At 42.6% G+C, this 129,245-nt stretch overlaps 4 protein-coding genes across 6 annotated transcripts in view; 2 read left to right on the top strand and 2 right to left on the bottom strand.

Moving 5' to 3' along the window:
• The first annotated feature begins 8,008 nt into the window (after positions 1–8,008).
• Positions 8,009–32,758, top strand: n4bp1 (nedd4 binding protein 1). Its single transcript, XM_071905800.2, has 12 exons — positions 8,009–8,448; positions 12,989–13,216; positions 14,591–14,764; positions 16,302–16,831; positions 17,099–17,468; positions 18,626–18,961; positions 19,644–19,879; positions 25,493–25,623; positions 25,780–25,876; positions 26,754–26,861; positions 28,206–28,307; positions 28,459–32,758. The coding sequence occupies exons 1-12, from the start codon at positions 8,137–8,139 to the stop codon at positions 28,838–28,840; spliced, it is 3,006 nt and encodes a 1,001-aa protein (XP_071761901.1). The 5' UTR covers positions 8,009–8,136; the 3' UTR covers positions 28,841–32,758.
• Positions 32,759–43,133: 10,375 nt separating this feature from the next.
• On the top strand, positions 43,134–70,744 carry siah1 (siah E3 ubiquitin protein ligase 1). 3 transcript variants are annotated; one of them, XM_078283099.1, is made up of 6 exons: positions 43,134–43,250; positions 58,243–58,299; positions 66,093–66,274; positions 66,448–66,744; positions 67,706–68,777; positions 70,586–70,744. In XM_078283099.1, exons 2-5 carry the CDS (start codon positions 58,290–58,292, stop codon positions 68,075–68,077), a joined length of 861 nt encoding a protein of 286 aa, XP_078139225.1. In that variant the 5' UTR covers positions 43,134–43,250; positions 58,243–58,289; the 3' UTR covers positions 68,078–68,777; positions 70,586–70,744. The 3 variants fall into 3 exon arrangements, with proteins under 3 accessions (XP_078139225.1, XP_078139224.1, XP_071761906.1); XM_078283098.1 differs by lacking the exon at positions 70,586–70,744 and adding an exon at positions 70,070–70,552; XM_071905805.2 differs by lacking the exons at positions 43,134–43,250; positions 70,586–70,744 and adding exons at positions 54,407–54,441; positions 70,070–70,552.
• Positions 70,745–76,370: 5,626 nt separating this feature from the next.
• lonp2 (lon peptidase 2, peroxisomal) lies at positions 76,371–97,368 on the bottom strand. The gene is made up of 17 exons (XM_078283084.1): positions 97,078–97,368; positions 95,690–95,825; positions 94,830–94,943; positions 93,396–93,527; positions 92,715–92,837; positions 92,463–92,626; positions 91,854–91,948; positions 90,006–90,124; positions 89,570–89,709; positions 87,565–87,706; positions 86,902–87,052; positions 85,995–86,121; positions 82,221–82,363; positions 79,026–79,111; positions 77,819–78,026; positions 77,167–77,357; positions 76,371–76,912 (listed from the first exon to the last, which is right to left on the bottom strand). Exons 1-17 carry the CDS (start codon positions 97,308–97,310, stop codon positions 76,682–76,684), a joined length of 2,535 nt encoding a protein of 844 aa, XP_078139210.1. The 5' UTR covers positions 97,311–97,368; the 3' UTR covers positions 76,371–76,681.
• A 14,476-nt stretch (positions 97,369–111,844) lies between these two features.
• Positions 111,845–129,245, bottom strand: part of il34 (interleukin 34) — a 36,126-nt gene continuing 18,725 nt past the window's right edge. Inside the window, exons 3-8 of the mRNA XM_071905801.2 lie at positions 128,138–128,241; positions 127,806–127,883; positions 127,586–127,663; positions 126,078–126,185; positions 121,598–121,781; positions 111,845–114,523 (exon numbers count right to left, since the gene is read on the bottom strand). Coding sequence (XP_071761902.1) covers positions 114,465–114,523; positions 121,598–121,781; positions 126,078–126,185; positions 127,586–127,663; positions 127,806–127,883; positions 128,138–128,241 — 611 coding nt within the window. The 3' untranslated portion in view covers positions 111,845–114,464. The remainder of the gene's footprint in view (positions 114,524–121,597; positions 121,782–126,077; positions 126,186–127,585; positions 127,664–127,805; positions 127,884–128,137; positions 128,242–129,245) is intronic.

Raw genomic sequence — 129,245 nt, 5'->3', positions numbered from 1 at the left:
GGAGCCCCCTGGTGAAGCACTGATGCCCCACTACTGGCCCAGTTTACACTGTCATTTAATGAAGATTTTTTTTTTTTTTTTTTTTTTTCAGTTTGAATTAAGGGTTTTTGATACAAGGACTGAAAGTGTGTGACAGCCAAACCTGAATTTGACATGTATTTTGAAGCTGAGAAAGCTTTTCTGTATTTACCTAATATTTTGAATTAGGATGGGTTAAGAACAAATCTTTTTTTTTGCCATTTTTGTATATATGTCATGAGAAAAAGGTGGGTATGGGATGAATAAACTTGTCACCACCATACATATGGCAAATAGACTGATAGACTGCTGTATTGTGCCCAGACATCACCTGAGACAGTACAATGCAACGCATCACGGCGCGAGACAACACTGACGAAATTACAATAAAACTAAGCAATACAGTACAGTACAGCAGTGGATATTGCTGTCACCTCTCCCTCTTCCCTTCTCCCCCTCTCTCTCTCTCTCTCTCTCTCCGCACAATACAACACAATGAACTTTAATAAAGACAATATTCCTTCGCTCTGTGCGTCTGGACTTCAAATAATGAAAAATATTGATTTGAAACATCTTTTAGTCGATATTACTCTCTGTCATCAGGGAGCATGGAGAGAAAAGGGCTCATTGTTGGTTTGCCATTCTGAGGCTTAGAGCGCCATCCAGTGGCTGTAGAGTAAACTAGACAGTACCAACAATGGGTCATTGGCCTGTGTGTTGTGGGTCAGCACATGACTAGAATGATATATCTATAATAAATAATATATTTGAATCCGTCAGATGAAAGAGCAGAAAATTCTGTTTTGATTTTTTTGTTTTGATCAGCCAATCTGCTTGCAGTTGTGTAGTAACTCCAAATCATCTGCAGCGAGGCTGCTGTGCATCACCTGACACGCCGTCGGCTGTGAAGTCACACACACATTCCCACTGACAGTCTTCAGATGAGGAGATCTAAAGGCATCACTCATCTGAAAACCTAAAAATTTAGATGGTGCTTCATCTAAATCCATCTTTTATTTATCGATAAATATATTATTTATTAGCCTGGGTCCCAGGGAGAGGAACCAAATTTTTCCTTTGGGTAATGAAGTGGAAAAGTCTAAGAAACCCTTTTTTTTAAACCTTTTTTTTATGCATGGAGCGCTGACTTGAGCACAGTTCATTCTTCACACTCATGGAGTCACCCACCTTCTCACCCAGTGCAGCCACAGTCTCCTGCTGGCTCCGCTGGACCTGCTGGGGCTGCAGTGCCTTGCTCATGGGCAGCTCAGCAGTGGAGGTTTAGGAAGGGGATTCATTCACCTCCTCCACCCAGACTGATAGCAGCTGGCTCCTTCCATCCTTTGGGTTCATTGGCTGGACTGAAGAATTGATAGTCACCCACATACTTGCACTCACCCTTTCTTGTAACATCTTAACCAGGTTTCTTCAGTATAGGCGGTCACCAGTCACTATGGTTTAATCACAAAGGGATAATAAAGGCAAAAATTATATCAAGTCATTTTATCATGAAACAACTGACTTTTTTGCAACAGTAAAAGCATTTGCCAGTATGGTGAGACAATTTTGACTTAAAATATGTTGAAATATGCTTGATAAGTGCCATATAATAACCCTTGCTATGCTTGTTATGCATTTTTTCAGTGTGGTTGCTCGGCTACACCATCTGCTGGCTAAACATTTAAAACTGAAGAACTGCCTGTGGCATGAAAGTGGCATGAAATTTATATTTATGTGTTGTGTCATTACCACATTCATTTTGAGACATTAGAATAATTACTATAATCAAACAAGACCATCGTGAGACAATGGACAGCCTCTGTGGCCTCTACACTGCATTTTACATTGTGTGCCACCGGGCTGGATTGCTTTACTGCACAACAGGGCATTGCTTTATGGAACAAAACTGTTTTTACTTTGCACGTAATATACAGCTTTATTCCAGTTTCACTATTCAAACTGCGTAGTTCAACTTCACATTAGCATACTTTCTCAGAATGGATACTGCCTGTTATCAAAGACTGTTATCAGCTCTTTTCCTTCTTCTATCTCTCTATCTCAAAATGCTACGGTAGCACCTTTAAATGAGGGTAGATTGCATGATGTTAACTATTTCTGTCAGCAATACAGTTCTACAGTAAATCCATATAAAACACTATCAAGTCTTTACAGTTTGTGTGTGTTATAATCACATCAAGGCTAAATATTAGTTTGCTACTTGCTTTGTCAGATGGCATTTGTTTACAAAGATGTGGAGTTACAGTTGGTGCAGACTTGGGATTGGCTTTTAATTGCATACATAGCATAGGTGTAAATAGTTAAGATGGCCTCATATCAGCATTTTTGGTCTCTGAATTTTGTCACAATTTTAAACAGATGAGAATGTATGCCTTTTAATATTTGTAATGATCTTTTGCAGTTTGGAAGCACATGACAGCCTAGTCATGTCTGTGATATATAACCTCCTGAATAAATATTTAAGATTTCACCATTCCCCTGATTCATATTTATGATCATCGTGTTCTCATCTGAAATTTGACTTGACAGAGGACATAAGCACAGCCCACATTGACGTATAGGCCGCTCATGAATATTTATGAGAATACCAGCAGGCCAAGGAGACTCCCTATGATATACTGTAGACTGAGCAAATCTAGATTGCATAGCCACCTAGCACCCCAGGTAAGAGATCCATGTCAGAAGCCAGAAATGAAAATAACCACTTCTTCATACTTTTAAGTAATTTATCACTAGAGAATGTTCATATTGTCCAACGGCAAAATGTAAATAGTTGATGGATTGTAAATCAGCCTGAAATATATAATTTTTAACAACAACAAGTTATATAGTAACGTATAACTTATATAGCACTGTTCTCCTGATCTGGAATCATTTTTCATAAACTGTAAACCCTTCTACTCCCCTCGTGAGTTCATTTCATTCATTTTGGTCGGTGTTTACATTCCACCGCAGGCCAACGTGCAGGAGGCACAGCGCACGCTCGCCGACCAGATACTGTGTGTGGAGCGGACAAACCCAGATTCCTTAGTCATTGTCATCGGTGACTTTAACAAAGGAAATCTCACCCGTGAACTCCCCAAATACAGACAGTTTATTAAATGCCCGACCAGAGAGGAGAGCATTCTGGATCACTGTTACACCACAGTAAGCAGTGCCTATCACGGCGTCCCCCGCGCTGCACTGGGACACTCTGACCACGTCATGATCCACCTGATTCCTGCATACAGGCAGAAATGAAAGCTCTGCAAACCTGTGGTGAGGACATCAACAAAGTGGACCAGTGAAGCTGTGGAGGATCTTCAGGCCTGCTTGGACTGCACTGACTGGGAGGTTTGGCCAACAACTTGAATGAGTTTTACTGCCGCTTTGAAAGACAATGGGACAGTCCTGACACCTCTCCACAGCTGCCCACCCCAGAACCCCCGCAAAGCAGCCGGGCCAGACTCTGTCTCTCCATCCACCCTGAAGCACTGTGCTGATCAGCTGTCTCCGGTGTTCACAGACATCTTCAACACCTCACTGGAGACATGCCGCGTACCAGCCTGCTTCAAGACCTCCACCATCATCCCCGTCCCCAAAAAGCCAAGGACCACAGGACTTAATGACTACAGACCCGTCGCCCCGACATCTGTGGTGATGAAGTCATTTGAGCGCCTTGTGCTGTCACACCTCAAAAACATCACTGACCCACTCCTGGACCCCCTGCAGTTCGCCTACAGAGCCAACAGGTCTGTAGACGATGCAGTAAACATGGCCCTCCACTTCATCCTCCAGCACCTGGACTCCTCAGGAACCTACGCCAGGATCCTGTTTGTGGACTTCAGCTCTGCCTTTAACACGATCATCCCGGCTCTGCTACAGGACAAGCTCTCCCAGCTGAGTGTGCCTGACTCCACCTGCAGGTGGATCACAGACTTCCTGTCGGACAGGAAGCAGCACGTGAAGCTGGGAAAACACATCTCTGACTCCCGGACCATCAGCACCGGTTCCCCTCAAGGCTGCGTTCTTTCCCCTCTACTCTTCTCCCTGTACACCAACAGCTGCACCTCCAGTCACCAGTCTGTCAAGCTCTTGAAGTTCGCGGACGACACCACCCTCATTGGGCTCATCTCTGGTGGGGATGAGTCAGCCTACAGGCGGGAGATCGACCGCCAGGCGTCCTGGTGCAGACTGAACAACTTAGAGCTCAACGCTGTAAAGACAGTGGAGATGGTTGTGGACTTCTGGAAGAACCCAGCCCCACTCACCCCCATCACCCTGAGAGACTCCCCAGTCGACACTGTGGAGTCCTTCCGCTTCCTGGGCACCATCATCAACCAGGACCTCAAGTGGGAGCTCAACATCAGCTCCTTCACCGAAATAGCACAACAGAGGATGTACTTCCTGCGGCAGCTGAGGAAGTTCAACCTGCCAAAGACGATGATGGTGCACTTCTACACCTCCATCGTTGAGTCCATCCTCACCTCCTCCATCACCATCTGGTACGCTGCTGCTACTGCCAAGGACAAGGGCAGACTGCAGCGTATCATTCGCTCCGCCGAGAAGGTGATTGGCTGCAATCTGCCATCTCTCCAGGACCTGTACACCTCCAGGACCCTGAGGCGAGCAGGAAAGATTGTGGCTGACCCCTCCCACCCTGGACACAAACTTTTTGAAACACTCCCCTCTGGCAGGAGGCTGCAGTCCATCAGGACCAAAACCTCACGCCACAAGAACAGTTTCTTCCCGTCTGCAGCTGGCCTCATCAACAAGGCCCGGGACCCCCCGCTGTCACGGCCCCTTATCCCCTCCCCCCATAGTCACTACACGCTACATTAACGTACAGTCTCCACATCTGACTCAATGCATTACAATTAACGCACATCTTTTTGGACATCTTTTGATCTCTGCAATATGAAGGAAAACAAAGGGGAAGGAAAAAAGCAGGAGTGAAAGGCCCAGGTCAGGGATTTCCTCCTACTCCTCCTCCCCCATACTCACCCACAGAATAGCCAACCCAAACAACATTGCACACATACACAAACACTCACACACACTCACACTCACTCACTCACACATATACACACACAAATGCACTGTTGTTCCTGCAACACTAACATCTCCTACCTCACCATACAATTTACAATTAACATGTGCAATACAACATATATATATATTTTGTTAATATTTTGCTATTTTTTGTATTTTGCTATATTTTGTTAATATATTGCTTATATTGTAAACTTCTTTGCTTATCATGTCGCCTTATGTGCCTTATGCACCAAACACACCAAGTCACTTTCCTTGTATGTGCAAACATACTTGGCATAATAAAGAATTCTGATTTTGATTCTGATTCTGATAAATTAAGCATAAATTGGCCCTTGCTGCACTTCACCTCACCCACCACAAATGCACCCATTTTCTGGGGCTTTTCTTTCAAAGTGAGGGGGACATGACGTGTCTTAACTACTAGGATAAGTAAGGACACGTCTCCTTTCATGATGTAGAAGCTTGATCCAGCATCTATACTTTTATTAATAGCACATTTCCTGGGAAAATCCTCCCATTATCCCTCAGTCAAGTTGGAAACTCACTAATCCTCTGTAGTTTCCGCAAGACAAACTGAGAACTCAGCTGAGTCAAAACGATCAAATGATTGTGTGCGTGTTTAAACATTTTCAATCACATATTGCCCTTGCTCTGATTAGGTGAATCATTTGATTAAACAGTTTATACACTGCAAAAAATAATGTTCCATTATTATTACTATTTTCATTCAGTCTTTCTGGGGTTTTTACTGTAACTGAATTGCGTCTCCCACTACAGGCTACAAGTGATACCATATGGAATCTATCATAAATGTCAGTCATATCCCTTCTTCAAGCAGCCCCAGTAAAGCAAATTTACCACCAGTCAGGTGTACCAGTACAGTCAGTACTATACAGACCCTTTTGTTTTTAGATTATACAGATCAGTTATATTATACAGTTTAGATTATACAAGCCACTCTAACGTCTTGTGTGCTGTCTGTATTTGTGTTTTTTAGGTTTGATGATTCCTGGATAATTCATATAAAAACATATGTTGCTATAGACTGACAATAAATAATGATCTCATTATCTCATCATCAATACATGGAGTTTACATTGCATGTTGCATATTTGGAAATAGTTTTAAATTCAGTCAATGTGAATTTCAATCAGAATCTCAAATGAAGATGTTTCCTCTTCAGTGGATCACATGACCCTTTCTCTATATACACATAATAAAATTTGACCCGTGTGTCTACGCTTCACCACTGTGTCCACATGTGCACGCTAATGGTTGCTACTAACTTCCATGTACATGAGAGGTGTGTGTGTGTGTGTCTGTGTGTGTGTGTGTGTGTCTGTGTGTGTGTGTGTATCTGTGTGCATCTGCTTTGTCTTACTCTCCATCTCAAGGACTCGCTGGTTGACAGCAGATGTCTCTTTGTGCTCTCCTTTTCACTTTGCGCTTCCTCTCTCTCTCTCTCTCTGCCTTACAGTTTTGGTTACTATCTAGCTTTCTGTCTAGCTCTCCTCTTCTCTCTTTCACTTTGTTGCTTATATGTATATCTTTTCATCTCTCATGGTTTCTCTGTGTATTTTTCCATTACCCCCCATTCTTCTGCCTCCCACCTTTCCTTTTTATGATTTTTTGTTCTCTTCCTCACTCGGTTTGTGTTATTAGTGTGCATCGCTCTTTTGTCCGTATGTGCTCATTTCTCAATATGCATGTTTGCTTGCCTCTGTATATCTGTCCCTTCTTCCTCCTCTCTCTCTCTCTCTCTCTCTCTCTCTCTCTCTCTCTCTCTCTCTCTCTCTCTCTCTCTCTCTCTCTCCCCCCCCCCCAGCCTAATGACTGCTAACAATTCTTGCATAATAGCAGTGGCACAGGGTTGAGGCAGTAGTCTGAAGGTTAGAGAAGCACATTTGTTACCAGAAGGCTGCTGGTTCAAGCCCCCTGACAGGCTGGAGGGGGCTGGGTGGTGAAAGTGAACATGATGCATTGTCTCTCCTCTCCCTTAACAACAACTGCCCAAATTCCCCTTGAGCAAAGTATTAAAATTCTAACTACTAACTACAAGATGATTGTGGTTGCACTGTGCAGCTTTTAAGTGTGCTTGTGTGGGTAATATGTGCTTTCCTCTGTCCTAGTGAAACTACTCCCCTCATACCAGTTCACAACACATCACAAAGCCTAATATTCAGATATGGGGTCAGAGCTTGTGTGTGTGTGTGTGTGTGTGTGTGTGTGTGTGTGTGTGTGTGTGTGTGTGTGTGTGTGTGTGTGTGATATTGAAGATATTCCCACAATGAAGAGGTGCTGATTTGGATATTGCTTTGCTGTTTGTCAAAGAAGAGGTCTGGAACAAAGATAAAAAATATTTTAGAAGTTGTCCTAAATATATTCATTCTATCATGTCTGTGGTCTATGAACAATATTTACTATAGGCTACTCTAGGAAATAAATATTGAGTTTGGTTATGAAATAACATCACTGCAACGAGCCGGCAATGACTGTGCATAACCACAAGAGGGCAAAACTGCACACCTTTTCAGCTATCAAATAATTTTTATTTATTGTTTTCTAGGCCTGTCACCACTTCTATTACTCCAACCAAGTAGCCCTGCGCGTTTAACAGACCTATACTTATATATGCGTTGTCACAAGTTTGTTTTTGGTGCGACTTAATTGTCAGTGTAATCTTATGGGAAGTACATCACAGGAGTGTACATTTTTGATGTCGTAGGGATATAGGTCATTCGACGACGGAGATATTTTGTTTTTCACAACGTGATCATAACAGATAAGCATCGCAGACACGCTGTGATGAAAAAACTATATTGTCGTGTTTTGATGACGCAATCACTGGGACTTTCCGGGTACGTCGCTCGGGGCTTCTTATCCACAACCCGAGCTAGCTTGGTGTACATGTCATTAAACACAAATACTGCGGCTTCATAACACGACGCAGGACAGTGGAGTAAAGACCGACAGAGGCGATGAAGAAGGGAAAAGGTCCTAACGACGCCGAGAGGTTAAAGTATTAGTACGCCGTTGTCAACAGCGACGGTTAGATTCAGAACCGGAATGTCAACAACGCGGCCCCTCCTCGGAATGAGACGAGTCACCGAGCTAGCCTGCCCGGAGCAGCCGACCAGCAGGCACCCTGCGTCGGCCGGGAGGCAGCAGCAAGAGGCCCCCACCGTGGACGAGTTTACGGTCCTGGAAGATAAACAAGAGGAGCTGAAATGTGCCAAGCCGCGGGTAGAACAGGTTTTCAAGGTAGCTTTCACCATTATTGGTCTTTTGGACCCCACGGGACAGGCGCACGGTAGCAAAACATCACGACAGATATGGCTGCAGCTTAAGGGAAACAGAGACGACGTGTCCAAGGCAAAGGTGAGTTATACACAATGTTATATAATTCATAAACAGTTTGAGTTTCATCTCCCATTGAATCACCAATAGTTTACTGTGAATAGGGTTGTTTTAACAAAAATAATGCGCTGTCTGATGGTACACAAGGCCACCTCATTGAATCATTCATAAGAAAATAGTGAGAGATTTGTTGAGATTTTGACTAGTGAACATGTGTATCACGCATCTCTCTGATTGGCAGCAATCTCTTTTGTTTCACCAGTCTTCTCTCTAGCACTGTGTGATCAATTATAACTGGCTTATGTGTTGTCAGTGGATAGCAGTCAGCAAACAGGCCATCAGTCAAAAAAGTAGATGTTATGAACAGGACACACCAGCCAGGCCATTTCAGTTGACAAATGACTGTTTTAGGTTATCTAAGGGGTTCCAAATAAACACACACAGACTCTCATGTCATAAGATTTTAGGTCAGGGATCCCCACATGAGAAGAATGTTGTTTATGATTTAGTATTGAATTGTATATAGGCTGATAGTTGTGAGTGTAAAACTTGATTACAATAGTCATCTCTATCCATTCTTCAATGGTACATTTAATTGGGATAATTACTAGGGAACTGAATCATAGTGAAATTAATGTATTCCTTATTTTGCTGAGGAGGACACCCACAAACCCCCTCAATGACCCCTGAAGGCTCCCGGTCCATTTTGAGAACCTCTTATTTAATGGTTAGGGTTAGTTAGTTTAAGGTCTGTGAGACGTTTTGAGAATGCTCTAGGCTTATAGCTAGGATAAATAATCAGTGTGACGACAGATAAGACAAGTTGCACCATAGCTGTCCATTTGGCCCTGAGTTGTATTTAGAGATGATGCACTTTTGCAGTCCTGAGTTACACCATAGCTGGCACCATCTCTAGTATTCAAGTTATTTTTTCCTGTGTGATTTCCCATACTAAGAGCATCTTTCACACTTCTGCATCCTGTGTCGTGAGTTTCCCCTTTGTGCGTAAGTCGCTCCCCCTGCAACCAGCTGCTCCAAGCTCTGCCAGTCAACCGAGAACTTGATATGGAAATGGTATTTTCACTGACAGCAGGTTCAACTCATGACTAGGATGACACTGGAGGCAAAAAAGCCTCCCTGTAGGGCTACAGCAATAAGCGCTTCACAACAAGATAGGTTTTCTGTTATTATAATTGTTTATTTTCCCCTTTTTGAAGGTAACCACATGAGAAATGCTACCAAATAATTTAAAATAATCCTAATTGTTATTCTGGTCTCTGTCTTTCTACTACCTGCCACACTTTGTTGGAGCATCAACAAGTTGGCAACATACAGTATAGTGTCCAGTAGCTGGTCTGCTTCACTTTAAGAAGAAGTAACAGTTTGTGACTGTGTTCAGTTATAGAAAGTCTGTATCAATAACCAGTGGCGTGGCCATAGGTCTGCTTCTTATACCTGAATGTTAAATCTCTCATTTTTAGCATATTTTTGAAAACCAACCAACCAGCAAGTAGCTTTTGGATGTTTGAGGCATCCCCAATGTTCATTGAAGCATCACTGAAAAGCCAATAATACATTACAGTAAAGTCACATTGATGACAAACAGGATTTCAGTTCAGGAGAGAAAGGCAGTTTTATTTAATGGGAAGGCAGAGGGATAGGATTGTTCAAAAATCTGTGTACACAATGAAGTCATCAGTAAAGATTTTCCATTTTTGAGGAAGTAAAAGTAATGACATTTTGATATAAAATTACAAGAAAATACAGTTTTTGTCATTTTTTTGGCACAAATTGTCAAATAGGGGGACGATATGAGCTAAAAAGCTGAAAAAGTATTTTTTCATTTGGCGTGACTTTAACTAGGCTTGGGTATTGATAAGATTTTTGCAGATATCATTGAAACAATGAACTAAGTCAATGTGAGAGAACCGAGACATAAGCAGGCTGACTCAGATCCTTGAAAGTAGATGTGAATTTTGGAGCAGATTGATCATTAAAGATGCGACAGGTTACTGTGTGCTTCAGTGAAGAGGTAACTGTCTGAAGAGAGGCATCAAAGAGAATACATTTGTGGTCAGATATAAAATCCACTATGCCAAGAGAGTTAGGAGTCAAGCCCAGGGTGAAGTCCAGATCAAGGGTGTGACCGTAGTTATGGGTGGGACCCACTACATGTTGTATAATATTTAACGATGCAGTAGTATTTAAAATCTCAGAAACGAAACTATTTGAAGGGTCATCAACATGGATATTAAAATCGCCAACCATGATCACTATGGTATTTCAGAAATAAAACAAGTACAGGGGTAGGCCTACATTTAAAATGCTGTTAAAGCCACAGTAAGGCCCCCACCGCGGCCATTGAGCCCAGGGGAGTTTAGAACACCATGATGTGGAGGACACCGTTTAATAAGCTGGGTATGAAAAAAGCTCTGTGTATGGGATGCAATAAAATCATTTAAAAACTCAACTTACTAGATGGTCTAGCATTTAGCAGCTTGGCAAGTGGCACAGTCAACACATTATGGGGCACAGGAGGGCCAGGTTTTGAAATCCGAACTAGAATTGGGTTGCTAAGATTCTTACCAGCTGAAAAGGCAGTAACACAGGTCCTATTATTTGTTATTACGGGAATTTCAGAAACAGTTGTACATTGAGTGTTATAAAGGATCTAATCACAGGTCAAGACCAAGGACACTGGGCTGCATCCCTGACCTCGGCATGGCTTGTAGAATAACTTGGCCCTTTAACTGTTAATTGTTTAAGAAATTGAATCCATTGTTTTGAGAATCCATCAGAGAAAGTAGACCATGGGAGTTTCCATGTTATCACTGCCAATCCAAACAACTGTTGAACATTCTGTTAAATGATGCTGTTTCCTGGTAACGCATCAGCTAACAAAAGTTTTTTTAGTGTAGCGATGCTCGTTTTAAAGTTTCTCTTTTAAAAGAATGAATAAATAACGTTGCTTTGATCAGTCCTATATTGTCTTATCCTTCATCTTATTTTTCTCCTTCCATCCTAATCCGGACCCTTTACAGTACAATTGTCTTCTTATTCCCCGGGGTTACTGTGTCCTCCAGGACCCAGGCAAGACGGTGGTGAGGGACAAGATTTCTGAATCTAGGACACTACTGTAGGTGGTGACACAAGTTAGGTCTGCAGTATAGTATGAGTGTCCTTGGTCTAGTGATGCTTTCATAAATATGTATGACGGGGGGGGGGGGGGGGGAATTGGCCTGTGATCAGTTCTTCTGCCAAGTCAGTCAATCATGCTACACATGAATATGCATCAAGTGGATGGACAAAATTCTAAACACTTCCTAATGAGTTTACATTTCATGGACCCTGACATGCATAATCATACAGTTACAAAAATCACAAACAGAGCTACAAACACAGAAGTGTTTCTTTACAAAATGCAACACACAGCAAAATTTCATTTTTTAGTTTCAGTTTTAGTTTTTTTTTTCGTTGTTTATAATTCCCATGGACTCGCATCTTAATACATCCTCTGTGGTACCAGTAACAAGATGATCCCCAGCCAGAGCGACTGGAAATCCCGACTCAATTAATCGGTCGTTTCATTGCACAAGCCATACCCAAATATTTGAGTTCAGTTTCTGTTTCAAACCTCACATCCTTGTCCATGTCTCTTTTTTTCTCCCTCCCGTCACTGTTGACTCACTTTATGTTCTCAGTATTGAGTCTTTCTTACACATTAATACTAAAAAAAGGTGACACAGTAGCTCCAAAAGCATTTCTCAGTGACGGCACCCACCTAAGGCTGATTCATCCAATCATTTCCCATAGCCAGGAGATTCCCTGAATCAATTAACCCTCTCAGCAAGTGTCACCCAGTGCTCTACAGCAATGAGTTTTTTTTGTATTTGTGCTCCTAAAGTGGAATTTTCAGGAGCACAAACAAAAAACTGAAGGAGTACAAGGTGTGCTGAATGCTTGTGAATGTGCTCCTTTTTAAAATTTCTAGGTAGCATTAATTTATTTTTAGGAGCATATGCCACTAAAATGGTTGTGCTGTAAAACTCTTGAGAGCCCAGTGGAGCCGATGTGCTTTTTGTTAAGGCTTTCAAAAATCTAGCAGTCTGAAGCAAGCGAGGGCTTTCTGAATTCAGCTATGGAAGTCACTGGAGGCCCCAAAGATTTTCACTGTTCAGAAATGGTAGTTCCCCACTCTTTTTATCTTTTCCAATTTTTTGTCCATTTTATTTTACCAAGAATTAGTTTGCCTCTTACTCCGCCTCATGGTTTGGTTTTTCTTTGATGTGTGTGTTGAGGGATAAATTGACACATTTCATGTGTATGCCTGTTAAAAGTGAGAGAGAAGATAAAGAGATGGTGATGGCGAAAGAGTGGAAGTGAATGACAGTTAGTTGGACAGAGATGAGAGGAGGAGAAAGGCTTGGTGACGTGGGAGGCAGGAAAGGGCGGTAATCCTGCAGAAAAAGAGAACTTCCAATATTATGTTACTGTTGCGCTTGAAGTTTATGATGTTGTTCACTGAGAGTCCATTACAGTTTTTGTCCTCTTCGTCCTCCAGGAATATGTGAGGGGCCTGTGTGACCCCGAGCTGCAGAAGGAGGAGCGCTACCCAGTGGACATGCACTGCATCTTCGCCGGTGCCCGTGGCCTGTTCCTGGATAGGCTCCTACGGGACACCAGCGCCGAGGTTCAGGTGCCCGAGCCGGGCCGCCTGCGGCTGTTGGGTCGGGCCGAACCCGTGGTGATGGCCCAGAGCCGAGTTCAGCAGTTTGTGGCGCTCTTCCAGGTAGGGATTCTAGATCGGTGATTACATGCAATCCTACAAAATCTACTGATGGATGACAGGTTGAGATGGACCATAGGAATATGTTGAGAGATGTATTTTTTTTAAATGTGCATGAGGACTTGAGAACTTAATGTGAAAGAAGACTGCTGTTGTAAATGATTACTATGATTTTAATTTAGATCAAAATTAGGTCTCTTGAACAAAAAAAGATGAGTACCTGAAAGTTGTATTCATTTTGTGCTGCAAGAACAAAATATGAAATCTTAAAATCTCACCAATGACACACAAGGAGTTTGCCTAGCTATTAATATTACTATAAGAGCAGTATAATGTTTTGTGGTATTGATACCAGAGCACAGGAACAGATAGGAGTATAATCTGATTAATTAGTAGATTAGAAGTTTAATGATGTAGCCTATCATTGGAGAGGAACAACAGTCAGTGATGCCAGTCTCTCTCTCTGCACTGTGGCAGCCCTGTGATCTATGTAGTGTCCTGTTACGTAAATTACAGACTAAACAGACATGACCCTGAGACATGTAGACCTGAGACAGTACGTCTCATACGACTGGCCCTGAAACGGTACATCTCGTGTATTATCTGTCCCCAAGGCTTGACCTAGGTCAACCAACACATGTACTATACCACAATAATCTATTACTTCTGTAGAATTGACCAATAATTTGAATCTGAAGTATCAGTTTGGACATGCGGAGACCTATGTGGCATGACAACATTTCCACACAGGGCAAGATTACTAGTTAGTAGGTTTTACAGCTTCGTAACAGTGGGACGTTCCACACAACAGCATACTGCTCTTGGTCTTCCTCAGGTGACACCTGACAAAGACCAAGAGCAGTATGCTGTTGACAGGTCGAAACATTGTGTACTGTTAGTGAATTATTCACTAACAGTGTTGTGTGGATCAACGTTTTACTGATGTATTTTCTATCCTGCACCAGCACTAAGGCGAATGTGCACATAGCCCTATGTTATTCAGTACTTTATAACAGTGGGAGCATTTAAAACTACATTATGATTCAGTATGGACTACTGACCACATATCAAAAATGACGCCGTGATGACTGGATGGAAATATTACAGAAAATGTCACCTTGACCTTTCACATCTTTCACTTCACATCTTTCACTGCATAAACATGACTAGTGTTCTTTTGTAAAACTAGCCTATATAGCAATATAGCAACTTGTTAAATCTTTTTGAAAAACTTGTTAAAACTTGCAAATATAAGCAAAAGATGGTTATTAAAAAAAATTAAAGCACAGTACTATACAGTACAGCACACCAAAAACATGAATCTGTCTGTGTGTGTGTGTGTGTGTGTGTGTGTGTGTGTGTGTATGTGTTATCCAGGAGAAGCGCAGTCTGCCCAGTGACAGGGAACCAGCAGTGAAACGGGCGTTCAAGTCGTTCGTGGAGGAGAGGGATGATAAGTACACTATGGAACTTCTGCTGCTGCCCAGTGCGCTGAAGGAAGAGTTACTGGGATTGGCACAAAGCCCCACTAGCGCAAACACATCCACCCTGGTTTGTGTATACCTTTTCAATGTGATTTATTACAGTGCTGCATAATGATGGTGTCCAGCAGAAACCTTGTATCCCCAAGTATGCCCTTTTGTACCTGCAGCAAATTAAGGAAACAGTCGACTTCTACCACAGGTAGTTGGGTTTCAGAACCTCACAGCCAAACCATTGCGTGATTTCACGATGCATTATAAAACATTAAATGAAGATTAGGTGTCCCTAGTGGTGGCTGGGCACTGTGGCCATGCCTCCAGGCATGCACACTTCAAAATGTTGAACTGCCAATATGTTTTAAACCCCAGGGCAAAGTATGGTCCTGTGTCTATGGTCCAGCCCAATAAAGTACAGGTCAAGTCAGGTTTATTTATTTATCCCTTCCATCACAAAAGCATGCCTCAAATGACTTTACAAATAACAAAGTCCAAGTACTGTGTAGTCCCATGGTGCATTCTGAATATAAGAAAAGGACTGTGGGAGTTAGGGTTAGTGAACATTTGCTGCTAAGGTATGGATATTCACAGTTTAATTTAGATTTTCACAACAATACGTTTACATCCTTTTATTAATTACATGCTGCAGTACAAGTATAAAAAGGATTGACATGATTTGTAGGAAATGGTTTTCTCAAGTGCTGTGAACCATGACGAAGTTTGATAGCTTCCAAGTATCGGAAGTATTTCACCCCTGACTGACCTGAATTTACCTATTCATGACCAGGCCACAGCAACAGTACCAAGGGAAAGTGCATGCGGGTGAGGGGAAAGTAAGCCAGATTTCTCAGTTCCTGCAAGGAGTTTTTGGAGATGCATACTGACACTGACAGTCAGTTTCTGTACAGTAGGTCAGAAGAGTGGGGACATGTTATCAGTGGAGCCATTTTCATCCATGGTGTGCTAGTAACATAAAGCATACCATGTGCTGTAATTCCCCTACTTTAAGAACCAGTGCTGTAGTATCTCATGTTGTGTCTAATGTGCGCTGTTCTTTTCTTTGCTCTATCTGTGACGGCCTGTATGTCCTTGGCTGTGTGTACCTCAGTATCAACCTCATCGAGACAGGGTCTTATTGTTGTTCTTCATGTCGTTTTTTTCCCCCTCATTGACACCCATGTATTTTTGAAATTTGATGTTATTCCATGTATTTTCAAAGGTTTGGCCTGGTCCCAAGGTCATGAAACATTTATATAACAGGGTGTCTGCAGGTCCTGAAAAAGTCTTAAAAATCTTAAATAATATTATCTAAACATAGGTCTTAAAAGGTTTTAAATACGATTAAACATTCGTAAAAATGCTGTGATTACTGTTGTTTTCCAGTGACAAATCAGCCCAGTCACACAGTTTATAAGTCTACATTTGTTGTCATTTTCATGCTTCAATTTTGAATTTGGTCTTATATTTCATTCTAACTGGCATTATAAAGGTCCTGAACAGTCTTACATTTAACTCACAGACACCTTTGTAAAAGCTTTATTTAGGATACTGCTGCTACTCGCACCTTACTCTCGGCATCGAGGTGATTGCTGTTGTGTTTCCACACCCAGGCCCACACACAGGCTCAGCATAACCATACATCGCATCCCAGCCTGGTGGAGGCCGACCAAGACCGCTCACAGAGCAGCACCCCTGTCACAGAGCTCTCCAACCGCATCCTGGACACCAGCTTTGAGGAGAAGGGGACTGGGCCAGCATCTGCTAGTGGAGGCAGTAGAGCAGGAGGCGGGATAGGCTTAGGCCCCGAGGCTGTCCTCCTGAACGGGGTTCGGCCCTCGCACAAGCGGCGCTCATCTGAGAGTGAGACTCGGGACACAAAGAGACAGTACTCTCTGGAGCGGAGGGAGGAGTCGCCGGAGAAAGAGAGAGATAGGGAGCGGCAGAAGAAGGACAGAGAAAGCCGGGTGGGCAGCAGCAGCTGTAGATCCAAAACCCCCTCCGCATCCTCTTCGCTCTCCTCCTCGGCAAAAGCCAACACAGTAGCGGGTACGATCATGCTGGACTCCAACGAGGGCGTCTCGGACGACGGGGAGGCAGTCAGCCCAGAAACCAACCTCCGCTGCTTGGTCAATTTCTTCAGGTGATGATCATAGTATTATGCAATGTTGGGAGTGTTGATTATTGGTATAATAGAGCTATTTAACAATTGCTTGTTTTTGAAAACACTGGGTCATGTGGAAAATGGGGAGTTGGTGTTTGCTTTTTAATTCTGCCTATTTTGCCTTCCAGGCTTTAGACAGCTTACTGTATGTGTTTTTTTTGTGTATTCCACCATGTTGATGTATTAACATTGCATCTGGGCTTTGTCACTGCACAATGAAGACATGTTAAAACTCATTTTCTTCAGAACCATGGGTTACCAGCAGGAAGTGGTGGAGCGCGTCGTCAAGGAGACGGGGCAGACAGAAGATACCTTCCTAGTCCTGGAGAGGATCGTCGAGGAAACCAAGCGCTGCGAAGAGGGGACGAGAGGAGGGGAAAAGGGAGGAAGACTGAACTCTGCACGCTCCCCAGAAACTCCCTCCACCTCCTCCTCCTCCTCCTCCTCCTCTTCCTCTACAGTCTCTCGCAGCAGAGAGAAGGAGCGTGGGCTGAACAGAGCGCTGTTAGACCCCGGCAGATCTAAAGAGAACATTAAGCCCAGCCAGCATGGCGGCTACAGTAACGGCCTGGGCCACCGGAGACAATGTAGTGGCAGTGAGACCAGCACTCAGCAGGTACTCCACACCCCTGGAACGTCAGTGATGTCACTCATTTGAGTGGACGAATGAACCGCGAGCATAAAGATGGCGGCCTCTCGGTTTGATATTGTTTCTGTCCTTCCTGTCCTTCAGTGCAGCGTGCCAAAACATAAACATCCAGTCTAATAATCCACTTGCACTGCAGGATGCGTGGGAAGAGCAAATGACACCAGTCCAAGGCCATTTTTAAGTACCTGGCTCACTTTGAAAGTTTGAAATGACGCTAAAGAGTAATATAATGTAATGTAGAGTGAGCTGCTTGTGGCTGCAAGATACATTTCAGATAAATAATACGGCACTTTTTCATCTTATCTTCTAAATCCTCTCATTTCGTCTCATTCTATCACCTCATCTCACACTGACATTGCTTATATCTTACCTCTCGTGTCACCTTGCCATCTTGTCTCATCTTCCCCTTTCATCTTTCAACTTCTCTCATCTCATCGGTTTATTCTACATATCAAATCATCTCCAGTAATTTGCCTCATATCTTATGACTCATCTCACTGGATCATAAATTTCCTTTCTGTTATTATCGCAGGACATGCCATCACCTCATTTCATCACTCATGTCTCATCTCACTTTCCATTCGCCTCTCATCACTTTAACATCTCATTACACTTTAATTTATCAGATCGCATTTATCTCACGTCATCTCATTTACTGTACTTCATCGCTTATATCTAATCTGCGAAGACCACAATAATAGTGATAACGCCACTGATCAGATTTTGATGAAACTTCAAGGTGCATGTAGTTGCTCCGCTCTGGCATTTTCAAAATTACACTGATTGGCCGAAGGGGGCGCTTCAGCATCTCTTTAATTGTACGTTGCGCACAATAGACTCCACTCATTGGATTCTGACAAAACTTCGGAGCATGATATGTTTCATTCCTCTGTTCCGACATTTTCAAAATTACACCGATTGGCTGTAGGGAGGCACAACAGTGTTTGTTTACTTGTTACAGATTGGCCCAAGGGAAGGGGTGCCTGCATTATTTGTGGGGGTTGACATGTTTACTTGTCTTTCCAAGGGGTATGCTCTGGATTCATGTATGCCTGTGTATGGGTATTAGCATGCATGCTGTTTTACTCCCAAAATAAATGAAATCATGTCAAATTTGATTTCAGGCCATCACCATCAAGAGGAGCTCCAGCGCTCAGGGAGGGGCAGGGAACTATGAGGTCATCACCATCGACGACGACGACGATCTCACCGCCACTGATAACCTAACACCAGGTAGCAGGTCGTCCCGGATGATGGCGATGGAACACCTGGACACCCAATCCGGATCGAGAACAGACTACTTGGCACGGGGAGGGGGCGGGCTTTCGCAGAGGGACTACCTTTCGAGGGGCGGGACTCAGACTTTAGGAGGACCAATCAAAGTGGAGAGTGTGACAGCGCTGCGCAGCGCGCCTCAGTGGCTGACTGCCACCACCACCTCCTCGTCTTCTTCCCCCAATGTAGGTATCCCAATAAGGTTGGACGTCTCTGCTAAACATGCTGCCATTTCTCTCCATATTTATTCACTGAGTTGACAAGATTGAAAACACAATTTGTCTGTTTCAAACTATATCCTTGCTGATAAATCATCTCTACTTGTTGACTAGATATTGAAAAATCATCTCTACTTGTTGACTAGATATTGAAAAATCATCTCTACTTGTTGACTAGATATTGAAAAATCATCTCTACTTGTTGACTAGATATTGAAAAACAAGCACACATTTTTATTTTTGGAGGAAATTGACGAACTTCAATAATTAGTAAGCTAAAGCTGGGCCCAGTTGGCCTTGTAGTGGAAACCAGACAACATTTATCTTTTCGAAAACGTAGAACTGAGGAAGGAAGGAGTTTTAAATCATGGAAATTATCCACCGTCATCATCAGTCATCATGGAATTTTACATTATGACTAGGAGGGAATCATCGTTGTGAATATCCGGTAATCATATTGTTGTTGCAGTCAAGAACTAGATGTCGTAGTTGCTGTCAGTTGTTGTTGCTCTAAACTGGCTATTGTTTTTTATGTCATCATGACTCAAGTTCCTTGTGTTGCTAATGTTTTTTACAAATGAATCTGTTATTGTTCTGAATTTTAGCATTCCACAGTTGCTCACCACCTCCTCTTCTTCCTCCTTCTCAGTCAGCTGACCCCATCTCCCGCCCCGCCGCTTCTTCCTACCAGACGATTGGCCACATGGGGTTTCATGGGGGCGCAGCCAGGGTTCCCCCGGCCATTGACCCGCCGGCGCCCCCGGTAACCGGCCTGGCCCGTTTCCATCAATCGCTGAGGACTCCGTACACTCTGACGCTGCCAAACGAGCCGGGACGCCCGGAGCTCAGACACATCATCATAGACGGCAGCAATGTGGCTATGGCGTGAGTTTACACACACACACACACACACACACACACACACACACACACACTACACAAATATAGACATACATATCACAGCTATTGTGATGACAATTATAATATTGTTTCAGTGGTGTCAGTTCCCACACCTACAATACATATTTTTACCGTGTTCTTCCTTTCACACATACAAACCCATTACTATTCCCATCATCATCGCCGTCATCATCACTTAAGGTAAGACACCCACTCACAGTCATACTCGCTAACCAAGCACACCACCTCTTACAGTACGCAGCCCCCGGCTACACCCTGTGTCGTGCGTGGGTGCACTAGAACTGAAAGCCCACATATTCATATAGTGTTGCTACTCATCGCTGTGTGTGTGTGCGTGTCAGAGCGAAAACAGCTGTATCACCAGTGTGCGGTGCGGGGTGTATTGTGGAGGTGTTTTTAAGAAGGAAACTGCTTTTCCAGTAATACTCTCTCTCGGCTGTAGTTTCAAAGTTTCAGCTTCAGCCGGCGATTGCAAAACGGTGACGGGCATTTGACTCGGTCGATCGAACGCAAGAAATTTCGTGTACATGTGTGTCACAAGGAAGGAGTTACTTTTTTCTCACTCTTTGCTGATCACTTGCCTTCCCATTCTTCGTCCTGAATGACCTTCTCATGACCTCTCGCTTTCGCAACCACTTCCTTTCACGTTCTCTCAGTCTCTCTGTCTCTCCCTCCCTCTTCCCTCTCATCCTCTCTCCTTACCAGAATTAAGCGTGATCAAAAAGCCCAGGTCTTCCTGTGGCTGTGGAGGGCAAGAGGATGTACTACTACTCTTTGTTCCCAGAGGATTTTATGACGCTTGTGTTTGCTGGGTATTGAGAGGCTGTCATGAGTCAGTCTGTTAAAACCATGATATCCTTTTATTTATCTCCATAGCTCACGTTTTTAATACCCTGTATTGATTGCAATACAATACAGTAATTTGACCTATTGTTTGACTCTGTGCTGTAATACGGTGAGACTCCCTGGACAAATCTAGAGTAAGTCAAAGACACCAAAATGTTGCGTAGTGTTTCAGGGGTTCTATAAATCCACTTTGTTAATCACCTTTTGTTCTGTTTTTTTAATCAGGAAACAATAGCCTTCGTTGTTTGAAAAGTGCAGCGGTGACATTTCAGCTGTTAACTGATTTCATGGTCAGCATGTGTCCAGGTTTTGCAAAGTCATTACCTTAGAGATATCTTTCTCTGTCACATTATACCTGGGTTTCCACAGCTCTTTACTGAGCTCAGAGACTTCTTTCCTTGTCAGGTTATGTCCAGGTTTCCTCGGTGATTTTGCTGGTTGCATAATCTCTTCCTGCTTCCTGTTGCGGTGTCATTCATCACTTTCTCTTTCAACAGACTGCGGAACTTCCCTTGAGTTTGCATAGCAGCCCCGACCACAAGCTGAAACTATCTTGTCCTGTATGTCGTATGTGTGTAATTACGTGTGTTTCTGTCTGTTCGTCTCTGTTTGTGCTCTCCGTGTTATGTTTATGTGTCTGTGGCATTCTTGTGGACCCAGTGTTGTGTAGTGATATTGATACCACAGCACAGGAACAGACAGGAGTCGATCTGATCAAGGTTTAATGATGCATCATTAGAGAGAAACAACATGAACAAAGTCAATGATGTTGGCCTCTCCCTTACTGAGAGAGATCTGTGATCTACACAGTGGTGAGTTACACAATGACAGGTAGTAGGCTACATCCTTCAAATGATAAGACATGGCTTCCGTATGTCACCACATGCCTGATAGCTGACGTAGCGATTGATGCCCATAGATGAATGGCTTTGTAGCACGAACATCAGGCACATCCTGAGATTAGGTCGACGTGGCCAACTAGGTCAGTCGTATACAATTTCACACTAGACGTACACACACAAAAGTATGACCCATGGTAAACGTTTGAGTGTTTATTCTTTCTGTTCCTCCACTTTTTCTCTTTCCGGACATCCTCACAGAACATAATTCTGTAAACTGTAATTATTGGGACAGTGAGCTCAAGTTGTTCTGTTTTTTTTAACTAAGGTGTGAAAATGTAACTTTAACACCTTAGCTGCAAGTTTCACAATCCTCTTCTTGTATTCAGAAAGAACTATTCCATCTACTGTCTTTTACCACTCACGTCAACGTCTGCGGAAAATCTTTTGTTTTTGTTTTTTTAGGATGTGTGCTATTAGAAATGCATATCTTATTTACTAAAATGTAGGACTTTTTGGTCACAGTTGACAACCATGTCTGACGTGGATTATGGCTGATATTTCCACTTCTATATTTGACATTGTTTGGGTTTTCTAGCTGTAGAATGCAAAACCACGAATGTGCTACGAGACTGTATAGAATCTATACTTATTGTTGGTGTTGTTATTGCTGTTAGTGTTTTAACATGGATTAACATTGAGCCAGTAATCCACTGTTGACGGATTGTTCTTCTACCTCATCCATATTAAACTATAGTGGAATCAACAGCTAAAAAGACTAACTTTAGCTTGCTGCCGTAGCCCTTGGGCGGGGTGTGCCATGAATGGTGGGACCCACGTGAAACATCTTATTTTGCTCGAAGACCTAGCAAACATTTCGTGCCGTGGGACTGTGGGAGTTGAACGTGCGTCTCTGCTCGACCACAGCTTGTGCGAGGGCAGATTGCTGATCAAGATTGTAACCAAGCACACAGGGAAGTAGCCAGCACAGACACAACAGAGAGAAAGAGAGGCACATGACACGGAAGTTAGACGGGTCAGAACAGAAGCTCCCCTCAGCTGCCATCAGAGAAGCATGGAGGCAACATTTTGTCCATTTATACTGAACAAAAATATAAACGCAACACTTTTGTTTTTGCTCCCGTTTTTCATGAGTTGAAATAAAAGATCTAAGACTTTTTCTATGCACACAAAAGGCTTATTTCTCTCAAATTTTGTTCACAAATTTGTTTAAATCCGTGTTAGTGAGCACTTCTCCTTTGCCAAGATACTCCATCCACCTGACAGGTGTGGCATATCAAGATGCTGATTAAACAGCATGATTATTGCACAGGTGTGCCTTGGGCTGGTCACAATAAAAGGCCACTCTAAAATGTGCAGTTTTATCTTGAAAAAAGACATTTATTAGGCACTGAACTATGGATCTCATATGACTAGGGCTACAGATATGCATTTTTTGAAAACCAGTCAGTATCTGGTGTGACCACCATTTGCCTCATGCAGTGTGACACATCTCCTTAACATAGAGTTGATCAGGTTGTTGGTTGTGGCCTGTGGAGTGTCGGTCCACTCCTCTTCAGTGGCTGTGCGAAGTTGCTGGATATCGGCAGGAATCGGAACACGCTGTCGTACACGCCGATCCAGAGCATCCCAAACATGCTCAATGGGTGACATGTCTGGTGAGTATGCAGGCCGTGCAAGAACTGGGATGTTTTCAGCTTCCAGGAATTGTGTACAGATCCTTGCAGCATGGGGCCGTGCATTATCATGCTGCAACATGAGCTCTGGTGGACATTCCTGCAGTCAGCATGCCAATTGCACGCTCCCTCAAAACTTGCAACATCTGTGGCATTGTGTTGTGTGATAAAAACTGCACATTTTAGATTGTGACCGGCCCAAGGCACACCTGTGCAATAATCATGCTGTTTAATCAGCATCTTGATATGCCACACCTGTCAGGTGGATGGATTATCTTGGCAAAGGAGAAGTGCTCACTAACACGGATTTAAACAAATTTGTGAACAAAATTTGAGAGAAATAAGCCTTTTGTGTGCATAGAAAAAGTCTTAGATCTTTTATTTCAACTCATGAAAAATGGGAGCAAAAACAAAAGTGTTGCGTTTGTAGTTTTTGTTCAGTATAGTTCCGTGTTTTATTAAATTCTTTCTCTAAGAATTTACATTTTCAAAATACATTTCATAGATTTTCCCCACACAGATTTTGTAGGCCATAATGATGACTAGTCTAATAAAAAGATTCCTGTTATTTTGGCTGTGAACCTATTACCCTTCCAGAATCCAGAATATATTAACATTTTCCCACAGCCCAACAACCCTGATTTTGAAAAACACTTATGCTGATTAACAGTGTTGATAACAATTTACATTTTCTCATATTTGTGTATGCTACAGCCTACTTACCAATAGCCATCTCTGCTAACAGTAATATTGCTCATCTAGCCTCAAGATGCATTTTGCAATGACATTGTAAAATTCTCTGATAGGAAAAAAACAAGGTGATATAACAGCCGTGTTTCTCTGCTGCTCAATGATTTGGGCAATAATTACAGAAGTTGTAACTGAAAGCTGCGACATGTATTGCAACATTGAGTAGGCTGTGATATCAGATTTGACACACCAAGTCAAACACGTTCCCTGCAAATAATGCTGTTTCCTTGTAGATTGGTCGCCCTAACAGAAAATGAGTTAAATGCTGGGTGATCCTCCACAAAAATCCATGAAATCAGTTTGGGTCTCAAGACACATTCCTTTTGAATAAGAGTTTCCCTGGAGAATGTTAGAACAGTGCTGCTTTTACAGATTTATCAGCATTGGAAAGGCAGATCCCTGGGTCTTACCCTAAGGTGATGATACACTGGCAGCTTTTTGAGGCAGTGGTGAGAGGCAGTGTTGCCTGTAACACAAATAAAGAACAGCAAATAGGACAGAATCCATGTAGGTGACACAGCGAGTTGCAAGAATGTACCGGCAAAAAATAGCCAGGTCCCTACTGTTGCCAAACGTGCTCGCTGACATCGCCTTAGGATGTTGCTCGTGTGTTTCGCCGTCTAAAATGGCAGGTCTGTGGCTAGTCGCAGCCTGCAGCCAGCTTCCTGCATGGTGAGTCTGGCTGTTCTCAGGGAGTTTCTCTTCTCAGATGGTGTTTGTTGTTTGTGTTGTCTTGTGGTTTTCTGTCCTAGCTACCCATTTGTCTGGCTGACGCGTGCGTATGGAGCGCGCGCGTCACTGCTAACAATCTGGGTCGGCTGATGGCGTGACGGCCGATGCGTGCGTGTGCTCTTCTGTAGCTAGTAGCACTAAACCAACGCTTGTAGGAAGCGCTCATCATGGCTTGTGCTGTTGCTAGGAGACCGGTGAAACCCTGTGTGAAGCGCAGCGCCGTCCTGCGAGAAGTTTAAATATTCTGGACTTGTAGCATTTGCCGCTCAGGGTGATGAACACATGCTAAGCTCTCGGCGCTTTTGTGAATGTGCATCAGCGCTTCCTTTCCATTGAAAATAATGAGAACAAGACGTCAGCGCTGTACATAGAGGTTCACAGTCAATATGCAGCCTTATTCCTCCTCACCTGTTCTCTTTTTCTTCTCTCCCCTCTGTGTCCTTTTTTTCCCTCCTCTACTCACGGCCTGCATTCGGTCCTCTCATATCAAGGCATAGTACTGGCTGTGGAACCCTAGAATCATTTTCTTTATCTGAAACCACTCTTAATGCCTTTACTGTCATCACATCTCCCTCTCTGTCTCTGTGTATCACATCTATTTCTCTCCCGTCATGGCCCTCATTGGTTCTCCTCCTGACGACACATGCTGTAGTGCCGTCAAACATATGTCTAACATCCCTGTCTCTCTTTTCCCCTCATCCCCCTCTCTCTAGTCACGGCCTTCATCGGTTCTTCTCCTGTCGAGGCATAGCGCTGGCGGTGGAGATATTTTGGAGGCGGGGCCACAGAGAGATCACAGTATTTGTCCCGCAGTGGCGGCAGAAGAGAGACCGATTCACGACAGGTACGCATGCTGGATGTGTGTGTGTGTGTGTGGGTGTCTTGATGGGTCGGGGGAGTGGCAGATTTTATTTCAGGCCTCAAAGTAATAGAAAAGGGGCTGAAGAGATGCTGCTCTGTGTCTGTGTGTGTTAATTTCTTTCCTTTTCATTTATTATAGAGCAACACTTCCTGAACCAGCTAGAGGACCTGAGGCTGCTCTCCTTCACTCCCTCCAGAGAGGTGTGTGGCCAAAGGATCTCCTCGCACGATGACAGGTATGTACACACACACACACACACACGGCATCCTGAACCCTTACTCAAGCCTGACATCTTGTATAGTAGCGTGGCAGTCCACTCATCTTGAGTATTTTCATATTAAGACAGTAGGAAGGCAGCAAGGGGAGCAGTGGGGGAGACACGGGAGATTCAGGCGGGGACCGGTGGGGGAACACATGTGTTTCCAGAGGCAGGGGGACTTAACCACTCGCTTATCTCTGGGCACTTTGGTTCCATTATGACCGTATCTCCTCCTACACAAGTCTGTGACACAGCCCCCACCGCTCTCACCCCTCCCAACACAAACAATGAAATCACATTTTCACAATAGAGATGAGTAAGCTAACTAGTCTGATACCTCTACTAAAGAGGTAGTGTATCATGATTCATGATCAAAATACTGTAATTATACGGCTGTCATTTTTCGGGGCAGGAGAGTTTTTGTTCCAAATCAGAAAGTACAGGCCGGAAAATCTCAGCACCTGATGAAGTAATCATTGAGTCACTGGTATTGATCAGCAACCCAGTCAAATCCCTGCAGTTGTATTATTGTCATTTTGTTTTATGGGGCAAAGAAAAACGTACTTACTTCCCCTGAAATTGAAACGTCAATTGCTGCCAACTCATCGTGCCTCAGCAGGCGAGGGGTTTCCCTCCCACTGCATTCCCCTGATCTGGGATCTAGCTTGTGACCTTTGTACACAGGGAAAATTCTGAATGTTTAATGGCCAATAGTTGTCAAGCATCAAAGCGGCAGCAGTAATCTGGATCAGTTGAATAAGATCTTTCATGTACTATTTGTGAGCGATTGTCAAAGCGCCACCCCACCCACTCTGTCTCTCTGTCTCTCTCTCTCTCTCTCTCTCTCTGTCAGGTTCCTGCTCCACCTAGCAGAAAAAACAGACGGGATTATTGTAACCAATGACAACCTGAGGGACTTTGTGGAAGCCTCGGACGCCTGGCGGAAGATCATTCAAGAGAGGTGATTACGTGCTGTGTACACACTGCTTACGCACTCCTTCACTCATACACACCATGAGCCAACTTGTTGACTTTGGAAGGTCAACCAAGACAGGTGATTGGCGGGCTGACTAATAATGAGAATGCATTTTATCTGCAGTTAACATTAACAGCCAATCTCACAGTGCTAAAAGGGAAGAGCAATAGCGAACAAAACCCAATGAACAGATTAACTTACAACAAAAAAACAGCCAAAACAGCACTAAAAAAAATAAACATTCTATCACTAATTTGTTGTAGTGCCCCCAAATCGATTGTTGATTGCAATGCATAAGAGTTGTGATTTTGTATAGGAGATGAGACCCCAATTTGGGGTCTCATCTCCTTGTGCGGGGCAAGACAGACATCTGTGGCTGAAGTCAAAATATTACTTTATCCTATATATCTTTTTAAAGATACATACATTTAGATGAAGATTGCGTTTAGTGTAATTAAAAAAAATGTTGGTGCAGAACAAAATTACTCAGCAGACACTTAATTATATGGGATATGTAAATATAGTATGTATAAAATTTCATCTTGCAATTTTAGGTTAACTTGTTTTGATTGATATGAGGGCTGTATGAGAACTGCTAGAAATATTATAGCACCTCACTACAAATTGATTTGGTTCAAGTGTGTCTACATTTTTTGTATATATATATATATATATATATATATATATATATATATATATATATATATATATATATATATATATATATATATATATATATATATATATATGTATGTATGTATGTATGTATGTATGTGTATGTATATATATATATATATATATATGTATGTATGTATGTATGTATGTTTATATATATATATATATATATATATATATATTGATGCAAGGGGGTTAAGGCTCCAGTCAAAACTGCACAGACACACAGCTACAGTATACGTATACAGCACTACATGTGTCATATATGCTGTGATGATGTGGCGCCCTCTAGGGGTAGCTGAGGAGATCAATGGTTTCTGTCATGATTGAAGTCCTAGCACCTTCGGCAATGTGTCTCACTCACTGTCACAACACTTGAAAAATTGCTCATTTCCCAAGATTCAATAGTTAATTGCCATATCAACCAAGTTGTTAGGAGTTTCTCTTGTTGTGCATCAGGACGTCAGATAAGCATATACTTAGACGTCTATACAATGCCATTACCTTCTATACAACAAAAAAATATAGATTTTCTGTTTTAATGCTTTGGCATTATCACACTATTACAATAAAGCTGTTTGGATTGCATTGAAATGAAAAGGTCTTTATTTTACTTCATGAATTAGTCTTATTTCTTTCCCTTCTCCCCTCCAGGTTGCTTCAGTTTACGTTCGTGGAGGACCACTTCATGATCCCAGACGACCCTTTGGGGAAACATGGACCCCACCTAGAAATCTTCCTGCGCAAAGACAACAAGTAGGTTTTTTTGTGTGTGTGTGCACGCAGGCATGAAGTGAACTGTGACTTTATGACTTCACTCTTTGCCATCTCTCACACTCTCTCTCACTCCATCTCTTACTCTCTCCCTCTCTCCCCGTCTTTCCCCCTTTTTTTTTTTCCCTGTCAGGAGAACCCCCATCACTCCCCCCCCACTGAGACCCCCAGACTTCCGTCCCTCTTCCCAGCCGCAGCAGCCGGTCTACGTCCAGGCCCTGCACTCCGCCCCGCGGCCCCCCGCCTCCACCCCTCAGCCCCGGCACCCCGCCTCCCTGATGCCCCACCCCCCGCCGCACTGGCCCCACTCGGGACCCCCCGAATGGCACCCGCCCCGCCGCTCCCCCTCGCCCTCGCCCGCCCCGCCGCCCCAGCGGTCGCCGGGGGAGACGTCGGAGCTGAAGAGGAAGCTGTACGACATCTTCCCGGACCAGAAGCAGCGGATCGACCGCATCCTCAGCGACAACCCGTACATGAGAGACCTGAACGCGCTGTCCGGGCTGCTGCTGGGATAAATGACTGTGGCGCGCACACACTGTACATACACACACTCACACATACATGCAAAGGTATATACGTATACGCATAAAGATAATTTATTTTGCCATCTCTTCCAGCCTGCCAGTGTACGGAGTGTTTGCCCAGGTGGAGGACACAGAAAGGTTTTTTGTAGTAAAGACTTTGATCGTCAAACAAGCTGCTATTGGCAAAGACTTATTTGTAGGGACAGTATGACTTTTGTTCTTCTGTCTCCCCCTCCCCCTTTGCTCTCTAATTGATTTACCTGAACAACACTGGTGTCCACACAATCAAAATGTTACTCATTTGCATAAATTCAGCCATTTATCCGAGCCTGAAGACCATGGCTGGTATCTGTCAAGCAGCAAGGTCTCTAAATTATTCAGGTGTAACAAAATAGTCCAGTTCCTTGACGGCAATGCAGAGGATTTATTTATTTATTTTTTTTGTTTTAGTAGGCTCAGACTCAATAGATACTGTCATGTATCTCTGAGGAGACCAGCTCGGAGCCTTTTCGCTACACGATTCGGGACATTGGCAGGTTTCGCATCTTTTTTCAGCACACCAGTGATGTACGTGTTACGCTCTGGAACTGAATTTACTGCCGGGCAATATCAACCGACTGAACGTGATATCAGTGAGCAGTTGCGTTCTCCAGTGATACGAGTGACAGAACTCTTTAAGACGCAGGGCTTTGGGAGTGCTGATGTTGAATGATTCAGCAGCGCAGTTCATCTTCAATTCCTGAAAAGTATACTTGTTGGAGATCAGAGTTTTCATCAGACAGCACTGGTGTCCTAGATCAAGGGGCTATTTCAAGAAGCATGCTTAGATCCCTACCTGTTCAGGGTCATTAATGTCGGCCAGGCATCCCAAAAACCCCACACTTTGACATTTGTCACAACCTTTATTTGGCATTTATCCAAACCAACAAAAAGGACTAGTTTCAGTTTTGCAGCCAAGCACATAAAGCAGCTTCCTGAAATAGCCCTATGCACTCAGGCCAACACACAGGCAACGTTTTGAGGTTGTGTAGCTGGGCAGTTGTGACAACCACTAGTTCAGTTCATTCAGTTATAGCCCGATATATGTACAGTATATATCCAGATTGAATTCACCCCATTTGTCAATCCCTAGTCCTATTGAAGGCAATATATCCTTTCTACATTCCCTCAAAATGTTGCCCATGTGTCCTGGCCTTTACCTCCAGTCCATTGCATGGCTGAGTCCAGATGCTGCTTTGATACACTATCAATTCTCCCAAAATTTTTCTTAGTATTTTCTTGAATCAGAAATTCAAAAATTCTGACTAAAGAAAAAGTGGTTTAAAATTCATTTTAAACCAATCAACAGCTTTTCCAATCAACAGTCTTGTTTTCAAAGAATTGATCCCATCGCTAATAAATTACTCTAGAATTGTATTTTTCTGGGGAGAAATCTGTCATTAACAGAAACTCCAGCCTCATAGTCAGCAGAGAGATGATTGTGGATTTGAGTATCAGCACCATGACCCAGCCACCTCTTTTCTCATTTATGACTTTTTTCTGTTAGCTCAGTGTTGCTTCTAAATAACTGATGTTCACAAGTCATCTCAGAGAAGAAGTGCTGGAACTCAGTTGCTGGAAGTTTGACGCCCGGTCATGTTGTGTTACTGAACATCACATCAGGAAGAATTGGACATTTGGTGGGAATTATTCCCAGGATCAGGTGTACTGATCAGATAAATTGTGAAACAGTGTGGTCAGGAGGATTTGGTCAGTATCAGTACCAAAGTGTTTGTTTATTTTATTGTTATGAGCCCTACATCTTCAGGCAATATCTATTTCACTCCATCTGGCTTAGGGTGGGAACAAACACTACAAGATTTAGCCTTGGTTGATTTATTTGGTGAATGTGGTCACAGTTAACTGACCCACACACATTTAGAAATGACACATCATAGCCAGGTTTTCTAGGTTGGGGTGCTGTGAGAGAAACTTAACACATTTTCTTTGGTTAAATTTGTAATTTGTGTTTAATTAATAACTAAATTGAATACCATTGAAGTTGATTAACCAATAGTGTAGTGATCGGTTTAATTGGTTGGATGAATCTGCAGAAAGCTTGTAGTGTTTTTACCTGAATACACCCGGAGAATGTGGGCAGGCAGGTTCCCCAGCTTGCATATTTGATGTGCATACAAAAATTAATATTCTTCTCCTTGTAAGAAAAAAACCTCTCTGCACAAAAACTTTACAAGGTGTCAAAAATAAGTTGTGTTCATATTTGCTATGTTGCTGTTGTAATGATTGCTGAAGGATTTATTTTTTCTCCTTTTCTTTGTTGTATTATAATTTGTAATTCTTTTGTGTATATCTATTACCCTTTGTTGTAAATATGAGCATTTTTTTTGGCCACAGTGCACATATGGTTTTATGTATGTGGAAAAACTGCAGAAATACAACAACTCCTATAAGACATTCTCTCTGGTGCATGGCTGTACAGGTCTACTCTACTTCTCCTCTGTCTTTCTATCCAGGTCTTTGAACCATGTTGCATGGGCAACATTTTTAGGCAATGTACATGGGCAACTTTTTGCCAATAACTGTGAGAAACAGCTGTCAGAAACAGTTTCCCATGATACTTATGTGCATTTAGACTGCTTGATGTTTCATGGTTGCGGTTGCTGTCAATATGGTGGAAAATCAGGCAATGGGCATTTCTGCTTTCCATGCCTTTCTGCTGAGGCATTGCCTCTGAATACTGTGTGCTCTTTAATTCAGCACACCCTTGCCCTTGAGACATTAATCTGATAAAAACATCATAAATTCTACTTTACAAAAAACGACTGAAATGATTACAGTTATTCTGTATTTTTGAGAAATCACAGTTTTTTGCATCAAAAATTAGTTTTATATCAAATATGAGTTTCTTAATTACTACTGCTTTCCACTCAACTCACCCACAAGCCTTCTTCTTCTTCTTTTCTTATAAATTTGTGCTTGTGCACTCTGTGTCCTGATGGTTACAGCATGTAGTCGATAGCACTGTGTGTGGTCTGTGTATACATACATACATACAGTGTATATATAATATATAACTGCACCAGGCAGCGGGACACAGAGGCCTGAGATATTCCCACATCATCCCCAGCTGACCTGGAGTAATGTGGGATGTGATCTGGCTCATCTGATCTTGGAAATCATGATTCAAAAGATGGCACCACTCAGTGATTGAAGCCCCATCCATACACTGGACATACTGGGTCTCGGGATACTTAAATGGTTTCTTGGCACCCTCAGTGTGAATTGGTAGTGCCGTCTCCTTTGATGATCCCTTAAAAAACAGAACACATAAATGGCAGGACACATCTTCTTTGCTTAGGTGTGGAGAGTCATCAACTTAAATACAGTTCCAATTGTTCAATGTTGCACAGTATAATTCATTTCCTTTAAAGTTTTTTTGTTTGACTTAATTCATATCACTGGCGTTCATTTACATCATGAAACCAATGGGAGCACAAGACATGTTGCAGGGTATTGGGTGTGTAGTGAACGCAGCGTACAAATGGATTTAAAGGTGCTTCATGTAGTATTTTTAAACATTAATACATCATTGTCAAATTCATTGACACCTTGGTATAATTACCGTAAACAAATGAGACTAGTCTGAATTGTCATCTATGTGATCAGTTTTGTTCTATTTACAGTAACCACTCCTGTCCATATTGCAGGCAATATTGCCCATCTTCATTGCTTCATAATGTTGCCCCTATATGGTGGATTGAATGTGAGACCAGAGCTGAGACTGTGTTGTAATCAGCCACATTCTTCCTTTCCTTAAAACTGTTCCTTGTAACCTTTCCTGTCTTTCCTGTAAAAAAAAAAAAGACATTTCAAGGAAAACTAGCAAGGAAAGTGTAAAAGATAAATTATTTTCAGAGTCAGAAGACGGTCTGAGTCCAAATTGTATTTTATTTTATTTTTTTCAAATGCTTTTGTGTTTTGAGCTTGCTTAACACAATAGAATAAGACATTTTAATGGTCCAAACGATTCAGTTAGATGCCACATTCGACAGGCTAAAACAAGCATTCAAAAGTACACAAGGTTTTCTCATTCAAGACACTGAATGCATTTCTTACCAATATGGTGCATCAGCACAAACATCACCCATTGGTTGCGGTTGGTGTTTGGTTCAGATTTAATTCAGCAGCTGGTATTGATTTACCACAGTGGGCTTGTGCTGCTGCCAGGGAAAACCCGTACTAAACATTTGTAGATTTGCAATCAAAGATAGCATTTTCCATTCACAAGTCACTTGACCTGAAAAGCTTACAAAACAGATGTATGAATGTAACCCTTGAGTCCACTTGAGGAAGTTTTCCTGCTGAATTCCAGTTTTTCTACTTTACTTTTCACCAGTATGATCCAATACATGCGGGAAAAATGCAGCGATTGGAGTTCAGTCCCATACTGGCTCAATCTTTTAGAATAAGGCATGAGCTGCCAAATGACTCATCATACACAATATGTTTGGCCAGTGCACACACACAACCATTATATGATATAATGGCTTCTCACACTGCCAAAGCACGCATAGAGCACATTACTATTGCAAAAGCTGAGAGCTAAAGGCTGTCTTTGACTCTTTCTTACACTGTTTCTCAGTTGCACAACACCCTGGCATCAAATTCACACCTGCTTTGTCACCACAGCGAGGTCCGAGTCACTTCTGCAGGATATTCACTAGGGGTCAGTGTGCGCTAAGCTGTGACCATCAAACTAAAGAGTCTTTGTCAGTTCACACTTGTCCGCTTCACCAGATGTCATACCTACCGTCTGCAGCCGCATCACACCCCTCATAGTAAGCAGGTTGTGCTTCAGTTGGCGAGGCAGAGCAGTGAGTGAAAGTGACAGAGTGTGCAGCGCCCAGACAGATACTGGAGCAGAGGGGCATGTTCTGTATCTTATTCAACAACACGGCTACGTCTCTGTTGCATGTCCTCTGCCGCAAGAGGGAAAATCAGCAGCGAGATGGACGTTGGGAAAAGCACAAGCTGTCAGTGTGGGTGTTGAAATATATTGATTTCACAGGTTTGTTGTGTATCTTCCTCCCTGCGGACTAGCTGTGAATAAGCAAGGGCTTGTTTGGCCAAATGTACCGTAGGACGCTGTGTGGTTTTCTCCAAAGAGCCTTGCAGAATCACAAGTTCTGTACATACTGTACATTTTTACCTGCTATACAGGAGCTTCACTTTGTGTTGTTTTCAGTTTGGCTGACATGAAGCCTGGATAACATGCTGCCTGGTTTCTTTGGGTTTAGGGGTAGACCCAAAATGAGTCATGTGGGCCCCCACTTAAGAGTATCAATACGTTTTAATGAGCCAGGAGGAGAGGAGGAGCCCAGTTTCTGAGGCTTTAATTTCCATATGACAATCTAATCTTTGTTGACGGGTGTTTTGCTTTTAAATAATATTGCTTGTTCCTTTCCTAAACGTCTCAGAAGCTTCATTGCAGTGTGAAATCTATGTTGAAATCCTCAGACACCTGCAGCATATTCTTAAACAGTAATATATGAGTTATACAGCTGTGTTTATATGTGCTATTTTACATCCTATTCAATACTGATCCAAGAGCTCTACCAGGTGAGTCACTAAGCACACACATGCCACCTTTAAAGGTCAGGTGTTCATCTGAAATCTATTACTTAAATATAAAATATGAGGGAGAAAGACTTCTCCGCTCATTTTGTTTTTCAAAAATAAACAATTTGAGTTTTATCCTGACTCATCAAGTGTCCATTTAGAACAAATCAATCAATATTCAACATATTATTTACAGTACGTCTGCTTCAGAAAAGGCAATAAAGTTATTCCATCAGCATATAGCACAATACCAACAATGTAGAGATTTGTATTCAGAATGAAAACAGTATTGAAGAGTATTTTCCTTTGCCTCCCACCGTCCTGTTCTAAATGTATTAACCTGCACACATGCAGCAGGCGCTCTATAGAGAGTGGTGGCATAGAATTTCCCATTCACTCCAGAAATTCAGAAATGATTATGCTGAACTCAATGAGATCCCTGTTCAGCCAATCAAAAGCCTCCTGGAACTCAATGAAATGTACAAAAGTTGATTCGCCCTCTTGAAATCTTGCTCGAATAGCAGAGGTAACTGTAAATATGATCAATATAGGCTCTTACTTTCCTAAAGCCGTTTCGATTTCAGAGTGTATTATTCAGAGAGCTTTCATTAGGAGACAGGATCCGGCTAACAGACAGACAGGCTGTACATACAAGTCTATAGGCTGCTTTCTGGTAATAAAGGCCATATGTTTGTCATAAACAAGACTCTGTAACCTTTCATTTTATCTACAAATCTACACGTCATCGTCTTTTTTAAGCTCTTTTACAACTGTTGTTTTTTCATCCCAATTAATTACTTCAAAACAGGCAAAATTGATGGGTAAAACTTCTAAAATACACTGTGGGCAAGGCACCAAAAAATGAAAGAGGACGCTTTTTTCACAAAACCATTGTAGCTTTTGAATATCTAATCGTGGAGTTGGTGTTCTGTTCCTTGGCCAGCTTTTTCATGAGCACAATATTCATGCAGGATATCTGGATAATCCCTTTAGTCTGGCAAAGAGCAGCTTAGAGTAAAATAGTGGTTTTCACACTTTGTTTCTCACATTTTCCAATATGGCCTTTAAATCATTTTTGCCTGTGGATAATGTTTGTCCCAAGCCCAAATTGATATGTGAGATATAAAGTAACCAAATATAGCCTGTTTGACTTAATGTTACTACAACCACACTGTGTTTTACTCTTGGAATAGTCTTGGCTGCCATGTGAAGAAATCTATCTTAATCTGTGAGTCAGGACCCCAAATGGGTTCCAGGCCGGCTTTTGGTGAATCCACCGCATGGCATTATGTTTTATTTTTAACCTGGGTCCCATAGTGATAGGCTCATTTTCTCATTTTGATCCCCAGTGGATGATTGGTTCAAGTTCAACATGAGGAGGGGGGTGTTTTTTCTCCTCAAACCTTTAAAAAGAGCGGCCCCTTTAATAATTTACTTTAACAAGTTCTCATTCCCCTTCATCCCACCTGGCAGCCCACACCTGCAATGCAAAAAATGTCCACATGACACCAATCTAAAATATGCAAAAATATCCATCTTAACAAGGCTTTTAGTCTAGTATTGAGGCTTAAATTCTCATTTTTCTTAAAACAAGTGAATAAATCAGCCAATGGGGTGAGACGATGATGATGGTGAGGGCCAATGAGGAGACCTGTTTCAGCAAGATTCAAGAAAATGACTTGAAACAAGTACAGTTCTATTAGAAACAAGTACAATTATCTTACCAAATGAGCAGATTGTTGGCACTTGTTTCAAGAAAGATAAGAAGACTAAATACCAGATTAAACGGCTTATGAAGATGGATATGTTTTTGTGCAGTGCGTCCCACCAAATAAGCCCAAACAAGCTGAGAAAGCGCAGGGGGAAAGGTCACGTCTGCACAGACAGCATGGATGCCAAGAGGAAATCAATCCAGTCTGGCTGAAACCAAATGCCGCTCTTCCTGGTTTCTGATACTGGTTGTCGTAGTTTCCCTTGGAGGGTGTTTTTTTTTAGGGGGGGAAGCCCTAGTTCCAAGAGAACACACACACTTTGCACGTATCAGGTGCGAGGTTGCGCAAGAAACACGCTCCTCTCGACCCGTTTGCCTCTCATGCAAATGTGTGTGGTTTGTGTTCCAGGCCGTCGCCAGCTAATACTCAAACAAAGAAGAAAGATGGAATATTTAAACCTGCTTCATCTCATTTTTTGTTGTTCATTTCAATGCAGAGAAACACGCCTCCCGCTGAATCCCCCATTACATGTTTTCCTTAACGAGGGCAGATAAACTTTCTCACTGGGGCTTCCAGATGAAAACGTTTCAAAAGTCCCAGAATAAAAAAAGGTTGCACAGACAAGATGGATGCCAGGAGGAAATCAATCCAGTCTGGCTGAAACTGAACACTGCTCTTCCTGGTTTGGGATTCTACTCATCACAGTTTCCTTTACACATATACAGTAGATATATATATTTTTAATGGAAGGTCCAGACCACAGAGAAGACACACACACACACACATAGAGATCAGGTACAGCATTACATAAGGAACGTGCTTAACCTCGCAACCTGTCTCTCATTATGCAAATGCCTGTGGCTTGTGATTCAGGCAAAGCGACATGCCAGCACTATGACAGCGGGACGGTCCAAACATTATTCCTCGACTGCAGTGGAAAACACTCCATAATAACATGCAGGCCTCGGGATCGCTGTGGGACAGACTGGGAAGCCTGTTATTGAGTATGGCGAGCGCACAACTTGTTCAGTGTTAGCATGGAGGATCATGGGAATTTGCGAAAAAGATGGTCCACAAAAAAAAAAAAAAAAAACCATTAAAATTGTCCCTCAGCTTTTGTATCTACACTACCAGTCAAAAGTGTGGACACACCTGATTGAATGCACGATGTTTTTCATTCTCTTAAAGCCATTTTGATCTAAAGGCTTCTGCTTAAATGATTGAAATGTGTTTCTTAGACAAATATAAATAGTGAAGTTGATGCCTATGTATGAATTTCTCTCCAAAGCCTTTGCCTTTCCATCAAGGCAAAGAATCTAAAATATAAGATAGTTTGGATTTGCTTAGCACTTTTTTGGTCACTGCGTAATTCCATTTGTGTTATTTCATAGTTTTGATGTCTTTACTATTATGCTGAAACATGAAAAATAGTAAAAATAGACAAATGTGTTTGTCCAAACTTTTGACTGGTAGTGTGATCAAAACAGAGGATTTCCACATAAATAATGGTCTATCTCCATGATAATTTTGGGTATGGACAAGCTTCAAAAACCAAAAGAACCACCAAGATGTGATCTATTAGAGAATAGGAGAGGCAGGATTTTGTCTCTTTATTTAAGACATTTGGCTAATTTTGATCCAGAGAACCACATAGAGAACACAGATGACATTACAACAATATTCAGCATAGAAACTGAATGTTGGCAAACATTCGCTGGCATTTACCGAGTGATTACAGGAAGCGGAGAAAAAATATATTTTGGCTTTCTGTGCATTTTGTTAGCCTTTGACATTTCTTTGGATTACACTGTGGTTGGCTACATCACCTAACAACTCAAAAAGTCATTTTCCATTTCACAGGGTCTTAACATTGTCAGGGCACATTCATTAATAATGTAATGATACAGTTATACAGCACATGGGTGAAAGTTAAATTCTCAATCACTGAATTGGCCGATACACATACAGATAAACGTAAATGTCAGTACCGAGTGACATAGCTCACAAATATTTCTTGCATAGAAGTTTTTTTTCTCAGTTCCTGTTATAATACAAATATGATTTATGATATTTAATTTCTAATTCCGTTTATTTTGCTGCGTTTTATTTTATTAGAATGTCACCAGATGCTATAGGACTGTGTCAGGCCCGTGGGCGCAGGATTGGATTGTGCCTCTCACCACCACAGTTGAACAGAAAATGGGGAAATACTGCTGCCCATTATAGACCTATGGTTTTTCCACTCTTAACGAGGCCACTCAATTACAAAATCCTGCCTTACCGCTGTTTCCCTCTGCCTCTCTGTCTCCGAGTCGGACTGTTTCTGACTGCCTGTCCCGCTGCCCTTCGGTTTTATGTGTATCATTTACAAGCCGTATGGTTATAAACACATAGACAATGCTGTTTGTTGCAGTTGTCCTTTGATCACTGCCCATGGACCATAGTTCAGTAGCTGCATTTCATAATCACATAATCACAGTAATACACTTCAAAGTTATTCAGTGGCCAGGAATTTACGCTGCACTGCAATCTGGGCAAATGAGTGGAAATACATGACATTATGCAGCGTAACACCGGGTTTCTTAAACCTTTTTCAGCCAAAGAAACAAATGAGAACGCCATCCTTTCTTCCAGGGTGTCATTAAAACATTTAACTGCTCTTGTCATTATGTGGGGACCCACATGCGACAGCCATGTGACCCGTGTTGTGACCTGAGCCAGAGTTTAAGAAACCAGGATCTGACAAATTGGTTTTGAATGGGCATCTTTTATGTCTGTGGAAACCCAGCTGTCCAGCAGTCAGCCATGGTCAGCATGAAGGAAAACAGGAAGATGCTGGTATGAATTATGGTTCTGTTTATTTGTTACATTTTGAATTGATATGAGTATGTCTTGCACTGCCCCATTGCACTGTATGGTTTGTACTTAGCAAATAAAATCATTCTCATTGTGGCTTCTTCAGCTTTTTAGTTTAGTCTCTCAGTCTGGAATCCAGGCTCATTAAAACATCTTTGTACTCTTGGAGCTACCAGAGACAAATCCAAGATCAATTTTGGGTCCTGACCTGCAGTTTAACATCCAGCAGGTTATTTATTTTACCTTTTTTGTGTGTTCTCAAATTATTTGACTTTGCTTAATTAAATAAATCGCATTAGGCTCCAAGTACCTAACTTTTCCAAAAATGGGCTTATTCAGCATTTCCTTGAAGACAAAATACAAGGAAAGAATGAGACTCAACATCTATTTCAGCCAAAAGGTTAGATTCACTGTTATACAGTTTCATTTGGATAAAAACGACCTCAATGAGATATCGCAAGCAATTTAGCTGATGTTGGGATATACAGTATATATATAGCAGGTTGGTACACATCAGCAGGCATTGTCGCCTTTATTCCACAGATCAAAGTAGAGACAGACAGGACAGACTGGGAGAGAGACATGCGACAAAGGTCCCGGTCTGGGTTCCCAGGATGTCACATTTACATGGTATGCACCTTAGACCAGTGGTTCTCAAACTTTTTCATATCCAGGACCCCTAATTTAGTCCACATTAGGGCCCCAGAACCCCATTTGATGAAATTTTGTCTCGGACCCAAATCTGAGAATATTGTTATTCCATCCCATCCCATCCCATGACTATCTGTATTGTAGGTAGAGAGATAATAGTGAAACTATGATCAAAATAGTCTTTTCTTCTACATTCTCTAATTGTGTTAACTTCTTGTAAATGAAATAATGGTAAAGTTTCATCAATTTGCTGGGGACCCCCTGGAACCCCCTCAAGGACCACTGCCTTAGACCACTGAGCCACCTGGATGCCTGCTGTACTCTTTAGTAAAGGACAAGGGTTCAGAACCGACCTGGCCAGGGTTTGCAGCAGTAAACTCGGCCCTGAGGCCTCACTAAGGAGCCTGAGAAACCAAAAAGCTGAGAATTTGCATTGGTGTCAGGAGAAGAATCTACTGCCAAGCGGCATTATGCCTGGAATCTGCTGATGAGGGCCCAGACTACTCTGCCCCCTCCTCCTCCTCCTCCTCCTCCACCCCCACCCTGACTCTCACTCACCTTCCTCCTCTCTTTTATACAAACCCGTCTCTCCACTCCACCCTCCACTCTCTCTCTCTCTAGCCTTCCCCCTTTCCTTGCTTCCTTCCTCTCTTCCCTCCCTCCCTCCCCTCCCCTCTCCTCTTTGTAAACTATCTGCCCTCGCCTCTTCCTTCCCTCTTTTCTTCTTCTTGTCTTTCCACTCGATCTCTATTATTCATCCCCCTCCTCTTCTCCCCTTGACTTGGATAAGGAAAAAAAACAAAACATATGTTGTTACGTCCGACCAGGAATGTCCAAATTCCGTCGGCATTCCAGAGCAGCTTAACATTCTGTCGGGTTTGGATCTCCCCGCTTTCTCTCCCTTCCTCACCCCAAACCTCTCTCCTCCCTGCTCTCATTACTTTCACTCTCTCTTTCTTCAGCCTCTGTATTCTTCTAATCTTTATTCTATAACCGTAGAATACCTCTGTGCCTTCATCACCATGGTGCAGAGGTAACTGAACAGGGCGAGTGGGTTGTATGCTGGAGAGATGAGTACGCTATGACCCCAAAATCCTATTTATGTCAATGGCAATTTGGCTGATATGTAAATATGCACTATATGCCCAGAGAAAAAGGTGGCTATGCACTTTCCTCAACTCCTACTTTGCCTATACTCGTTTCTCTCCAATATTTCATTTCCCCCTCTCTTTTCCCTCTCTTCCCCCACTTTTCATGGGAAACTTTACTCTTCCTATACTCACTGTCTCGTCTACCTCACCTCCCTTCGTCCGTCGCGCAATATCTTGATCGGATTGTGCCGATATTTGGGGGAATGATGCATCTCACTAGTGTGTGGTGACATTTTCAAAGTTACACTGATTGACCCAAGGTGAGGGGGGTGGGGGGGTACATTGTTTGTTTATTTGTCCATGTGTCACTTGTGATATCTCAGACACCGCTGATACGATGTTGATGAAACGGAAAAGGGGATGATGCATCTCACCACCGAGTTCTGGCATTTTTAAAATGACACTGATTTGTTGCCTTTTTCCTGTGCTCCTCTCTTGCTGCATTCTATTCCCTCTCAATTCAATAACCTTTATTGGCATGCTAAAGTTACATTTTATGTTGCCAAAGCAAACATAGATGGGGTAACAATTGCATTACACATAAAAAAGGTGAAACTAAAGTCTCTCTCTCTCTCTCGATTCAATTCAATACAATTTATGAGTGTGACAAACTGGCATCACACACTGCCAAAGCAAAGGTTGATGACAGGACAATGGCATTAAATTTTCAAAAGTTGAAAGTCAAGTCTCTCTGCTCTCTCTCTTTTCTTTCTGTCGCTATCTCTCTCTCTCTCTCTCCCTTGCTCTCAGGCTGCTGCTGGCCTACTGGGACAATGCGCTTACATAACCAATCCTTCTCTGTAATCCCTGCCTGTGTAGCCCCTCCCTCCCTCCCTCTCTCTCCCCTCCCTCTCCCTCTCTTTCCTCTCTTCCTCTTCAAATCCCCCCTCCCCTCCCCTTGTGTCTCTCACTCTGCTCTCTTTTTCCTCTCCACTTGCCTCTTTTTTCCATTTCACTCGTCTTGTTTCCCTCTCTTTGCTTTTCTTGCTCTCTCTCTCTCTGTCTCTCTCTCTCTTTCTCTCTCTCCCTCTCTCTCTCTTTCTCTCTCTCTGTCTCTCTCTCTCTCTCATATTGCTCAGCCCAGTTATGTTCCTGGAGGGGGGAAACTCCCTTATGTCCGGATTACTATGGAAGAGGTGACATGACCTCTTAATCTTAATCTCACCCAGTTACATGTATGCTCAGCATCGCGGCTGCATCACACTGCCCCATTCGCAGCTGCTTTACCATTGATTGTAGTGCAAACTATTTCTATTTCTATTCTACAGTAGAGTACATCTTTATCCAAAGCACTCATGTACAATCTTCACAAATATTCAGTATGGGTGGCCCCAGTGGGACTTAAACCCCTAGGCATGGCAGTATTAGGGTCATGCTCTACCCGCTGAGATAAACGGGGCCACACTTGGGAAAATAGTTCATATGATGATGTCGTTTCCAACTGTTTCAGAGTGCTGTGGCCTTGATTAGGAGAGTCTGCTGGTTTACTATGCCACTTTTGATGTTGAAATTGATCATAGCTGCCAATACTCCCTTATTTCTGAGGAGTCCTTATTTTTCATTTGTAGTATTTATTTCGTTTTAGTTTGTTAGCTATAGATTTTCATTGTGTTCAGTAGGTTTTAACAGGACGCAGTGGTCCAAACCTAACTATCTTCAGAACTCAGTGTTGGTAGTTATGAAAGGCTCTTTCATACACAACTGTAAATTCATTTTAAAGCTACAAGGTGAAAACACAGGCTGTTTTTTTCCTGTACTGACAATACAACGCAGAGCCGAGGGGAGATTCACCAGTGATGAAGACACTGAGCAGATGGATGGGGGCAAAGCATGAAAGAGAAGTGAAAACAAAATGAAGTAAACACCTGTGCTGACTTCCCAACCCTGATGATTCTCTGGGCATAGCCCTAGTGTGTGTGTGTGTGTGTGTGTTTTGAGCCAGAACAAAACTGAAAAGATAACCAGAAATTCAAGACTAATTGTGGTGTGATGTAAATGAGCTTAAATTTTGCGAGGGGCAAATGAGCTGAAATTGTTTTTGTTTTGTTATTTAATTTGTGCATTAAAACCATCAACACTGGATAATGAAAACTGAGGGAGATTTTCCATTTGAGCCTATTGGTACTAAGGATCCACATCCTCTTACAACAGCTCTGGACTCCGGGGGAGTAGGGAGTGCTGGCGGCTCTGCGATTCGTGCAGGGCGCGCTCCCGCGACAAACTTCAACAACTGTGCGCGCTCCCGAGCGGCTGGTACTTAACACCAGGCGTCTCGTCTCTGTTTCAAGTGCAGCGCGAATGTGGATACACCGAGCTAACGCATGAAAGACGATAAAGAGAGGTCCTTTGTCAATCACCTCGCAATACATCTACCCACTTTGCTACAATAAAATCAAGGATATTTCATCCGAGGTAAGCGGGTTTGCCGTGGCGAGTGAAACACATCGGATTTTTGAGTGCAGTGTGTGTTGGGGAAAACAACAGCCCTGCTCTAGCAGACGTTAGCTAGGTAGCTAGCTAGTTGGCTAACGTTAGCTTCCTTCATTAGCGCGGTGCTAATGTTGGCTGTTAGCTAGCTGTGCTTGGCAAAAAGCTGGCTAACCATAACGCTAGCTTGTTTGGCGTCTTGACGCTTTAAGGTGCACACTTGTCTGTAGTGCACTGTCGATATAGATGTTTAGAGAGCAACAACGGTGGTAAACTTACGTTGTAATGGTGCACGAAAAGCGTGAATATGTTACTTTCCTTGCCTGTTCATACACTAACGTTAGCTAAGCTAACAAGTTACCGAACCAGCTATGCTACGGTTTACTGCTTTACGGCAGGACAAGGCCTTGCATGTCTGTAAAAGCTAGCTAGGCTACGCCGTTGTCTGCCCTGCAAGACTAGGCCATTTTGCTTTCGAAGCAGGTTAGTTCAGGTCAACAGAAACCTATCATGACATTGTTTTGACTGCATTGCAACGTTACCGTATAACTTGGTTCTATGATGGGTTGTAGAGGAAGTGATGACTAATGTTTGGTCAAAGTAACGTTTGTGGTTGGTGACGATAGCTGAGATGTACTGTGTGTGTGTTTGACCTGTCTCAAAGGGGAGTACGACTGAATGTCAGATTTTTAGATGTAATTCGTATGCCCCAGGGCGCTTTGGTTTGCCGTGATAAACATTGATTACTGTCTGATTACCAGTAGGGGAGTACTACCGTTTAACAGTTCACCTATTATTCTTATTAACTAGGACACCTGTGGAAGTATTTACACAAACTAGCTTCCAGAGCAAGAAACCAGAGAAACAACACTATAATGACATCACAGTATACAATGAGGGAGCCTGATTGTGCATTCATGTATTGTGATTGGTTGAGCTTTTCTATCCAAATCAGTTTGTTAAAGTAATACTATTTGCTATACACGTGAAAGTGTACTGACATAATCAGAAAATCATCTTGAGCACTAGCTTACACACCTTTTCTATATTTTCCTCTTCATTCTGTTTGGAGCTTTATGTTGAAGTGACATCTTAGATTGGAGGGATTGAAAAACTACTCTCCCTGGTTTGTGGCTGTGGGAGAAAAATATGACAATTTAACAGTTCAAATGGACTGAACTGTTAGTGTGTAGGGACACTTTAAAATCTGAATCCAGAGGTTTTCCCCTGTAGACACTGTAGAGTTTCCCATAGGTTGCTAGATTATCTGTGGTGGTAGGCAGGAGACTCAGAGTTGAGTAGTGGAAAGATGTACACATGCAACACATTACACACTTTTTCATATGTTACTGTGTTAGTTTTGGGACTCAGTGGTGGGCCTGTCTGGTAGTGTTTTGAAGCACCAAAAATAAATCTATGTATAGGGAAACATTGCTGTGCACATACCATTGTTGTTAGGGCAGCAGAGATAAGTGCTGTCCACTAACTAACACAGATTATTCAGTGAGCACAGATTCTGCACAGGCTGACATCTCATTAGTGGCAATGAGATATAGTCCTTATTATTTATCAGTTTATTGGAATGTGATCTCAGCTCTCTGGCTGCCTTCATCCCTTCTATGGAGAATACAGTAATGTTAGTAAACATAACCTGCATGTTGCATGTTGCATACATACAGCTTTCACAACATATTTATTAGAAAATCCCAGTTTGTGCTGTTTAATAATCATAAAAACATGCGTACATGCATACATCACTGTATTACAGCAGTCCGTACAAACTGTAGGCCTAGATGAAGAACCCAGTAGTCATGTGTCATCTAAAGTCATTTGCATATGAGAAGAGGGATGATAGGAGTTGCGTTCTACAATTGTTATTACTTAACACTGGTATTTCAATATGTGTGCCCACAGCTTTTTCTGCATTTTTTTTTTTTTTTTTACATTGAAAGAAATGTCAAAATGTGGTTAATACCTTGCTAAAATAGAGCATTTTCTCCACTATGCAGCTGATTTGTGGTCTAGAGCAGTGGTTTTCAATCCTGGTTCTCGGGACCCAGAGTACTGCTGGTTTTCTATCCTACCAGCTAGTTATAGATGTAAATCAGTCCCAGATTAGATGGCTACAGGGCTCTGGGTCCAAGGACCAAAATTGAAAGCCACTGGTGTAGGACTTCTGCATTGCTTCAGAATACCTTGTTTACCCCAGAAGAATTGTAGGATTTTGCATTTGTTTTTAAATTGCACTAGAGAATATTCCAGGATCCAAATATCTGTACTGGAAGTGATACTGGGAATAAAACTGTAGAAGAGCCTGGGTTCCAGAACCAAATTGAACCCTGCCTAAAATATGGCCACAAAACCTTGTAGAGGAACCTTTTTTTTTTTTGGCGGCAACAATAAAATTCTTTGCTTCGACATCCAGAGCAAAAGATTGGTTGCTTGATGTTTCGCTGTCTGCTCAGTACAATATTGGTTGTCTGTAATGCAGCAGCAGAGTTGAACTTGTTTTGACCCTAGGGTTTTCCGTAGCTTTTAGAGAGGCTTAGTTGGTAATGTAGCTATCGGGGTGGGTTTCATGTGTGGATGGGTGTTTACAGACTCAAGATGACAGAACATTAGGTAGGAAATGCAGCGCTGTTTGGTGTAAATATGTGTCATGCATATGAAAGACTCATTTTGAAGTCGTAATGCGCATAGTAAATTTGTAGGCTGTTATTGGGAGTTAGCTTTTTCACATTTTCATTTAGCTGGATGAAAAAATAATTTGACTCATTTATACTGGCACAAACTCGGCGACTGTACTGTTCTCAAGGTGGCACATGAAGTTGACAGCACTGTCAGAAACAAAAGGTACCTTTAGGTACTTGGGCTTTGCCATATGAAGGTGTGTTCATTGGGCTTCTTCTATTAAGCCCCATACATAGCAGCACCTTAAGGACCATTACCTACCATATAAGGCACTTTTATTTGCTCTTATTTTAAAAAGTTTTGGAGATGCACAAAATGTATTAAATATGTTTTTTTCAGTACCGATACACTGCTTTTTTTTGTACTTTACCACTTTCACCCAATGTTAGCGTATGTCATATTGAACCCTTACCAGAATCTTCATATTCATTCAACACTTCAAAATCAAGTATGGGATTTTTATGTGTTAGGAAGTTTGTGTATCTCTGATGGCAAAAGCAAGTGTAGGGGGAGCTAGAAATGGTCTATGTGATAATACACTGGCAAGTTTTTGTGGCAATGTGGGTAACAGTGTTGTCTGTTAGAGGGATGGGAACTGACAACTGGATGAACTTCAGCAGCTTCATGCATTGCCTCAGCCAGTGTATCATGATACTGAAGGATCAGCATTTCAGTCATACAAGAGACAGGTGGGTGTTGCTGTGGCGTCAATCAACATTGTTCTGTCAGGAAGAGGTGTAGCATTGGCTGTTTTGGGGAGCACTAACATGGGCCATTTGCTAGCTGGCCCACAGTCATGCTAGATTGTTTGTGTTTTCACTGATGTGCTGCTTCAGTGTTTCTGAAATGATGAGCATTTAAGTATTTACACCATAATGGGATCACAGGGACGCACTCCAGACCCATCATCGATGCCATATGGACGTGTTTGTATAAATGTGAAAAGGCTTACTTCCAGATTCTGTCTTTCAGTCCACAGTGAAATTAAAATGCAGTATTAAAGCAGTAGTTGGTTAAAAGGGCTTGTTTTGACCAAAGATTTATAAAGCAGGAAAGCTTTGCAGCTGTTGGCTGGTTCTTTAACAACAATACAAACAACTGCTAACTCAGTGCTGTGGCTGATAAGTCTGTCCATTTGTCACACCAACAGGCACTAAAGGAGCCTACCAACTGTTGTGAGGCACTTCATACAACTTCAGTGTGGAGATGTATTTTCCTTAATCCCCCTGCTATATCCTGCATTTTTTTGACATGATCATATTGCTGATTTTGGCTGAATGGTGCTTTTATATGGCTAATTTGTTTTTAATCAGAAGTCACTGTGGTCGGTTGACAAAACTGCTATAGTCCTCCAGGAGCCTGGCTGTGTGTGCATGCGTGTGCGTGTGCCTGGCTCGCCAGCAGACTGTCCCTTTGCCACTGCTCTGGCCGAACATCAGCAGCACATGTCCAGTGAATAGAGCTCAGCCCTTCCTCACAAGAATGACAGCTGTTTCTGCCAGCCTGCTGCAGGACGGGTGTGCGTTTGTGTGTGTGTGTGACTGGGAGTGACTCATTGGCTCTGAAACAGTGAGGTAATTCTAGATCTGTTACTAATGCTGAAGGGAGTCCCTACTCGCTCTCTTTGTGTGTGTGTGTGCGCGCGTTGTGAACACATGTGGCGTACATTTAAGTGTATGTGTTACGACACGTGTGTGTGTGTGTCTGAGTGTATGTATGTGTGTGTGTGTGTGTGTGTGTGTGTGTGTGTGTGTGTGTGTGGAGGTAGTTTTGCCTCTGCCCTGACATCCCAGCTCTGTGTGGCTTCTCCATGGTAACGAGCTGCTAAGCTGCTCTGTTCCTCAGTTGTTTTTCCTGCTGTGGAAAAGGGGTGACTGCCAAAATAAAAGAAAGAATAGCATTACCCTCTAAAGGAAATGTTTGTACGCATTTATTTTTTATTCAGGGATTAAATTTGGGACCAGGGTTGGCTGCAGGACCCATTCCCAGTGTCATTCCAGTACCTGTTGGTAGTTGTATGTATTTTGTTTGGGGACATAGTTTGGAGCCTTGTATCATGAGCTACCTTCATTCACTATCATCTGGAAACATGTCATGAAATACAATTCAATGATCCTGAAGTACATGCAAAAAAAAACAACGCAATTAGAGGGACAGCAGGGTGGTGCAGTGAGTGGGGATACCGGAGCATCAAGGCTCAAGTCCTTGAGTCAGCAAGCATCCGCTCTGCTGAAGAGTCCTTGAGCAACACACTGTATCCTGCCAGCTCCGGGGCAATATTCTATAGTTGATCCCTTGTTCTGACCTCCTTGTGAAGGGGTGCAAGCAGAAAGAGAATTTCTCGTCGGGGATCAATAGAGTATCAAAAAAAAAATACTTTTCCCCCCCAATAGCATTGGAGTAGCTTGTCATTCGTCTAGTGATTAGCTTACTTATACTTTGTAGTAGCACTCTGTATTGGCAAGGACTTCACAGTACGATTTTAATTCAATAGTGTTGATGATTTCAGTACTGTATGTATCTGTATGGATATTTAGTATGCACGGCTGAAATATTTGCATGTGAATTGATGCATGGTGTGTATAATCCGTGTTTTGATGCAAGACTGTGTGAATTATTTAAATGTTTAGGGGCCATATTGAGTCAAAAGTTGTATTTACTTCAATATCTTCATTTGTTTTTGTTAGGCAAGGAGGAATTAAATGTAGGCAATGTACACATTGTATGCTGTAGTGCACTCAACTTGCAGCAAGATGCAAACATGACACAACTGCAAGGCACATATCTCTGTAAAAGAAAGTGAAGTGACAACCGCACAGCTGGGGCTTCGTCTAGGTGCTGGCAAAATCCATAGAAGAGGAGAAGCATAGGAGGTTAGGTTTGCCACATAACTAAAAACTCATAGACCAGTTTGTCTTAGCTTGTTTAACATCAAGTCATTTAAGCAAGTAGGCTAAAACCAATGCTGTGAATGACTCGTTTTGCATCCCTGGACAAATCGGTCTGAGTTTTTAGTGTGTGGCCCTCTGTGGCACATATCTGTGTTCTGATGTACTAAACTTGCCAAAAAGCAAACAGTCAGGACCGTACCTTAACATGCACTTTTTGTGCTCTAGTGTATTGAACTTGCATTAATATGTAATCATAACTTAACACACAATAGGTGTAGTATTGACAGAGGCGTGCTCAACAAACTCTTTGCAGGGAACAGTATTGTACAGTTGAAAGATGTAGAATGGCCTTTCCATCCCACTATCCCCAGTTGACTTGTGATGCAGCAGTCCTGTTTTACTCACAATATTTTTAAGTAAGTGTCGTCCTATATCCTTTATCCATTTGCTCATACACAAGCGTCCTTGGCTAAAGTGTGGTTATGTTGGCTCATGTTTGCAAACAAATGTCTTGTTAAATGCACCACTGGTTTAGCAACTCTGCCAGCTGTAGTCAAGTGTTCAACCTCTGAGACGAGCGGTATCTCGTTAATGTTGTTGCAAAGTGTTTTAGTACAGAATGCCAAAGCTTATGAAAGTCAAGTGATATTCCTTTCTATTATCGCAAATTTAGAGTTCATGTAATCCAACCATGTATTTGTTTTTGTTTTTTAACAGAGAAAGAATCTTTTTCTTTTTTTTTTTTTTTAATTTGGTCATACATCAGCTACTATATCCAGTTAGTCTAAGCTGGGATGTAAATGGAGTCATTTCAGATGGGGATATAGCTCTCTCTGGTGCTTGTCTCTGCCCTAGCTTGTTTTACAGTCTCCCAGCCAAGGCATCCTTTTTTACATCTCCCAACCCATTGGTCTTGGCTGTAGGTGATGAAGTGTTTGGGTCTCTCTATTAGCCTGGTGATGAACTGCCGCCTGCTCCAGATGGCTCATTGTTTCTGCTGCCCTTCCCCTTTAATAACACACTCTGGGCATTGACTAGTGTCACTAGTGCTGTTTTATAGCTGTGTGTGTTTGGAATCTGTCTGCGTGTTCTCTCTGTGCCTATATTTGTTTCTGCTTGTCTCTGGCTCTCTGTGCCCAATTTTTGACTGCATATGTGTATATTGTCTGGTGATAATGTGAACAGATGCAGCGTAAAGCTGGTGAAGAGAATAAAGCAGCACAGTGCAGCTGGCCATAGCAGTAAAGCCAAGCAGCTCCTTGAATAGATGGTCAGTGTGCCTAATGTCTGTCATTCTCCTAATTGGAAAAAGCCTGGAACTTGGGGTGCAGCCAGCCCCAATGTATCCTCGGCTATGGGGTGATAAACAAACTTTTTTTATTGTTCATTGCCCACACTGTCTGATGCATTCTAAACTTCCTACCTCCAAACAGTGGTTTAGGACAGCAACAAGCAGTTATTTTTCATAATCGATTATTCTAGTGATTAATTGTCAGCTCAAGAAGACACGTAAAAAAACGGTGTTTTTGTGTCGTCCTTGTCACGTCAGCTGATAGAAACTGAAATTGATGTTATCGCTACTGCTGTAAGCCAAGATTACCTTTAAGGACAATTCTAGCATGATTGTTTTGCTCATTTTTCACATTTTCCATCCCATCGTCTTACCTCAGTTTTCTGCTTGTAAACAAGAGAACCTCTTCTGGATCATTATGTGTCCAATTTCCATGTTTTCCTCTGCAAAATGAAACTTTCAACCAATGAAAAGAAGGTACAGTGCCATGTATGCGACCAGAAATTGGCATACTACTGGGGCACGACAATTTTGATCGATCATCTGAAATATGTACATATTGGTAAAGAAAAATCCACTAGGCTTTAGGCTAGGACGACGGGCGTGCCTTGGCTGGTATAGGCTACACAGCTAGTATGGTTGTAGGCTATGGCACATAATTCATGTTGGTTGCCCGTCACCTGCAACATTATCGATACAAAGTGTCCACTCACCTGATGTACATCGAACTGAACCTTCGGTTCAGGCTTTGAGGATTCGGTTGCAATGCCTCGTTAAGAAATATTTATTCTAATATTATATTGAACATGCCATGCTATTATTGAGAATGAGTATTTGAGTGTTCATTCATAAATAACAAGTATTTGAAGCCTGTAATATGGCATTAGGGTCAGCCCTACTCATAACATGATAAACGATCTACAGTGATGTAAAACAGTAAGGGAATACAGGAAATGAGCAACAACTCCAATCACGCTGGAATTGTCCTTAAGGCACTTCAGAGCTCTGCGGAGCACAACACTCTTTTGCTTAGGGATAACTTTGTGATTAGTAGCAGGCTCATATCACTGTCTATTTTTTTTCCCCCTTGTAATTTCACTTGAAAAACATCCCTGAACATGCAGAAGCACTCTGTTTATTGCCAGGGCGTATAACAGGGGTTTAACAGGGTACTGTGACACTGAGGTAATTTGAGTTTTTATTATCATGCCCACGTGGTTTTTATCTTTTCGACTTTTTGCGTCAGTGTGCCACGTTTTACATTAGATTTGTAATTTAACATTGACACGGCCACACACATGACACTAAACCAGTCAGACCAGTATCGGTGAATCCACACCTTTGCACACATTTCTCCTGGTGTAGCCTAGTGCTCCTACCACTTTCTCTTACTAGAAAGTATGGTTGTGGGGTGGGTTAGAATGAGTTGCAATGTGTCGCCACCACAAACCTCAGTGAAATATTGGATATGCCACACCTAGCACATGTAGTACCTAGGGGCGGCTGTGGCTCAGGAGGTAGAGCGGGTCGTCCACTAATCAGAAGGTCGGTGGTTCCTCCAGTCCGCATGTCGAAGTGTCCTTGGGCAAGATACTGAACCCCAAATTGCTCCCAATGGTTGCGCCAGCACCCTGCGTGGTAGCTTGCCGCCATCGGTGTATGTGTGTGTGAATGGGTGAATGTAGGCATTGTTGTAAAGTGCTTTGAGTGGTCGGTAGACTAGAAAAGCGCTATATAAATGCAGTCCATTTACCATTTAGCATCTTTAGAAGTATAGATAAAGAAAAAACAATTGTGCCCTGATGGTGTAGAGGTAATACCAGTGTCTCAAGCTTTCCCTCTCTGTTTGTACTAAGCTAGCTATCACTTTCTCTCCTGCAGACAGATTCTGGTTCAGGGTGATATTTTGGTTTCACTTGGGCTTCTCTTTCCTGGCTGCCTCAGGTGTGTGTGTGTGTGTGTGTGTGTGTGTGTGTGTGTGTGTGTGTGTGTGTGTGTGTGTGTGTGTGTGTGTGTGTGTGTGTGTGTGTGTGTGTGTGTGTGTGTGTGTGTGTGTGTGTGTGTGTGTGTGTGTGTGTGTGTGTGTGTGTGTGTGTGTACGTGCATGAGAGGGTGAGCCTGGGTAAGGGAAAAGAAAGAGGTAGACGATGATGATGCAGCACCCCTCTGGGCCATTCAGTATCAAATATGTCACCTTGTTTTGACCTGTAATTGTAGCGCCCATCTTGGGCTAATCAGTGTAATTTTGAAAATGCCATTTAGTTAGTGCTGAGATGCATCATTCCTCCAAGTTTCATCAAAATCCATTCAGCAGTGTCTGAGATATAGTGTGTGTGTGTGTGTGTGATGAACGAACAAACAGACCGTTTCATATCCCCCACCCCTCTTCCACCCTTACGTTGCGGGGAACAACAAATTGTGAAGGAAGTCAAAAGGAGGAAATAGCGAAAAGAAAAGTCAGTGGGAAAGTGAGGTATGGTGTCAGTGAGGGCAGCTGGTGGTACAGCCTGCAGCCAGACAAGGCTGAAATCTGAGACTCGCTCAACCACAGAGAGGGGGGTGGAGGGAGGGGGCAGAGAGAAAGAAACACAAGTGAGCGAGAGAGTGTCCATCGAGGAGAAAGAAAGCAAGGCAAAATATGTAGGCTGGGGGCAGAGAGAAAAAGCAAGAAACTGTCGGAGAGAGAGAGAGGCAGACGGAGAGATACTGACGAAGAAGGCATCAGCATAGCGCAGACAGACGGGCTTAGGGGGCCAACGAAACAGTGTGTAAAGGTCAAGTGAAAGAGTGTATGTATGAGAGAAAGAATGTGTTGTGGAGGTGGAGAGAGGGGATGTGTGGTTGGAGCGGGAGTCGGCGAGACAGAGGGGGAGAGAAAGGGGAAACTGCTGGTCGTGAGTGAGCATGCTCTGTAAGGGCTGACATTGGATGCCAGCTTAGCTCGCTCTCTCTCTCTCTCTCTCTCACACACACACACACACACCCAGTAGCGATGACACCTACCACACTGCAGGGGACAGAGAGAACTTCGCTGGAATAAAAGAAGGGATGACGGGGAGTGAGTGACAGAAAGCACAGTCATCTACCCGCCTTGTGTTAACTTTCTTCGTTCGGGAGTTCCCCCTTCTCTTCCTCTCCCACGAGCTGCAGCCTTCTCCTGTTCCATCGCTCCTCTTTTTCTCCTCCTCCTCTGTCATTCTGCCAGGGAGACCAGGAGAGAGCGGGGCTCTCTTTTCCAATCAGTAAGGATTATTGCTCTAGCATCTCTATTACGTCCTAAAAGTCGTTTTTTTTCTTTTCTTTTTTCATGGAAACCAAACCTCCTTTGGCAGTGGGAACTCTGATTTAGCGCTGAAAACCTGAAATTTTGGAAAAGGGTTTTGGAAGAGGATGTGCTGTTGAAAAGCTACAGTGGTGCAGTGCTAAACTCTCACCTTTCCTGAAGATCTTGCACTGGGGAAAAAGAAAGTTGCTCTAAGCTGGAACTTGTAAAAGGATAATTATCCGGTGTTGGGGGAAAATCTACAGTGGCTTGGCTAAACTGTCTCATATTCCCTACACAGGTCCCTAGTGGCTGATTGGGATGCAGCCAGGGAGTGGCAGGTTGGCCACACGTTGACAGACTGCTTGCAGACTGTTGACCGGACTAAAATTGGCAAGGCTTTCAGTGGAAGGAAAAACATCAGCGAGTCGTCTTTCTCTCTGGACTGCGGCCTAAGCACCTAGCAACTTGCTTGATGTTCATTTTCACGTTCGGCATTCTATTTGGCTTGATAGGCTGGTTTGATGGTTGCCTGCTTCACTAACACGACGGGAGACCGTTCTGCTGACTGGAGGACCTTGGAGCTGTAGTCTGATATTTTCTTGTGGAACTTTTTTGGATTACAAGGACATACAAACACAGGGGGTCTTCCTCTCATCTCATCGCCTTCTCTCCTCCTCTCTTGGGCTGTTATCTTTTTGGCTGTCCAGGCTCTCCGTTTGCTCCAGCCCCCATTCCTTCATGGCGACTTGCCCTGGACCTTCATGAGCTTGTCTCTCTGGATGGGGGACGAGTGGGAGGAAAAGGAAATGTGATCCTCTGTTTTGTGTTATGTTTAGGGCAGCAGCAGCAACAGTGTTTGGTTTCCATGGAAAAGGCCAAAGGAATATGGCGATGAGGGGCTGCGTGATTGCTCTACCCCTATGTCTCTGGTCCAAGTGAAATCGAAGCCGGCTAGCCTAGCACTGCGAGCTCCAGCCTGGAAGTCCTTGTTCAGATTCTTCTCATGTGTAGCCGCCAGAAACGTGCACAGGACTAAAGGTGAATGGGTACTTAAAGGACACACGCAAACACATGCACGCTCACATTTGGATACATTGATCCCCTCTTTCTTATCAGCTTAGTGTCATAATGTATGCGCGCGCACACATGCACAGGCCTGTCCTTGTCCAGCTGCAGCCAAGGTGTTGTAAAGTGTCGTAAATTCCTGTGCCCAGGCCAGCTGTAGCTCTGTACGCTGCAGGCTGATGAATTGCTACTTTGTCCAGTGGGAGCTTGGCTAGCAGGAGTGTACGCGCGTGTGACAGAATGCATGTCGAAGAGCGTGTGCGTGGGCGTGTAGAGAAGGTGCTTTAAGCAACAATGTATGTGTGCGTTGCGGGTTATGTGCGGCAGCGTGTATGTCCACTGTGAATGTGTGTGTTTGGAGAGACTGAGAGAAGAGTGGGGCATGCGTTGAGAACAAAGAATGGCATGTTGTTTGTGTTGAAGCCCAGCTTGTTTTCTGCCTCCCCCACCCCTCTTGCTCTCTGTTTATTTATCTCTTGTGTATGTGTCTCTCTCTCTCGTCTCCCTCTGTATCCTTTTCTCTCTGTATCTCTGTCTTTCTCTCCCAGTTGTTTTCTCCCCCTCCCTGCCACCTGTCTTTCTCTCCCTTTCTCTGTCTTTGTGTCTCTGTCTTTCTTTGCCTCTGTACTTTCATTTCCACCTCTCTCTCTTGGCTTCAGTCTTTGCCCAACAGTCATTCAGCATCACTCTTTGATATCTGCCTGTACATCCCTCTGTTGTATCCATTTCCATCTCTTTGTTGTGCTGTAGGTGTTTGTGTGTGTGCGCCTATGTCTGCTTTCAGGGTGCGTGAATGTGTGTTTGTGTGTTGTTCAAGGCAAGCTAGTACTTGCCCACCTCCTTTTCCTTTATCTCTATTTGACTCAGTGTACTGGGTGCAGGGTTTTCATTTTTGGCCTACCAGCATCTGTTTTGCCAACTCGAATAATGGCTGTCGTCTGTATATTATTGTAAGATGCACAACAAATAATTATTGAATGTGTGTGTGTGTGAATAGCCATGGCTCCATTCTGCATATTAACTAGGCTGACTTAAAGTAAATGTATTTAGTTTTTCATTATGCACTGCAGCCCATTCAGATATATTTAACTGAGACAGATCTTGTCACAAGAGAAAGTGCTTCATGTGCCGTGTGCAACAAGTGGAAGAGAAAAACACCACCAATATTCAGATGGAGATGAATAATCAGTTTACCTTTGTGTTTGAAAATGGGAACTTTTTAACATTTGACAACCAGAAACGGTGTAGATGCATGGAAATGCATCTTACTTTTCCCTCCTAGGTGGATGCCTGCAATGTGTGCTATTTCATTAGTCCAACATTGTTGATCTCAAGCTTAGCCTAAATCTTAATGACTGATGGTGATGGTGAAACCTTATGTTGGTCATAATGTCTCATTCATTGGAACACATGATGCACAGTCTGATCACAAACTCGGAGCATCACGGGACTTGTGGATGGGTGCAGAACTATAAACTGACATAAGAATGCATGCAAGTATAGACTATTCTACTTTGCCTGGTACACCTGCTGTATTGTGTAAAAAAAACAAAAAAATTTAACACCGTGAGTAGAAGAGAGGAAAGTGATACACATGCTGGTAGTGGTGGCTTCGTTTTGTTGATAGTATATACATACACAGACATAGTGTATCCGGTTAATTACCTCCCATATCCACAACTTCTTATTGTGTTTCTCACTTGACCTCATAATACTGATCACACACTCACAGCACACTATGGCCAGGAACAGAACAAAATGTATTATGTTAACCATATTAGGATTTAGAGAATCACTTCTGAAGTGGTAATTTCAAGGTTTATTTTGTTTTACAGCTGTAAAAGAAGAGTAGATGCCGTTTTTCGCTTATATTAAGGACTCTGCTCCTGTTTACTGTAGCAATCATTTAACAGCTTCTATTGCAGGAGTAAGTGGCAGAGGCTACAATGGTGGTGCGAGCCTCTTACTGGGCTCTGATTTTAAAAACACAGCTTGCCAGAACATGGATAAAAAGAACATCACCAGACTTGTATAACCTGTGACGCTGTACTAAAATACTTACACGACAAATTAACACGCTTGACTAACCCTAACCTACAGGGTTGTTAAACCTGAGGTGCATTCAGCAAGGCATTTGTTCACCAACGTAAGCTAACCTTTGACATTGGAGTGTCAGAGCATGACGGACGTCAGAAATATAGTAGGTCCAGGCTGATATAGGCTATCAGTGTTCCTGTATTATCAGCCAATACTGGTTGTTCACAAATCAGTACAAAATGGTACACATTTGTTTGAAATCTGAAGGAACAAATTCCTAATTACACTGGCATGTCACAATTGAATGCTCTAAATTCCCAGAAAGCACATGCGTTTTTGCCGTTGGATCAATAATGCCCTTGATAATGACTTCCTATGGAGTGAGAGCCCTGAACAAGCTTATCAGACTCTGTCAGTGACCACAGTTTAGCTAGCTGGTCAGGTCTGGAGAGTAATAGGCCTTGCATCAGCATATTGTAGCTCTGAAACAGTAGTTAAGAGGCACAGACTTCAACATGGATGGAGCTTTATCTGCATTATGAAATATGTATAGACAGTGCTGGGAAAACAGTAGGGAGGAAATTGACAGCAGGACAGCAATCAATGTGTTTTTATAAGTGCGGTCTAATGTATTTTGCATTAGCAGTGCAGTAAGTGGCTTGAATGTGTTGAATGAGCACTGTTCTGTCTATAGAATTGGACTGGATAGGCAGCGCCCTTCTTGGCCCATTATGGTGTTTTGGCTTTAGATGGCTGCCATAGAAAATAGATTTGTCATCATGGAAATTAGAGCTGTTTCATATGTGAGCTGACAAGCAGTTAACGAGTAGGGGTGTAAAAAAAAAAAGCAATTCATCGTGATCGAACCACATCGATTTGAAGTTGGAAAGCCAACTGCATCGATTTGAAAAGTTTGGATCGATTAGTATAGCATTAAGGTGTTTTGTGAGCTCTCTGTTCTATAGAGCTTAAATAGAAGGTGGAAAGGGTGCAGGGTAGAAAAAGTCGACGAGACAAAGGGATAATAACAGTTATTGTAACAGTTATACACTATATACTGATTCTGATAGGGCCAGGCAGGTTCAGCTGTGCTCCAACTCGCCTACAAAGTTTTCATAAAATTGTGTTCTGATTCAAAAGCCTGTATTGATATTTTATGAAATGTGAGCATGAGTATAAATACGCCTTAAAAGAATCTCATAGTAAACGGTGCAGTGTTTAAAAAATGTACACTATATGGTCACATGACTTTTGCCAAACAGCTGGAATCTATTGAACCTGATGAAGCCTGAAGGCAAAACGTGCTTCTCGCTCCAATGGATTGATAGTTCTACTAAAGAAATATTAAACGCATATAAATAATGAGTAGCCTCTGAAGCCTTTCAGTGTGTGGTAGAATACTTTCATCATGATATGGGCATTTCTGTTTATCTGTACCTGATGGAAAAGTACACAAAATATCAAATGCTTTGCTATGTCTATGGCAATTTCCTTAAAGCCAACAATTCAACCATGGTTTTCTGCATTTGTGTCAGAGCTCTGTCTTTAAACCCAGATTCTGTTGCACATAATTTCTGCAAATCACTAAGGATAGGGCCCTATTTCGTGTTTGTCTTGGATGGTTCACAGGCATTTGACCCCAGTGTGATGGTGTGATTCCCTGACAATATGTTGTAGCTTGGAATAGTTTCTGAAAATCATGTTTGTTTACCTTTTTTTTTTCTTCTCTCTTTTCAGAGGTCCCCACATTTCAAGAGAAGAAGAAAGCCTTATTTGGGAATCTTATGGACGAAGGTGTGTATTTATCTTTCTGTCTGTTTGTTTTTCTCTTTCTGTCTCCCTGCCCATCTGCAATTGTGTATTATGGCTGTGATGATTACAACAGCTCCTTCAGTAGCCTCTCCGACCCTGTTTCTGTCTCTTGCTATCTGTCTCGATAACGTCAGCTGTAGGCTGGTGGTGGGTATGAGCCAAAGCATGTGCCGTTTCCTACATGCGGTGTTGGGACGTCCAATATGTTCCACCTGCGCAGCACCATTTACCCCTCCTGCAACACAGAGAACTGTGTGCAGCCTGCCATCTCTCTCTGACTGTTACTCAGCTTTTCGTTTAGGTTTTGGATTGAAAATGTACACGGATCCCCTGGCATAATCGGCCTCTCTCACTCTGTCTCTTCCCTTTACTAAACAGAGAAAGCTGTATGCACTGCCTCCATTTAGCTCCTCCTGAACACAGACGACTGTGTGCCCAATTGCCCTTTCTCTCTGCTCCTCTTTTCGTGTCATCATCTATCCCCACACCCCCTTGACACAGAGCACTGTGTGCCCACTGCCCTCTCTCTAACTGGTTAACTGACTCGCTCTGTCTCTTTCTGCCTCTCCAGCCCCTCTGTGAACACAGAACAATGTGTCCACTGCCCTCTGTCACACTTTTGTTCTCTCGTTTTGTTTTGTACTTCCTCTTGCACTTTCTTGTGCCCTGTCTTTTCCTGTCTCTCTGTGTGTGTGTGTGTGTGTGTGTGTGTGTGTGTACCAGAGTAAAATGTGAGATTTTGGTGTATGTATAAAGGCTCTCTGGGGACATATCATCTCTAATGAGCCACTGTTTCTCACCACTCTCCACACTCTTAAACCAAAACCCAGAAGCCTTGTAAACCATAAATTCAATGGACTGTAAAAGCCGTTTCAAAGCTAACTGTTAGCAACAAAAAGGCCCTGGGCATTTTCTGTCTGTCCTTCGCTATTATCTTAGGGGTGTCACTTCTTAGCCCCCATGTGCTGGCTGAAAAAGTGATGCTATGTTTATCCCCCTGCATGCTCATTTTAGCTGTGCATGTTACTACTTGTTTTAGCCCCATGTGCTGCCAGCTGGCTATTGTAGCTGTAGTGTTAGCCAGCAGAGATTTTGTTAAAGTGTGAGTGTGTGTGGCAGGAGTACATATAAAGAATTTGTTAGAACCACTGATCTACATAATAAATAGATTTAGCCTCTGTTTTTTCCTAATGTGCATGAAACCTATTTTTCCGTAGTCTTGCAGCCATTCTGCCATAGCTTGTTGCTGCCACGTTGGTGGCATTTTGGTATGCAAATCCCAGGAGCCTGTATTCGGCTCCACCAATCAGCTTTGTCTAAGATGGCAGCGCACCAGTGAATTGTGGTCTCCTGCCTGATTGTGAACCATAATATTACTTGAGACAATGAAACATTAACCTGAAATGGGATTAAACTCGTATATTGTGGCTGAATTAAAAAGCCATTACTTTAACTCACTAATAATTTTACTGGCATTAGGTTTGCCTCAGTGAGTGTTGGGTATGGCCACTCAACATCTCTGGATTCTGGGACATGGCTTCACAAACATGCCCCCTTCCTGGCCTCCTGGTTGAGGTGCAGTGCTGATCTATTTAAGTATTGTATGTATAGTCATGCCTCTCATCTTATCATTCAGTAAGTCTGCTGACTGCGTTGCACTCAGAATCCTTTAGCCCGTTTAGTTTTAACTAGATACCATCAGCACCCTTTGGAGGCTGTTATGGGAGAGCTGGAGGAAAGCTGTTATGGTCACAGCCAGTCAGGATTGGCAGGGCGACACATGCACACTGAGATTCCTGTCCGACTTCCACTCTCTCGCTGATTCTAGCTGGCAAGCATGTCATAAATCTGTACTACAGTGTCCCCTATTCGACAGCAGCACCCCTAACGCCCGGGCCACACCGCCTACCTGAGCAGCGCGTGTGCGTCGCAGAACCTGTTGCTTTTCATTTCGGCGCCCATGTTAACAGGTTAGAGCAGCCACACAGCCCGCGTGAGCAGCACAGCTCAGGCGCGGATGCGGCTCATCTAGAGATTCGGCGTGTCGCCTATTTTTTCCGCGTGACGCGCGTGGTTTTCAGCAAAAATAGACAGTGAAAATGATCTGTTGATAGTCATATTGACATCATACCAGCAACATTACACCTTTCAATACAGTTTCAATGTCTATATCTGTAGAATATGTCACAGACATGAAAAAATATATATATATTTTTTTTTAACTCAACACTTCCTGTTTCTGTTTCAGATTAAAAGCCCTCTAACGTTTCTGTGGACAGAATCCCTTCATTTGTTAGCACAAGGCTTTTATTGTGAAATATTTGCAGGACCGTGTTGTAGAAAATTCAGTGACTTGCACGGCTAAATTAGTGGAGTACCGGCTTTTAATTGTGGAAATACGGTAGTCATAGCAGAAACCCCACGTAGGCTATAATTATATTATGTTAATAAGTTAAAAGAACATCAGGTGAAGGGCAGTATTTTTCCGGTGTGCGCTCTCGCTCTCTCTCTCTCTCTCTCTCTCTCTCACTCACACACTCACTCACTCACTCTCACACACACACACACAGCTGGCAAATTGCCTCCACTGTTAGAAAAGTGTAAATTCAATGAAAATTCATCATCGGGTCTCACCAAAACAAAGGGCATTTAAGGTACATTTATTCCAAATATGATAAGTATCTAAATAAAAAGCATTTTCAGGCACTTTTACATTTACACCGTACATTTACACACCAACCATGGTATTGGTCAGTTGTCTTCTTTCGAGTTGTGCTGTGAGCTGAATAGAGAGGCAAAGTTTTAAAATTAGCCTACAAGATATGTTGAGCTGTTTTATTTGCTTCACGAAACTAGTGACAATCAGTTGGATTAGGGTAATGTTGATACTGAGCTTACTGAATGAAATGTCAATAAAAATGCAACCAAAATAATAGCGTAGTTAGATAGGGTCCTCACACAACTAAACCAATATGAAATCCATTTTTATTTGAATACACTAAATAGAGGAATAGAGAACATTATTCGCACAGCCCCCCCAGTGCCAAAGTGATGTGCCAACCTTTGGAAACATTGCTCACCTTGGTCCCAGCAACAAAGTTATCCCTGCTGCCTGTTACCAAAACTCCTACAGGAAACAATGCACTGCCTGTTTTCCACCACAGATTCTGACTGACTGTGATCATAGTGTTATCCTCCCAGATTTTAGTCATGCATGCTAGCAAGCTGTATTGGTCAAGCTAGTTATAGCCTATGTTGAACTACACTAGGCTAGTTACATTAGCCTCGCATGCTAGCTGACTGTGACCCTGGCCTTGGCCTAGCTGAGTGTCCTAAGCTAATTTGGCCCCACTGCTCTAAGTGCTGCTGCTAGCGTGCTAGCTAGCTAAGAAGGGCTATTAATAGCTGGTATGGCATTATCTCCATCACAGCAGATGTGTTTACAGGCAGGCAGGCAGGCAGCCACAGGGACAGCTAGCTAATAGTGTTTCGCACTAGATCCGTTTTTTACCTCTGTACTTGGCGTGTGTGTGCGCGTGCAGAGAGGCTTTATCCCAGCAGATGTGCTTACAGGAAGGTCTGCCTGCTAACAGCGCTGCCAGCTCCCAAACTACACGTAGTAGGGGAGCTTATCTGAGAAATGATGCTGTAGATCAAAGCACCACATTTTGTCCACATGCTTATTGGTTGACCCGAAAACGTCCTAGGAGTGGCCAAAAAATCTCAAACAGGATGTGACAAATCACTGAGATTTAAAATGGTCTCTTCTGTAGCAGCACTGGCACTCCTTATTGGTGGTGTTACGTTTGTATGAAAGCAGTTTTTAGCACTTTCCAAAACAGATTTTACAAATAGACATTATTACTGTTATTAGTAGTAATAGTTGTCTCACCAACAGACATGGACATCTAGCCTAACAATATCAGTGTTTCCTCTAGGATTTTTTTTTAGCAGCGGGGGGAAAGGGTTTTGTTGTACCTGGGTGGTGCGCGCGCGGTCGGAGTGAATATCAATAGGTAATTAAAAAATATGAAATAAATTGACACTTGACTGCAAAACAAACTTTAGAACATACTCCACTCTCCTCACTTTCTGCCCTCTCTCCTGCTTCACTCTGCTCTCCTGCTCCACTCCCTCCACTACTCCTGCCTGTCTACTTGTCTAATAAGGTTACATTTGAGAATGAGTAACGTTGGATAATTCTCTCACATCACAAATATTTGATCACGCAACCAGTAAGAACATTAAAATATTGTAGTAGCCACCACTAACGTTACATATTTTAGAACCAGGAGGCATTTCTTTCCCTTCAAAACTTCGGGGCATACCTGTAGTGGTATAATCACGACCCCCCCCCCCCCCCCCCCAAAAAAAGAAAGAAAATGGAAAAAACGGTAAGAAAACAGCATCCTCCGATTAGAAGTGATTTGGGGAGTTGAATGTTGTAATAGCCACAAACATCCAACAATTTGTTTAGCATCCATGCCAAGGAAACAAGTAGAGAATTCTAGTCAAAAATTCCTCGATTCTCCCTTGGTCAATTCCTTATTCCAGGGAAGGAAATGTAACTCTTTTTTTTATTCACCAGCCACATTCCTCTTGTAACAGCCAAGTAAGTGTTTTTATTTTAATAAATTGAATAAGACCTCAAAATTATTGTTGACTAGCTACCAAAGTGGCTGGTCAGTTGGACAAATTGAGCAGCCACAGACAGAGATTTGGCAGCATTTGGCTGGTGGCTGTTGTTAATTTAATAATATGTTGTACTCTGTTTCTACATATTTCTGCGCTCTCGCCACCTCTTTCTCTTCTCCTACCTTGTCTTCACCTCCCACACCTCCTCCCCTCTCTTCTACTCACCTTTTCTACTCTTCTCTTCTCCTCTCCGGAGTCCTGTCTCGTCTCTCCCCTCTTGTCTCTGTTCTGGGTCTCATTGTGCTGTGTCTGTCTGTGCGTAAGGCTATAATAAGGATGAGCCATGCCAGGCAGCAGAGCAGGTGGGGACAAACACACACACACACACACACACACACACACACACACACACACACACACACACACACACACACACACACACACACACACCCCCAAACGTCTTTTCAGCCCAGAAAAGACCTGACCTGGGGAAACATCCTCCTTACCCTCCCTTCCTTTCTTCCCTTTCTTCTCGCATCTCCCCACCCACCCTCCTTTCCCACTTTTGCTGTACCCACTCTTGCTTTATTTTCACATCTTGTTCCTCCCCTTTTCTCTCCTTCTCCATTCTCCTGTCCTCTCTTGGACGGTTGTCCTCTTTTTTTTTTCTTCTCCTTGTTCTTCCTATTCTGTTTTCTCCTTACGTCAAGTCTGCCCACACTCCCCCCTCCTCTTTGTCTCCTCTCTCCTCCTCACCTCTTATCTACTCGCCCCGCTTCATTCCTAACTTTCCCGTCTCGTTCCTTCCTCTCTGCACGCTCCCTCATCTCTCTTCTCCTTCCCTCCCCTTGTCCTCTTCTCCATCCTCCTGTCTTCTCCTCTTATTGCTCCTCCTCTCCTATCTCCATTCCTCGACTCATACCTATTCTTCTCCGCCCCATCTTCTTTTTCCCCCCCTCTCTTCTTTTCTCTACTCTCTCCTTTCCTATGCTCCACAGGCCATCCCATTCCTAGCCACAAACCTGTTACCAAGGCAACTGCACAGCACGATAGGAAACAGCAGCTCGCCACACGCACACACGCAGACCACATCTGAGTTCACTTTACTGTCTGGTTGTTCTTTTTTTTTTTTATATATGTGACCATGAAAATCTCTACAGTTCTAACTTCTTGCTGGGACAAAAATAGACCCCCGTCTGTATGGCAGGCTCTGGGTGTGTGTGTGTGTGTGTGTGTGTGTGTGTGTGTGTGAGAGAGGGAGAGAAAAGAAGACCGAGAGGGCATGATGCGTTCTCAGCTCATTCCTCCTGTAGTGCTGTTTATAAAGTGCAGATAAGGCTCCTGTCTGTTCGTTGCTATCAGCCATAGAGAGAGAGAGAGAGGGTGTACATTCCTCTTAGTAAGGGATGCTGATGGGTCCGAGCGGGATCTTATCTCAGGCCTACAATTTCAAACCTGACCTGAACTTATAGCCCACACAGTTTCTGTCCGAACCCAAAGCGAGCCTGAGGAGAAGCTTTTTCTGAGCCAGAGTAAAGCCTGAGAAACTGGATGACGATGGGCATTACTGGATGAAGATGGGCACAATAAAGATAGGGTAACAGCGTGAAGGGTATTTTTTTCATGATTTAATTCTCAGTCAAGCAGGAATAATCAGAACTGTTGACAGAATGGGCTTCTGTTGTACCCTATAACAAAGAATTAACAGCCATGGCCTAAAACAAAAAAGCAATTAACAGTCGTCATTGGATGACCCCATAGCCTGCTAGGCTGTGTGGAAATGGGCTACAGAGATTCACACCAGTGGATATACACAACGACTGCCTCTGTGAGCCAGTAAATCCGTTTTGTATTGTTTAATGAACTGATTTTATACACGCGTAGCTATATTTGTACAGTTCACTCGGTTTAAAGCGCATTACAATCTCCATGTCATTCTGCAGCTGGTCGCAGAAATTTTGAAAGAGGGTGAATAGTAGCACTGTTGGATAATATCTGCTAGTGCACAACTCATTACATAATTCAGAAATGTTTGTTCTGTTGATAGCTAGATGAATATATGGCAAGCAATCTGTAGACTACTGTGAAGTGTAGCTGTCCTCGCCACTTGTCTTTCAGTGCAAGAGCTGTAATGTGTGGTGATAGTCGCAGAAGAGACAAGAATAGATAAGCTCATAGTGTCTGCGTGTAACTGTACCACACTTTCCTTCTGTGCTGCTCAGCTGTCCACCTCACTGCTAGAATACTATATGACAAGCCTAGGTGCACTCAGAGAGAACAGTTCAGGCTGCTGTCTTGTCAGTCTCTGCCTGCCTATCTGCTATCCTTTTCTCTAACAGCCTTCTTCCATGTCTCTGGTCAGTCGGTTGGTCTGTCTGTCTTGATCAGCTCTGTTGTCTAGGCCTGTATTCCCCTAGCTGTCATATCCCGTACAGAGAAGCTACACCAGAGGGAGCGTGTCTCGCTGTGTTGCTGTGACGCTCTCCCTCCTTCTGCACACAGAATTGCCAAGTCCATAATGTTCTGATCATCCATTGCCCTAATTTCATCAGCTATTCCCGATTCATTGTGCCTAAGTAATGTTGTTTTAATGCATTCTATGTAAATCATCATAATCTGGGCCACGGGTTATTTAACATTTACCAAGTTTGTTACCATAAAACTGAAAATACTAGATGTATATTGTGCTTGGTAATGAGTGGGCATAATAAAGGATAATTTATGTATTTTACATTAACCAAATCACCATAATTTCACATTATGCCACTAGAAACAATGAGGTGTGGCCGCCGTGTTCATTTTTCCCATTCACAGAATGGAATGAACGCCAGTGTCAGCCATGGGAAATTGGATCTAGCCGAATCTCGACGCTGGGCGCTCTCCAGTTGCAGCACATCCAGTGTAGCGGGGTCAATCGTCTTTAAAGGGAGCGTTCACTTGATGGCTCACGCCCAATGGCTCCCGTGTAGCTCTAGCTCAACTGTTAGATGTTCAGAGAGTGAGGTCATCAGGGAAAGTTACAAGGAAGGGACCGCTCTAGACCGTCTGTCACACCTCTCTCTGATGCAAAGACTTTAATAGGCGTAAGACTTACCGATAACTTTTAACACGAGGCCTCTCCGTCTCTCTCCCTCCACCAGAAATGAGTCGCCAGACCGCCACCGCGCTGCCCACAGGAACCTCCAAGTGCCCCCCCTCCCAGCGCGTGCCCACCCTGTCAGGCACCACCGCCTCCAACAGTGACCTGGCCAGCCTGTTCGAGTGCCCCGTCTGCTTCGACTATGTGCTGCCCCCCATCCTGCAGTGCCAGTCCGGACACCTGGTATGTAGAGTCTGGCCTGGAAAAGAACTAAAGACATGCCAAGATCTGTAGTTGTTCACAGTACCGCTTAGATGCTGCGAGATTTCAGATGCCTTTCTCACGCCAGCAAGGGAATAAAAACTTGTGGGGGGAAAAACACTGACAAGTATTATCCATTGTCCCCCCCCCACCAGGTATGCTCCAACTGCCGGCCCAAGCTTACCTGCTGCCCGACCTGCCGAGGCCCCCTGGGCTCCATCAGGAACCTGGCCATGGAGAAGGTGGCCAACTCCGTCCTGTTCCCCTGCAAGTACGCCTCGTCGGGCTGCGAGGTCACCCTGCCCCACACCGACAAGGCGGAGCACGAGGAGCTGTGCGAGTTTCGGCCGTACTCCTGCCCCTGCCCCGGCGCCTCCTGCAAGTGGCAGGGCTCCCTGGACGCCGTCATGCCCCACCTGATGCACCAGCACAAGTCCATCACCACACTGCAGGTTAGGCATCTACATCGGCATGGGTATGCAACAACATTTTTAGGAGCAAAAACGAGGATTTTTGAACCCATTCAGAAGCCCTGTGTAAAGAAATGGCATTGCTTCTGGAAGACAGAACCAGTTGTGTTTTGGCTGAAAGAGAGATTGAATGAATACTTGAATATCAAGAAAAGCCTTGATGAATATTGGCTTGCTCTTCCTCTCGTCCCTCCGCAGGGTTAGAAACAGGACAGACTTGCAAAGCATGTCTTTAACACCACGGAAAATTATTACGAAAATGGAAATGTCCTGCCCCCGTTGCATGCTGTGTCTGTTGCCATCCAGCCCACCATAATGAAACATGGGTTCTGTGTTGTGACTCCTCAACACTCTGACAGGCTGATATCCGGTTTCTTTTACTGATACATGTGATTAATTAGGGATTAATCTGTGACAAAAGGTTTTGATCATTTTACCCAACACAAAAACTAATTGTGACCAGAGTATTGTGTGCTTTTTGCCCCAGCTTTAGGCTACTTTTTACATGTTAGCTTTTGATTTGCATATTCATGAGTGTAAGGTGCACACCCACGCAGACCACAAAGTAGACCTGCTAACATTGTTTGCTATTACAAAAATAGTAACATTAGCTCTGTCTACAGACTTTCTCTACACTTTCTTTCACTTGAATTTTGTATTGTGTCTGCTAGGAAACAGCACGCCTCTTTAACATGATCATAATTCTTACTGAAATTAAAGCCACCACCCAGTCCCATCTACCAACACACAGACACTCCCTTCCAAGTTATTGTCTTCAGCATTGGCAGCTATTGCTGCCATGCCAGGACGTATCCTGGTGGCGGGAGGCCTTTTGTTTATTCTAACCATATGACTACCCAAACATCTCAGCAACAGTTGGGTACATTCAATAAAAGATATATATGGATAAACTCGTATAACCTGAGTCTGTCTCTCTGTCCAGGGGGAGGACATTGTGTTCCTGGCCACAGACATCAACCTGCCGGGCGCGGTGGACTGGGTGATGATGCAGTCCTGCTTCGGCTTCCACTTCATGCTGGTGCTGGAGAAGCAGGAGAAGTACGACGGCCACCAGCAGTTCTTCGCCATCGTGCAGCTCATCGGGACGCGCAAGCAGGCGGAGAACTTCGCCTACCGCCTGGAGCTGAACGGGCACCGGCGCCGGCTGACCTGGGAGGCCACGCCGCGCTCCATCCACGAGGGCATCGCCACCGCCATCATGAACAGCGACTGCCTGGTGTTCGACACGTCCATCGCGCAGCTGTTCGCCGAGAACGGCAACCTGGGCATCAACGTCACCATCTCCATGTGCTAAGACCTTGTGAAGACAGGGGGGTCAAAAAGTCACAGGTTGTTCAGGGGGCATTTTCAGGGGTCAAATCAAAATGTGGCCCCACACTGCCCCCTCTCTTCCGCACCCCCACACCCCCTGAGACAGACTTGACTTGAGGTCAAAACGGACTGTCTGATTGGACAGCCATGGGGGCCCAGGGGGTGGGATGGATGGATGAATGGATGGATGGATGGCTGAATGGACGGGTGAATGGATGAATGGATGGATGGGTGGACACACGTGGACGTAATTGTGTAGTGATGGCTATAGACTTATACACACACATATATATGTGAGACTCGTGCACGCACATGCAGTCTCTCCCTCTCTTGGTCACAAACACACAAACTAAAAAAGCTGTTTGGTCTAACTCGCTTGTCAAACTCTTGTCTCGCTCTCGGTCGCCGCCTCTCTCTTCGAGGTGGTTCTCTCTCTCCAACCCCCCACTCACTCTGCCTCTCCCCATTTGTCTTTTTTATTTTAGTGTTTTTTTCTCTCTCTCTCTCTTTCGTGCTCTCTCTCCCTCCGTCATCCTCAGACATTTCAGACACTACAGCGCTCCGGCCTTCACTGAGCGATGCTGGAGGCTGGTCACCACTGAGCGGCCCTCTCCGCACTGACGGCCACATAGTGAAGAAGGCTCACGTTATATTTCACAACACGGACTCCTGGTCAGTGCTAGGTAGCTAGCCAGCTATCAAGCTTCCCCCACCTCTACCCCCTCCCCTTCCCTTCTTTCTGTAATAGACCTCATTACCCATCAGACCTCCTGGCTTCAACGGTTCACGCGCTACCGACACTTATAGGGCTAGAACCATGGGCGTGGCTGCAATCTAGGACCACAGAGAGACCGCTATATCATTGAACTTTGCTCGTGGGAATCCATTATGTATTGAACCACGACCATGGCTATCAATTTCTATGGAAATTGGACCATGGTCGGCTGTCTCTATCTATGATTAGCTAGGACTGGAACCCAGAACCACAGATATCCATCTGTATCCATAGTTATTTATTGCCGGGTCTCAAATCCAGGACTGTGGGTGTTCATCCTTATCTGCGGCTGACATAGCTAGCGATGGCTGGGACTGGAACCCATAGCCATAGCTAGCTGTGGCCGGGCCTTAAAGGTGACCCATAGGTATGGATGGCTGCAGCACTCGTATCACCATAGGTGTCCAAATATGACCGGGACCGGAACCTAGGATCTGCAGTAATGGAGCTTGGACCGCGGCTGTCTGTCTACATCTGTGGCTGGGACTAGAACCCAAAACGTCAATTCGGCCCACACCCCGGCTCATGTGGTTTCCTCGCAGTCTCCAGTCCAGTCCAGTCTAGTCCGAGGCTAAGGATTGCGTGTCGGATGCTCTTAAATAGTTGACTGTCGTCATTGATTGATGTTAGAACAGACTCTGCTCTTGTACTGTATGGATTTAAGATGGGGCCCAGCTACAGCAGCCCTGGAATGAAATTTGTTTTTTTGTTTTTTTTTTTTTTGGTGGAGTTCAGACACACACATGCACACACACAGTCGCTCCTTACACACATTGTGCTTATGTGGTCCAGGGGGCAGGAACAGGCGGGATAGCGGGGGGGTTATAAGTGTGTGTCAGAGCATTTTGACCGAGGTAGGGAGGGGTATATAAATGATGGCAATTTTTGTTTTTGTTTTTTTAGAAAGAGGAAAAAAAAAACAGTGCATTTCAGCAGTTGAGTCAAAGTTAAAACTTTTTTTTCCTTTTTGTGATTTATTGTTTAAATCTGTTTTTTTGTTTCTTTTTTTAATTATTTTAGTTGTCCTTTTTTTTCTTTTTGAATGAGAAGAGAGAAGAACTCCTGGTGTTTTTGTGTGTATGTGTGTGTGTGAGAGAGATGGACATTTGGCTAGAGACGCCCGCTCACTTTTTCACTCGACTCTCTCGCTCTCATTTTATTTCTCCCTTCCCTCCATCTCTCTCTCGCTCCGTCTTCTAGCCTCGGCCTCAACCACTGATTGACTGACTGACCACCAAACCAGGAACGAGGGACAGTTTCTACCGTTACAACGTTGCTATTATTATTATTAAATGGAGATTATCATAATTATCATTTTTTGTAATGACTTTTAAAAACAAAAATGAAAAAGGCAGTTGTAAAACTCGTGGCTAAACTTCAGTGTTTGTAGTTAAAAACAAATTGTGTCGTTCTTCCGAAGGTTGTTTTCTGAGTTGGATTGTTTGTTTTCTCTTGTTGTCCATCTGTCTTTCTGTCCTTCTGTTTGTGGGGCAAGTCTGTTTTTATTTTATTTTTATTTTTTTTGTTTGTCTATGAGGAGGGAGGGAGGTCAAGCCAATCGTCTCTCCCTGCTCTTCACGTGGAGTCTCAGTAATGTTGCTGCTCTCCTTCAACTCCTTGACTTTTATTTTTGTTTTTTTTTTCTGTTTTAATTTGTCATTAAATAAATCTATCTTTTTCATACCCGGTGCCACTTCTCCTTTGCTTTCATTTTAGGCATCGGAGCCTGACCACTGCTGGATGTCTGGATCTGATACTGATGCCAGATCAGAGTGTCAGTTTATCTGCCTGTATACTTCTAATGACAGCCTGCCATTTCTTCAGATTGTTCATAAAATGTTCAGCTGTTGGAGGAAAACATGCTCTGATGTCTCACTTCTTCCCATTTTAATCTGTAAATGTCTGTTTCATATTGATTGACATCACAATTGATAATTGATTGAATGTATCCTAATGCAGCTCATGCCAATACAGAAAACTTAATGGTAATCATTGGGGTCCTGACTCTCGTCTGGCCATGGTAATGATAACCAATGCTTTATTGATCCCCGTAGGGAAATTCTCTTCCCTCCACAGGGAGGTCAGAGGTCAGGCTCGGCTACAGAGCGGCACTGGAGCTGCTGGGGATTCAGTGCCTTGCTCAAGGACCCTTCAGCAGGCCGGATGCTGGTTAACGTATGTCTGATCCTGAGAAGATGGATAAGGCAGTAGTTCCCATTGAGAGAAGTAAACTTGTGATCTCTGGATGCTCTCCCTTCCGTAACAGCTACCGTCTTACTTCTCCAACGCCGCTCAGTGGGCAGCAGTTACACACTGTGGATGTGCTGGGCAGCTCCCAGGTGTGAATGTGTGCATCTGTATCACTGAATCAGGGCAAAAGCACACAGGCTCAGCAAATCTTTGGGTAAATAAGTTGACACTGCTAATTCACATTTCAAGCCCATTAATCATGAACCACATACACTGCTTCAGCTTCTTACTCAGGGCAAATTTGGGGGGAAAAAACAAAATACATGTTTTAAGAAACAGAATTGCTATACAATTGTATTGTGATCCAAATGGATTAGCAGTGCTCCAGCAGCATGAGGCTGAAACACCAATACAGATAGAAAGAAGAAGTATTGGCATGGATGAAGGAAAAATAATGACTCTTCTGTGTGACGGCACTCCTGATCTCCCTGCCCCCCAGCTCTGTTTGCAGCGATATTGTCCTCCGCTCATTCGCCGTCCTCCCAAGTTTATCAGTCTTAAGTAGGTCTTGGGATGTAGGGCAGCCTGCTGGGTCAGATAGGTAGATCAGACAGGCAGGGTGGAACACAGGAATAGTTCTCTGCAGCCAAGGGAGCGCCGGCTATTCGCTCTGAATAAGGGTAAGGCTGGGGGAGAAGAGCTGTTTGTGCCTCGCGTTTCCCCAACAATCTACATTCCACGCTAGGTGCATGTGTACGGAGGGGTGTCAGTGCCACAATTTGGAAGCTTGAAGCTGGTTTCGTGTCTTTGCAGGAATGAATTTGTGTTTGTTTGAGGTTCTGTGGTTGTAAGAAAGTTTTGTACTGTATAAAAATATGTCTTTGTAATTCCAGTTTGAATACTTGTGAGAAATTTTTGAATGCTTGTAACTTAACTTCTCGTGACAGTTTTACTAAGTTAATTTTCCCAGCTACTAATCCTGCGATTTCTGTCCACGTTCTCCTGCGGGATCAGTTTGTAACTTCTTAGGTTTTTGTCCTCTTGCACATGATGTCCCGTGAACTAGCGGGGCCTGGGGGCGGGGCCATTTGCTCTCGACCAATCATCTGCCCTCTGTCGAAATCCAAGCCAACCAAGAACTTAATTTCAAGCTTTCAAATTGTGGCAGTGATATCTCTCCATACCTGGGGAGGTAATTTGATTTCCTCACACAATTTCACTTACGTCTCAAATAAAGGGATATATTAAACATTTAATACTATGTAAAGCGGTAGGCCATCGCTCTGGAACCTCTAGCACTGGTTGTTGCTGTGAGACTATTGAACACTCACTTGAAGCACTCTTTGGCTTAACGTTTAAATATTTTAACTTGTAGCTCTCGGTGCTCTGAGCACTGTCAGGATCACTCGACATTGTGTCTTTTCCATTGAAAATAAGGAAAAAAAAGAAGAGATTCCCAATGTACACACAGCACATACATGCATAACTATTTCCTACATTTAAAACCTTTTAAATTGAACACTTATTTTCAATGTAAGGTCCCCAACTGTGTCTGCCAAGACAGAAACAAACGCTGAAGCGGTTGCATATCTATCAGGCTGAAAACAAGCGCAGTTGGAGCCTTTATCTCTGCAGTAACAGACTATTAAAAACAGAACGGTGTTGTCTGGAAGCTGAGTTGGGGGTAAAAACATATTCAGTTATCTCAGGTCAATCTCTCTCGCATGTAGTGGTCGAAACACGCAGCTGGCACGTCAGTGTTTCCCCTCGTCTGCCGTCACGTGGCCCCAGGGGGCCGCGCCGCCGACAGCAGCCACACCTAAAGGAGACTGAGGTCTGCCCAGTGTATGAGAGTGTGTGTTGGGGTGGGTGTGTTCTGCCTTGTGAAGTGGGCGCGCTGCCAGTCTGCTAAGGGCACCCCAAGGGCCTCTGGGTAATTATGTAGAGGTTAACTTCCCCCATTCACCGGAGTGGAAACGTGTGTGTGTGTGTGTGGTGAGGGGGAATATAGAATACAGAGGGCTTAGTGAGCGAGTCCTAATACTGGGGTTGAGCTGGGGCTGGGTGTGGCTGCATTGAACTGACACACACACACACACACACACATACACATACATGAGCTTCATTAAAGAGGCCTTGTCTAACACATACAAATGCACACTGTAATCAGCTGGAGTCAACAATAAAAATCACAGGCTGAGGTTAGTAATGTTAAGAAGTATGCAGTGAAAGAAAGCCCAGAAATCCAGGTAATGCTTGTTATGGCGAAGCAGAAGGAAAGCAGCCTGACGGAGTGTGCAGAGCCGCTGTGATGAAGGAGAGGAGGAGGCTGGCTTTGTGCTGACTGGAGCGCCCTCCGGTCCTGCAGTCACGGGTCACACTGATACACATTGTTCATTAAGGTCTTCTTCAATCAGCAAAGTGGAGGCTGTGACTGATGAAGATGTCAGGGGGCTCATTTCATAGCGCAAAAAAAAAAAACAGGTGAGTGCATTAGATAGATTGTAAGGTTCCGTCTGGGTGGAGTGTGGTTCTGACATTGAGCAGCAAAGATTTGGCATAGCGGTCTTTTGATATATGTAACCCCTAAAAGTTCTTTAAAAAATGACACCACACAGGCATAATGTAATATTTAAAGATCATGAATATGTGGATTACTTAAATTTTTTTGGGGAAAAAGTCAGATAATGGATGATGGATAATTGTATTCTAAGCATGGACAGTTTTATTTGAGGGACATTTTCCTTCAGTAGTGGGAATTATGCAAATCACAATCCCAGGATTCCATTTAAGTGAATACATGTGTAAATATGCTGATTCTAGGGAGAAAAACAAAACATTATTGCATTTGTGAAGGGTGTATTGTTTACCAATATTGCCAATTTACCAATTCATCTACTAATTTTACAATAGCTCAGATGAATGAGCAAGCACTGACAGATCCATCACTGACAGCTTCCTCACATCGTCCGTCACAGTCTGCAGAGTTAAGACTGTTACTGTGTTAGACAGCTGAGAGGGGAGTCTCTATCTTATCTGGTGTTTCTGCATCTTCTGCTGGTGATCAAACTAGTTACACAATGAATAAGTGAAGAGGACTGTGGGAGTTGTGTGAAACTTCCCAGCAGGGGTGTGAGGATTCCTAGGTGAAGTTCAGTTCTCACACTAATACAACTTTTACTTCACTTTATCAGCTGGACAGTGCTTGATGAAGAAGTGCACAGGGGTGAAGTGTCTCTGATTTTCTTTTCCTTCAAATCCATCAGTTTTTACCATTTCACAAGTTTTCTTTGGTTTGCAACGCCTCCACAGTCACATTCAACCTTTGGCAAATTGGCCACATTGAAGTTTACCACTGTTTTGTTTTTTGTTTTTGTGGCAAGACTTAACAAGTTGAAAGAGAAATTAAATACGCAACAGACGACCATAGAGTATTTCAATAATGCGTACAAGTGGTGTACGCTGTGTTTTATAACTGGCAATTTTTCTCTGCCGTGTTTCTTTGTTCTGTTATTGATTTATCTATGCAGTTTTTTATACATGGGACCACTGGTCTTTTCATGGCGGTCTAAATGGTCTAATGGAAAAAACACACTGCAGTCTGGTGTTTCAGATTAGACGGCCATGGGAAGATCACATCTGTTCCTGGGTAAATTCAGCCACACACACACACACACACACACAGAAACACACACTGACACAATTTTATCTCTCTGCTGTACATCTCTATATACATTTAATACGCTACTGCATACTTTTCTGTATTTCAAGAGCATTTATGTAACAAATCAAGCTTTTCTCAGTGACACTCTGGCACACACTCAGCAAGATTTGAAACACCTTTAATTTTAAATTAAGTCTCAACTGTTACAGTCATTTAATAAGACAACAGTGCATCTTAATAAGCAATCAAGAGCTGTATTACATTTAGTCATTAGTGCCATACCACACCAACCACATCTTTCATATTAACAATAATTACACACTGTCTCACTCATTCTTTAGTCAGCATTTCACATTTTCCAGGGCTACACAAGGCGAGTAGGTGCAGCCTTGTGGTTTGAGATCATTTCATAACTGGAAAGTCACAGGTTCCATCTCTGTCGATGTGTCTGGCTGCACCTGACCTCTGACCCCTTTGCTGAAATGAGTACAAGTGTGTGTGTGTCTCAGATCTGCAAGGTATACATGGATATGGTGATACAAGAGCTCTAAAATAAGACATCATCAAGCCTGGGTATAAAAAGATTTCTTAGAATAGTTGGACTGGACTTTCAGAATACTACTAGGTTTGAAATCTTGGGTTTCAAAACTTTTGCTAAAACACAGAAATTAAATTGATATGATTAATTTGGCCAGTGAGAACACTTTTTCTATTAATGGCAATTTGGAATGAGTTTGTTCCAGAAACAAAATCTAGCTAAAGAGCCGTTTCCAAACCTTATTTAATCAGGATCTTTGTCTGGAATCACTAATTAGGTGACATGACTATGTAAACTTACACCGGTCTCATTGTGTGGCTCAAATCTAATCATCTTTTCATAGCAAACCCTTAGCTGTCATCACATATGCAAAGCTGATTAATTACTGTTTAATCACACTAAAATCTGGACTAATTACAGCGCCAGTTAAAACATCCACCATCATCTGAAATCAGGCTGCGCTGGATTACAGTGTGTGATTAAACAGATTCTTCACAGTGACACCAGCCTGGGCCCCTGCCACACTGTCCAGGTCCACTTGACACCTTGACTCAAGCCTCCACACCTCACCTGTCTGCCACATACAGAAATACTCAATGTTCACACTTTCCACCACAAACACAGTAACGATAAAATCAAGCTAAAATCAATATGATTAGTTGTGCTCACCGGTGTGTTGCAGCATTACAAAGCTAAGAGCCACTGGGCGAGGCCAGAGCAAGACTATTGACAGTGTTAATAAAATGCAAATCTCCATGCAAACTGAGGGGCAGGCTAAACAAAACCTGGCTGGACCCAAAATAGAGAGGAGCAACATTTACAACTTGAGAATGCCCAGCAGTGATGTGAGTGAGATCTGCATTGTAATAAGGCACTGACTTGGTATACTCATTAGTCTGCATAACTGTCATATTAGCTGTCAGGCCAAAACAATACTTATCATATATAGACACCACACCATCCATACTGCTGACAGGGAAAATTATAATACTCGCTGATAAGTTCACACAACATGGACAGTGCAGTTGGCCAATTCCAAACTATAAACACAATTCAGATTTTTAACTTCATTCCACTCAAATCTGATCTTTTCATCCCATTCAAATGAAAATGTCACCAGTCATGAACTTAAACTACGGTCATAGGTTTAGAAATCTGTACTGACAAAGCTGGTCTAGAGTCTAGAATGACTAGTCAGGATTCTAGCTGTGCACACTGGCTGATTTTCCAACACTTCCAGGGCAACTGAGCCAAAAATCTTCTTGCCACTGCAAATCAGGAAGAGATTACCACTCATATGAATGTTAGAACTGCTTTTCCATATTCTGTCCTCCGTTTAGGACTGCCATCATCGCCATCTCAGGGCCGTTTTATGAACTTCACGTTGTCGCTTGTGTGTGCGTGTACGTGAATGTGTGTGTTAGAGCTTGCTGATCAGCTGAGGGTGTGTGTGTGCGCTGGTGGTCGCGGGAAACCCTCCGTCGAAGGCTGCGTTCAGCACGTCGTCCAGGTTGGCGGCGGTCACGAAGTCGAGCTCGGCGCGGACGTTGGCCGGCAGCTCCTCCAGGTCCTTCTCGTTGCGCTTCGGGAGGATGACGCGCTTCACTCCCGCCCTGTGGGCCGCCAGGACCTTGTCCTTGATCCCGCCCACCTGGGGAGGACAGACCAATCATGTCCGAGGATGGGATGCAGCACTGGCCTAAAAACTAAGCAATGCCCTCTCCAGCCTCTGTGGCATGCTCAAAATGGTGAACTTTGACACCAAACGATGACTTTCATTTTCCAGGCTATTTTACTTGATTGATTATTGGAGAAGAAGCCTAGAAGCTGCAAATAAAGCATTTATCGCAAAGATTAAAATGAAAGGTTTACATGTTATAGTGTGTGTTGCGTGTGAAAACCCACCGGCAGCACCAGCCCTCTTAACGTGATCTCTCCCGTCATGGCGACGTCTGATCTGACCAACCGGCCGCTGAACAGCGAGGCTAGGCAGGTTACTATGGTAACGCCGGCCGACGGGCCGTCCTTGGTGACGGCGCCGGCGGGGAAGTGGAGGTGGATGTCTGTCCCTTCCATCGGGTCTGGAGCCCCCACCACTGCACACACACACAAATGCACAGACTAAGTGTATGATAATTACTTCAGCTTACATCACTTTGAGTTTTAGATTTACATACCGTACATATGAGTATGTGTGTATACTACATGCTTATATGTGTGTGTGCTTCTATGTTTATGTGTTTGCCTCTCTGTGTCAACTATTAGACAGCTGGAAGCTCTTAGCTTTAACTGACCCACCTGTGTGTGTGTGTGTGTGTGTGTGTGTGTGTGTGTGTGTGTGTGTGCGTGTGTGTGAATGTGTCTACATCTGTGTCGACACACTATTAGTCAGTTGGTAGTTTCTTAATGTCAGCTCTTAGTCAGCTGCTAATTTATACTAGCTGAAGACTGTTTGCATATATATACATACATAAATAGGCAAGTATACGTGTGTGTGTGTGTGTGTGTGTGTGTGTGTATTCTGCTGCATCTGTGCATGTGTTGCGTGTCCACTGACTGTTAGTGAGCTGGTAGTTCTTGGCGTTCGCTCTGAGCCAGCTGATGGCCAGATGGGCAGATTCCTTCATGACGTCTCCCAGCTGACCGGTCAGAGTGAGCTGGCCCTCTCCCTCCATCCGACTGGCCTCCACGAACATGATCTCCCCCCCCAGAGGAGTCCAGGCCAGGCCCAGGGCGACGCCGGGCAGGGTGAGCCGCTCCGACACCTACCAACACACACACATTGGTATTGCTGTAGGAGGAGGACAGTCAAAGATAAGACAGGGAGGGAGGCCAAGTGGCTGGAGAGACTGTCCTGTAACTGATCTAAAAACTGGCCTGGAGTCAGCCTTCAAAAATCTGACATTGGCTGACAACCAAGCTCCCCCAGGTGAGGGAATAAGTCAGTGAAAATAGACTGCTAGGAGGACTACGACACAATGAGGCAGAAATGGGGCTCAGCACTCCTGCCATAACCTGGGAGAGAGGGAGGGAGAGATGGAAAGATATGAGGGAAGGAGAGTGAGAGACAGGCAGGAGTTAAAAAAAAGAGGGGTGGGAGAAACAGAAGATGCAAGAGCAAAAAGAAGGGGGGGAAGTAATGGAGACTGGGGGGAGAAAAACAAGAGAAGGAGAGATGCTGAGAGAGGGAGACAGCGCCCGCCTGGCTCTTGCAGGCCAAACTGCATTGTGTTACATTATACTGTACCATGCTATCTTAAGTGTAGCATTCCACTACTGTGCTGCTGGCTATTTTCAGCGTACGAGCCGCGCCGGCTGTGGAGCTGTCAGACATTTTCACAGGCTATATTCAGAGCCGCCCGGTGCCGTTCATTTCCCCCCTAAGCCTCCCTGTCCCTCCCTCCTTATCCCCCCCCCCGCTACTTCTTCTTCTTCTTCCCTGGCTGCCTCTCAACCCCCCCTGGAGTAGCACATGGTTTGCCACATATTTCGACACAAAGAGGTCCCGAAAAGTTCAGACGGTCACAGAAAAATATCTGGGGGTCAGTCCGGCAACGTTTTACGTAACTCGCCGGTGACTGCCCGAATCGTCCCGATGCAGTAAAGCCTACCCGACGCTGCTAATTATTTGCAGATGCTATTTGCCCCGGGGCAGATCCTGTCTACTTGCCCCACCCACCTCTTCCTCCCCTCCCCTTCCCTCTCTCTCTCTCTCTCTCTCTGTCTTCACCTCCTCCTCTAACCTCCCCTGCTCCCCTCCTTACCTCCATTTCAAACAGCGGTGGCCCCAGGATGTCTTTCAGGGCGATGTGGTCGATCACTATGGGCATCTCCGGGGGTGCGGCCATGTCTGTACACACACACACACACACACACACAATAAAGTGAGTGATTGAGGCACATGTTACTTGTGTGCTCATGGTGAAAAACACAAACAAACAAGAATTTTGTTTGTCTGTAGCTGCACTTCTGTTTTTGATGATACTTGAATATTCCAGGGAAAACAGGAGAACTACTGTTACATTTGAAGTCCTTATTATAGATTGCTTGTGGTGTTGGTGACTCAGGGATTTAAGCTTATTCAGTAAGTTGCACTTATTGTATGTCTTCCTGGATAAGAACATCTGCTAAATGCCTTAAATGTAAATTCAAAATGAAATATATTTGCATTTGCGTGCACTTTCTGCTGTGTGTGTGAGAGAACTCACTGGCAGAGATAGATGGTCAGAAACGCAGGTAAAGGAAGAGTATATCTATCTATCCATCTACTATCTCTCACACACATATCTCACACACAAACAAACACACAAGCCAGTCCTTCGGTGTCCATGCTGGAACCCACACACAGATCCACAGATCCTTGTGTAGAGAGAGACAATGAAAGAAGGACAGAGAGAGAGAGAGAGGGAGAGGGTGACAGAGAGAGAGACAGAGAGGCGGGGGGGTGACCACAGCTGCTAACTGGTCACCAACTGAGACTAGAAGAGCAGCTGGTTTATACACACAGACACACACACACACACTCAACATAAGAATCAACACGCAGAATAACACACGTACAAATACACATCGAACACAAAAACTACAAACACCACACAGTGGACAGAGAACAGAAACATCAAACACCCCCCCACCCTCGGCAAAAAACACAAGAATACACATCACTCTGTCACTCACACACACACACACCAGTGTTTTGTGTTGCGTGTCAATAATGTCAGTTACCTGGCAACAGAGAGGCATTTGCACAAGGGGAGTTAGCACTGCTGATATCCTCTTTGTCTTCACTCTCTCTCTTAATTCTGTCGTCACTCTCTTTTCCTCCTGTATCTTTTTTCCCTCTCTCTGTCTGTTCTTTAGTCTCTCTCTCTCTCTCTTCTTCACTTCAGTAAGCTATAACAGCATGAGGTACAATTCAGCGTATATTGCCAAAGCTTGTACAGTTAAATAGTTCAAATTGTTTTCAAGTCTTTTTTCCCTGGGGAACAACCGAAAGAAATTTTTCCCATGACCCAAAGTGACCCAAACTGATTTTGGAGGCTATTTTATAAACTAATCCATCAAAATTCATCCACATTTTAGGCTTCCTGCCCACTAACTTACAGTACTTTATTGCACCAACCTTATTTTGCTGGAATTCAGCTATGGCAGTACAGCCAGTGGCCTCATATAAAATTAGAATTTTCTGGTATAAAAAAAACAGTCATCCGCTTTTTCTCCAGAATAATCTGGGGAGTCATTTTAATCTTCTGGCAATCCCAGTTTTGGGTCCTGAGCCAGTGTCTGAAAGAGTTCAGATTCTGTTCAGTCACACTGCACATTTGTAACGATGAGGTGTAGTTTCTTTCTGAATATGAGAGGAGGATTGTGGAGGTTATGTGAAAATTTTACAGATAAGGTGTGAGGACTTATGGTTACAAGTTTTTCACATAAACAGAACTTTGACTTCCTTTTATTAGTTAGATACTGCTAAATAAAGAAAAGAGATGATTTGTAGAAAGGCATTTTCTTAAAGAGTAAATCACACTAAATCACATGGGGCAGAAAATTGCGGCTGCATTGCTCTCTATGGGTTGAAACTTTCAAGCATGTTGCACTTCTGGCCACACCCCAATCAGTGATGTCAAAGCAGCTGTTTTGCATCAGCTGTCAAAGGCACAGCACCTGCTGTGACATCACTGATTGGGGTGTGGCCAGAAGTGCAACATGCTTGACAGTTTCAACCCATAGAGAGCAGTGCAGCCGTAATTTGCAGCAATTCAGCAGCAGCAATTTTCTGGCCCATTTAGCGTTGATTTACACCGTGATGATTAAGGTGCATGATAGTAGCCCTTGTGTTAAACTTGAGTATGATTTCCTAATGTCATTGTCAAATGAGTAAGGGATAGTGTACAGTGAGCCAGTCATTATCACAAAACATGGTGATTAAAGACTTGATCATCCTGAAGGGGCTTTGAAATAATGACCAGCTCCCTGTACATTATCCCGCTTATTACACAGCTACTGAAGACATTCAGAATTTGACATGAAATATTCATTTAAAATGATCTTATTACAAGCTAAAGTAATTTACAAGCATCTGCCAAAAACAACAGTCCTGCAGTAATCATGCAGTAACGCCTTTTTGGCACCAGGTGTCGCGAGTTAATTTGATTAGAAAGAAAATCTATTCTGTTGACTCCTAATCAAATTAATTAGCGACACCTGGTGCCAAAAAGGTGTTACTGCCCGATTACTGCAGACAATTACTTGGCTAACTGAGGTTAGAAACATGGAGGATTTTTCCAACATTACTTCTAATTTAGACCACAAAACTTTTGGCTGTTGGTTAGAGGCTTAATGGCAGTCTTACTGGATTGGATCATGTTGCTATGGTTACAGCCTGAAACAGTGTAGCCCATTGATGCTAGCTACAGATGTTCCTGTAGTTGCAGTTGTGCTGAACTATTTTTTGGTAGTAATTTGTAAATTAATAAAATGGTTTTAAATTAATATTCAGTGTAAAATGATTAATGTTTTGGTAAGTAGCTGTGTAGTAAGCAGGATAATGTACAAAGAGCTGGTCATTACTGAAAAATAACTGTGCTATAATGACCGGCTCGCTGTATGTTATTCCTTACATGTAAACACTCTTTTCTCTGGCCTTGAGGAACAGTCTTCAGTCAAAGTGAGTGGATATTGTTGGAGTTTTCAATGTACAAAAAGGCATATTTTGATTTCCCTTAAAAAAAAAGTTCCCAAAAAATGTAACTTATTTTTTCTGTTCTACCTGTTCTGCATTTTACTAGAAGTCACAGGCTCAGTAGGAGGAAAATGCCAGATGTGGTGTTTATGGCTGCTGCACTTACACTTTATATAAGCTGTGTGGATCCCACCTCTACGCTCAGGCATCAACAGATCGATCGCACCTGCCCACAGAGAGACAGACGGGCAGGCAGACAGGCAGCTGAGGCTCTTACCTCCCTGCTCCTGCACCGGTCCCTCAGGGGCCGAAGCCTCTGGCTTGGTGACTTTTTGACCTTCAGCGACCTTCACAGCCACCGCCCGGCAGATTGCTCCGATCTTCCTCTCCAGGGAGCGGACGCCGGCCTCGCGGGTGTACCTGAAAGAACGGACACAGGCAAACACACACACACACACACAGAAACAGTTGAAATGTGGAGAAGAAATCAGCCTTTACTAGTAACCTCTGTTGCTACTTACATAGCCTTATGCCCAGTGTGTGTTCCTGTGTGTGTGTGTGTGTGTGTGTGTGTGTGTGCATACGTACATGCGTGCATGTGTACGTGCGAGAGAGGGAGAGGGGGAGAGAGGGAGAGAGAGAGAGAGAGACAGGGTTTTTTATCCCTTTGTATGCGTTGTGTGTAAAGTTGCCTGCAGGTTAGAAATGGGAGGAGCACCACTTTGGTTGTGTACGTTTTTGTAGTGGTGGAAAAGAAAAGCAAAGCAGTTGACATTGGTGTAAATCAGGATTTTCCCCATATGTGTAAAAGAAGTGGTTTGAAGTAATTGTGGTTTTTGTTTCATGTTCATCTCTGTTCTGGGCCCAGTTTTGGTTCTAGTTCATGTCACAGCAGTATAGTTGTTCTTATACTGTACAATGCAATAATAGTGATTATTTGATACTTAATTGATTCTCGTAGGGAACATTTCTTTTGCCCCCCTCTACAGGGAGGTCAGAGATCAACTACAGAATAGCACCCACAGAGCTGGCAGGGATTCAGTGCTTTGCTCAAGGACACTTTGGCAGGGTGGATCCTTGCCAACACGAGGGTTTGAACCTGGGTCCTCCGGTTGAAAGGCGGTCTCTCTAACCATAAGACATAACTGAAAACAAATGTTATTATTGTGGCTAGTACAGCACCATAACGAAGTTATGAATGAGAGTTTTGTTGGGACTTTATATATCAGAGTTTTGGGGGATGGGGGTTATTTTTCTGCATTTTCTCTAGTAGTGGTGGTTGTTTTCTTGCTGAATGGACAGATGGAAGAACTACAGTATGAATGGATGGATGGAAGAACTACAGTACTGTGCAGCAGCCTAGTCTTGTGCCTCAGAGGTGTTTGCATTGGATGTGATCAACACAGTGATGTCATTGCCTACTGTAGAAACTCTCACTGATTCTCTGGTCCTGTGAAATGCTTCATTTGAATTTGACAAAAAGGTATTTGTTTTACACATTTTTTCTGCAGTCTGCAATACTTGAATTGCGGAGTTGGAAATTGGAAATAAAATGAGAAATGTATGGACCTGTGGGCTGGGGCACATGCCGTGTACTCTTCAAGTTGTGTGTTCAACCCTGGCTGTTGGACTGCCGTGTGTCATCCCATCTGTGAATTTCTTACATTTCCTGTCACTCTGTACTCTGTGCTATCAAACAGAGCAGTGATTTCAGAAAAACAGGTTGCAACAGGGCAATTTTCATGGTCAACCTTTTGTTTTTGTTGGGGGATGTGTGTGTATGTGTGTGTGTGTGTGAAAGACATGTTGTTAATCTCCATTGTTACAGCTAAGATGGCAGCTGTAGATCTTTGACAGTGCTATCATGGAAATCTGCGTATTTCATGTGCAGAAAGCGCATTAAACTCAACGATAAAATATTCAATACAAATACAACTGAGCAAAATAAAAACTTTGCCATGGTAACACTTCAGCTCTCTGAGTTTGAACCACTGCCATAACCATCATTTTACACTCATGTGTTCCATGGCAGCCATCTTAAATGTACCAGCCAAATGAACAGTCAAGAATATTTATTTCTATCCATACTATGCTGCTGTGTATAGCCAACCAACTAAAGTGAGAAGTATAAATCTAGGCCCAAAATCATGAATAGCGTCTATGTTTGAGGGTTCGTATGCAGGTGTGTGTGTGTGTGTGTGTGTGTGTGCATGTGTGTGTGTGTAATGTATCTAACAGTGTACCTTTGTGTGCATGTATGCGTCCATCAGTGTGTGTGATCAGGAACACAAAAAGCAGGGAAACTAGGCAATACTAAACTTGTCATCCCCTACTAATGATGGCCTACAGGCCAATCAGTTAACTTAAAAAAAAAGTCTGAACTCAGAGGTGAGGTGCATCATTTCTCCGATTTCATCAAAATCCGATCAGCGGTGTCTGAGATATTGCGTGTTATGGACAAATGGACAGAGACTAAGGGACAGAAACATGCCAAAATTAATGGGTGTTCAAAAAACCTGACGTCCTGAAACAGAAAAGGCATCTCAGTCAGTGTGTGAGAGGACAGCCAGTGTGAGCTAACCTGTTGTTAACCTGTCTGGTTTCTGTTTCTCTCCTCCTTCTCTTGTCTCCGACCCCCCTGACCTCTTCTCTCTCTTTTATTTAAGACATCTAGCAGGTAAAAATGTGAATATTCCTCACAGGACAAGCACCGAGCTGCGTGCTGTTGGCTGTTTCTATAGTAACCAGGCTGGAGTGCAGCGAGTGTTGTGGAGAGGCTGTGCAGGACCGCGGGCAGCATACTGCTTACCATCTGAAAAGACCATAACTCTCTACATCAGCGCTTTTCAAAATGCTTTCTATGTTTTCTGAATTTTTTCCTCGCATGCCAGAAAGGTTTAATCAGTGATGGTTTAGCTGTTGGTGCCACCAGTTTATGCTAGAAAGATTTGGGGACCAATATTAATCTGTAATATAATAATGTAATACTTTATCGATCCTATAGGGAAATTCTCTGCTCTCTTGCCCAGGCAGGTCAGAGGTCAAAGGTCAGGCTCAGCCACAGACCAGCGCCTCTGGAGCTGGCAGGGATTCAGTGTCTTGCTCGAGAACACTTCAGCAGGGCCGACGCTTGCCGACACGTTGGCTTCATCCCAGCTCATCTAGTAGAGGGATGTTTTCTTTAACTCACAGGTCACCATGCCAGAGATATAATGGTCAGAATTCAAACCAAATACCCACTAACCCACTTGACAACTTAATGATACACTCTGATTACCAGATGTGGAATTCCATGTTGACCTCAAATGCTATTGCCAGTTGGCTGAGCGCTCCACTCCGCTCCACTCTATCAGCTACTGGACGCGTCTCTCTGCCTCTTTATGGAGCAGTGTGTCTCAGCAGTGAGCCCCAGTGAGCCCTATTGCATGTGAGAGCACACCATTTCAAATCTCTACATGTATATACTGTATCTCTATAAGTGCAAAGGTCATGAGTGACTGTAGCAGCACTCCTTCAGTGTTTCAAAATGTGCAGCTTGGTCCTTCTCAGTGTACTACTTAAAGTCACTATTTACATTAACGCATGAAATTCTTTCATGCCATTGCAAGCTTTTTCTCTGCATTTAATGGTTTATTAGCCTAGAAGCAAACTCGACGAGTCTGACACAACACAAACTAAATGAATGGAGTTAATGTCCCTTGCATTTTCAGCAAAAAATACTTGTCTTGCTTATGTATGTACAGTTGTGCAAATTATATATTATTAATTATAATTTAAATACGGTTCTGTATTGATTATGACTGATATGTGGTGATTTGCTCTCATGATGCTGGAAAAGAGTGGAGACAAGAGCTGCAAACAAAAGCTGTAACTGTGCACCTTTTTATTATGTTGTATAATTTAGGTTTTTCTTCCCATTATTGATCGCAATTCATTTGTCTATTGACTAAGTAGAGGATATTTCTTTGTCCTTCTGTATGTTAGTATAAATGATGTGTTGGCATCTATTGTGGTTGCTACTCTGTGTGTGTGTGTGTGTGTGTGTGTGTACCTGGTGATCACATCCTGTGTGGTGTCCTGTGGTATCTGTAGTTGTTGAGGTGTTAAGCCATGCTGCTCCAGCTGATTTGGGATCAGGTGACGGTGGGCAATCTCCACCTTCTCTTCCTGGGTATAGCCTGGAAAACACACACACACACACATATCCATCATCTTAAAAAGAAAAGACTTTATCATGTACTGCGCCGACATTTTCCTATTCTTATGGTAATAGCCTCTCTGCTCAATATATCCAATTAATGGGAAGCTAATCGATAAGTAACTTGGACACGTCATCCATGTGCCTTCTGGCAGTTCTTAACCACCACCCTCCCAGACTGACCCAGAGGTCAGCTGCTGAGGGGGCAGTTGTGTGTTGTGTTTTTTTTTTTTTGTTGTTATTGGGTGGGGTGGGGAGCGTGCACAAAATAATAAATGCACAATTTCCTTTGGGACGGGTGTCTGGGAAAATGACTTCCCGTTCTCCACCCCCCTTTTGATATTTATGCAGCTGTCTAGAAATAAGGGAGCATGTCCAAACAGATTTCTGATAGGTTTACGCCCCGTCACTTTCATTTAGAAGTTGTTTTTAGAAAAGTAAAAACTAACTGAGTACAGACTGGCTGCCTGTCTGTGACCTCTGACCCCTGTCGACCACAGTGGAAATAAGCTTGTCAGCTTGATAGTTTTTAAAGCATAATGATCATAATAAAGTCTCCAGTATGGGATCGTATACTGATTTTCAAGGTTTCAATTGTTCTTGTATACAAAACTCCATCTCTATACTGCAGTTAAGTCATTCGTATGGATGCAGTCTGCTTGAGATCAGTGTCGTCACCAGAGCAACATTTTGACCTCTGACACAATACCAGCCCATGCAGACTTGAGTCAGATACCTGGAGCTCGGCACCTGAACTCACCTGGTACCTGCAGTACCTCCATCCTGTCCAACAGTGCGGGGGGAATGGTCGCTGTGGTGTTCGCCGTGGCAATGAAGAGCACCTGGGAGAGGTCGAAGGCCACGTTGAGGTAATGGTCTGTGAAGCTGTGGTTCTGCTCTGGGTCCAGGACCTGGGAGAACATATACAGAGTGTTAAGGGCTGTGTGTGTGTGTGTGTGTGTGTCTGTGTGATTGGGTCTTTGCCCGAATCAAACCAAATTCTACTTAGTAGAAGAGCTTTTTACTAATCGAATTCGTCGCAAAGTGCTTTACAACAGAAAAACACAATTAAAAACAAGAGAAGAGCAAACAGAGCAAGGGTTGGGCACTTCCATGGGGAAATTAGGAGCTAAAAAAAGATAAAAGAAGCCCTAGTAATTGTATCTTTTACAGTGTAATTAAAAACCTCCCATGTGTAATACTATTTTGCTGGCTCTTAAAAGAGGAAAATGCTTATTTTGACAATACAGGCTAAGGTTAGAGGGCAGGTTATGTTGACAGCATGGTATGGGTTAAGGTTACATTTAGGGTTAGGGAATCCATCTAAGTCAATATATATACAAGTGAAGTAATCTGAGTGAGTGAGCGAGCATGCGTGTGTGTGTGTGTGTGTGTGTGTGTGTGTGTGTGTGTGTGTCAGGACCTCCAGCAGTGCAGCTGCAGGATCTCCTTGCAGGCTCTTCCCCAGTTTGTCCACCTCGTCCAATAGGAACACAGGATTATTGACGCCCACCGTCTTCAAACCGTTGATGATTCGGCCGGGCATGCTCCCTACATATGTGCGTCTGGCAGATGGGTAGAGACGGACAGGAAGAGGGAGGAGAGAATGAAAGAGAGAAATCCAACCTTTAAGAATGTGTGGTTCACTTGGCCGTGGCATTGGGGTCCGGATCCCAACTTTCAGAGAACAAAAAAGAAAAAACACAACTCTACCATCTCCATGTGAAAACACATAGGGTGCACTTTCCCAGTTTTACTATGGAAGTCAGTGCTATTTTACATTTCCTCTCTTGACATCTATCTTTCACAACCAGGGGAAGGTGGGCAATCGGAGAAAATATGAAAAAGTCGAACAAATTGTGTAATCCGCCGTTAAAAGTTCTTTCATCTTTATCTCTTTTCCACTCCTGCTGCTGGTACTCTGGACACATGTTTTTCATCTGGCTGGGAGAAAAGTGCCCCAGCCGTGTTAGTATTCCTTTAAAATACCAAGCCTGCTGGATCAGCCTGCAACCCGACGTGAACTCCACTACCTCTCTCACCTCTCTGCAAACACACACACACACACACACACACACACACACACGTTCCACTGCACTGCTAGTCAATCCATACCTTCATCCAACCTGAAACCTCATCCGTCAAACCTCATTTATGGCAACTTCAACCCAGATCTAAACACACAGACATGATTTGACAAGCCGGTTTAATGGCTGAAACACTGGGAGGTTCAGGTGACAACAGATACACAGGAGAGCTACAGAGAGAGAGAGCGTGTGTGTGTATGTGTGTGTGTGTGTGTTTGTGCATAGGGAAGATGTCTGCGTGCATGTGTGTTTGTGTGTTTAATGGAGCTCAGATGCAAACACAAATATGAACCCATTCCAGATTGAGGCTGTTTCCATGGTGACGGACACATCAAAGGCAAATGGGTGGTGAGATAATGATGACATTACTGTCTAACTCTGAGCAATTATTTTAATATTGACTCAGGTAACTAAGGGTATTGAGTATGTGTGTGTGTGTGTCGTGTGCGTATGGATATGCATTTGTATATAATGTTTTTTGTGTGTGTGTGTTGCACAGAGTATAGTTACTCAAAAAAATGCCTCACTACATGATTCTACATGAGAATCACTCCTATACTACAGTTTTTCTAGAACCGGTACTCTATTTTGTAAAGTCTGATTGCATATTTAAAATCATGCTCCTGATGGTTTAAGCTCATGACAACCACTTGTACGTCCACACCATTTTGTTGCTGAGCCGTGGGTAAATGTGTTTGAGTAAAACACATACAGTATGTCCAACGGGGAAAAAAATACGGTTTTGTATTTCTGGTTCCCCCCCTCCTCAAAACAACAATCAATAGCTATTTGATGGGGGAAAAAATCTGATCTAAATTCAAGCTGTAGCAATGAAATCCTGTTCTTCCAGCTTTTCTGATATGACGTGAACACTGCAGAAGACCAGCAGCTAAACAAGGAAGAGTGTGAGCAACGGCAAAACATATCAAATAGACTGTGATAACTGAAATGTCATACGATAGTTATTCAATCACAGCTATTTAAGATATAAGATATGTGTAACTGCAGTGTGAGTGCTACTGTTTAAAGGACGTGTTTTATTCACTTTTTGGGTTCGACTGTTGGAATTTGCATTTGCCCTGTGGGTGTGTATTGGGGAGTAGCACTCCCTGAGAACCAGAGGTACATAAAGCTCTATAGTGAAGTCAGTGATGAAATGTTGAACACAAGTGCAGCTCCCGTCCTGCAAGTTCATTCACATTCAATAGTATTTGTTATCGCCTCAAGTGTGTCCTCTGATATCGGATTGATCAGAGACTCATCCCAGTGCCTTGCGGTGAAAACTCCCTCTCTCTGCTCTCTACTCTACTACTAGTCTATAAAATGAGTGTGTATTCGTACCTGTGTCCTCGGATGTCTGACTGGTCACAGACTCCTCCCAGTGCGATGCGGTGAAACTCTCTGCCCAGGGTCCTGGCTATGGAGCGTCCCACACTGGTCTTACCGACTCCTGGGGGCCCCACAAAGCACAGGATGGGGCCCTGAAAAACATTTATATTTAGGGTTTTTTTACACCGCAGCATCATGAAATTCACAGGTAAATATGAGAAACAAAGAAACTGGTGCCCAATACAACAGGCAAATGGCTACAGCGTATTCTTGCTTAATACAATACAGAACAGCGCTTTATCCGTCTTTAGCTTCAGTTCAGTTTCTATTTTCATTCTTATGTGTAAGTATTAACTTATATACTAGTATTAAGCACTTGTTAGAAACTAACAGGCATTGAGGCTTGGATTGAATGAGTAATTGATTAAAAATTGACTGACTGATTCACCTTCAGTGAAGTCTTCAGCTGTCTCACAGCCAGGTACTCCAGCACACGTCTCTTCAGCTTGTCCATGGCGTAGTGATCGTTGTCCAATAGAATACGAGCTGCTCGGATGTCCAGGCAGTCTGAAGAGAGCGAGAGTGTGTGTGTGTGTGTGTGCGAGGTGGGGTGGGGATGAGTTGGAGGGAGTCAAGGGATGAGGGGAAGGGTGAAAAAGGAAGAGAAGATTTGAAGGGCATTGGGTAAAGGTGAAGAAAGTAGGGGGACGATGGGGGAGAAAGGAGAGTGGAGGAAATGAGGTGGAAAGAGAAGTAGGAACAGAGGGATGCATGAGTGGAATTTGAGACAGGGAGGAGGAAGAGAGGAAAGTGGAGGACAAGAGTTAATAAAAAAGATAATCATATCAGTCAATTCCCACAACGCTCCCTGCCAACAAAATTATGGCTCGTCACTGTACTGATGCACTGTGCAACAGCAGAGTCTGATCTGCCACCTGGTGGCCATTCAGAGAACAGCAGCTACAGCTAATGAAGGAAGACGGACACAACAAACCACTGGCAGAGTTTTTGGTCTTTGGCAGAGATGGTTGGTCCATAGAGGATAAAGGAGATGAAAAAAGTAAATAAAGTGTGGCTGTCTATTCCTCCCGACTACAATAAACTTTTTGAGTCACCAGCCTCCACTGGCAACCAGCAACAGAGACAACAGCGATACAGGGTGTCTGCAAGTTCCATCAAGTTGAATTTAAGACTTTAAGACCTTTTCTAATGCCAGGTAAACATTTCACAAATGTGAAAAATAAAACAACTATAGACTTCTCAGATTATAGCTCTCTGTATCTGGGCACACCAAAAAAACAGAACATTGCAACACTGAATTTAAGACTTAAAATACTTTATTTAACTGTATATAAAACCTTTTAAGGTCTTCAGTTTAGATGGTATCATTTAAGACATGGTAAGACTTCTTCAGGACTTCAGAACAAATTTCAATATTCGTATTTCAGTAGACTGTCAAAAAATCACAATGAATTTGAGTCCCAATTTGCCCCATCAAATGCGGCAAAAAGCATTAAAAAAAAAAAAAAAAGCCTACTGAACTGAATGTGCCTTGGCTTCATAGACTCTCATTCTCTGTTGCTCTCTAGATACTCTTCTACTAGCCTGCTAGTCTGTTGTTAGCACACACATGCTAGAAAACACTCAGCCTGACAAGGAGACTGCTACTCCTCCTAATTTAAGAAGCGATGTTTGGAAGATATGTGGATTCCCCTCAGTAAAAGGCAAGACTCACCCAATGATTTACTCTAATCGTCTCTTGCAAATTTAAAACAAAACACCAATCCAAATCTTGAATTTGAATAACAGAAAAACTGCATGTTGTGAATTAACTCTGGATAGAAACTATGTTTGATGAGACTAAATGTACTACATTTTGGTCTCAAATAGGCTGAAGAATCCTGGCAATGCATGAATCCAAGCACTGCAGGTGCTGGAATACTATTGTTTTGGTTAGGATTTTTCTTCTGCTTTTTCTTTTTCTGCCTTAAAACAATCTGGAGTTCAGAGACCACACATCCCAGGGCAAACAAATTTGGTGGGTAGGTTTCAAGTCTTCCCCACTTCTAGCCAAACACATGTTTGGGATGGACCCAGAAGTGGTCAGACCACATCTGGTCTTGCACCATAGCACCACCATCAGGCCATCCATGCAATAAGACATGCTGGATATATTTTTTAATTTCCCCTACAGAGTCGACTCAATCTCCACCAAATTGTACACACAGCAAATTGCGATATCTCAGCCATCTGTGTGTGTTGGACCCTGCTAATGGGCGCTTGCAGCTATATTTACCTTTGGTGCTCTTGCTCCATGGCAGCTCCACCATAAGATCCAAGTAGTTTCTAGTCAGGGCATATTCAGGCATGGACTGAGGCATCTTCTTTAATCTGAACGCAGGTTAACAACATTAAATTCAACACACATTTGATCGTCACCAAGGACTGATTATCGAAATCAGTTATAAAGAAGGAATGAGTAGAACTGTGTATTGAAAACAAAACGACACCATAGTAATTTCTGGCATCAATTATGATTTTAAGGCATCAAACATTATTGGAACTAAGGTTTTAAAAAGCTTCAAAATGTTAGATTCTTACAACTCAAGAATTCAAGCTTTCTTCTGCTTAACAATGATTTTTATTGATTACATAATTTATGCATGATCTGATCGGATACAGAAAAGCAAATGATATACCAATATTTCACCAAAAATAATTTACTCATTTGTACAATCAAATGCTATTTCCTTTAACAAAGAAAGGAATAATCTACTTTAAAAGTGTTAATGTCAAAAAAAGAGCACAAGACTACTAAGGAGTAAGCAAAAGTTTAGTAAGGAGTGAGTAAGCACAAATTCATTACATAATGACAAGACAGGAGTGTAATCAGGAGCAAGCGTACCTCTTGAGCTCTTTGAGGCAAACTCTGAAGGCGGCCTCGGGCATGTTGGCCCCATGGACCTTCCTCTCCAGGGCGGCGGTGTCATCTCCATCCTCATCCTCACCCTCGTCCTCCAGGGAGAACTGCCGGCCCGGGAAGCCCCCGCTTTTACGCACCGACAACACCTGGACCGGAGAGAGTGAGTGGGGTAAATAGACATGAAGATAAACAGAGGGTAGAAATAGAAAGGAGGAACGGAGATGTGTGTGTTACCCTCTTGTCATCATCCAGCCGTGGTTTCCTGGTTTTCTGCAGCAGTTTCAGTCCCTCTATCTGTCTGGTCAACATGGGCAGAGTCTTCCTAAAACGCTCCTCCAAGCTCACCGCATCCAGGACCTTCACACAAATATGGACGATCCAGTTTGTGAAAGTGTGAAAGCATTTTGTCAACCAAGGACTTAAGTTGCCTACTATCCTTTAAAAACTACTGTCATTTCTTTCAATTTTGTGATTACCAGTCATTTGTAATTGCATTATTTGTACACACACCATAAACACACATAATCAGTGCAGTCATGACTTATTTAGCTCCATATACATACACAAATACATGCTCTCTCTCTCTCTCACACAGACACACACTCAACAGAGGTGACCAATGAACGGATAATGAATGCAAGACATGTCTAGATCAACTGAATAGATGAACCTGAATATCAGGAATATTTATACATCCAAAACTCACTGACTACTAATTCAGACACACACAGATGTGCACAAATGTTCACTCAAACTTTCTCTCTCTCTCACACACACACTCTCACATTCACAAGCTCTCACTTACTCCCAGACATACACTCTTACAGAGACAGTCAAGCACACACACACACACACATACACACACACACACACACACACACACCAGATGTGACCCAGACCCAGAGGTTACTGTACCTGTAACTTCTCCTTGTTTGAGGTGCGGATCATGGAGGCGACTACATCAGGTAGAGTTTCCCTGGGCAGGCTGTCCAACAGGCGCTTCAACTTAGCCACCACTGGAACAGACATGTCCAACATGCCTACCAACTACACACACACACACACACACACACACACACACACACACACACACACACACACACACACACACAGATTATTAGACAGGCCTAGTGTTGGCTGTCCAGCACCAAGAATTTTCCCAACGAGGGTTAATTCAAGTCTGTCATAGACCGTAAAGTCAACTGTCAGAACATGCATACCATAAAGATTAATTTACTGCTGAATGACCTGGTCGATATTTTGAAATTGTACACGACATATGTAACAAGGCAACCCAATAACTCAAATAACAGCAGGGTTTCTTGTAGCACTATATAGTCAAGGCAGACAACCTTATAAAAATGAATACAAATTGTATTATTTACAATTTAATTTTCATTGAGACCAAAGCAATGTCGAACACAGCGTCCAAAAGCAGCATCTGCTGGCCAAGAGTGACACTGCAAGCAATCAGGAGCATATTTGGGAGCAAAAAATGTTTTTGATGTTGATGAAGTTTGAGTTTCTGTAGGTGTCACTCTTTTCTTTGTCTGTTAGGTCATGGTGGCTATCACCGCTCATACTACCTACCCACTTCTTCTTCTATTTATTCTAAAAAATCACTGTTGCTGTTACTGGAAACATACAACACACCACTTCCCGTGTTCCTATAAAAATACAACATAACATTTTGACATTATTGCAAACCAGAGGGAAGATGCCATCGATGAGAATGAATTTAGTCTGCGACCTCAAGTTCATACAGGAAATAAGGTATTGGACTTTAACCCTAACCCTAAAACTAACCCTAACTCTGCTTTGCCCCATGTCCAACCTTTCCACAAAGCTTCCTGCAAATCCATTCATAACTTTTTGAGATAACCTGCTGACAGACAAACAGACGGAACGGGGTGAAAACATAAGCCCCGTCCAACTCCGTTGGCGGAGATAATAATGGAGAGTGGAGAGACAGAGTGTGCGAAAATGTGGAGAAAGGAAGAAAGTAATGAGAAGGAAAAGGGCAGAGAGAGAGAGCAAAAACTGAACACTCCCAGCCCGTCTGCCGCCTGGCAGCGGGAAACCAGTCTATCAGCTGACATTCAGTTGGTACAGATGATGCTTCATTCACCACTGAATAACAGGTAGTCAGACTACGCTGGATAGAACAAGTGTTTATTTCCTCATTCTGAAATAAACACCCCCGAACATTTTCAAACTGTACACACTGATGATCATGTTCCTCTTTAAGCTTACAAAAATGTTGCCTTTCTCTGTCTTTATCTCTTTCTTTCTCTCTCTCTCTCACACACACACACACACACACACACACACACACACACACACACACACCTGTACAGCAGCCTGATAGAACCTCTGTGACAGCTCCCCCAGCTCTCCGTCCTCTGCTGTGACACCCTCTGTGGCTGGGGTAGTGTACTGCTCCAGCTTATCCAACTGCTCCACCTGCAATTTGCAATTACAAAAAGGCACTCACACACACATTTTACATTTTAGACTTTCAGGTGACGCTCTTATGCAAAGCAACTTACAAAAACCTCAAACAGTTTTAACAAGCGCTTACTGACAGCGCATGAACGGTAAATTAACATTTGTGTCACCACCATAATATTATCACTAATTATTAACTGTAGTTTTGAGTGAAAAGAATGTAACACAGTAGAAGTCATGTGTAATTTGGTGATTTAAGCTTATAGTGGATTCAATATCCACTATATGTCAAAGGTGACAGCTGCTCCTACAAAATAATTACTGGCATGAAAATTACAGAGCATTATTCATGTACGTGATCATAAGTCTTTTGTTTACAACATCGTAACACTTTAGAGGATATATTAACTGACTGATGAATATCTGGTTTGAAAACAAATATAGCAATTTGGGATGAAGCCCTTCAAGCAGAAATGCACTGACAGCAACTTTTCACTGCAAACGCTGATTCTGAGAGCTCAAGTATTGGCTGATACCAAGTACAGATATGATGTATAATAATATTCTGTTACTGGACAAAATGACTGACATTTAATCCATTTTTCCTCCATTAAGTAAAAACTCACTTCCTTCTCTCTTTCATTTCTGGCATGATACTGATACTCTGTTTTAGTCTGGTATTGGCCCAATATCTGATACCAGTATCATAACAGCATTATTACCCTCGAATAAACAAAGGTGTTGTATTATAGAAGCTTCACCTCTGCCAGTGGAAACGGGCGCTCCTTCAGCAGACCTGACACACGAAACCGGCACACTCCGGTGATGAGGAGGGTGTAGTGGGGCTTCGGCCAGTTACTGCCCACCACCTGCACTGCCATACCTGCTGTACCAATACTGATGAGAGAGAGAGAGAGAGAGAGAGAGAGAGAGAGAGAGAGAGAGAGACAGAGAGAGAGACAGAGAGACAGAGAGACAGAGACAGACAGAGACAGACAGACAGACAGAGGTTAGAAATGACTGCATGTAATTTTGTGAAGTAGGTGTAAGCCTAAATATAGGCACAGGGTGCCTAGTGTTGAGAGCAGGTGTGTGTGGAGGTGGTTCTGGGTCTAAATCAAAGAAACATCTGTCATGGGAAGTCCCACTTGACAGCCCCAATGTCATACCGGCTCTCAACCTCTCTAATGTCAAGGCCAGATTTCTATATAGATGTTCTCCCAAAACAGCACAGGCCCTGTGTACTGGTGAATGTTTGCTAGATTCAAAAAATAAATGACCAAATAGGAATTATATCAGAACAGATTAGAACACAAACTCAGTCAGAACAATAGCTGGTTCCCGTAAGAGTGGCTGGGGTACTAAATGTTTGTGCTACTTTGTAACCAGACTGGACTGGAAGACAGCTGGTGAAAGGTTGAAGTCCGTTTCTAGTGTCTGTTGGCCTGGCTGACAGGGCCACTACTGAGCTAAGGACCTTACTAGAACAAAACACACACACTGCACTGATTATGAAAGGTTATGGATTATGTATAATATGAAAAAGGCCTATTACTAATGAAATTACATAGCTAGAGGCATAACACAGGCCATGTTATGGCAGAACTTTTGTTTAAATAACAAATCCAAGTGATTAGCATTATGCATTTCCATGCAATGGAAATAACACTGTGACTTTCAGCAAGAAAAGTTGCAAAACATGTGAGCTGTCTGAAACTACAACTAACTTGAATTAGCTATAATGGCCCAGTGGTTCCCAAAGTGGGGTCTGGGGTCCACCAGGAGTCCCTGGGAGGGGGAGGGGGAGGGGGGGGACTCCTTCAAGTTGGCACAAGAACGTATAAGGATGACTGTTTTGATAGAGGTTTCACTTTCCCCAATGTTGTCATCACCCAACCTACAGTATAGACAGTTGTTGGGACTATTAGTAAAATCTTCTCAGATAGGGCTCCTGGGACAGTCGTATCAAATGATGGTCTAATGCGTGGTCTAATGTGTACCTAAGAGGGTTTTTAACTGAAAAAGTTTAGAAACCCCTGTCATGTGACGCCTCCAAAACAACATCACTTAAGCTCAGGAAACGACCCAACAGCCCATGCTAAGAAAGAGCTAGGCTATTTCATGCCAAGTATATATAAATATATAGTACCTATGCAAAGTTGGGAGGTCATCGGTGTCATGCTCTGGGTCTCTGGTGTTGGGAATGACACCTATGATAGTGCTTTTCAACGAGGTCCCCTTCAACAACCGGCTCCTGACAAGGTGCATATTCCGCGGAGTGTCCACGCTAATTCGCATGGTGGAGCCCGGTAACAGCACTCCTTCGTGGGTCAGCAGCAGGGGGAGGCGGCTCGGTATCTGAATGCCAACGTTGGAAGTCATTGTTCGAGGTTGTCGGACCCCACTGCAATGTTTTTATCAACTCAAACGGACAGAATGTACTTTCACGTCGTCGGGTGAACCAGTGTCACAATAGCCACAATTACAGCATATGACTTCCGACCATGACCTTCAAAATAAAACCCTCATTGACGAACATACGTTGGGTAATACGAAGCAAGGATGTGGAAATAAATGAGGAATATATTGAAGGAGGAATTTGTCTGAAGTTGTTGTTGTTATTGCTGTTGTTGTTTCCCAAAATCATATTCGAAGCATATTCATAGTCATAAACTGGCAAGTTTACGCTTTTACTTTGCAGACAGAACTCCCACTTCCTGTATTTCTCTGGCTTTTGTATTTACGTAAACTACGGTATGAACCGAGGGTTTAAATGTGCGGTACTAACGAAACATGCAGTGCCCTGCATTTGTAGTCCCATGTTGCAATGTTGTGCATTAATATGTAGTTTTGTTACATCCCTGTGAGGTAACCTCTGTTGTTTCTGTCTTTTATACATCTTGGCATTTAACATTCCCTGTTTAGCATTGACTGTCTGCATGCATCGTCTCCTTCCTTCCAAAAGGTTGTAATTGTAATAGAGATATGCACATGGCTGCGATGAACAACATTATGTGGTAGCGCACAATCATGACTGTAGTTTTGATTAATTTTGAAGTTACAGGACAGGAAACGAGTTCTTTTTATCAAAACATATATGATACCTGTGCCTGGCGGCGCCACGGGACACCGGAACTCTCCTCTTGACTGATTTCACACCTCCATAACGGGGGAAACCCTATGTAGTGTTAGAAAAAGAGGGAGACACCTACATGGCATTAGAGGAAGATGAGACTGCTGCGACTGGCCCAGGTTTCCTAAATGTGCCTTTTGTTTTTGGAAAGAGTGAACCTAACCATGCATTCAACATTTCACATGCATTTGATTTGAATGAAAAAAGCATAACAGACTAGACAAGTTCTTTATTCTCATTTTCTGAGTCGGGGTATCAGACAGTGGGTGCGGCTGTAGAGGGTGGCTGTGCGCCCGGCACCGGCGTCTCTAATGCGCCCCGTGCGCCACGAAGACATAACGCATCATCATTTTATAACGCTGTGACACCCAGTCTAACGGCTTAACACCTTGAATTTGTCGCAATTATTCGGCACAAATTGGGGCTCTGCTAAAAGAATGTAATGCACTTAATTGAGACTGATTTACACCATATCAGCCTATAATGAAATGGAGATGCTTTTTGGACAAGCAATAGGCAACAAAGGACATTCAGTGTACCTTCCCTGTCATAATGGACAGAAGGCTCATGTTCCATCTAAAAGGTTCCGTCTCCAGGGCGATGGGACGCGTATAAAAGCAGACCCGAATACTCCAAATCATCATTCTGCACTTAAGCTTTGGTCGGAGACTGTCGAAATAATGGCTAGTGCAATGCAACGTGAGAAGTACCTGTTCCTTTCAAGTTTCATCCCCCCCTCAGAGCAGGACCATCCAGGTACTTAAACCACTGCTCAGTAATTTATCGCCCGGAGCAACCCAGCCGGGAACGGGCCGGCCGTAATAAACTGTAACAGCCGCGGGTCGCGGCAGCAAGCTAGCTTAATGCAAAATTTGTGGAAACATGGAAAACATATTGTTTGACCGCAAAAATGACACACAATTAATCATGAGACACTCGCCGAGAAATGCGTTTTGATTCAACAGCATGACCAAATTTCAAAATGTGGGTTTGGTTAAAAAATAAAAATAAAAAAATAAGGCCAGTCAAAGTTAGCCAAGCTAACTTTAGCTCACGTAACGTTAGCTAGCTTACATAACTTGGATGAAAACAGAGACGATTCGTTAAAGTATGAGCTTTAGAAAAACAATCACTGCTTTTTTTATTTTACCGTTGTGACCCTCGATATTTTACCAGCCAAAGGGTTGATCAATTAAAAAAAAAAATCAATTACCACTGCAAGCTAACGTTAGCTTAGGTTTGATGTTAGCTAGCTACTTGCTACTGTTTAGCTAGCGTAATGTTAGCTAAAAAAGATTTCTTAAAACAGTGCAGTTTTCAATTAGAGTTGGCTGTGAATTGGATGCTGGCTAGCTAGCGTTATGTGTTGCCAGTTTAGGTTAATCAAGTTTATTTATTTATATAGCCTTTTATTACAAGCATGTCTCAAAGGACATAGTAAGTAAATTGATATGTAAAAACACGCAATTCCCGCTGGGAGTCATTTATTTTATTGTTATGAACATGAGCAAGTGGGTGGATTTTGGTGTTAGATTATGTAATTGTGCCTCTTTACAATTCAAATAGAGGCTTGATCTTAGTTCAAGTGTTTTACATATGGAAATTTGATATCAAACAAGATTTTCTAATTGACACTCCTGTGGCGGACTCTATGGACATTATTCACCATAATCTGTGGTTTGAATATGTTTAACACACGCAGTTATATTGTGCTTCTCAGGGTTAAGGAGACACGGTCCCTTTAAGAAAGTCTGGTTTTCTGAGTCTGACGTCAGCTCGAGGTTGTTGTGTTTTTGAGCGCGAAGTAACTTGTCTTGCTCGGTGGGTTAAAAATAAATGACACACGAGTTGGTGTAGTCAGCGAGAGAAGTTGTCCGTCTCTGCATTCCTGTCACTTCTACACTCCTCTATAATTCTTAGATGTTGACATTGGAGTGCAGTTTATTAGTAAAGCATGTCCAGGCAAATCCCAGGAAAAAATAATATTAACTGTGGGCGGTTAAAAAAAAATCATAATAATAATAATAATACATTTTATTTGTATAGCGCACCTCAGTGGGTGTCTCATCAGGGCACCCATCATTAGACCCAAAGAATTCTCTTAGTCTTAGTCTACAAAAATATTTCAAAGTCAATATATGTTTCAAAAGCATTATAATGTGTGGCTGAAATAAAATTAAGACCTTTAGATAATCACAAAGAGTGATCTGGATTTAGGTGCATGTAGATTTATACAAGTCTCTCAACTATAGAGCTGTTTAAGCTTTCTCTGGAAGTCTTTGCCATTCAGTCCCACTGTCAAACACATTTTTCTACCATTTCTGAAATAGCCCAGCTTCTTACTCAATGTACATATACTTATTCATGTTTGACAATGATCCAACAATTAATTCTTACTGAATATTTGGGCTTGCTGAGAGAGAAAGGCACAGGGTCGAGTGACCAAAACTTCATGTTTTTATAGCTAAATAAATAGATTTCCATTTTTTTTTCTACAAGAGAGTATTACGCCTTTCTCTCTCAGCATGCTATTTTGGATGTAAGGGTGCATCGCTCCTTTTTGTTGCTTGAGCATGGATTTCTTTTTCAACAGTGCTGAATATTTGAGCTAAGATATATTTTCACATCTTTCATTTTTCCTGAATCACTAATGAAATTTCCTATTTTTACTTTCTATTTCATGTTTTTGAGAAAGGCATGTAGTCAGTTAAATAAAGGTAATTCATGACTCATTGTGTTTTCCATTTAGCTGGGCTGCTAACAGTCATCGGGGTACTGATGCATGTGACCAACCTGAGGAACCGTCCTCTGACTAGGGACAACATCCTTGCCATCGGTCAGGTGGTCCCCACCCTCTTCCGCCGCCTCACCGGACAGTCCAGTGACTATTCTTGGATTTACCATGAGGGGGCCTTCGAAGCGGACCTGCTGACTACCCCCTTCGTCTATCCATCCCAGGACCACATGGAGAACACACCACTAGGTAGGGATGGGACGATATGCTTATTACACGATACAAGTCGACACTCTCCATATTGTTGCCATTCCCGAATAAGCTTCACAAAACAGTAGACTTCATTCTGTCTATAAAATCATTCTAAAATGCTGGTGCATTCAGAAGTTATGAGACTGATGGCTGTCTATAGGAGACTTTTTAAATGACTATATTCAGATTATCACCATATTCACCACCATATTACCATATTCAGATACACCACTGCCACCAGTATTTAGCTAACGTTACAGTCAATCAAACAACAGATAGCTACATATTCCTTCACTCTCCTTGCCACGCTAGGTAGCAAACTTTACACTATAGTAATTTAACTTTCAAAGATGGATAATGAGAAAATGACAATGATATTTCTGTCTGTTTACAAGTTAAATTCACTTGAACACATTAGTTCTTCTTTCCCAACATTTTCACAACACAACCTGTCAGCTCCGTGGCTCAGATTGAACTGTTTGTGCCTGTCATTTGATTGTGCGTTTGTTTAAAGTGGCCTGGCTTCCCGGTTGGGTGGACTTCTCCGTTTTTAAAGAGTAACTAAACCCCAAACCCAAATCTGTGGTGTAGCCTGACATCTAATGGTGAAAAGTAGGGTAGATGGAGGGGTAGGGTAGTAGATGTCAGGCTTCACCACAGATTTGGGTTTGGGGCTTAGTTACTCTGTGATTTGCCTGAAGGGCCAAACACTGCAGAGCCGGCAAACTTTGGTATAATTGTTGACAGGGATTAGTGGGCAGGTGATCGACATTACTGGGCCCGACATTAGTGGGCCCACCCACTAATTTCTATGGTAGGGGAAACACTGCAACCACGAAACGATGTAATAGGATAAAAGTATGACTCTGCAGAATTATGTTTATTTCTGAACCACAAATCTTTCTAGCAATGGCATTGGCTTGCTAGAACCTAAACAACAATTTAAAAATGTCATTACAAAGTGCAAATAATAATAAATAGCCTAATAATTTTGATAGAGAGCTTGTGAAATTGTGATGGGCAAGCCTTCTCATTTGTGATTACTACAGCAGAGTAAGATATAGCTGATATTGCGATACATTTTTCTGCCCCACGATACGTATTGTCACATTTTTGTATTGCGATATATTGAATTTCAATATACTGTCCCATCCCTAGGTCCTGCGATGGAAGCACCGGCAGCTGTGATCATGTCCACAGCAGCCTCCAGGTCTTCTGCACGCTCCCTTGTGACTCCAAGCCACCCTGACAAGGTCGAGCCAGCAGCCCTGAAGGCGGACCCCAGGAACCACGTCTGCCCTATGGAGGTGATTGATTGAATTTATTATGAGCAAAGAAAATAATCAAACATGTTAAAAGACTTACATTGAACCCAGAGGATGGCACATGAAAGTGTTACACAAAACTCTTATTTCCAATGTGGTCTTATTTCCAAGGTGGCGGGCAGCTGTTTCATCAGGGTCATCTCCCCAGTCTGCTGCTCTGTGAGAGGGGAGCTGGAGGGTCGGTGGAGGCTGACTGACTACAGTCCAGAGGGCCACATGATGCTGTCAGTCTTCTGTACCTTCCCCAGGTTTGATTGTTTGTTGATACAATTCGGTTTCTGATCTGTTGAGTGGGCTGTCTCAAGCCAGCAGAGTCAGCCGTCCCTTTAGCTGTCCCTTCTGTACCTTCCCCAGGACCAGAGACGTGGCGATGCGTCAGAGTCGGAGGAAGAGGAAGGCTAGCAGTGATGACAGCAGCAGCAGCCCCCCTCCTCCCAAGAGACACCTGAGACTCTGATTGCAGGTACTGTAAATAGTGTAGTTTTAGACATAAATAGGTTTTTAGAGATTTGGTAGCCAGAGTGATACACTGTCCTCAGATCTCGGTATAATTGCTTGTTGATATAATTCGGTTTCTGATCTGCTGAGCGGGCTGTCTCAAGCCAGCAGAGTCAGCCGTCCCTTTAGCCTATAGGACTATTTGTTGATACAATTCGGTTTTTGATCTACTGTGTGCTGTTCCATGCCAGCACTGTCAGGCGTCCTATTAGCTCAGAGCAGCAGCTGCAGCCTCCTACGATTTTAGACGTAAATAGGTTTTTAGAATTATATGGTAGCTGGAGTGAGAGCATGTGAGCGGAACGGAGCGGGGAGCGGGAGGATTTTGGGTGGAGCGGTGTCAGCCAGTACCACCAGGCTCCACTTTCCTCTCCTCTCCTCTCCATCAGCCAATGCCACCAGGCTCCACTCTCCTCTCCACCAGCCAGTAACACCAGGCTTCTCTCTCCTCTCCACCAGCGAGTAACACCAGGCTTCTCTCTCCTCTCCACCAGCCAATACCACCAGGCTTCATTCTCCTCTCCTCTCCTCTCCTCTCCTCTCCATCAGCCAATACCACCAGGCTCCACTTTCCTTTTCCTCTCCATCAGCCAATGCCACCAGGCTCCACTTTCCCCTCCTCTCCATCAGCCAATGCCACCAGGCTCCACTTTCCCCTCCTCTCCATCAGCCAATACCACCAGGCTCCACTCTCCTCTCTATCAGCCAGTAACACCAGGCTTCTCTCTCCTCTCCACCAGCCAGTAACACCAGGCTTCACTCTCCTCTCCACCAGCCAGTAACACCAGGCTTCACTCTCCTCTCCACCAGCCAGTAACACCAGGCTTCAGTCTCCTCTCCATTAGCCAGTACCACCAGGCTCCACTTTCCTCTCCTCTCCATCAGCCAATGCCACCAGGCTCCACTCTCGTCTCCATCAGCCAGTACTACCAGGCTTCAGTCTCCTCTCCTCTCCTCTCCATCAGCCAATGCCACCAGGCTCCACTCTCCTCTCTATCAGCCAGTAACACCAGGCTTCTCTCTCCTCTCCACTAGCCAGTAACACCAGGCTCCACTTTCCTCTCCATCAGCCAATACCACCAGGCTCCACTTTCCACTCCTCTCCTCTCCATCAGCCAATGCCACCAGGCTCCACTCTCCTCTCCACCAGCCAGTAACACCAGGCTTCTCTCTCCTCTCCATCAGCCAGTAACACCAGGCTTCTCTCTCCTCTCCACCAGCCAGTACCACCAGGCTTCTCTCTCCTCTCCACCAGCCAGTACCACCAGGCTTCTCTCTCCTCTCCATCAGCCAGTAACACCAGGCTTCTCTCTCCTCTCCACCAGCCAGTACCACCAGGCTTCTCTCTCCTCTCCATCAGCCAGTAACACCAGGCTTCTCTCTCCTCTCCATCAGCCAGTAACACCAGGCTTCTCTCTCCTCTCCACCAGCCAGTACCACCAGGCTTCTCTCTCTTGTAGCGGTTCACTGTTATTGTATTTCATTTTGCCATTTTTATTATAGTGTTTCTATATTTTTATGAAAGGATAGTTGTATATTAGTTGTTATTGGTAAGTGCATTCCTGATCGGCTGTCTCTCTGTTCCCTCCTATGTTCCGGTGAGTCCCGTGACCCAGCAGACCCGAGCATCTGTGGCTGCTCAGCAATCAAGGGAAGTCCAGTCGGCGTCTTTTTTTTTTCTGCCATCTATGTGTCCTTAATCACTGAGGTGCTCTACCCAAGCCTTATTAGATATCCACTTTGTTACACACTACCCTACTCTTAATGACATTTATACAAATAGTAGCCTATTCTGATACATTTTCTTAAGAGACAGGATGGGCTACCCTAGTCTGTACCACATTTATACACTTAGTAGCCATTTCTGATACATTTTCCTACATGACAGGATGGGCTACCCACGTCTTTAACACATTTATACAGGTAGTAGCCTACTGTGATACATTTTCCTAAGCGACTGGATGGGCTACCCAAGTCTTTACTACAGTTATACAGCTAGTAGCCTGTTCTGATACATTTTCCTCACCGAATGGATAGGCTACCCTAATTTGAATGAAATTTATACAGCTAGTAGCCTATTCTGATACATTTTCGTACCCGACGGGATGGGTTAACCTAGTCTGTACCACATTTATACAGCTAGTAGTCTATTCTGATACATTTTCCTCACCAACAGGATGGGCTCTCCTACTCTGTACCACATTTCCACAGCTAGTAGTCTATTCTGATACATTTTCCTAACTGACAGGATGGGCTACCTTAGTTTTTACCACATTTACAGAGGTAGTATCCTATTGTGATACATCCTCTGACCTAACAGGATGGGGTACCCTTGTCTTAACCACATTTACACACTTAGTAGCCTATTGTGATAAATGTTTCTAACCGACCGGTTGGCCTACTCTAGACTGTACCACATTTATACAGGTAGTAGCTTATTCTGACCCATTTTCCTAAGCGACTGGATGGGCTACCCTAGTCTTTACCACATTTATACAGGTAGTAGCCTATTCTGATAGATTTTCTTAAGAGACAGAATGGGCTTCACTTTCCTCTCCTCTCCATCAGCCAATAACACCAGGCTTCACTCTCCTCTCCATCAGTTTGAAAAAATAAAGAAAAATGACCTTGATTTTGAATGAAGAAGGAAACATGTCATCTTTTTTTTAGGAAAAGACGTGTTCTTAGCCTTTATTTAACAGTGCATCTTTAGAAGTCAATAGTACCTTCTTAAAGCAGTTCACAGATGTTTTCAAGTATGTTACACTGGATGTTCCAAAATTACAGCCCTTGGAATTTGTGCAGCGTATTTGTCTAATGAAAATGATTAGAATCTCTCATATTTTGAAGTAATATCACTGTTATTTCTATTTCAAATTAAATCAATTTTTATATTGTAAATTTTACTAGATACTTGAGAATGCAAGCATGTTTCATTTTGCATTGCATTCGAACTAGCGATACAAATGAACATAGTCACAACAGAAACCTAGAAATATTTTAATAGAATTTATTTTAAGTATATTTATACATATATGTAGACTATACGTATATTCTAAGTTATATTACTATAAGTATGTGTATATATATATATATATAATATACACATAACTTATTTTCTCTAAGATTGTAACAGTTGGTCAATTTGCAGAAATTAAGATTGTCCACAAAATGCACCTTTTGCCTCATTGGGGTTGCTCATACTTGATAGTTGACATACCTCGCCGACTGGTAATTTAATGACCGCATTACGTCGCTGTTCGTCACGTGTTAGCTGGGGATATGCTGTTGCTCAAGCGTTCACACTATAACAGTATCGGTGCCGAATATTCAGAGGAAAAAATGGAGCATGATTACTTTACCAACTTGTTTTTTTTTTTACTCGCTCGCTAAAGTAAATAACGACATAGCCGAAGGATTTGGGTTCATGGATTGCCGCAAAAGAGAGAGGAGCTGGCAGATAATAATGTTCTTTTACGGCGCTTTCATGACATTATTGCTTGTTTATATGAGAGCTAATGGCCACCAAGTGAAGCTATTTATTCCTTTACCAGTAGGTGACTTTGAACATGCATTCTTGCAATAAAAAAAATGATTTTCTAATAAATCAGCAGGCACTAAACTAAGGAATTCCAACAATTATTGTAAAAAAAACAACAACAAAAAAAACTGTAGTATAGCTATAATCAGCCCAAAAATCTACTTTGGAAAAGTGCATAATGTCAGAACAGTTAGCCTACGAATTGCACGTACATGTCTACCAGATTACTTTCCAGGGTTGATAGGAACCTTGAGAACTTAAATCAGCAATACACTTCAAAACTTAAAAACTGCATAAGCCTACTGCAAAAACTAGGCTACATTTCACCTATGCTGGAATACATTACAGATACATTTCAAAATGTGGCCACAAAACAGGCCCGACAGGCCTTTTAATATCTGTAATAAATAATCATTATTTTATTAATTTACAAAGAGAGATATAGGTAATCTGTAAACTGCCCAGATCAGGCCCATGGTTTTACTAGTACTAATTTGACAAATGTGGGATTGTTAAGCCTGCATTTAATTTTGCACAATAAAGGCAGTATATTGTAAGAATCGTTTTACTTTTATAATGACTGAACTCTGGAAACAGATTGAGTTGATAAAAATAGCCATTTATTTTTTTTTATTCTTTTTGTAAAAGCATTGTCTCATAGCATTATACATTTCCAGAAAAAAATAAATAATTTCAGTATCTTGTGTATAAAAAAATCTGTTTTTAAAATCTATCTTCAGACCATAGTCAGACAACAACCAACCAAGTTCCTGCAGTTATCTTCCTGTTGTCGACAGTCAACTTTGGGAAATAACACATTATGTTCACAATAAGGGATCTCTGAAAACTCCTAAAAATGCTCCCCTTATGGCTATAATAAGACAACCACACAGTTACTTATGATTGATAAAGTAGAATAAAAATACACTTATTTATACTGATAACTTGAATTGTCAATATCATCTTACTGTAACCTCATTATAGAGCTTCTTTTGCATGTATGGACCAAGTTTAGCCTCTAATAAACTTAAAAAGGCAGTCAACAAGTTATTTTCAGACTCAGGCTCAATCCATTAAGTATTTTCTACAAAATCATTTAACATCATCATTCTCCCTCCTGAAGAGTGACACAACTATAGGCTTGCAAGGCTTGAACGTAACATCAGCATATGCAAAGTTAGGAGCGAATGCATTAATTGAAAGTGTCCCTTTCACACAGAATCTTTCACAAATAGCTGTTCTTTCCTGCAGTCTCTTCGGTTTCCATCAGTCACATCATAACATTACTTGAAGCGTAACTAACATCATACATTACTTTTTCAAATTGCGTATAATTACCATTTCAAGTAAGGCAAAGCAACTTTCAGAATTACGTTTCTACCTGAGTGTTTATATAATGTAGCCTTCTTGTTTAAAAAGCCACACTGTTTACTGGATTCATGCCTTCACTCATTTTCTGCTCAACCATAAATCATAGAAACATAGCAGCTGCAATGTCGCTCCATTTAATCTCTTCCTCGTGGAAAGAAACACATTGCTTTTAGTTAATTGACGATAAAGAGGAAAGAACACTTCAGTTAAATGAGTCCTCTACATTCCTAAACTGATGGATGACCGACACTCCTTATTTGCAAGTCATATGAGTGAGTCTGTGAAAGCAACTCACAGTAATATATCCAATAAGACATTACATTTGAAGTAAAGTCATTTAACCAACTCTGATAACAAGTGTGAGAGAAACATTTGGCTTTGTATAAATAGCAATAGCAACGATTAGCCCAAAAGTAATGAAGAGATGAAGCAATGTTAGCATCATAAACTGACTAAACCAGCAAGTCAGCAGTTGAAGGCAGTGGACCAGGTGCATAAGGATGGCAGGCTGAAACTCAAACATATATGTTGGATCGGGAAGTTATTAGGAAAAGTACATGAGGAAGTAGTAAAAAAAAAGTGTTTATCTCTAACACACTGGCCACGCCCTTGCAGCGTGTGATTGGCTGCAGTAAATAGTACAGATTTTCAACCTGTTTATAATAATAATTTGAGAAAGTTAGGTTTACATTCTTTCAGCCAGAGCGTGGGTGTGGACAAGTTCTAGACATTCCTGATGTAACATGATGCGATCGTCCAAGCACACCTGACAGCGCCGCCCACACCCAGCATGGCTCTACTTCCTCTCAAATCTCTGAGCAGATGTTTGGCCCGTTTGCATCATGGAAAGCCTGGCGCTGACGCTTCAGAAGGCCGCCGTCTTTTAGCACCTGGTCCATTTATTAAGATAAAAAACCAAGAATAGCAGATGTGCATAGGCTACTGGTTCCTCAAACAAAATATATTCTGCAGCAAGTGTACGTATGTCCAGAAATAGTATGTCTAACAAATGACTTCTCTTACAGATATTTGTTAGTTAACATACAGTATGAATATCTATTGACAGACCATTGTAAAACATTCTCAAAAGAGAATGAATCTCTATTGCCTTTGAACCCATTTTCCTATCAGGCAGAATCTCAATAATCAAAATGAACGTGCTTCCTAGAATAAATTTCTGTAGTTATATGTTACCTCTAGCACCCCCTCCGAGATATTGGGACAAAATACATAGTATTATTACTAGGTTTTTATGGAGGGGCAGACGCTCAAAAATAAAACTGGCCAACTTACAAAGACAGAAGGTGTTAGGGGGTCTATCAGTACCCGATTTTAAATTGTATTTCCAGGCTCTTACCTTTCGTCCCTTAATAAATTGGTGTAATGGCAATACTTCAACTCCATGGCTTAATATCGAGAGGAATTTGGTGGCTCCAGTTCCATTGAAGGACATTTTGTTTACAGGTCTTTCTGTTAGAAAATGTAGACTGAAGTACGGTCTAATAATAGCTTATGCAATTCAAAATTTGCGGAAAATAGAAAAGATATATAATTGGAAATCTAAATGGCATGCTAACACACCAATATTTTATAATAGCTTATTAAAGTCTGGAGGACAATATTTTATCTCACCTCAATGGTATAATTCAGGTATACATAGCTTAGGAGACATTATGAATGATACTGGTTTAAGAAGCTTTCAGGATTTGAGGGAAACATACAAATTGTCATCCAACTCCTTTTTTCTATATTTACAATTACGTTCTGCTATACGGGCTGCAAGTATTTTGAGTGACAGGCAACCTATTACTCATCTAATAATGGATTTAATTAAGAAACTATCAGGATTAATTAAAGGACATGTCTCTTTAATGTGTAACACATTGTTAGAACATACACAGACCCCATTAGCAATAATAACAATATGGAATAAAGACTGCTCTGAATCATCTATAGACTGGGCCCGAGTTTGGAAGAATGCCTCGCATTCTTCACAAAATCCAAATCATAAACTAACAAACCTGAACTTCATATATCAAACTTATTTGACACCAAAGCGGCGTTTTAGGATGAATATAACTACTTCTCCAAACTGCACCCTATGTGATTTGAATCAAATGGGGATATTTTTACATATCATGTGGGAGTGTCCATCAGTTAGATGTTTTTGGGAACAAATAACAAAGCGTCTCTCTGAAACTCTTGGTTTAGAGATCGACTGCTCCCCAGAATGTATGCTCTTGAATGATGATTCCGGGCAGAATTTTAACCATACTCAAAGACAGCTGTGGCTATCAGCATGCACTGTTGCTAAAAAGATGTTGGCGGTTAGGTGGCAACCACCGCACACTCTTTCTATTCATCAGTGGAATCCCTCTTTAATAGAGATTTTATCTATGGAGCTCTCTGTTGCTAGGATGAATGGGGCAGGCCAGGTTATGCTCGAGGCTAGGAAGGAGGCACTCAATGCAGCTAGAACCATGATATAAATTTTAATTTTTTTATTTTGTTTCCTTATTTATTTTGCAACGTTCTGTTAGGAAATATCCTGCATGTATAGTGGAATTTAGAGAAAGACCCATGGGGATGGGGTAGGTCAGGGGTAAGGAGCGATCAAAGGTGCAGGTGTATGCTTTCTGTTACTTTTCTGTATCTTGTACTGTATCTTGTACTGTCTTAGTTATAATGGCACCGCTTTATTGCGACTAAAACGTTAAGTTATGAATTTATTACAGGGGGGAAAAAAAAAAGTATATATTTTATTTGCTTTTTTATTTCCTGTTTTATTTATTTACCTGTCTATCAATGCCCTGGTATACCTATATGTTATGTTATTGACAGAGGTTACTTGTTGATGTACACCTGCAAACCTTGTGGAAAATAAAATAAATAATGAAAACAAAAAAACAGTAAAAAAAAAAAAAAGAGAGAATGAAACAGCCACTCCTCTTGGGTTCACTTCTTGTTGAGCAAGAAGCTTGATTTTCAGTTAAACAATAACCTCAGGGAATACCCAATAGTCTATTGTTGACAGAGAGTGCAAACGTATCTGTCAGAACCAGGTCAAAACCTGTTGAAAATATTATTCTCTTGTTCTAAGTATTTGGCAAAAGTCAGAAAATGAAGGAATGAATGAATGACATACATTGTGATTCCAGATAGGATTCCCAATAGACGGATGATGGATATTTCACAGTCTAATAATTTTTCTGAGTGTACCAGACTGAATGTGATGGAGCTCCAGTCTCAGGAACATGAACCTCTGCCAGTTAGCCGAAGAGGAATGCCCCCCGGCCAAAGGAAGTGCATTTACATGTATGGGGCCTCAGGTAGAGTTACTTGGCTAAATAAGTTTCCCATGGGGCAGTCGGTCAAATACCTCCCAGAAGGCCCAGGGTGAGCCCTATGACTCAATGTACAATTATTTGTACATTGCATACAGTACGGTATTTTTCTTATGTGCCAGGCATGAACAATCAAGCTGAAGGAAATCCCAGTTTATCACTTCCCAGTCAAGAGGGACATCGTAATAACAGGCTTGTAACCCCGAGGGACACGTTACACGGTCATATGAACCTACATATGAAATGGGAAGTTTCAGCCAAGCAATATGATCAAAGATGCATTCCAACTGTGCTGATAATGACTGAGGTCTTTCAGGTGATGTAATTCACCTCTGGTAGCCATATCAGTGGTCCTCAGTTCTTGACAACAGCTAAGCTACTAAGAATTAGCTGACTGCATTACTCAACTTAAAACTCTGCTATCTCAACAGCATGGAATACACATGCTTATTTTCTGTGATGTTTTTGGCTCGGGACTGATCTTTTTTTTTTTTTACTGATACCGCTAAGTGGCTAGTAGCTATAAGTGGCTGGTAGCTGTACATCGACATTAGTTGCTTTGCTAAATTAGCTTGCTGGAGTCGGTTTCCTAACAAAAACAGAACAAAAACAACTGTTTGTTTAGGTTACCTGAGCTGAAAACAAATCTACCTCATCAGATGATTTAGTTTTGCTTAAAATGTTACTGAAACGACCCTCATCTACACCACCGTTTTCTTATGTATGTGTAGGCTACTGCTTTGAAGAAAAAAATTCATTCAGTATACATGTGTCTAAATGTGTATTAGTAACTAGTATAGTTGTGTTCTTTACTGTGATTATGGTTGCTTTCTTGGTAATTATTGCAGTAAGAGTTGAGAAAGAGCAGAAACGCCACATAGCTCATGCAAGCATGCTGCCAATTTCCTTGGTGAGCCTATATTTTCCTATCTTGTCTCATGTTTTGTTCAGGTTTTTAGTTTTCCCTGGATTTAACCTTTGCATTATCCTTTATGTGCTGAGCAAGCTTCACAGCCCTACAGACTAATAAACCCATTCAAAAGGCATTGGATAACTTGAACAATGCGAGGTCTAGGCCTATCTGAAATATGGCTGTTTTTCTTAATTCCTTAAAAACGGACTTTTTGGTAATACAAGATTTTCATTCAACAGCAACAACATTCAACATAAATGTTAGACTGTACAGGAGCTTTGGCGATAAGCATTGTGTTGTATTGCAGAGGTGGAAAGTAACTAAATATTCTCTGTACTTACTTTACTGTGCTATTGTAGACAAAGACCCATCAGATTATTTGTAGGGTCCATGCCAAAACAGGTTATCCATTAAGTTTTGGGGAAATATTTTGGCATGCACTTAAAATCAACAAGCCTTCTTACTTTTATCTGAGTAAAGATCAACTGATGTAACAGTACTTTCACTGTAATATTTCACTACTCTTTCCACCTCTGTTGTATGGCACATTATAATGTCTCTTGCATCAAATAACAGTCTATACAGTAATATATACATAGGCAGGTCACAGAACACATTCATTAGCAAAATACATTTAAAACACATAAAATGCATATATTGACAGCTGACAATGTCATATAAATATACATAATAAAATATGTCAAAATAGGGAGAGTTTGAAGAGTTCATACCTTGACATTTTACATTTTAGTCTGCTTCTATTCATGTGTAAGTACTCTTTTTTTGTATTTTCGAATAAAAAAATGGATAGTTAGCAATCTTAGCATTCAACAGCAAAACAAATGCTAGCAGCAGGTTGCAGGATGTCTGTGTATGTGCGTGTGCGTGAATGAGTAAAAAAAATCATTAAATCAGGCAGGCGAGATGTGTCATTGTCTATGGCATGGCATCCCACAGGTGTGTCAGGTACCAGGCCTGCTGTATCATCCTCCAGCGGTGGTGCGATCATGTCCCTACACTTAATATCTGAGTAAAGCCACGCCAAACCATATGTCTGCGCACTGTTGGCCTCATCCTGTCACATGCTTTTCACCCTGTTGCTGCTGCAAGATGTTGTAAAGCTGATACAATCGAAGGTCTAAAACAGAAACAACCGGATACTTTCAGGCTGCAGCTGATTGGCTTTCAATGTTACCGGTCTCTCTCTAAGCATTAGTTTGTTACTATTTTACAGTCTGCTGACAGTGGAGACAGACAAATATGTTAAACTCCAAAACAGATCTAAATGTACAAATGCATGGTTTGGATGGAAATCTATAAGAAGACATTATTGTACAACAATCTGCTTAGAGCTTCCACTTTTTGTGCATAATATAGAAAGAATTACATGGTATGGGGCATAAATAGGCTTCGACAGCTTTTGAATCTCTACTTTGGGAGCAGCGCACGCTCTAAAAATAACACTTTCAATGTAGGCTGTAGATAAGCAAAGTAAAGTTAGGTTTGTGCAGTGTTTGTACAATGCACAGCGAGGAAGTAATGTGAGAACAGATCTCCGGAAAAACAGCAGTTATCATAGTTTGCCTTTAGCTAAGAAATCCAGTTCATGTACATCATTCTTTCTGTTCTGGCTCACTGGTGTTTGATCGAAGCAGTCCTGAAAAAAAAAGAATTGTGGCCCGCGGTACAAGTCAGCTGAATGTTGAATTTCCTCAATGTGATGAAATCAATGTCTAGCCTCTCTTACTTTCTCGTGTTGGTCTCAGTGGTGAAGTGTGCGGGTCCACCGGAGCACACCACGGGCTTTGTGGGCAGAGACATGGCAAAGCAACAGCGACGTCCTCAGTCCAGGGTGAAGTTAAAACCCTTTGCTGACCAGGAATCAGCAGCTTCCGCCACACCCTCCTTCTTAAACTTACAGTGAAAATCCACCTTAAAACAGAATCCAGTCCTATTGAACATATGTCAAATTGACCACACGACCATTCAGTCAATACATGAACACGAAGAAGTCTCTCCCAAAGCTAGAAACCTGAGTGCCAGGCTCTGAACTGAGATGCCACCAAGAGACAAAAGACCTGGGGCTTCCCCACTGACAGGGAATTGGAGCTTTTACTCCCAAATGAGCTTTATTTCATTGTAGACGTAAAAGTCTTATACCAGAAAAGTGTCCATATACCCATAAAATCACTGTGGGTACTGGTACTGTATCCACAAATTCTCCTACTGTCAATTGTTGCTTAATCACATCATCAAGACAGTCTTGGCTTTCTTTTGTAGCTGTGGGAGAGACTTCTTGATGTTCACAAATCAGGACTGGACTTTCTTGTTTCAGGGTGGATTGTCCTTTTTACCCTTCAGGGAGATTATAACACTAATCCCTAATCAGTATCAACAGGGACAACTTCACCCCACCGGCTTCTTCTCAGCTCTCTGGCTGTAAGAGTTTCTTCCTGCCTTTCCTCCAATAGGCGACACCACAGTCTGAAAAACACACGAGAAGAGAAAACCCATTATCCATTCACTCCTTCATTCTCTACATTGCTCATTGACTGGTTGGCTGATTGATTGCTTCCTATGAACACTCACTAAATGACTCTAGATGTACGAACAGACAGATCATCTCAAGACATTAGATATACCCGTCAACCCCCACCCCATGCTACATCAGCTGTTTTTGTTTTTTTAAATAGGCCATTGAGTCTGTCAAAGTCTCATATAATTACCTTTGTGTAAATGTATTTTCTATGTTTCATTGTGTGTTTGTGGAGCTCACAGTGCCATGGGGAAATGCAGTAGATGAAGATGCATCATGAGTCCCTTCACCATTGGAGTCGATGCTATTCGGCGGCCACCGTGGCACTCGGGGGCCAAATTTACAATGGCTCCATATCGGAATCTTTTTCTACCATAGAGCGCTTCCTGTAAGCCATATTTGGTGCTTGTATCACAAAGTTCTTAAAGCTTAACCGCCCCACAGCTGTTTTAGTTCATGATTCACCATTTCAGGATGCCAAATGTATTAGACAAATGATGCTAATGGGACTGAAGTGGTCACTTTTGGGAGATCATTAAAGACCCATAAACACTAACAGACTCTTGATATCTTAATTTGAAGCATTCTTTTCAGGTTTTTCATGTCTATGAGAATTCAGCTGTGATTCTACTTTGCTACAAGAGTTTGGTAAGTTGGACTTATCAAACCGGCCTCAGGTCATCTCCAGTTAAGTTTGAATTGACGTTAACTTTGTCTTTTTCGTGACTAATTTTCTCATTGAACTCTACAGTATGAACTGTATGTGTCTGTGTGTTTGTGTGTGTGCGTGCATGTTTCTAGTTGTTCCAGAAGCTGCTTCATATTTACACACAAACACACACACACTACACAGCACCAAAACAACACAACAGCACATACCACAAGTAATAACCGAATTAGAGCAAAGCCTTTTCTGGTTAACACAATGTTCAAAACATTAGGGACAGTTAATCGTCTGATAAAGTGCACTGATGATGTGAATCCAGGTAAAAGCCATTATCCCTTATTGATTTCCCTTATTAAATCTCTACCAATCACAAAGGAGATGTAGATAAAGAGAAGCAGATGAGTTAGGAGGATTTTTACAGAGCTTAAACAGTGATTTTTACAGGCTACACAGCAAATGTGGTAGTGCTTTACATTTTTGCACTCACACAGAGCTGAGGACTGGCCCTTGTTAGTGTTTAATTGTGTTAAGTTAGTGATGGGGTAAATGTACATCTGTGTGCCAACAATATTGAGTGTGGAGTGCAGCCCATGTGCTGTTGTGTTTGTAGGTACACACTGCTGCTATAGAGAGTTGGGTATAGCCCTTTTTCTCTTCTCATTGACACTGTTGCTTGATGACTGATGCACTGACATTTTGCGTTCGATGTGTTCGATTAGTGCAACAAACACACTGGACCTGAACCTGTGTGAAGGAGCCTGGCCAGGGCAGCATGATGTTTTGTTCTCCCTCCAGCAAAGATGTTGCTCAACACTGTCTTTACCAGAGTTTCTCAGCATCCTGTCAGTACTTTTTACGAGTTCAGAAGTGATCCATATGGAAATACTGCCCACGGGACATACAGTACTTCACATAAGCACATTTGTCCTTTCTCAACTTTCACCACTTTGGGGAGCCAGATATAGTTGCAGATAGATGCGGATATCTTTTGTCTTCGCTAAACCAAAATGTTGGCAGCATAGGATTAAGATTAAACCACAGTGACTTGGGTCTGAGTCATAATGTGTTCAAATAACAATAAGTGGCTGATTTCCTGACCACAGCAGACTCTCTGAGACAGTGAGGCACCTATAGAGGTAATGGTTTTTCTTACATTTTATCTGCAAGCCAAATTTTGGCCTCTCAAAATACATTTGGAATGAAAGTCATCTACATGTAAAAGATACATTTTTTGCCCAATTTTTGTATATTCTGAGACAGATTTCTAAACATATTCTTCATTTCACACAAAATATATCTTTTCACATATGGAACACGTCTGCTGACTGATGCCCTTAGGAAATTGTATAATTCCTCTACTTTTAGATTTGATGTAGGTGGGTTGTATTTCATTTAGAAAACATATTTTGGTTTGAGTTGTCTTATCTTAGATCAATTGGCAAATGCTAGCCTGAGTATGAATTGTGTAGCTTGAAATGCTGTGCTGCGGTAAAGCTCATCCCGCTCTCGACTTCTCCCGGTTAATAACTGTTGCAGTCGCATGTTCTGATCAAACTGCTGCTTCATCACAAAGAACAGCAGTAAAGCACCTGACGCAGGTCCATCTTTTAAAAACATAAGCCCATGTTACAGTGCCGGATTCAGTTTGCGCATATCAGGAACTTTTATTCTGATTACATACGTTGGAGCATGTGAACGCACAACTTATGCAATCATTTAACGCTCATGTAAACACTTGCGGGGGAATCTTCAATCAGAATGATTTCATTAATAATGAAAAAATATGGCTCATGTAACCACAGCTAATGATTATGAATTCCATCAAAACTAGAAACCAGTGTTCAATTCACAAAACACTGGCAGCATTAGTGTCTCAACACCCATAAAAATGTTTGGTTAATTCCCATTCAGAGTCAATGCAGTGATTTCATGTACACTCCAGCTGAGTCTCCTTTAACTCCCATAGAGTTTATTCCAGAAAGATGAAGTAAGGAATAAGAACCTCATGGGAAGTTTCCCTACATACATGTATTGCAGCATGTAGCTTCATCCATCAACTAATACAAAGATTACCCAATAAATAATGTGCCCCTTTTCGGTGTCTCATACGTCTGTCATGAGTCTACACACATGGAAAGTTACATTAGAAATCTGTATTTTTCAGTGTAGATGATGTGATTGTAATGTGAGTCTTACATCTTTGGCTTTAGGTTATATTCCCATTTCCCAGGTTATATATATATATATACTGTATGTTCTTGACAGTACAGCGAGAACATATGTAGAAACGTATAATTGAAAAGATATGGAACTCGTATGTGGCGTTACATACTGTCTGCCTTATAAAATACATTTTGGGGGGAATATATCGGGCTGGCTCAAGGCCCACAGGAGACACATGACAGTGTAGCAGTGTTTGCTTGATGATTGATGCGTTTATTGTGTGTGTGAGTGTGTTCGATGTCCAGATGTTAGGGCCTCTCTAACAGCAAACATCTGTATGCCTCTAATCCTGATATTCACCGTCCAGCCAGTGTGAAGGAGCCCGGCCAGAGCAGCATTATTCTCAACACATTAGTAGGATGTTCTGTTTTCCCACCCGTTCCTTGCGAGAGTCAAGTTTCTCAACAGCCTGTCAGCACTGTCAGGGGTGTAGAAGTGATCCATATGGGTATACTGCATGCAGGACTTACAGCGCTTGATTCAAGCACTTTTCTCCCTCTCTCCCTCCCTCGTGTTTCACCACTTTTTGGGGAGTCGGATATCATTTCTGATATGGAGGGAGTCTGTACTTGCTCAACCGCACCATGCTGGCAGCACAGGATTAAAACCAAACCACAGCGAAGCTCAACAAAGAGCCCTTCAGACATGTGGGCAGCATTTTAAGGCAGTGGTGATGGGCTACATTGCCTATAGCAGAGGTGAAGTGGCAATAGGATAAATTCCAGGGGTCTCATATATAAACCGTGCACATGCCCAGAAAGGAAACTTAAAATTGACACGAGTGTGTGTACCACTGTGCAGTCTCTACACCATGCATTTATTTTATTTTGTAGTTTATTTGATAGGGAGTCAGTGCAGTTAACATAATTACACTTCACAATTGAAATATAATTTCCAACCCATGTCCCTATTTGGGCTTTTAAATAGACTACAACTATCTAAAATGTCCTACACAGGCCAATAAAAAGCACCATTTAAAAAATAGTCCACATTATACATCATCACAATTGCACAACATCACACTATGTACACATAACACCGCATGACACAACAAACGAGATATTCAGAAATGCACCCACCATCCAGCCAATTTGTTGTTTTCCGCAATCAGTCAATCTTAAGATTAGCTAATATATAATAATATAATGACTGGCTGCAAGTGAGTACAAGCCTGATTAGACTTCTGCCAGTTCTTGACTCTTGAGTTGCCCTCTTGCCTACTAATGCATCTGCATAATGCCGAAGGGAATTTGGGTGCAGGATGTGGCAATGCGCCTGATTTTCACTCCACTGTAGTCCTGCTTATTAGCTGCTCCAGAAGAAGCACCTCAACAAGAGCTGGGCTCTGTGTGTTTGTGCTGATGGAGTGTGTGGGTGCGTCTGTGAGGATGCATGCACAGGCTAAGCCCCTATGAGATGCTAGATGGTGTGAAGACTAGATGTGAGGGCTTTTGTGTATTTATTATTGCTCTATGCCACTCTAATAATGCATACCCCTAGAGCACCTAGAAAGGTCATTAACATGTTCAAATAGAGTTTTATGATGTTAGTAAGGGGATATTCAACAGGCTATTATTTCACATATAGTATTTTATAGTGTATATGTTTTTAAATTCAAAATAGAAATCAATTAGTAAAGGATAAAATGAGCATATCTTAATATGTGCCTGGTCAGCTGCCTTATAAACATTGATTTTCACACAGACTGCATACATTTGTAACTGTAACTAGAGCATGTTCCTACATGCTGTGCTATGCATTTGGTGGTCTAGGCATCTCCTTCCTTGAAACTCGTGTTATGAACTATAGAAAGTGTACCTAAGCTACTTCACCACAGTGAATTAAGCCATAAGATTTATGTTTAATTATGGTGCATAATGAAGCGCTAAGTTAAGTTGAGGTCAAGTTTACTGTTATGTACTACTTCTGTTTTCTGTTTTAACTGTGGGAGTTGATGGGATGGAGACATTAAGCTTATTTACAAGGCCAGAAATCCACCAATGTTTGTGATTTATCACAAGTTTTATGGTGTTTACCGTTTTACTGCAAGCAATTTTAAATGTGTACATCTTTGCTTTTCTTTCATAAATACACAAAGGCTATATACAGATACCAGGTGTATAACATACAGTAAGTAGAAGTGGCTGACTTCTCACTGGGTTGTTGCTGGAGCAGTGACTGGTCTGTACTGTGGTGTGCGTGACATGTAAACCCGGCCCTAAATGATGTTGCGTGGGGTCTCTGCTCACCCTCAAGGGGCTTATTTAGCAGTAATGACCGGCTGGCTGTACATCATCCTGCTTATTACACAGCTACTTACCAAAGACATGAACCATTTGACATGGAAAACTGATTTAAAATGATTTCATAATGAGTAAAAGCAACTGACAAGCTTCAACCAAAAAAACAAAATTAAAAAACAGTCCTGGCACAACTGCAACCATAGAAACATAAAACAGCGGTCTGTTGTATGAAACAGCGGCCTGTAATTCAGAAATAACAGGCCTTGGCATGCCTTCATGCACGGCCAATGAGAATTAAGTTCTCAACGCAGCCGTGTAACAAGTCTTAAATAACGTATGTGGAATTCAATATATATTCTTTGCTTGGCCAACAGGAGGGCAGCGATGGCTCTCGCCCCACGTCATGTTGCCATTTGCTAGTAAAATGTAAAATGTGTAAAATGTTGGCTGCAGTACTAATGAGAAGTGGTTTATACTACCGCAGTGTACTGGAAAACAGATCCTGTAATTGTGCTCTAGACTGCCATTTGACATTTGGACGGTGTGTTGGAGCGTACAATAAACGCACATAAAGCGATGACCGCACATAACTTTATTCCAGTCAACTAGCAGTGACCTGTGATGGGCAGTGCGTGGGGAAATTATAACTGTGAACTGCTCTATCATTTTCAGTCACATTGAACTGAAAATTAGGCATACTAATAACTACTACTATTACTAATAATAATAATTACTAACCACTTTTTGACACGGTAACATCTGAATGTTATATACAGTCTTTGCTCTTTGCCTGTTCTCAAACTTTGTCCCTGCTGACCACCGTACACTCTCTCTAATCGTAAGCCAATCAAATCACAGCAAACCAATGGCTGCCTGTTACGCTGCTCTCCACAAAGTGGTAGCGTCCGATCTTAACTTTTCCTCCTTTCCTCGTTTCCTCCGCTGCCTGGACGGCTAACTTGCCTAACACTGACGCTGCAGTAATTATGCGTCATTCATTTAACTGATAAGGACCTGGATAGCATCACATTTACCATACTGTATAAACTGTGCAATATTTTGTCTGATATCTGCTGAACAGGTGGACTGTCCATGGTGACCCAAAGCGATGGATTAATCATACACACATGCACAGACACACTGCAAACAAACAAGGACATGTAAAAGCATGTACACAGATACAATACACACACACATGCACAATGCTGAACTAGTAGTTTGGTCAGTCAAGTAAGTTCTCTCTCTCCAAGTAGGCCTATAACAGCCTCACATAGAGAGAGAAAGAGAGAGATAGATACTTTGCTTCTTGTGCACTGCTTCACATCCCCCTGGTTTTAGCGTCTGTACACAGGCTACCTGCTGGTTTCATGATGGGTTTTGGGATTTTACTGGTTCATTTTGAGGCACGGATGTGTCTGGCAGCAGTCTGAGCCCATATGAACCAGATCAGAGTGTGAGTTCCTTGGCAGGGTCCCTACTGGCTGTTCCAACATGTATATTAAAAACAAAAGGTGAGGGGGCTCCTAGACTTTGGAGTGTAGCCTGGCTAAATCTATATCATATTCATATATCATTTAAATCATTTAATAAAACCCATTTTTATAAACTTGCTTTTATGTAATGATTTTTTTAGTTTTTCCTATTCTGTTTTCTTTACTCATGTGTAATGCACTTTGTGTTTTGTGCTATTTAAATAAAAATGATTACAATTACTTTAAAATTATTATTATTGTTTAATAGTATTACAGGCTAGTCTTCCATTATTCCATTACAATCACATCATGACTCACATTATAATGCCTTATAGTCTTGTGAGATTTTTATCGTGAGTCATGAGTTACACAGTTACCCCAGACAGAGTTTTTACACATTGCATCTGCCGTACTCACAGTCATCGTGTGCATCTGTACTGGCAAAGCAGTCAGTGAAGAGGCACTGCATGGTGCGGCGGAAGTTGTCCAGGAGGGATTTGGGAGAGGCGTATCTCCAGCTGGACTCTGGCACTCTGTCAGGCTCCTCTGTCAGCCGGTCCCAAATGTCCTGGATGCTGTCCGGAAGCTCCTGCTGGAACACCTGCACACACACACACACACACACACACACACACACACACATACACACGAGGGGATGTGATGAAAAAATGTCTGGCTTAAGTAGGATACACTGTCAGCTGTGTGCAGACTTGGCCAGTGGGGCAGCAGTTTTGGTTGACATTGTAATGTCAATACTGCTATTTTGGCTTTTTATGTTTGTTTTGAATTGTTCTTATGTAGTTTCTTTTCTAAGTTACCGCTGCTGCTGGGGAGCTGTGCATCTTCTGCCTGTAATATACCCGAGGATATGGGCCTGTAATGTGTAAAAAGTTCTAAATTCTTCTTTCAATGTTCTGATGATGTTTACCTCGACTGACCAAAGTTTTGAACGAAAAAGAAGAAACTCCTAAATTGGCTAATTCCTTCAATAATAACTCTCACCACCTTTACTATACTTCCCACAAGTAAATACAGCATGCTGTACTGTCTCTGGACCGCTACATTCACATAGCCTGCCTGGATGTTTACCCACTCACCCACAATGCCCTAGTCTTAGTTGAATCAATTTAATAGCATCTTTTCTGTCGCCTCCCATATATGCACTATTCATTTATACAGACTCTTGGGCCGAAATGTAAAGCCTCCCTCTTTTTTTCATTGTTCCATTCATCCTGCCACTTCTTTGCAAGTCCCTCTTTGAATAAATTATAGCACTCCAGTCCGCCAAATGGTAATCTGAAATCAATTGTTTCTTTTGGAAGTGACTCCTTGGCAATTTTAACCACCGTTTCATTGTCCTCAACTCCCCAAAGCCTTGGCCTCTCTTTCGCATTCACAGACATAATAGCATCTCATTAACGAGGTCAGGGCGAGCTCTTGATGTCTTAATCTTCAAGCCTACCAAGGCGGCAGCTGAGTCAGAGCAAATAACATCTTTACTTGGTTTGACTTCCTCCAAACACCATCAATCTCAGAGCATTGACAATAATTCAGAGGCAAAGACAGGCACTCCATATGTTAGACAAAAGCCTTCTTGGAGGTCATGTCGCGGCAAGATTGAAATAAGTGGGGTTGCGAAAGATACCAGTTCTCGTCACGTCATGATATCTTTTTCCCGTTTATTATGTTGGGACATACCATGTCAATGTAAACTGAACTAAAAAATGTGAGATCGTATTAAGTGTTAAACGTAAAAGTCAGAACTGTTATGTTACTGTCTTCCACCATGTGTCTGCCTTGGTTTGGCCAGCCAGTATAAATGTTCCCCAGTGTGTCAATAGTTTGTTCTGTTCAGTTGCAGTTGTTGTTACGTTGTTATATTAAGTTATGTTGCTTGTTATTTGTGATTTGTGTTCTGTTTATTTGACCTTTTTTATTGGTCCCAGAACAGCTTATGTTTTTCTAGTACTTTCTCTTCGGTTTTGCTACCCATGCTTTGTAAAATAATCGACATATTACATGAAAAAGGCTTTTAACTTTTCAGTAATTAAATCTCAATTACAAAGGCCGCTACACAGGCAAGACATATTAAGTGAAACACCAGTTAGCAGCATGTGTCGGCTTTAAAAAAGGTCTGACATTCAGCACTTAATTTTTCAAAGCAACATAAGACAAATAACAGCGATCAAAACAGGTGAAAACAGTCCAAAAATTGCAGATGAATCAGCCACAAAAACTGCTAAATTATTTAATGTGGCAAGGGGAACAGTCTTGAAAATCATTGCATTTAACCCAAAATGCCTGTAGCCAACTGTTAAACATGGTGCTGGATCTGTAGTGGTATGGGCGGCCATCATCACAGTCATTCATTCTGATGATTGCTCTGCATCTTCGTATAACAACCAAGGATTATGAGGCAATTTACATGATCAAGTGAGGGATCAAACACTGTTCCCTCATGATGTTCCCATATGCCAACAGGACAGTGTCCCCATACATCCTGCTAAACACATTCAAGAGTGGATTCATGAACACCAGGATGAAGTCAAACTCTTTCCACGGCCTCAACCACCACATCTAAACATCGCTGAACCTTTACGGGAAGTTGCCTAATGGTAAATCCTCCTCCTTCATCCGTCACAGAACTGGCAGCTTTCATTCTTGAAGAATGGTCCAACATCCCACCAGACAGCTCAGTTCGGGAAGACTGAAGCTGTTCTGAAGGCAAAGGTTGGCCCTGCTCCTTATTAGATACCTGATATTTGTGGGTGTTTCATAGGTGTTTCTGTCTATTTTGTCCACACCCTGTATTTTCCAATAATAATTCATCTGTTTCACATTAGACTGTGAAAGAGCACGAGTTGAATTTCAATAGAAAACAGATGCGTAATGGTACGTCCGTTCATAATCAGTCATTCCAGATACTTTGATGATACTGGAAATATTTCATATTCCAGAAGGGACTTTCATTAACTTTAATTGGTTAAAGATCACATGGGGAGGTAGTGTGCAATCTATACTGTACAACCCAGGACTTTGAGGAAGACCAAAGCTTCTCTAAAACCACATTAATGCTTTTCATGCTGCACATTCTCAGTCCCGGATTATATTTAGCCAGAACTCACCCAAGGCAAATGTAGCCTCTTTTCACAGTGCATCATTTAGGCCAGAGCAATGGAGGAATTATTTGGACTATTAGTTAGTGGGAAGCAGCTAGCTTGATACAAGTTGTTTCATGAATTTTCAAGCCACAATCCATAATGCTCAATGATTCAGCAGGAATGTCAACAGACGGGCCGCAGGGTGAGCAGTGTCCCTGCTACAGCTCCATCATGCAGCCTGATTCACTGTGGAAGTTTCTTCAGGTTGTCAAGCACGGCATCATCAGTGTCACAGTCAGAGAGGGTCGATACCATTGCAAAAGCTTCAGAGAATTCTTAGTAGAATTCTAAGTAGAAAGAGTCCCACACACTTTACTGATGTTTCGGTCTTCGGTCTGTTTCTTCAGAGTCAGAAAAGCTTCAGAGAAACCTTCACTATTTCACTATTCATTTTAATTTGTCCTGAATATTCCTCCATACAGAGCTACAGTCTGGTCCAGAATTCTACAGTTAAACCTGGGAAGTCGAGCCACAAAGTTGGGGTAGCCCACTAGGGACTGGCTAATGTCTAAGAGCCAAATTACTGTAATCCAGAGTTAACAGAGTAGTTAGCCTTGTGGCCAGCCCTATAATCAGAGAAATGAAAGTTGTAAACATCTCATCACCTTTGCATGCCTTACTTAATCAGACACATGGAAATGAGGATTGAGAAATGCCCCATTTTTCACATTTGTGAGAAACAATACATACCAAGTGCAAACCACAGGAGAGAACAGGCTGGATGTGGAACAAACCCAGGGCAATTAGAGTATTATTTACACTCTCTGTCTGCTTCACTTTCTCTCTACAGATATCAACAATGACGATTCATGGCCTCAGGACGCCGTGGTGACGGTGACTGTATGTATGCATGTGAATTGTCCATGTCCGCTCATGTGTGGAAGCGTTTAGAAACTGAGGTACTGGTTGTGAGTGCTCTATTTTGCTGATACCATGGAGTAACATGGAGGTCAATGAAGAACCATAATCAAAACTGAATGGTCCTTTGTCTACCACATAATTACTTGTGGTAAAATATTGTAAGACTGAAGATCAGTCATCAAAGCTCAATATCTTACATAATAAATGAACAATGCCTGGGATAAATTGACCTTTAATGAAATCATTTTTAAGGCCGTAAATAGATTACCTTGCGAGGCAGCTGGATTTGCGAGATCACGATCACGCGAGAATCCATCTTGCCAGGCTTCAAGTTATGCATTTGTGGCCGAACCACAGTGGTTCGGACCAATCAGCGTCCTATGAGGGCAGCTACGGGCGTGGTTTAGGTGTGCCGACAGCGAGAAGCGACTGTTCGTTCACAACAATGGCGGCTCCTAAAGAGGCTAGCGTAGATGCTGCTATAACATCAGTTATTTCTGAACTGGAGAGTATTTCTTCATTGAAAGAAGAGCAAAGAACGGCACTGAAGGCTTTTCTGGATGGAAAAGATGTTTTATACTTTTGCCAAGTATTTTTTGAAAGTGCCTGCCCTTTTCCAAACAGTTTCCAAGGACGACTTCCCAGATGGTTCTGTGTAACAAAACATCTGGCGCGTCAGGTTAGTAAATAGAAGCTGCAGAATTCATCTGCTAATAATAAGCGATCATTCTCAATATTTCTTAATCGGCTCGACGTCCATCTCTTGCCAAACGTTCTTGGATGTTTGAGCTGTGAGGGAAATCCACTCACTGAATGGCTTCACTGGAGGGGGAATTGAATCCAGCCGTGATGTGAATGTGTGCACTCTGGCTTACCTCTGGGGGATGCGCCTGTACGAAGACCCCCTCTGCGTCCCTGAAGCGGCTCTCCAGCTCGGCCATGTACGGGCGGGAAGGGTGTCTCTCTGGCAGAACCCGGATGATCTGTAAGTCACATTTATTAGTACCTCATCACAACCTTACATCTGCATTCATTAGTACCTCATCATAACCTTAAATTTGCATAATCAGAACCTTAAATTTGCATTCATTAGTCTTCTATCAGAGCCCATTTGGATTAATTCATAGTTTAGCAAAAATGTGTTTATCGGAATCTTACATTTTCATTGATTATTAGTTAAGTATTTGTATGTTTATATAATTGATTAAGAGTTTAATGAAATTTGCATTTATTAACAGTTTATCACAAGTTTGTCTGACGCAGAGTTTGGATGAGGAAGAGCATATTTGTTACTCTGAGTCATAAAATCTGTTTACACGTTTCATAGACCACACAAGGATACACCTTTTTAGGACTTTTATCTGAACAGCCCCAGATCAGTGTCACACAAAGTGAAAGAAAGGAAAAAGAAAAGAAAGAAAACTTGTATTTGGGCCAGTGTAAATCTTGGTGTAGGATTTTTCTAAATGCATCATTGCTAGAGGAATGGTGATAACCGCCGCTGTTTCATTTTTTCACAGAACTCTAATACCGGTTAACAGGAGACGACCTGTACTGGATCAAAGCATGAAACAAATCACTGGTGCGATTGTAAGGGGAAACCGTCCCATTTTTCCTCCCTGTATTAGAATTTGTCACAAATATTAAGAGAAAGGAATGAAAGGAATGAGAATTAGAGTTCTAAATATTACGGTAGTGTTTAACAAAGGAGATGTTAATGTAAAGTTTCTCAAAATATTATAACTGTCAGTGCTGTGGAAATATGACCAACGCCCTTTGAGAAACTCCCTCTGGCTGTCAACAGAATCAAATCGTTTTAGAAATACAATCTACTTTCCGGTGTAAAAGATGTAAAATACAGCCAGATATTAATGAATGCTCTGATTGGTCGACAGTATGCATAGATAATGAGGTGTCCCATAGTGTGAGATTGCCTTGGTAAGTGGCAGCAGTAACATAGGCTGCTGTAAAATGTGGTTATTTGCAATTTCTCACTTCTCTTCTTACCTTAAACATGCATATTATTTTTGTATTTTTGAAGTCAGGCAGAAGGAGGGGAGAAAAACCTCCGTGTTGAAAACTCTTGGCTTATACTTTCTATTTGGCTTGAAATTTAAGATGTGGCTTTTTAACTATTTGATGATTTTCACAGTAGGTTTTTTTGTTATTTTTCTTTTTGTCCAAAAAATGTATTCTAGCACAGATTGTACTCTGAGCGTCAGTTGTTTCTGCGTCAGACATGACCAATGGCCAACAAAAAGATGGAAAACGGACACTCCTCCCATTAGGAATCCATAGCAAACTTTTCCTGAGTGAAATAAAGTCATTGCACTGGATAAAATCGTACGTGTAGCATCTTTAATTGGAAGGTTTGTATCCTTACTTTTTTCAACACGCCTTGGTTGACCTGGAACCACAACCTCTGCAGGACGAGCTCCTCCAACCCCTCCACCCGTAACTTCTGATGGGCAGGAGGGAGGGAAAGACAGAGAGGAGAGGAGAGGAAAGGAGAATGGAGGAGGTCAATGAATCAAATTTTACTCAATGAGAAAAGAGAGAGAGAGAGAGAGAGAGAGAGAGAGAGAGCAGGTGGTGACTCTTACCAGTCTGCTGATGTTTGAGAGTTTGAAGACTTCCTCATAGTGAATCCTGATGGTGTAGTTGATGGGGAAGTTGTGCTTCTGTAACACAAAGCAGAGAAGAAGAGAGAGAGAGAGTTATACACTTACAGAGACACCAATTTCCCCACCAACAGTAGCGTCCTCTCTTGCTGGTACTATCGCTATCACTATCTGGATGCTGTAGACAAGGCAGGTTGAGGGAAAGTGGGTACAACAAAAAGTTACAACACTATTCATCACAAAATAACTGACCTTCCAGCCACAAGCCAACACTGACAGAATTAGTTTCAACTGGCATGCCATCACTCTCTCACCATGTATCGTCGCCTATTGGTGAGGCTGCCGTTGAGCGTCTTCAAGGCTGTGCACAGGCCGGGCGGCGTTGGGGTCGTCAGAACAGGCACTAGCAGCAACAGGCCTGCGAGGGGCGACACAGAGCACCAGATTAATGACAGAGCCATTTTGTACATAGAGCTAATAAAGCTAACATCATGTTTGTTTCCATGACACGTGGGAGTGACTGAAGTGTTGTGACGCATCTCCCCTCCATGTTTTGACATTCTTGTGGTCGATTTCCACTGTAGATAAACACTCTGCATCTTAGGGGTTCTTAAACATTTCACACCCAGAAACCCACATCAAAGTTTGAAGTCGCACATAGGGTTTACATAAACCTTACTGCAACATCTGTCTCACGGAGACGCACCAGAAACAGGCCCGAGACGGGTGTTTGCTCAAAATGTGCTTTCACTCCAGAGAATTGTGAGAGGAAGCTTTATTGAGTTGTTCACTTCATCGGAGGACCACACACACACACGCACACACACACGCACTCACTCACTGCCTTAGTACAGGTACATATAAGGACCAGATGAGTTGTTTTCATGAAAGGCTGTTGCTACAAGCTGATGATGTATGGGTTGTCTAAATGAACAGTGAGATGTGTATTTTTTGTGCCTATAAGTTTATCTATCTATCTATCTCTCAATTAAATTCAAGGTGCTTTATTGGCATGACAGTTCACAAACAAACAATATTGCCAAAGCATGTAACAAGAGATTAATCATCAATTAAATTATTAAATAACAAATAATAATTATAATAATAATAACAATAATAATAATAATAATTAAATAACAGAAAAATAATTCCATCCCCTCCCATGTATTATTTTGTGTGTGTGCGCGCGCGCGTGTGTGTTGCAGTGCCTCCACTGTCTACTGATTATCATTGTTTCTGTGTTTATGTCACTTGTGTTTCTGAGGAAACATAAACCAGCAAAATATAACCTTAGCCAATTAAAAACAGAACTTTTCACATACATTCATATATTATTCTTCACATTTCTCATTCAACTGTGTGTCCCTCTTCCCTTAAAGTGTGACACTCTCTCTCTCTTTCTCTCATGCCAGGAAAACAGAC

The sequence above is a fragment of the Centroberyx gerrardi genome, chromosome 4, assembly GCF_048128805.1.
Source record: "Centroberyx gerrardi isolate f3 chromosome 4, fCenGer3.hap1.cur.20231027, whole genome shotgun sequence".
Classification (NCBI taxonomy): domain Eukaryota; kingdom Metazoa; phylum Chordata; class Actinopteri; order Beryciformes; family Berycidae; genus Centroberyx; species Centroberyx gerrardi.
This window is presented reverse-complemented; position numbering and strand designations above follow the sequence as displayed.

What these genes read in the sequence shown, in the direction of transcription:
- n4bp1 (XM_071905800.2), top strand. Translation starts at nt 8,137, where the DNA reads ATGTCAACAACGCGGCCCCTCCTCGGAATGAGACGAGTCACCGAGCTA. An exon ending in ACGACGTGTCCAAGGCAAAG is followed by an intron (nt 8,449 to 12,988) that starts GTGAGTTATACA and finishes TTCGTCCTCCAG; the next exon opens with GAATATGTGAGGGGCCTGTG. An exon ending in TGCTTGGTCAATTTCTTCAG is followed by an intron (nt 16,832 to 17,098) that starts GTGATGATCATA and finishes CATTTTCTTCAG; the next exon opens with AACCATGGGTTACCAGCAGG.
- siah1 (XM_078283099.1), top strand. An exon ending in AGTGCCAGTCCGGACACCTG is followed by an intron (nt 66,275 to 66,447) that starts GTATGTAGAGTC and finishes CCCCCCCACCAG; the next exon opens with GTATGCTCCAACTGCCGGCC. An exon ending in AGTCCATCACCACACTGCAG is followed by an intron (nt 66,745 to 67,705) that starts GTTAGGCATCTA and finishes CTCTCTGTCCAG; the next exon opens with GGGGAGGACATTGTGTTCCT.
- lonp2 (XM_078283084.1), bottom strand. Translation starts at nt 97,310, where the DNA reads ATGACTTCCAACGTTGGCATTCAGATACCGAGCCGCCTCCCCCTGCTG. An exon ending in AGCTGAAGACTTCACTGAAG is followed by an intron (nt 89,710 to 90,005) that starts GTGAATCAGTCA and finishes AATGTTTTTCAG; the next exon opens with GGCCCCATCCTGTGCTTTGT. An exon ending in TAAGAGGGCTGGTGCTGCCG is followed by an intron (nt 76,913 to 77,166) that starts GTGGGTTTTCAC and finishes TGTCCTCCCCAG; the next exon opens with GTGGGCGGGATCAAGGACAA.